Below are 101,322 nucleotides of genomic sequence, written 5' to 3'. Positions count from 1 at the left end.
CCTTTCCATCTACCTTCACCAACCCCTGGCAGCCAATGATCTTTCCACTGTCTGTATAGTTTTGTCTTTTCCAGGAAGTCACCTCGTTGGAATCATACAGTGCATAACCTTTTCGTACGGTTTCTTCCACTTGTTTCCTCCACGTCTTTTTAAATTTTATATTATTTTTAATTTTTTCAAATGTTTATTTGTCTTTGAAGGAGAGAGAGAGAGAGAGAGAGAGAAAGACAGAGTGTGAGCAGGAGAGGGGCAGAGAGAGAGGGAGACACAGAATCTGAAGCAGGCTCCAGGCTCTGAGCTGTCAGCACAGAGCCCGATGTGGGGCTCGAACTCGCGGGCCGCAAGATCATGACCTGAGCCGAAGTCAGACGCTCAACCGACTGAACCACCCAGGCACCCCAATATTGTCAGTGCTTTGGATTTTACCCATTCTTTTTTTTGTTTTAAGTTTATTTACTTATTTCTTTTGAGAGGGAGAGAGAGAGAGAGTCCGTGCTGTCAGCGTGGACCCTGCCTCCAGGCTTCATCTTACCAACCGTGACCTCGTGACCTGAGCCGAAATCAAGAGTCAGAAGCTTAATGGACTAAGCCACTCAGGCGCCCCCCTTATCATTGAATCTTAAGAATTCTTTGATCCTCTGTATATTTCGGATACAAGTCCTTTACTGGAGTTGCGTTTTGCAAATATTTTCTCCCATTTGTGGCTTGTCCTTACATTCTCTTAATCCATCTTTTCTTCAGAGTCCTCAGATAGCCGTTTTGTACATTCATGGGTGAGACGGGGTAGACTGCTCCTTCCATCCTGATGAGAGCCAGAACCCCTGGGATGGAGTATTAGAAAAAAAATTTTTAATGTTTATTTATTTTTGAGAGAGAGAGAGAGAGAGAGAGAGAGAGAGAGAGAACAAGAAGGGGAGGGGCAGAGAAAGAGGGAGACACAGAATCCAAAGCAGGCTCCAGGCTCCAAGCTGTCAGCACAGAGCCCTACGCGGGGCTTGAACTTATGAACTTTGAGGTTGTGACCTGAGCCAAAGTCGGACACTTAACCGACTGAGCCACCCAGGTGCCCCATGGGCTGGAGTATTTTAAAGAAATCCTAAATCATCATATGATTTCATCTATCAAAATTTCATATTTTTCTCTACTGAGGGGGGTATAGCTCAGGGGTAGAGTATTTGACTGCATATGTCTCTGTAACATATAGGGACTTGTTGTTATTTATTTATTTTTATTTTATTTTTATTTTTATTTTTTTTAAAATTTATTTATTTTTGAGACAGAGAGAGACACAGCATGAACGGGGGAGGGGCAGAGAGAGAGGGAGACACAGAATCGGAAACAGGCTCCAGGCTCTGAGCCATCAGCCCAGAGCCCGACGCGGGGCTCGAACTCACAGACCACCAGATCGTGACCTGAGCTGAAGTCGGACGCTCAACCGACTGAGCCACCCAGGCGCCCCTATTTATTTTTATTTTTAAGTAATCTCCACACCCAATGTATGACTTGACCTCATAACCCTGAGATCAAGAGTCTCATGTTCCACCAACTGAGCCAGCCAGTTGCCCCCACAGATAAGCACTTTTCATTCATTCATTCATTCATTTATTTTGGTTTTTAAAAATGTTTATTTATTTTTGAGAGAGAGGGAGAGACAGAGCGTGAGCGGGGGAGGGGCAGACAGAGACACGCACCCAGAATCCGAAGCAGGCTCCAGGCTCTGAGCTGTCAGCACAGAGCCTGATGTGGGGCTTGAACTCACGAACCACGGGATCATGACCTGAGCTGAAGTCTGGAGCTTAATGGACTGAATCACCCAGGTGCCCCTCACTCAGAACATTTTCGAGGTTCATCTATGTAGCGTATCAGTACTGCAGGGTTTTTTTTTCCTTTTCCTTTTCTTTTCTTTTTAACTGCCGAATACTATTCCGTTGTATGGGTATTTCGTCTATTTCTCCCGCATTGTTATTTTTTCTTCAGGTTTTATCACTTTTTATTTCAGTAATGGTAATAGTCATTTGAGGGCGCTGGAGGAGCTGCCTTCGGCACCGGCCTTATTAGCTGCTTTTCCCTTTGCCAGCATGCCCTGCTTCTGCTTTGCCAGGCGCTTCCTGGCAGAATAATGGGTCCCAAGGTAGTGGTCGCGCCCTGGGAGGCCTTGGGCCCCCCGGATGCACTGCTTCAGCTGCTTGGACAATTCTGCCTGTAGCTCTCGCCTTCCCTCTGGGGACAGGCTGTCAGCCTTTCGTGGGTGATGTTGTCAATTTCATGATTGACTTGGTAGTTTCTTGTCCATTACATCTCTGCTTCAAACGCGCACCAGACGTCCTTTTGCTGGCACTCAGCCCCGCCCCGCCCCCGGCAGAACTCCCCGTGCAAGCGGTAATACCTGTACTTTGCATGCTGCGGCTCTCAGACTCACGAGGGTCACGGTTCAGTGCACGAGGAGTCAAAGGCCTTCGTCACGTAGGTGATGGGTTGGGCAGCGAGGTCTGCAGCGAGAGGGTTCTGGATACATATCCTTGGTCCTTGTCCTGGTTGTTCTGCAGGGCAGTGGAGCGCGCAGTAGGCTTTGCTTTTGGAGGGGTTGCCCCCTCCTTTGCCTGCGTCTCTTGCCTAATTTGCCCGCTGTTGCTCCTAAGTATTCTTTTTTATTCTTTTTAATTTTTTTGTATATATTTTAAAGTAATCTCTACACCCAGTGTGGGGCTCGAACTTACAGCCCTGAGATCAAGAGCCATCATGCTCCATCTACTGAGCCAGCCAGGTGCCCAGCTCCTGAGTACTCTTAAATAAAACTTTCTGGCTAAATTAGCCAGAGTTGTTTGGTTTCTGTGATTAAGCTAACAACCTTTACTAATTGTTAAATCTACACTGTTCATGTGTGACGGACATGATTTAAGAATGAAAGAAATGTGCAGAGAAAAGTAGGGTTGGAACTTCATGCAGCCTCAGAGAGAGGAATTGCATATTTATATATGTGCATAGGTAGATACGTATCTGTATCTAGGTTATGCTTGTATGTGTAACCTTTTAGTGCCCTGCTTTCCATTTCCTTGGTTTACGTGGGTTTCAATTGCACCTGTTATGGACAATTCCATGCAATGCAAATTGCTCCCTCAAGAGGGCGTGCGCATTTTTCCATTCTCTCCTTCAGCGTCTCCTTGGTTCTCAGCATGTGCAGCTGTTAATGCCCTTTGGGAGAACTCTCACCCAGGAGCTGGCAGGTATCCAGGAGAACAGGGGCTAGTAGATGAATAAAACTAGCAAACTGAATCCAACCTCACATTAAGTAGATTGTATGCCATGGCCAAGTGGGATCTATCCCAGGATATGTTCAGGGATTAGAAGACTCAAGCAGGTATTTGCACATCGGTGTTCACAGCAGCATTATTTACAACAGTCAAAAGGTGGAAATGACCCAAATGTCTATGGACAGATGAATGGACAAACAAAATACTGTGTACCCATACAATGGAATATTATTCACCCATAAAAGAGACAAAGAACAAAGAACATTGGAAACATGCCAAGTGAAAGAAGCTAGAAATAAAAGGCTGCATATTGCCTGATTCCCTTTTATGATATATCCAGAATAAGCAAATCCATAGGGACAGAAAGCAGATTAGTGGTTACCAGGGGATGGGAGGTAGAGGGACATGGAGAGTGATTACTTAATGGGAACAGAGTGTTTCTCTGGAGTGATGAAAAACATTTTGAAACTGGAGAGAGGTGGTGATTGCCAAATATTGTAAATATATTAAGTGCCACTGAATTATACAGTTTAAAATGGTTAATTTTATGTTATGTGAATTTCAGCTCAGTAAAAAATAGAGACCTCAATCTATGGTGCAGTGAAAATATGAAAATATATACTGCCAATGCTATGAGGATCTAATTTAGTAGTACATGTGAAAGTTTAAATTTACTTACAGGTAAGTAAGATCTCCCCATCTGAAAGATCTCCCCATGCCCCAAAGAGGATACTTTGAGCAAAAAAATCGAGTAGTATTGGGGGTGCTTGGATGACTCAGTCACTTAAGCGTCTGACTCTTGGTTTTGGGTCAGGTCACGATCCCACAGTTTGTGAGATCCAGCCCCATGTCGGGCTCTGCGCTGACAGCACGGAGCCTGCTTGGGATTCTCTCTCACTCTCTCTCTGTCCTTCCCCTGCACATGCTCTCTCTCCTCAAAATGAATAAACTTAAAAAAATCAAGTAGTATTGGGTTATAATCCAATTAGTCCAATTGAATAAATTAATACACGGGGGAGAAGAGACTAGTATCCAGTGCAGAAGAATTCCAAATAATTTATGTAGATATTCTGCTCTCAAGCAAGGGGAACGTAACTTCCCCATAGTATTGACTGGTAGAGAGGCTTTTCTCTAAAGACTGCCTTATGGAAAAGGGAGCAGGGATAGTACTTTAAAGTGGAGAAACCTGACAAACACCCCTTCAGCCAGCTGATCAAGGTCAACATCATTAGTCATGAATCATGTTGATTTATATACCCTTAATATGATGTGACAATGGCCTTTCACTTCTGCAATATTCCTCCTATAACCCCACAATTCTAATCATGAGAGAACATCAGATACATCCCAATAAGGGGTCATCATGCAATCTCCCTGCCCAATGTTCTCTCGAAGCTGTTAGGGACACAAAAACCAAGAAGCCAGAGATATTGTCGCAACCAAGAGGAGCCCAAGGAGCCATGATGGGTATATGTAATCTGGTGTCCTGGATGAGGTCTTGGAACAGAAAATGGACATTGGGGGAGAACTAAGGAAATCTAAACTGTGGATTTCAGGGAACAAAAATGTAACAATTTTGGTTTGCTAATTATAACAAATGTATCCTAGTAATGTAAGGTGTTAATAATAGGAAAACTGCAGAGGTATATAGAAACTCTCTCTGTACTGTCTTCTCAATTGTTCTGTAACTTTAACACTTATCTAAAAAATGAACCCTGTTTAAAAAATGGGCCCGTCCTTTGATATCAAGAGACATCTGCGCATGGTGTTGAGTGCATAGACTCTGGAACCAGATTGCTTGGGCTCAAATCCCAAACTCTGTCACTAATTGTCGGTGGTTGGTAGCCTCCAAGATGGCCTCCAGGGACCCCTGAGAGTCATGCCCTTTGTAGTCCTTGTCCTCGCTAAATTGTGTTGCCTTGTGTGACCAATAGAATGTTGTGGAAATGATGCTGTACAGTTTCCGAGGCTGGATCTTTAAAGGCACTGTGGCTTCCTCCTTGCGCTTTCTCTCTGATCACTCACTCTGGGGAAAGCCAGCTGCCATATCATGAGGACACTCAAGCAACCTTGTGAAGAGGTCCACACGGCCGGGGATTGAGTCCTTCCATCAAGAGCCACCAGCAGCTTGCCAGCTACGTGAGGGAGCTACCTTGGAGGTGGCTCCTCCAGCCTCAGCCGAACTTTCAGATGACAACAGCCCCACCTGACATTTTAATTGCAATCTTGTGAGAGACCCCTAAGCCCAAATCGTGCAGCTCACTGGCTCCCTGTGGATTCCCAACCCACCAAAACTGTGAATGATAATACTTACCATTTAAGCCTCTAAGCTTTGGGGTAATTTGTTTCATAGCAATAGATAACTAAGGGACTAATTCAGGGGTAGGCACTTTTTTCCCCCCTAAAGGACAAGATAATAAATATTTTAGGCTGTTCAGGTCACATACAATCTCTGTTATACATTCTTCTTCTTAAGTCTTTGAAAATGTAAAAAAAAAAAAAAAATCTTAGCTTGAGGGCTGTACAGAAACAAGCCATGAACTGAGCTTCCTCCTTGCTGGCTTCTTTCCTTCTACCTTCCTTTACCTTCTCCCTTCCCCCCTCCTCCCTTTCTTCTCTCTCACTCTTTCGTGTATTCAGTCATTAATTCAGCAAAATGAGCACCTACTATGTGCCGGGCCTTGTGCGAGCTGCTGCAGTCATATTTGTGATTAGGACAGACATCCTTTCTGCTCTCCTGGGACTCCCAGCCCAGTAGGGGAGACAGACGACAAAGCCGTAAGTTAAGAACCCAGTGCTAGAGGGACTGCAAGGCATCCAGAATGGCTTGATCTTGGTGTGTCAATGCCCCTCCCCTGCCCCTCCCCTGCATTATGCCTTGTAGCATCTACCCTGAAGGAACCGAGCAGGTTGGGGGGAGAGATAAAGGTCCAATTTCAGCTAGCCAGGGTGGCTGGGGCAGGCCTCTCTGAGTGGAGATTGGAAGGATGAAGAGAAAGAAGTCATGGGAAAAGTGTTTGGGCAGAAGGAACAGCTTATGCAAAAGCCCAGAGGCAAGGAAGAGCTAGGAGTTTTGGGGAACCATAGGGGAAGCCAGTGTGGCTGGGGTGAGTGGGGTAGAGAGTGGGGAGCCATGGGGTCAGGGAGGTGATGGGGCCACAATGCAGTGCCTTGAGGGCTTTGGTGTCTCAGTGATAGGAGCTTGGGAGGGCTTTGAGCAGAAGTTGTTTGACCTGCTTTTCTCTCTAACCTGTGGATTCTAGCAACTCCGCTCTCTCCCATGGCCTCTTGTCTTCCTCACTGAAAGGCCAGTGAACATTTATTGAATGTTTACTATACACTGGCACTCACAATTACTCTCTGGGAAGTAATTAAAGATGAGGAAACCCGGGGTGCCTGGGTGGCTCAGTCGGTTGAATGTCCGACTCTTGATTTTGGCTCAGGTCATGCCTCAGTTGTGAGATCGAGCTTCATGCTGAGCATGGAGCCTGCTTGGGATTTTCTCTCTCCCTCTCTCTCCCTCTGCCCCTCCCCTGCACGCATGCTCTCTCTCTCTCAAAATAAATAAACATTAAAAAAAAAAAAAGATGAGGAAACCAAAGCAAAGAGAGGTGAGTAATCATGCTAAGGTCACACAGTCAGGAAGAAGTGGAAGCAGAATTTGAACTCAGGCAGTTGCCACCATGCTCTCTTGTGGCCCCACAGCTCCAGCCTCCTCCCCAGATTTCCTGCCATCAACTCAGTTTTCACCCATCAACCAGCTGGGCTGGTCAGTTCCTCTCCTGCTCACATATCTTCCGTGACTCCCTACTACCCTTGATAATGACCAAGCCCTCTAGCCTGGTATTTCAAACCTTTTATGAAGTCAGCTCACCCAGCAACCTCCCAGGCCCGCCTTTCTGGTTCTCCTTCTCATCTCAGTCCCTCATTGACACACCAAGACCGAGGCATTCTGGATGCCTCGCAGTCCCTCTAGCACTCTTGGGGGTTCCTGGAGCCACGTGGGTTGCTGCCTTGGCTTGGCAGAGCTTTCAGTCCCATCCCAGGCCACATTGATAAAACTTATTTGCTTTCCCCTGCCCCTTGTCTTAGCTCCCCAGTTGCCTGGGGCTCCCCATCTAACCTTCAGTCAGCACCAGGTACAGCATGGGCACCAAATTCATCCATCAACTCATGCATTCATTAGATAATCATTTCGTGAGCACCTACTCTGTTCCAGTACTTGCTGTAGGAACTGAGAATATCGCAGTGAACAAGACAGATATGACCCCTGGTTTTAAGGAGCTGACACTGTAAGGCAGGAGAAATGCCTATTTAACAATCAAACCAATAACTGTTACATGCGATATATTTATAGGTGTTGTTGAGAGAACGAAACAGGGTAAGCGGAGAGAGAGTGACAGAAGGGGGTCTAGTTTAGATATGTCATTAAAGCAAGTATCTTTGAGGAAGTGACTTTTTTAAAAAGTTTGTTTATTTTGAGAGAGAGAGAGAGAGAGAACATGTGTGTGAGAGTGGGAGAGAGGCAGAGAAAGAGGGAGAGGGGGAGAGAATGCCAAGCAGGCTCTGCACTGTTAGCGTGGAGCCCGAAGCGGGGCTCGGACTCATGAACCACGAGATCATGACCCGAGCTGAAATCAAGTCAGAAGCTTAACCGCCTGAGCCACTCAGGTGCCCCAGAAGTGACATTTAAACAGAGTCCAAATAAGGGAAGGGTTCCGTCAATGCAGATATCTGGAGGAAGGGTGTAGTTGGTGGAGGGAACAGTGAGTGCAAAGGCCCTGAGGTGGGAATCAATGTGGGTGTTGGAAGGACACAAAGGAGGCCAGTGTGATTGAAATGGAGTAGGAGGGAGAGGGAAGAGGCAGGTCCACGTGATCGCAGGGCAGGTTGTGCGGGGCTCTTTATTTGGGGTTAAGCCCAGTGGCCTGGGCCTGCTTGGAACAACCACCTGAGGGCAGCAGGCACCTCAGAGTCTTAGGACTCACGGCCATGTGTGCTCATGTATTCTGAAAATCCTTCCAGCTGGTTCAGCAATTCCTTCTTGCCCACATCCCCTTCTGCTGGCCAATTCATGAGGAATGTCTCCTTGCCCAGGACACAGATGTAACTGTGGGTGAGAGATGGCAAGGAGGGTGAGGGGAGCCTGGTGCCCTGGGGGCGTGGAGTCCTCCCTGTCTTGCTCCTCTGTCCTGATTGGCAGCCTCCCACAGCCACACGTTGTATGTCCACTCCAGCAGGCCCTCTTGGGTCCCCCAGCCTCCACATGGCTGGGGATCAGAAAAGGCGCCCCTTCCTCTGAGTCCTTATGGCCCCCTATTGGAAAGCCGAATCTATGTCTACATCTGCAACATCTCCTTGTGAATGGTGTTCCCTGGCATTGTTCAGTGCACAGTCTGCACCTCCCTTCAGGGCAGCCTCGAAACCCAGGACTCCTGCTGTTGGGTGACAGGTGCTAATAGGAGGTGTTGACACCAGGGACTGGGCCAGGATGGGAAAAGGGGACCATGCCTGAGTCCTGGGACAGCAGGAGTCCCCCACGTACTGAGATTGGACTCTCCACAGGTCTGATGTGTGGCCCATGATGTATGTCTCTCATTCTTGCAGCCCCAGGGAGTCATGGCAGGTGGCATGAGAGACGAATTTCCTCCTGGCGAGGGCCAGGGCAGAGTCTGTACCTGGAGGAGAGAAAACCTGGGGTGAGAATGTACACAGGCCCGGCTCTTTCCCCCACTGGGACCCTCGGGGTAGAACCCCACCCTGCCTCTTCTGCCCCGTCGGACATACAACACTTTTGATGATGGCTTGGGGTTTCACGTTGTAGTAGATGTAGGGATTGGAGGTGGAGGCCTTCACAGACTCCAGCTTGACCTTGTACACTGGGAAAGCAAGGGCAGGAGGGTATCCCGTTGGCATCTGGCCCGCAGGTGGACCTCCTCCTGTCCCCCCGCCACTTCCCACACTCACCGAAGTCCATGCCTGCCTCACAGGCTGCCGCCTGGAGCTCCTCCTGTCTCAGTAGGGCGCTGTCCTTCCTCAGAGATGGGCACCGTTCTGGACGGTCAGCGGCTCGGGCTGCACCGAGGGAGGGGGCTTCCTCCCCCCCCCACCCCGTTCTGTAGGGTGCTCTCTGTCTTCCTCTAGCTCTCTTTCTGGTCTCTTTCTCCCATCTGAGTCTCTTTATGTTTCGCTCCATTTTTGGCTGTGCCTGAGCGTATGTGACAGTCTCTGTCTCTGGGTCTCCTTTTCTCTGTCTTCCTATCTCACGATCTCTCTCGGTCTAAACTCAGCCCTAAGAGACAGCCAGGAGGTGATGCAGGGCTCCTGGGTCCCTAGCCTGGCAGCCCTGGCCTCGGTGTCTCCAGGACCTCACCCTCTGCACATCTGCACACATCTTGGTGACAGATCTTGCGCATGGAAGAGTGCTCTGTGGGCAGGTAGAAGCGAGAGCCGCACCTCCGAGCTGAAAGAGGGACGAACTGCTGTGGGGTTGGCTTGGGCTCGCCTTCCTGGGGGCCGGATCACCGCCTGGCTCCGCCCCTAAGCCCCGCCCCTCTCCCCACCTGGCCCTGCCCAGTCATTCTCTCCTCAGGCCCCTCCCCCTTGAAGACTCCTCCCTTCTCGCCCTGCGGGCCTTGCCCGGTCACTTCTCCGTCCCATCCCCTTCCAGACTCCCCACAGCTCTGACTACCCAGGAAGGCCACGCCCCTTATCACCACATCCCTTTCGGTCCCTTTTAGCAACCTTCTTGCTGCCCCAGTGCCCAGCCCCCTCTGGGCCACGCCTCAAACCCCCGTCCTGGCCCCGCCTCATCCTTTCCTCCTGGCCCTGTTCTTCTCAGTCCTCTTGGGGGATACATGTGACCCCCAGATCCCTGCTTACAAGGCTGGTAGTAGTCGTATACGGTGACCTGGGCGGCCTGCAGGAACTGGGGAAGGGAATCCTGTCTGAGCCACTGACCACGGGGCACTGACCACAGGGCCTTGGCCATAACCACTGACGACGTGACCTTGCGGCCTGAGGAGCTGACCTCAGACTGCATGGCTCTCTGGCAACACTACCCAAGGTGCTGACCGTGGATACTCTGCCCACCGGGTGGCCCACGGGCCCCTGGAGGAGGACACCCAGGCTTCCTCACCTTCTCCAGGTAGAGGACAACGGTGCTGTCGCTGTACCTCGTCTTGGTCTCACACTGGAAGGCGTACATCTCCACGTTGCTTGTCAGCTGGGGCAGAGGGTGAGGCCTGCAGGTTGGCAGAGACAACACCCCCCCCAACCCGCTTCCCGCTGCCCGGAGGTCCCCAGCTCTAGGAGCTCTAGTCAGTGTGAAGTAACTCTCAGAGCTCCCAGCCCTTGTCCCATCAATGCCAGTGTCAGGGAAGCGGAGGCCCCATCAGGGCAAGGCCTTGCCTAAGGTCATGCAGGGAGACAACCAGAAGTGACCGTGGCTACTGACCACGGGGCACTAACCTGGGGGCCTTGACCCCTGTGCCCACATGGGGACTGTGGGATGTTGCTAGGGCATTCCCACCCTGCTCAGCAGCAGGCAGGTGGGACCTCTGTTACCTGTTCGAGGTCATTCTGGTTGGGGTAGAAGCCAGTGAGCAGAGAGACCTCCATGATGCTCATGGTGGCCTCTCGATTTCCCTGGAACCTGGGGATTTCACAGCTCCAGTCTTTCTTCATTCTCCTCCTTCCTCTCCCCCCATGCTCCCCCTGCCATCATCTCAGGCCTGGATGAATGCAGTCAGTAGCCTCCTCCTGGGTCTCCCCGCTACTCCTCTGCCCCCAGCAGCATACAGTTTAACGAACAGGAGTCTCGTGTGTTGCCTCCTTGCTTAACAATTTTAGCAGGCGCTTTGTCTCATCCATCCGCTTCACCCCCTCTCACCCCAGCCTTCATGTGATTGCTCTTAAGCATCTCTCTCCTGCCCCTGGACCTTGGCATATGCTGTTCTCTCAGCCTGGAGTCCTCACTCCTCTCTCTCTGCCCTGAAACATCCTTCTTCCATCTTTGCAATTTCCACTGATCCCTCCCTCCCTCTGGGAAGCCTTCTCCAACCCATGCACCTTGTCATTCTCTAATTTGCCCTCCTGTGCCTCTGTAGACCTCTCCTTGGCCATATTTAATCACAGCTGTCATTCTAAATTGATTCTGGATGATTATATGGTGATTGTCTGTCTCCCCTGATAGGCTGCGAGCTCCATCAGGCAAAGAGGGGCTGCCTTGCTCACGGCTGTGCCCTCAGTTCCTAGAACAGAGTTCAACCCATGTTTTTATCTGGGGAAGCTCTGGGTGAGGGCATTTGAGGGAAAGGGCAGGACTGGGGTGAGGGCTGGGGTGTCTGGAGAAGATGGGGATGGGGAGGCGGCAGGCTTGGAACCAGTTCTGGGCATCCGGGACGTGGAACATGTTCACGGTGGCGGAGTCCAGCATCCCAGGACAGGGAAGGCTGGGGGACACGACTGGGCAGCAGTATTGTAGACAAGCATGGGAGAGGAGGGGAGGGCAGGATGGGAGACAGGCTGAGGGGGCATGCACGGAAAAGCAAGCCTGGCTGGTTCCCACCCTCCATTCAGTATGCAGGAAGAGCTGGCAAGGGGTCTGGATGCTGGGAAGCGAGGCCTTCCTCCTGCCCAGCCCAAGATCCTGGTGCCCTGACCTTGTCTCCGCCTAGAGCTGGAAGGTCCCTTCCCCTTTTTCATTATCTGCAGAGAGAAGGCGGGAGTTTAGAGGCTGGGTAACACAGCTTCCTGGGTTCAAATCCTGGCTCTACTGTGTGACTTTGGGCAAGGTGCTTTAGCTCTCTGTGCTTTAGTTACCTAAACTGTAAATGAGGAGCATAATATTCCCAGCCCAGCCAGCCAGAGGGAGCCTGTGCAAACCTTCTCTCTCAGAACACTCCATGGCTCCCACTTCACTCAGCAAAAACCAGTGATCTCACTATGGCCACAAGTCCTGGCATCATCTGCCCCCATAACCTCTCCAGCCCTTTTTCCTAAAACCCTACTCTTTGCTCCTCTGTGGGCACAATGGCCTCTTCAAACCAGGTGAGCTCATTCTTGCCTCCAGGCCTTTGCACCTGCCATTCCACCTGCTTGGAATGCTATTCCCTCAGATCCTTCATGGCTCATTCTCTCCCTTCTTTCGTGTCTGAGCTCAAATGCCACCTCCTCAGAGAGCTTCCCCTGGACCTCCTCCAAGTGTGTATCATCTTTTCCTGCTTTGTTTGGTATGGTACTATCATCACCTTCTACATATTTATTTTTATAGTGTAGATTGTTATAAATAAATAGCAGGAATATAATATACTTATTGTTGTATTACTGTTTGTCTCTCCCTACTAGAATGCGGGACCCAGGAGAAGATCACGCCTGTGTTCCCAGGGTCCAGAAACATGGCATGGCACAGTAAATTCTCAACAAATATTTGTTGAATAGTTGAATAAGGCAATAAATGTGCTTACTGAATGATAGCTAAAATAAAGTGATGAAAAAGAAGGGCTGGGAGTCCCTGGGTCTAGGCTCACCTTCCAGGGCACTATGGAGAGTCACATTCAGGTGGTACAGGGCGCAGGTGCCCTCCTAGGACTCCGGGCACCTGCAGTACGTGGTCAGGATCTTCCGGGGCAGGAAAGGTGTCAGAGACCATTCCCAACCACTCCCTTCCTCCTCACTCCAGTCCTCGCCTGCCCAGGTTCTGCCCCTGTGGATAATTCGCTTCAAAGTCTGCCCCCTTCCCATGATTCCTGGGTGCAGTGACCAGAACACTCTTTAGGTTCTAGACCATCTCAGTGTAATAGGACTTTCTTCAGTAATGGAAATAGTCCCTACCTGCACTGTTCATGTGGTAAACACTAGCCACATGTAGTTTATTGAGCACTTGAAATGTGGCTGGTGCAACTGAGGAACTGAATGTTTAACTTTACTTAATTTAAATTTCACTGAGGCTCATGGGGGAGTGTGACATGCCCAAAGTCACACAACGAAGTCAGAGATTCAACCGTGACTCCATTGCCAGAAACATGAAAACAGGCTGCCTTAAATTTAGTGAACAAGACATCTGTCATTCTGGGCCACAGGGCATGGAGCCAGAAGATATAATGGAGCCCCTAGATGTTGGGGAAAGGGTAGAGTTATCCTCCAGGCATTGGAAGGCATGCTGGAGGGAGAATCTTCCTTTGGAGAGCAAAGAGACACCCTTCAGGGACTCAGCATGGGAGGGCAGACAGGTCCAAAGATCTCTGGCTTCTATCTCTCCTGACTCCTGACTTATAACAAGTGAAGACCTTTCTGAGTCTCTCCTTCCCTAACTGGTGAATGGAGTCCATATTTTTACCAACTTTCTATGGGCAGGCTTTGGGGTGTCCTTAACTTGGTTCCTAGCAAATAGTAGTGCCCTAAGTTGTAGTTAAAATTATTGCTAATTTTGATCTTGTCTTGCAGTCTAGATTGCCTCTGTTTCTACCAGTGGCAGGGTGGAGGGGGGTGTGGGGCTGGGCTCCAGTTAAGGATCTCAGGGTGGGACACCAGACCTACTGAGGTTGTGCCTCTCCCACTGCCACTGGCTTTGATCTCTAGGTCATCCTGGGCAGAGAACTGAAAGGAAGTGAGGAGAATTTGAACATGGAGGAAGCATCAAACCATGGCTCAAATGCAGTGGGGTTGGGGAAGAAAGCATGCATGGGCACTGAGGCCTCAGTAACTTCCCTATCTTGGGGCCTAGTGACTCACTGCTCACCTGTCTCCATGTAGATGGTTTTTCGTTTCCTTTTTTTTTTTTTTTAAACATTTATTCATTAAAAGTTTTTTTTAATGTTTATTTATTTTTGAAAGAGACAGAGACAGAGCATGAGAGGCAGAGAGAGAAGGAGACACAGAGCCCAAAGCAGGCTCCAGGCTCTAAGCTGTCAGCACAGAGCCTGATGCGGGGCTTGAACTCACAGACCGTGAGATCATGACCTGAGCCAAAGTCGGACGCCCAACCGACTGAGCCACCCAGGCGCCCCTTAACATTTATTCATTTTTGAGAGACAGAGAGAGACAGAGCATGAGTGAAGGAGGGGCAGAGGGAAGGAGACACAGAATCTGAAGCAGGCTCCAGGCTCTGAGCTGTCAGCACAGAGCCTGATGCGGGGCTCAAACTCATGGACTGAGAGATCATGACCTGAGCAGAAGTCGGACACTTAACTGACTGAGACACCCAGGCGCCCCTACTTTTCCTTTTTGGAAGAGTATTTGTGGTGGCTACACTGTCACTAGATCAACTACAACTGCCAACTCGGGCTGTGTCCTAATGTATGTCTGTTCAATCTGTCCACTTTGCAGTGTCTCCAGAGTTCCTTGTGCATGGAACCACCACAAGACTTTTCTCCCTGGCATCTTTGCATCTACTCTTGTTTCCATCATACATTATTCCTTCAGTATAGACATTGGTTGTGAGATAATCTTGGAAAGGGAGATTGGCAGAGACATGACTCTTGGCCTCATCCCCAATGCAGACTTCATGTCTGCCCCTCAGTGCCCTACCTTTGCTGACCGCTGCTGGTAGGCATTGTTCTGATCCATGATCCACTCCAAGTTCAAGGCTCTCTTGGGGACGCTTATGTGGACGTGGAGATCCTGGACATCCTCGAAAGGGACAGCTTTGCGGAAGCCGGTGAGGGCCTCAAGGGCCACCACAGTGGTTTGGTGTTGGGATGGGGCTGAGGATCAGCACCACTGACAGCGCCCAGGGCAACACCCAGTGTGGCAAATCAGCACCACGGGCAGCTCCTTCCGGTGGGCCAACCTCGTCAGGACCTCGGCTAGCGCCCCTCCCCAGTCCCCTCTTTCCGGGACCCGGGTCACCTGGGTGGACTTGAAGCCTCCGCCTAGCTCCCGCTTCTCCAGTAGCCACTGGGCAATGGCGTGCGTCTCATTGTAGCGACCTAATTCCAGCTTCTGCATCAGCGCATAGGCTGTGGCCTCAGTGGTGTATAGGGAGTTCTCATCCAGGTGGTCCACTGGCCAGTGGGTTTTATCTGGGAGGTGGATGGCCACTTTGTCTCCCAAAACCGGGTCCATCTACCTAAACCTGTCCTCTCCTTGTGTCATCTGGCCCAAATGTTCTCATCTGCTATTTTATTGAGCACTTACTTTATGTGAAACTCTTTGAGGAGGCATATGGACATATTATTTTCAGAACACGCTAGGAGACAGGGACGCTATTTAGAGATGTGGAAATTAAGGTTAAGAGAAGCTCTTCCAGGTTCCACCAGTCCCACTGCAAGCAAGTTTTTCTAACTCCATTCCTCTTGACTCGAGTAATGGAGAGGATGGGATAAGGGCCCTTGGAGATGAGATAGGTGCGGCCATGGAATGCACAGTTAACCACATGTTATGACCTTTCTATCCTTGACCACGTCCAGCATTTTCCCAGTTCAGGGTATTTGCACATGCCATTCTCTTAGCTTGGAACGTCCTTGGCCTTTCACACAGGCCCTTTTCACAGAGCCAGTTCCCAGTTCTCCAATCCATACCCCTCTCCTCTCATCATCTCTCCCACCCATCCTGCATGTTATCATCTCAGTGCTTGTATCAATTTGTAGTTCTTTATTGATCTGTTTGTCTTTGTTTTCTTTTCCTCAGGGAAGGTGGGATCTTTGAGAGCAAGGACCATATTAATCTTGTTCACCTTGGTTTCTTGGCGTCTGAGCTCAAGGGGTGGCACACCATAGATGCTCAGTAAACGCTAAGGGATTCATCACACATTGCTGGATTTTAAATCACACAATCTCCCTCCCCCTGCCCCCCATGACTGTGGTTAACACACAGTTGATTAAGAAGTGGCCCACGCTCACTACGGCTGGCAAAGCTGTCCAGGCGATCATTGGCTCGGGGGTTCTCAGTGAGGGCCAGAGCATAGGAGACTATGGCTACTGCAAAGTTGTCTGAATTTGGGGAAGCCGTTTCTCCAGGAAGCTACGGGCCTGCTCCATGCTGGCGGTCAAATTCTGGAAGGTCAGAGAGAAGAAACTAGATGGGAGAGATTGGAGGAGAGGGGTCTAGGAGTTAGAAGACAGGGACGCACTGAGAGGGACATCAGGATGGGGGAACTTCCTGTGGGCAGAGGGTATAGAGGACTCTGCAGAGCCTGACCTCCTCTTTGGGTCTTACCTGTATCTTTCGGCTGCACAGTTCCTTTCCCTCATCTAGGGCAATCAGGACAAGAGCTGTGAGAGATATGTCTGCTTCAGAGCCTCGGTAGCCATCCTGTGGACGCAGGATCACACCCATGATCCCCAGTGTCTTGGAGAGACTTTCCCCAACCTCTCCCGCATGACCTTGACAAACTCCCAGGTGCTCAGCTCTGGGCTGGAGGATGCTGGAAGCAGGATGGGGAGAGAGGAGGAGGAGGAACCACCCAGAAATCTGCCTGTGTGGGGGTCTGCATTATGAACCAAAGCCAACAGCCACGGAAGGTGATGCACTAAACTCTACGCTATCTCAGAGCACTCTCAGCAGCTCCATTTTCCTGATAAGGAAAGCGATGGTCAGAGAGGTGGTCTCCCCATTGGTGGTAAATGACTGACTTAAGGTGTGAGTTCCTCTTTAGTCTGCTAGGTCTACCTTCAGCATCTGCCCTGGGTTGAATAGTGTCCCTCCCTCCCCTGAAAAAAATTCATGTCCACTCAGAACCTCAGAATATGATCTTACTTGGAAATGGGGTCTTTGCAGATGTAATTGGTTAAGCTAAGAAGACATCATACTTATCAGAGTGGGCCCTATCCAGGGATTAGTGTACTTATAAGAAGGCCATATGAAGACACACAAAAAGAAGGATGGACAGAGGTGGGAGGGTTGCAGCTACCGGTCAAGGAATGCTAAGGACTGCCAGAAGCCATCAAGCCAGAAGAGACAAGGAAGCATTCTCCCCTAGAGCCTTCAGAAAGAGCATGGCCCTGCTGATGCCTTGATCTGGGACTTCTGGTCTTCAGAACTGTGACAAAATAAATACATTTCTGTTGTTTGGAGCCATCCAGTTTGTGGTACTTTTTACAGGAGTCCCAGGGAATTAATTCCCACCCCACAGTGGCCAAAGAAGTCTGTGAACTCTTGAATCAGATTGTGTCCCTCCTCAGTTTGGAACCTTCCATGGCTCCCATCTCACTTGGAGGAAAATCTCAAGTCCTCCCTGCAGCCCAAAAGGCCCTGTGCAATCTGTCCCGTCCCCTCCCTCAACTTCTCCTCCTCCTTCTCTCCTGTTGCTCATTCTGTCCCAGCCACAGGGGACTCCTCACTATTCCTCAAACATATTGGGCACTTCCAGTCTCAGGGCCTTTGCACCTGCTGTTCCCTCTGCTTGGAACACTGTTTTCCTAATTGTCCACATGACTTGCTCCCTCACCTCCTCACCTCCTCAGGTCCATAAAAATATCATCTTTTCATGAAGCCTTCCAAATTACCGCCCCACCACCTTGGTTCCCCTTCCCCCGCATCTTTCCCCATATCACTTTTAACAAGTCATGTCGTTTAGGTGTCTATCATGCTTATCGCCACACCATGAGAGCAGAGATTTTTGTTTATTTTGTTTGCCCCAGGTCCTCGGTGTTTAAAGCAGTGCCCAGCACACTGCAGGTGCCTGAGAAATGTTTGCTGGTGGAAAGAAACTCTCATCTGTGAGCCTGTGAAACCTGTGTAACCCTTCTCTGTACCACCTTCCTGTACAGCATCTGGCTCCTGCTCACACAGGCCTCCACGCTCCCTAACTCCCCGTTTCATCTGGGGACACAATCTGTCTTTGCTGAGTTCCTGCATTCACCCAGAGTTTTATTCAGCAAACATTTGCCAACTGTGATAAACCAGATCTGCTCACCTCCCTGGAAGGGCTCACAGAGCAGGGAAAGCAAACCCTGAACAGACTATTTCAAATCCTAAGGCCCCCCCAAGACACTGTGGGTTTCAGGGCCTGGCATCTCTCCTCCTTCTCAGGCCTCAGGACAAGCTATCCCCTTCCCCAACTTTGGGTTCTGTTCCCTTCCTTTTCCTCAAACGTGCCAGAGCCTCAGGGCCTTTGCACGTGTTGCTCCTTTTGCCTGGCACTCTCTTTGCCATTCTTCTCCCACCAACTGTGTTCCTTCATCAGCTTGCTGCTTGGTTGTCACTTCCTTTTGCTGGTTTCCCTGACCAGAAATGACCCCTCTCCTGGTATTTCTTTCCCATGGAACTTAGCACAACTGTGATTTAAACAATCACCAGTTATAATTATTTGGTGAATTTCTGTCTTTCTCCCACACCCCAGCTTGTGAGTACTACAAGGAAGAGGCTGTAAATGTCTTGTTTACCGCCACATCTCCCCTGTGTCTAGTACAAAGCGTGGTTGGAACACAGCAGTTGCTGGGTAAATATCTGTTGAGTGAGTGAATGATAACCCTACTGTCATAGGTACGATAATAGAGACAGGCACAGGGCTGGTATTCAAGGAAGACTCCTGGAGGAGGTGGGTCTGAGCTAAGTCTAAAGAGAAAACAGAATTTGGCCAGGCAAAGAAAAGAAAGGGGATGGAGTGTGGCTATTCCGTGCAGAGATGGTCTCATAAGCAAAGGGATCTGTGATCGGGGAGTAGTGAGGGGTAAGGCTTGGGAGGAGATACAGAAGAGAGGATATAATAGAGAGATGTTGTCATAGACACTTGGGAGCCATGGAAGGTGTTTGAGCAGGCATGAGACATCCCAGGCTGTTTGAAAGCTACTTCTGGAGGCTGATGTGGAGGTACGCCCGGTAGGGATGGGTGTGTTGGCTGGGGAGCTGCGGAGGCCCAAGCCCAGAGCGAAGACAGCCAGCAAATGGAGCCTACTGCAAGTGGGGGTGAGAGAGAGATGGCGTCCCAGATATGCCCAGCCTCTTGGACATTGTAACGGAGCGCAGGGTGGTCCAGAGCAGAGGGACGTGAGGCTGGGTGCCGGGCCCTGGCTTTTTCCTGTTCTCGTTTTACCCATAAACAGGTCGGGGGCCTGAGATTTGCCTATCAGTGCACAGAGCCCTGGGTTTTATTGGAGCAGCCCAGGCAGGGGGGCAGTGGGCACCACGATTACAGGGCCCTTCCCCAAGAAGTGCCCATCTTCCGCCTGCCTCTGGGTGATGATCCAGTTGTCAGTGGCACAGAGAGACACGGGTTGTCATGGTGGAGTAGAGCAGGGCAAAGACCCGGAACACGTAGCTCGTGAGCCTGTCGGGGGGGGGAGGCGGGGCGGGTGATGACTGGGAATCACAACCAAGGGGATTCTAGGACAGGGGCCTCTACACCAGGGGGAGTCTGCACAATGGACCCCACTACTCCAGTCTGACCCTTCCTTCGCTGCTGCCCAGGTCTGCAGCACGGACATTAACAACCTTTCTCTCTGACATTCAGACACCAGCTCTCTGTTCAACAATAACCTTCAATTAACATTCAGACACTGTCACCCCCAAAGTGACCCCTACACCGTAGACTCCCAGGTAACCTTCAGGGAATACCCAAGTAGCAATAGCTCTGGCCCGAAGGCTGCCTGCCCCAAGACCTGTGGTATGGGTGCTCCTGGGGTCATCAGGCCGCAGGCTGGTCCCTGAGCTTCATTCAGGACGGTGCCGGCAGGACTCCCAACCTCCTCGTCCTTACCAGGTGCCTCCCGGGTTTCCCTTGCTGGTGTGGTAGGTGCCGTCTGCACTCCGGTGGGTCAGCATCTGGGTGTAACCTGGAGAAACAGGTGGCGGAGAACTTTCGGGGAGATTTGGCATTTGGGTGTGGCTATGAAGGGGGGTCAGTTGTCAGGCATGATCTGGGGGGGGCAAGGTATGGGTGTGACTTAGGGGTGCATCACATCTAGATGTAACCATACAAGGGGACTTGTCTAGGTGTATCAGGAGGTGGCCGCAGGGCCCAGGTGCGACCGTGGGAGCCAGTGTGCTGTGTTATCTGGGAGGAACCTGGGAAATCGCCCCATCGGGGTACTCTGGGGAAGGGTGTGACTGGGAATTGTCAGAGGGATTGTGGAAGGTGAAACCCAGGAAAAGGGGTACCCTGGGGGCCACTACCTGGGGGTTTCCTCGGGGGCTGTTTCTTGGCTATAAACTAGGGGTGTCACCGTGTCTTTGTAGCTTAGGGGAGTCTACCCCTGGGTGTCATCTTGGAAGGGCGCCTCTCGGATGCATTGTGAACACTGCTACTTGAGTATTACCTGAAGGTTGCTTGGGGGCTTATGGTTTGGGTGTGACTTTGGGGGTGACAGTGTCTGGGTGTTACCTGAGGGTTATTGTTGAGAGCACCTGGATGGAGAGTTGGTGTCTGAGCGTAACTGGGAAGAGGGGTCAGTGCCCAAACTAACGTGAGGGTCTCTGTCTGGGTATAAGCAGGCACGTGAATCTCTGGTTGTTACCTGGGAAGTTTGGCTATAACCTGGGAAGGTGTAACGGGGAGACCACCGCCTGGGATTATTCTGGAGTTTTCTGCTTGGCGTTCCCTAGGGGTGCAACCCAAGGCATGGCATTGATTGGGTGTAACCTAGGACAGTGACTGGGTATACTCTGGGGGTGGCTGCTTTGGGGTAAAGCAGGGTGTCTATGTCAGGCTATAGCCTGGAAGAGGGGTCCAAATGAAGGAGTAATGTGGGGGTCACTGTTGGGGGTCACCTGGGGGACTTGGTAACAGGGTATAGTCTGGGATTTGAGTCAGAGTGTGAATGTTCTTGTCTGGGAGAGTCCCATGGGACCGCCCCCAGCCCTGGGGGTGCCCCCAGCCACCCTTCCAGAGAGTCCCACTCTCACTGCGGTCCCAGGAGGGAACCCAGTCTCACCGCTGATGATGTTCTCTATCACCTTGTCCCTGAGTTCCACTCCAACCTTGCCCCACTGGCCGGAGGCATCCAAAAAGCGGGTCAGGATGATCACAGGTGCCAAGGAGCTCAGCGTCTGCTCAGGGCAACCAGTCAGGACCCTTAGTAGCCTCTGCGTTCTTTTAGGTGTCAGGGTGCCCAGGATTGTCTCACCAAGGATGTCACCTGTCTGGTGGGCAGAGTCATCTCAGGAATGACCTAAGCCGCCATGGCTCCCTGATGACCCTACATGGACATCCCATCCTTTCCCTGTGCCTGGGCAGGCCGGGGCAGACCCAGCTCCCTGGTCTCCCACCCCCTCACCTAGGAGTCACCTCTGTCCTAAGCACCTTGGACGCTGACAAACATTTCTGCCTCTGTATTGGGCACCTTGCTCAAAAAGTCCTGTCTTTCAGCCCCTCCCTCCATCCTGGTGTGGCCCCAGGATCCCACATGCCCCCACCCACAAACCTTGGGGGTTCAGAAGGATGCTATGGGATATTTGCTGTATCTGCCCTCTTGCCTGTGAGACACAATGACGAAGCAAGTTAAAAACAACAGCAATGATAGTAATAATGACAATCACAATGACAGTAGGAAGAGGCATTGGTTAGCTATAAAGAGCACAGACTTTGGATCCCAAATACCTGGGTTCAAATCCCAACCCTTCTGTGTCCTAGCTGTGTGGCCTTGGGCAAATTACTTAACTTCTCCGTGCCTCGGTTTTCTCATACATAAAAGGTGCCTACCTCATATGGTTGTTCTAACAGCTCAATGAGTTGCTAATTTTTTTTAAGTTTATTTTTGAGAGACAGAGCGTGAGCAGAGAAGGGGCATAGAGAGGGAGACACAGAATCTGAAGGAGGCTCCAGGCTCTGAGCTGTCAGCACAGACTCCGACGCGGGGCTTGAGCCCATGAACGGTGAGATCATGACCTGAGCTGAAGCCGGACGCTTAACTGACTGAGCCACCCAGTTGTGAAATCTAAATATAAATAATTTTTTATGTGAAATATAAATAATTTTCCCAGCTCTCTGATTCTTCCTGGGAGTGATGATTATTCCCATCGTGCAAATGAGGACACGAAGGCTCAGAAAAGTTGAGTAAGTTGTCCAAGGTCACACGGCAGAGACAAAGCTTGAGCCCAAGTCTGACAACAAAGTCCCAAAGTGGGGGCTGGGTGACTGAACTTTCAAATTCATTCCCTTGCACCTCACTCGCATTGAAGAGGCCTGGTTGCTTTTTAAAATAACATTTGTTTTAATGTTTATTTGTTTTTGAGAGAGAGAGAGAGACAGAGCGCAAGCAGGGGAGGGTCAGAGAGAGAGGGAGACACAGAATCCGGAGCAGGCTCCAGGCTCTGAGCTGTCAGCACAGAGCCCGACGTGGGGCTCGAACCCACAGGCTGTGAGATCATGACCTGAACCGGAGTCGGGTGCTCAACCGACTGAGCCACCCAGGCGTCTGTCTGTCCTGTGATCATAGCCTGGGCCCAGGGGAAGCCCCACTGTCTGCACTAATAACAGGGGTGGGGGCACCCATTACCTTGACCAGGAGTGTCTTCTTCACGTGGTCCTCGACCCCATAGCCCACAACCCTGGCCTCCACGTCCACTTTGCCAGTCTCAAGCCTGACACTGATGTGCTGTGTGGCCTCAGGAAAGCCCCTTAACCTCTTTGTGCCTCAATTTCCTCCCATTGAAAAGCAATGATAGCAGCCGTTTGCTGGGGTGATTGTGCATTTTCTGTGAGAAAAATACCTCAGAAGCTTTTCAAAAGGGCAACCACCTCGCTGGCCCCTTTGAATGATGGACACACTCCAGCCCCTTTATAAAATACACTGACAGACGGTCTGTGGGCAGGGGAGGGCTCAGGCTTCACCTTGACCTGGCGGCTCCTGAAATTGTACGGCACGGCTTGGATCTGGACCTGCTCATCCCTGACCACGGAGGAGGGCAACTTGAGATCCACCAAGAACGATTTCATAACTGTCAGCTCAGAGGGATCTGAGACGCAGAGACCTACAGCCAAGGGAGTACGTTGGCATTAAGCAGAGGCCAGCTGTCCCAGGGCTGAGCAGGGCCACCGTTCTCCCAACTCCTCGGCGCTGGGCTTGTGGGGTCACCTTGTCCAGCCTTGAGGCTGACAGCCACAAACTGCCACGTGGTGATGGAATCTGGCACAGTCACAAGGGTGCTGTTGTAAGAGAGGCTTCTGAAAGTGGCAGGGGTCGGGGGTGGACATCAGTGAGTTCGTGCTGCCTGGACAGAGCCTCTGCATTGGGAGGGTCATTGTCCAGGGGCCAGTGGGTCACCCCATTGGAGACCACCATCACTGGAAGGTCATCTTTTGGGAGGAACCGTCGGATTTGTATCGGCATACAGGGAGGTGCCTGTCATGGGACTATACTGAGAGCTCAATGTCACCACTGGGGACACTGGCTCTGATTGGCACCCACTGATGCATGGAAGGACCTGGAACCAGATGCTGGCATGGAGGCTGTGGTCCTACCCTGACTTACTTTTTGGCAGTGTAAACTTCTTCCAGAGCCAACTCTCAGGGAACAAGGTCCGGACAGGCTGGTCCTCCATGAAGATGTCACCAAAGTCGTCGTCTTCATCGGCTGCGGGGGGTAGATGTGGGGCAGCGTCTCTCCCACGTGTCTGTCCCATGCCCCGCCAGACTCCTCAGTGGGGTCCTCCCACCCCATTCCCGCATGGCCCATATCATCCCTTGACTTGTCCCATGGCACTTCGTGCCCCTCAAGCAAGCCCCAGCCCCCTGCCTCCGGCCATGACCTCCTCACATGTCCCCCAAAGCAGCTGTTCCTCCGGGGCCTCCCAAGTCAGGGTCTCAGGCAGGTCCTCTCCTCATACGCCAGGCCAGCCGGGCTCTCCAGGAGCCCCGCCTCACGGCACTTTCGTCCAGCTCCATCTTGAGCTTGTTCCCTGTGGGCCAGAGTTAGGGGGACAGAGGAAGGGTTGAGCGGGACCGGAGGAAGCTGGAACCCATCCGCCTCGATGCCATGCACAGCCTGCCTCGATTTAGCCATAACTCTGGCAGGTGCTGGTTCTAGCACTTTGCCTGTATTGTCCCTCTGAAGCCTCACATTGAACCCATGCGGTGGGTTCTGATGAGGGAGCTAAGCAACAGAGAGGTTAACTCACTGGCCCAAGGTCACACAGCTCCCAGGTGGCAGAGCTGGGACTAAAATCCATGTTTCTGTTGGTTCTGCTTCTCCTTCTTCCCCGCCCCCTCTCTTCCTTCTTCTTGACAGGGGTTGGTAATGCCGTGTTTATGTATTAGAGACACCAGTTAAAATTTCTGATTTTCATCTTGTATTTTTTTTTTAATTTTTTAAATCTTTTTTAACGTTTATTTATTTTTGAGACAGAGAGAGAGCATGAACAGGGGAGGGGCAGAGAGAGAGGGAGACACAAAATCCGAAGCAGGCTCCGGGCTCCGAGCCGTCAGCACAGAGCCCGACGTGGGGCTCGAACTCACGAACTGTGAGATCGTGACCTGAGCTGAAGTTGGACGCTCAACCGACTGAGCCACCCAGGCGCCCCACGTCTTGTATTTTTTAAACATGATGGGGCACCTGGGTGGCTCAGTCGGTTGAGCGTCCGACTTCGGCTCAGGTCACGATCTCACAGTTCGTGAGTTCGAGCCCCGCGTCGGGCTCTGTGCTGACAGCTCGGAGCCCGGAGCCTGCTACAGATTCTGTGTCTCCCTCTCTCTCTGCGCCTCCCCACTCATGCTCTGTCTCTCTCAAAAATAAATAAACATTAAAAAATAAAACAAATAAAATAACAATGAAAGCCTGAAACTTGTTGGATAGCGTGATGTCAAGTTGAGTGCTTCTAAGTCAGCAAAATGAAGAAATGCACTTAAAGATGAAAATATAGCAATTCGAAAATCTTGTTGTCTACCATATGCCATGAGATTATACTTACACAATATAACTTATCATTGCCGTGAATAACACAACACTTTATATGATAAACTTTCCGAAGGAGGTGAGCATGATTTTTTTAAAAAGTAGGTTCCACAACTAATGTGGAGCTTGAACTCACGACCCCGGATCAAGAGTGGCGTGTTCTACCGACTGAGCCAGTGAGGTGCCCCTAGCATGATTTTTTTAAAATATCAAATTAGAGTTAAGGTTTTACTTCAATTTTTTTTTTTTAATTTTTTTTTTCAACGTTTTTTATTTATTTTTGGGACAGAGAGAGACAGAGCATGAACGGGGGAGGGGCAGAGAGAGAGGGAGACACAGAATCGGAAACAGGCTCCAGGCTCCGAGCCGTCAGCCCAGAGCCTGACGCGGGGCTCGAACTCACAGACCGCGAGATCGTGACCTGGCTGAAGTCGGACGCTTAACCGACTGCGCCACCCAGGCGCCCCTTTACTTCAATTTTTATTAGGCTTCGCTTACCTTCTCTTTATTTTGAACCACAAAGTCATAGGCGCCTGGGTGGTTCAGTTGGTTGAACGTCTGGCTTCGGCTCAGGGCATGAACTTGTGATTTGTGAGTTCAAGCCCCGTATCGGGCTTCTTGCCATCAGCCAGTTGGTACAGAACCTGCTTCAGATCCTCTGTCCCCCTCTCTCTCTGCCCCTCCCCTGCTTGTGCTTGCTCTGTCTCTCAAAAAATAAATAAAACACTTACAAAAATAATAAAAGAACCACAAAGTCATTAGCATTGCTCGAAGAGACTGAAAAATCTAATATTCATATAATCCATGGTTCCAACACCACTCGGTGCTGACTCCCATCTTCCTTGAACTGCAGGCTCAGAACTCTTTGTCTGGTCAACACCTTGGCCTTGGGGATGGCAAGGCTTGCTAGCTATTATCCACTGGCACTCAGCACCCATCTCTTCTTTTGCCCTTTTTTTTTTTTTTTTTAAATTTTTAAATGTTTATTTCTTATTGAGAGACAGAGACAGTGCACGAGCAGGGGAGGGGCAGAGAGAGACACACAGAATCCGAAGCAGGCTCCAGGCTCTGAGCTGTCAGCACAGAGCCCGATGCGGGGCTTGAACCCATGAACCGTGAGATCGTGACCTGAGCTGAAGTTGGACGCTCAACCAATGGAGCCACTCAGGCGCCCCTGCCTATGTTCCTTCTTGTATCATAGGGATATTCTAGACATCTAGAAGCTACATTTCCCAGACTCTCTTGCTGCTAGGATTCTGGATGGGATTAGATTCTGCCACTGAGATGCTCTTGTGTAAGATTTGGAAGGTGGGAGAAGTGGAGACTGTCTTCCCTACAACAATGGTAGTTGATGGGTGAGTCCCGGTCTATGTGTGTTTCTGTTATTGGCACAATTCTGTACTTCATTATCTACCCACCAGCATCGTCAGAGATATCACCTGTCGTTTCCTGAGGTTTCATGCATTGCAAGAACTGCAGTGAGGTGATGTTGAGTCCCAGCAATCAGCTTTTCACCTCCACTTCTGTAGTCCTTCTAATGGTTTTGAGAGCACCAAACTCCCATCATTAAATCCTTCCCTCTCTACTTGAAGTACCTAGAGTGGTTTTTGTTTTCTGAATACAGTAGGTTAGGGAGGCAGGAGGGGCATGTCCAGCTTTAACTCTGACCTGCATTCCTCTTGGTCCCCAGCCTCTTCAGGGAGCAGCGATGGCATGTGGCAGTGGGGCTCTGAGGGCAGTGCCAGTCCAGCGATCAGAGAGAAGAATGAGGGAGCCATTGTCAAGATCATTGTAACACCCTTGATATTTATTGGATGCTTACTGAATTCTCAGTGCTTTCTATGCATCATTTCACTGAATCCCATAGTTTCCTCACGTTCAAGATTCACCACTTAAAAGCTGTGCAGTCTTCAGCAAGTCACTTAACCTCTCTAAGCATTAATTTCTCCAGCTATGTAAACTGGTATAATCATAGTTCTATCCATGAGATTATGCATATAAAAGTACTTAACACAGTGTCCAGCTTGTAGTAGACAGAAACTATTATTGAGATCACCATTTATAGCTTAAAGGACACTCCTAGTTGTCCCTGGTATCCACTCCCCCCCATCAACTGTGGCAACGAAACCTCCCTCTGTTGCATATCACTCAGAATGAAGACTATGTTTCCCAGCCTCCCTTGCAACTAGGTGGGGCTACATGACTGAGTTCTGGCAAATGAGATATGAGAAAATATCTCCTCCTCCCACATCTCTTCATACTCTTGCCTGGCATGAGGTCCTAATGAGGTACCACCTTGGAATGTAGCAGGGCAACAAACTAGAAGGAACTTGAGTCCCAGAATGACCTCAGAACTGTTACTGAGTGAGAAATAAACTTCTACCTTGTTTAAGCTACTGTTGGTTTGTTATTTCTATTATTATCCCCATTTTATGGATGGAGAAATTAACCCTCCAAGAGGAAATATAAGTGGCTCACAGTAAGTGGGAGAGTCCTAGATTTTAGCCTGACAGCAAATCCCATGTTCTCAACACTAGACAGCACTGCCCACCCCTTCCCCACCACTGCCCTTCCCAAACCTGAGCTTGCCAAGGTGTCCATCCCCCTCCTCATCTTCAGGTCCAATCCAGCATCGTTGAACACAGCAAGTCTGTCTTTCCCACTTCCTACTGTACAGCCAATGTCATGTTCCTCCACCACATCCCAGACCTGGGGGTTAAGAAAGGGACATGGATTTCATGGAAGGAACAATGGTGCATTGTAATTGCTAGCTCAAATAATAATTCTCACACCATCTCACATTTGTCGAGCTCTTATTACCGTCCAATCTCTATGCTGTGCACTAGCTCCTTGAATACTTGCAACCATCAATGCATCCCATTTTGCAGATGTAGAAGCTGAGGCCCCAGTTAGAGCCGCCAGGCAACCTCTTTGTCCAAAGCCCACACATTCTCTCACCTTCTTCTGTGTGGGCTTGTGTTTGCTGTTCAAGACATAGACAGCCTTGTCCACGGCCACCAGCCTCACTGTGGCCTCAGCACCACCTATCACCTTCACTTCCACCTGGCTGTTGGGCTCCAAAGGCTGGAAGGGTCCTTCATTCTTCAAACCAACCTTCAGCTGAGCCAGGAAAAAGAGAGATGTCAGGAAAAGGGGCTCATATACTACCAAGGGGCTTTCCCAAGTCATTTTTCAAGTTTATGCTCCTTATGGCTCTGATGGAACATCCAGGAACTTCACCAGGCCAATCCCAACTCCACACATTTACTTGCATAGTCTATCTACATGCCCAAGGTTGAGCTTTTAAGGGCACATGCCCTCTTCCTCTCCCCTGCCCCCAGACTGGGAGCCCTTCAGCTTGGACAGACTCTCTGTCTATGCTCTATGATGGTGATTTTCAACTTTAAGGAATTTGGCTCACCGTCCCCATGCATCTGTCATTCACGTCGATCCATATGGAGTCAGCCACCAGTTCAGGGTCCTGACCTTTTGCCCTGGGCAGTAAATAAAAGGCCAGGATGCAGAAGGAGGTCAGCGTCTCTGAAGTCACATCAATAATGGCTGATGTGTAGACACTCCCATGCCTTTTTAACTGATGTTTGGCATACACAATCTGGCCCTTACTCAGGACCTTGGAGACAAGGGAGGCCAAGAATGAGAAAGGTAAGGTCAACCTTTTCTTGAGGCTGTCCCAGCTCACAAGGGAGACCCGCATTCCCTTTGCTTCAGCCCCTTAGTCTGAGGCCACCCCAGATGGTTCCCACCTTCATACCACTGTTCACAGTTCCTCCAAACCAGCTATCCAGGGATGTTCCAAGGAAGGAATTTCTTGGCCTAGGTTTTAGTCCAAGACACTCATCAGGATGGTGACGTGAGTGATCTGGTTCTTGGTTGCAGGATTCTGATGTCTCGTGTTAAGGCTCAACTGGATGCTGCTGCCAACTTCTGTGCCCAACATCTTTACCTCAATGTACAGGAAGTTCCTGGACCCATCCTGAGTCAAGTAAGGCCATGCTGTCACCCTGGCTGAAGCCTGCTCTTCTGGCTCGAGAGGCTCATGGGTTTCTACCTGGGAAGTGTGATGGGCAAGTAAATTCCCAGCACTTCTAGCTCACACAGCCCCACCATCCCTGCCCCATTAGGTCGGTGCCAAGATAGGGAGCTGCTCCAGATCTACATCTGTGTTGATGGTCAAAGTGGCCACTCCACTGGCTGAGGTGTACGCTTTATGGTTTTGGCATTGGACAAGGACTCTAGAGGCTGGAGACCCGTCAGGACTTGAGACAAAGACCTGAGGTGGAATCTGGGGCGAGATGAAGGACAGACCTGGGGGTGGCCTGGCACAAGAGGTGGAGTACTGGGAATCGGATCTGGACAGGACTGCCTTGTATAGCTGTACAAGTTGTGCACTGAACAACACCAGGGGCACCATTCATATTAGAGTCTTTGAGAATGGAACCCCCTCAAGTCTTGCAGTGTGCAACCATACGTGGTGGCCCTGGGTGTTGGTGTGCTGGTGGGGTGGAGGTGGAGGGAGTTAGAATGGAGAGATGTGGAGGGCTTGGGGAAAATTTTAGTAGGATTGACATCAAAGGATGTCTTTAGTCTTCCTAATGTCCATCAGACATCTTAAAGTTACGCAAAAGGAATGCATGTAAAAACAGCATGCTTGCTGTGCAAATGTGGCCTTGGGATACTCCCTTGAGCATCGCCTTCTAGGCTGACTGTAGCCACTAAACCCCTCACAGAGAAACTATGGAGCCATCACAGTGCTTTGGGGGGACCTGGGCTGAGACTTGAGAGAGCCTTGGGGTTGGTTGAGAGCATGATGGATTCAGTTCTCAAACAGATGGACTGTGGATAGCAGGTGAGTCCAGTGTGGGTTTTTGTCTCCTGAGAGTGGTCTGTTAGGGAAAAGGGGCCCTGAGTCCCTGGATGGAGTGAAGTCAGACTCTGACCCTAAAGCGGAAGGGCATCCCAGGCTTGAAATACTGGGGTGAACTTGGTGTTGTATGGGCTCCGGACGATCTTCACCCCGGAGGTCTCAGCCTGGACCATCTCACTCCCTGGAGAGACAGGGTGACTGTGAGGTCTATGGATGAGGGTCAGTTTCTTGGGAGTGGCAGGGCTGCTGGTACAGGAGGCCCATCTTTGTGAGGACAGGGAAAGACGATAGCACAATCTCAGCTCCTCCCAGTCTTTCTAGCATTTTTGCATTTCTCTGATGAGGAAACTGAGGCTGGGAGGTAGCCCATTGTCACATGGGTGGAATGTCTAGGTTGGGTAAGGACAGGGTTCTGACCTCAGCCAGTGGCTTGGGGGAGGGTGGCACCGGTGGAGAACACGGTGACGTTGACAAAGATTGAGTGCCCAATGAAGTCCTCTTCTGGGCCTTGGAATGTGGACATCAGCGTGTCCTTCTGGAGGGAGACGTGGCCCAGGCCTTCTGAGATCTGCTCTCAGAACCAGGGAGAGAAGAGGAGATGGTTTCTTGGGGGAATAGAGGAGAGTTGATGGAGGGGGAAGCTGGTGGGGAGAGGTCAAGACTCAGTTACCGCCACTCTCTGCAGGGAACTCTGGATGGGCATCCGGCGGGAATCCAGCTTCACCCCGAAGATGGCCAGAGCATGTCCATCCACTGGCTTGTTGAATATGTACCTGGGGGGTGGAGGGTCATCCCACTGGCTCTGAAGCACCCACACAACCTCATGTGGTTGCAGAGATGGCGGTAAATCTTTGGGAGGGGCAGAGGTGGCCCCTGCACACTTGGATGGTTTCATTGCCAATCTGCAAACCCCGCGAGGTGACAAATGTGCCTGTGCCATCTCGTGGACCTTCAGAGAGGGTGCGAACCATGAGAAATGGTGCAACTCCATTAGGTAGGCAAGGTGGCCTGTACAACCCCAGAGACCTGAAGGGATGGTCTCTACTACCTACAGGTGGCAGATGTGGTCTGGACAACCTGATGGAAAAACGTAGTTGGCCAAGAATATCTCACGGGTAGCAAAGAGTACTTTTACCATCCTTAAGTGCTACAGAAGTGGCCTGCTTCTCTACCCATTCAGTTTCTCGACATTCCTGGTCCTCTGGACAGGGAGGGGATAAGGGGACTCACCGGGCCTGGATGTCCACACCCAGAGGCTCATTGTTGAGTTAGAAGAAAATCTTATTTGGCATCAGCTGGACCTCAAATGATGGGAGCACTGGGTGGAGTAAAAGCAGTGAATTCCCTCAGTATTTTGCTGTCTCCCCTGTCCCCGCCCTGTCCACTCTCTCCTCAGTGACTCTGGCAATCCCCAAGGACTGGAACACATGATCCTGTTCACCAGCATACAGCTTAGGCCCTGGTGCACAGTAGGTGCACCACAAGCCTTCCTTTCTATTTCCAATCCTGCTCCCTGCATGTCCCTCCTTGCCCTGCCCATCACATCCTACTCACCCTACATCATCCCTGACGTCAACGGCCGCCTTGAACTTCTGCTTGGCTGCACTTTGGTAACTGGCTTCGATGTTCCAGGTCCCAAGACTGAGACACAGAGAATGAGGAGAGATGGAGACTGAGAAGGAGAGCCTCCATCCATAGGGCTCCCAGCAGGGCATCTGACAATCTCTGGGAGGTGAGATTGCGAAGAAAAGAGCTCGCGAAGAAACCTTCCTTGGCCAGAAGATTCTGGCTGATCACGGTGATCCCCTCTGGTTTTGTGGGGAGAGGGGGTGGGTGGTTCATGCCCCAGGCCTTTAGCACATGATATGACCTCAGTGTCTGGGATCCACCTTCCCATCAGGAGAGGCGACCTTGATGTCCAGAATGAATGTCCTGGTCACAAGATCCATCTTGTGGTTCAAAGCAAACACCCGGTATTGAACTGGAGGAAGAGAGAAAACTCTGAGTGTTGGATAGAATCTGGAAAGGGAGGTAGCCATCAGATCTTTTGCAGTAGGGGGACTTTGGATAGAGGGAGACCTCGAGAGGTGGGACATCTCAGGCGTTGCTGGGGAGACTGGGAATGAGAGTCAGCACCTGCCCTAGGCCGAGTGCCTGGGGGCTGTACCCAAGTGCTCAGGGGTGTAGATAGTCTTGTCTGTCTGGGCGAATGTAGCCAGCATGGGGAGCCCCCAGCACTATCTCCTCCATGAATGAAGAGTCCGAGATGGGTGCCCAGCTTGCCCGGATGATGATGGACTGCTGCCCTGCTTGTGGGGGGTACACCAGGCTCTCGGATATCTGGGGAGAGATGCCCACGCTCCTCAGGCTCTGCTGAGGTCTCCATCCCTGGGAACAAAGCCCTGGGCCAGATCTTTGAAAAACAATCGAATGGGGGCCCTCTGGCTTTGCCCTTGCCCCTGTACAAGGACACCTGGCAAAGGACTTCCAGCCAAGAGAAGGATGCAATCCAGCCCATGTTCAGCTCCTCAAGCCACCAGCAGAGGGCGCCTCCCATTAATTCCCACAGAGACACCACCAGAGCTCATCACCGCCCTTCTTGGAGCCCAGACTCAGGGGACTTTGGATTTCTACCTGGACAGGACATAAGAGGCGCAGTAAGTCTATCTAAACCCTGCATCTATTCTCCAGTGTCCCTCGTGTGGAGTCCCTCTAGAGTCTGCCCCTCTCCATCCTTGCTTCTGATCCAGAGCCTCCCTTTGTGGCCACCCATGCTGGCCTATCACCTACCATCACGGATGCCTGTTTCATAAAGTGGTTTTCCGGTGAGAGAATGAGCTGGCTCTTAGCCACCACTGTCTTCTTCGTGAAGTCCATACGGTGAGGTTCACCTCGAGGGTCCCGGTGAGGGGCTGCGTGGAGTCTGAGTGAGCCTGTATGTGGATGTTCTCAGGGCTGCCGACCCGCAGGGCTCGGGGGGTCACCAAGATGTACCTGTCAGTAGACACACGCAGGGACATGGTGGGGGGGGACCCGAGTGGGGGCGGCAGCAGCAGAGAGGCAGGGTCTCATGCAGGGAATCATGCAGACAACAGATATGCAGGCAACGGCTGAGTGCCCTCAGTTTCCCAGACTCACAGTGGCTCAGCATGGGCAAGAGGGGTCCCCAAAAGGAGTAGAAGCAACCCCATGGGCCAGGACAAGTCCGTGGCGGCGGGGGCGGGGAAGGAGAGGCTGATGTGTGCAGCCACAGGCCACAGACACCTGTCCTCTTGTCCATCCCAGCTCTGGTCTGTTTGCCTTGGCCTGGCCTGGCTGAGTTAACATCTAAACAGACGTGGGGAGGGGACCCCCATAAATCCAATGGGGGAAGAAGAGGTTGCTCCCCGCTCCTCAGCCACCCTCCACGGAGGCCGGGGACAGCTGCACTAAGACGTATTCCAGAGGTGCCTGGGTGGGGCTCAGTCGGTTAAGCATCCGACTTCAGCTCAGATCATGATCTCGAGGTTCTTGGGTTCGAGCCCCGCAGCGGGCTCTGTGCTGACAGCTCAGAGCCTGGAGCCTGCTTCGGATTCTGTGTCTCCCTCCCTCTCTGCCCCTCCCCTACTTGCACTTTGTCTCTCTCTCTCTCTCTCAAAAATAAATAAACATTAAGAAAAAAAAAGTATTCCAGCTCCCCACTTGGGGGCCTGAGTGGTGGTGGTGGGGGGAGGGGTTGTCCTTTCCATGACCCACGAGATCTTATCCTGAAGCCTTCCCCTCTACCAGCAAGGAGCCCAGGCCATGTACATTGGGAGGCTGGATGCAGAGCTTGGTTAGGATTGACTGGTAGGGGCAGGAAGAAACAAGATAGTCCCTGCCTCTGCCCTTATGTAATTGGTGAATTGCTGGGGTAGCTGCTCCAACAGGGGCTGTACAGGCTTTATGTATTCATTTCTTGGGTCACAGGCGTGAGCGGCCATGGCAGTGAGCCATCTGGCCCCAGGACCCACTATAAGGGAACCGTCTCAAAAATGCACGGGTCAAATCCTCTCGCTGGGCTTCAGATCTTTCTGCACAATTACACTTGGTAAATTGTGACCATTGTCCATTGTTCTTAAATCATGCCAAGCTCTCTGGGCTCCTTTTTCCAGAAGGCAAATTATACATCTTGAACCAGGGACACAAACACATCATGCTTGAGGCATCCCTGGAAGAAGGCTTTCTCTATCCCGAAATAATTTTCACTGCCTGTTTAATATGCCCTTTAAAGATGTTGGAGCCACTTTGTGGTCCTGCCTCTGAGAAGCAGAGGGGGCTGCAGACAAGTTTGTCTGGTTCTTCGTTTCTCAGTGAAGCCATTGCTGCCAGCTTGCAGAGCCTGGGAAAGCCCAGAGCTTCCAAAAAAATGACAATATGCACTTATCGAACAAAGATTGGATAGGTAGTTACTATGAGCCCAGCCCCCCCCCCCCTTAGCATGCTGAGGACACAGAAGTGACCACAAGACGAAGTCCCTGCCCCTGTGGAGTGGACATTTCCTGAGGACTTGCTAAGGGCCCATGATGCATTTCTTCCTTAAACTTCACAGCCTCTTGTTAATTAGGTTCAACCTGAGCCTGCTTTCCAGACTCTACCTTTGCAGAGAGCTGGAAAACCAGGCATGTCAGAAACAAAGGGGGAAGGTGGAATCGAATCATTTATTCCTCGGGCATTTATTGAGCACCTGCTGTGTGCCAGGTGCTGTTCTACATGCTTTGTGTACACCGACAGAAGTCTCACATTTATGCTGAAGTGAGAATTACCACCCATTGTACGGATGAGGAAGCTGAGGCCCGGTGAAGGTAAGCAACTTGCCTCGTGGCAGGCGGGTGAGCCGTGAGGCTCTGGGGAATACTCTTGAGACCATGGTAAACAATCTGTTATGAACCCAAGAACCAACAGAATCAAATAAAGGCCTGGGTCAGGGGAGCAGGTGAGACCCAATTTGGAAGGTTCTAGAACACTGGTGTCCATTCGGGGGTGGCGTATTCCACTGCTGTTCCCTGCTCTCCGGGAATCTCCGCTGGTTCTGTTCAGCCGTCCCTCAGCTGGGTGTGAGCTCTCCCCCTCACATCTTTGTGACCACCCCAGGTGTCCGTATCCTCCCTCTGTCCCAGGGGCTCCTAGGTGTCCAGAGCAAGGGGTCGTCCAAAGGTGAAGGATGGCAGGGGCGCTGTTCTCAGTCCCTCCCACCTTTCTGTCCAGTCTGGGCTCCCTGTTACTCTGCCAGTATCTCTGTCTCCCGAGGGAACTCTTTTTTTTTTTTTTAATTTATTTTGAGAGAGAGCATGAGCAGGGGAGCAGGGGAGGGGCAGAGAGAGAGGCGGGGAGAGAGAATCCCAAGTAGGCTCCACACTGCCAGCACAGAACCTGATGCAGGGGCTCGAACCCATGAACCAGGAGATCATGACCTGAGCTGAAACCAAGAGTCAGATGCTCAACTGACTGAGTCACCCCGGAGTGGGAATCTTTGTTAGGTAAACACATCTGAGGCTTTTGAAGCCTGCTCAGGCCCGCAGCTCCCTTGAGTTTCGGTTTTGACTTGGGGGAGGGCCCAGCACCGCCCTCGGGTACAGGTACGAGGGAGCAACAGAGGAGGCGGGAAACACTTTGAAAACAAACAGCGTGGGGGGGGGGGTGGTTCTGTGACACAGCTTAGTCATCCAGTGAATGAGGGATGATCAGATTGATGGAGGAGTTGAACAAATGGATGGAGGCAAAAGTGGGTGCTGGGTGAATGAGTGACAGGAGCTCGCGTCTCATGAAGAATGAGCATTTGCTCAACAACTAATAAAATAAATGAAATAAGTCTGAGCACCACTTGCATGGCTGGCTTTGTTGTCGGCGCGTGGGGGGCGGGGACACAGCCGGGAACAGGACGGAACCCCCTTCCCCTGGGGTGTGGGTGTTTCCTGTGGCTGCCATCACCTGGACTGTCCCTTTGGGTCCTCTCGGCAATCTCAGGACCCACTGACCCGTTTTGCAGATGCAAAAACCTAGGCACCAGAAGGTGAAGCGTCCTGCCCGAAACTGTGCAGCTAGGAAGCTGGGGCACAGGGAGGTTAAGTGAGTCGCCTTAGGTCACCCAGCAAGTTCAGCGAACCTGTGTGAGAGGGAGCCGGAGAAGGGTAGGGGGTCGGCGGGCGGCCCGCCGTGGGCTCCACCCGGGTCCGCTACGGCAGTTAAAGGTCGAGTCCAACTTTCGGCCACGAGAGGGCGCCAGCGAGCCTCCGGCCAGCCCAGGAGCGCTCGGCCCCCTCCCGCAGGAATGCGGGTGGTGGAGGGAGGGGACGTTGGCCGCGCGCCCAGAGCAGCTGCTGCTGCCGCTCGGATTCCGCCCGCCTTCCCCTCCCTGGGACCCGGGGTTTGCAGCAAGGAGGCCGGGGCGGGAGGGACGGCGTTGCAGGGATGTGTGGCCTCTGTTTTCGCTCCCTCCTCCTCCAGGCTTCCAGCCCACAGCTTCCCGGGAAAGGCCGGGCCGGATCCAGGAGGCAAGAAATAATACAAATACCAGCATTTCAGCGAACGGCTGTCATTTGTGAAACACTTCAGTCCTGGCACTTAGCAGGGGCTCTCTCGCCAGCAGCCCTTCCCATTTCACAGATGAGGAAACCGATGCTCAGAAAGGTGGCGTTTCTTGCTCAGGTAGGAGGTGTCAGGCGCGTCTCGGTCCAGATGAGGCCGCCAGGACGCGTTCTGCTTGGTCACCTTGTGTGTCAACCCAGGTTCCTCGGTCACTTCTTGGTCCCTGAGGCTTCGGGAACTGGCTTTGCCTCCTGATCCCTAAGGACACGCCCCAGATGCCTCTGGTTCCCGGTCCAAGGAGGCCTGCTAGCAGTGACAAATTTCAAGGGAAGCTTGTTCCTTGCTGTGGGGGAGGAAGAAGAATTCAGCAGTCGCATTTGGGGTTGATTACTGGGTCTGAAAGCACCAGGATAGGTGCCCTAACAGAAGTGAAAGCCTGATCAGGGAAAACTGCCCCCAAATAAGCAGCTAGGAGGGCCCGGAGAAACCTCCTAACCCACCCAGGCTGGGGAATCAAAGAAGGCATCCTGGAGGAAGCGGTATTTAGGCTGAGACCCGAAAGTCTGAAAAGTCTCAGGACAGTAAGAGGAATCTGGTGGAGGGTTAGGGGTGGGAGACAGAAGAAGGTTTTGTTTCAGGGGGAGGGAACAGCCCACGCGAAGATGTGGAAGAGACGCGGCGCATCTGCGGAGTCGTAAGAAAAGGGTCTTGAAATGCTTAATAGGCTACAGGGAGTCTCATTTTTAAAATTTGTTTGATTTAAAAAATCTTTTAGTTTATTTATTTATTTTGAGCAAGAGAGCGCGAGAGCAAACGGGGGAGGGGCGGAGAGAGAGGATCCCAAGCAGGTTCCGCACTGTCAGCACAGAGCCTGTCGCTGGACTTGAACTCACCAACAGCGAGATCATGACCTGAACCGAAATCAAGAGTCGGATGCTTAACCCCGACTGAGCCACCCAGGTGTCCCAGACACGGATTCATTTTGATGCCTTAATTTACCCACCCATTCTTTCAGGTGTCAGATATTGGGGTATCTATCATGTGCCACGTACTCTAGTAGGAGTTGGGGGTGTGGTCGAGGAGAGGACAGTCTCCTCCCCAGGGAGGTGACGTTCTAGTGGGGGGAGACAGGCAGGAAACATAACTTTCGTGTATGTCAGGTATTGACAAATAAAGCAGGTTCAGGGGATAGGGCGATAGGGTACGATCTTATGGCTTCTCTGAGAAGGTGACATCTGAGCACCTTCATGAACCGAAGGAGGGAGCCATGTGGCTATCTGGGAAAAGCGTTCTAGGCGGATGGAACAGCAAATACAAAGGCCCTGAGGTAGGAATGTGCATGGAGCATTTAAGAAATAGTAAGGAAGGACACCTGGGTGGCTCAGTCGGTTAAGCGGCGGGCTTCAGCTCAGGTCATGATCTTGAGGTTCATTAGTTCAAGCCCCACATCGGGTTCTGTGCTGACAGCTCGGAGCCTGGAGCCTGCTTTGGATTCTGTGTCTGCCTCTCTCTCTCTGCCCCTTCCCTGTTCCTTCTCTGTCTCTCAAAGAAAATAAATAAATGTTGAAAAAAATAAAATAAAGAAATAGTAAGGAAGTCAGTGTTTCCAGAATGAAGCAGGTGAAAGGGAGAGAGTAGAAGATAATTTGGGATTAATATTTAAGGGTCAGAACATGTAGGAGGCCTCATAGCTGTGGATTTTGAATCTAAGTAAGAGGGGGAACCATTGGAGAATTTTGAAAAGAAAAGCAATATTATCTTTCTGTTTTAACAGAATTAGTCTGGGCAGGTCCTTTCTTCCTTTGACCTGAAATCCAAAGGTGATTTTCACTTAGTTCAAAGCAATAAGGAGGGCAAATAATTCCATGACATAAAAATAAGGCCACATTATGTCACAGAAAAGTTGAAAAAATGGGGGAAGAGTGCACTTCATATTACAGGCACCCTAATCTCCATAATATGTAAAGAATTTCTAAGAATTAATAATAAAAATATAAACAATCCAGGGGCGCCTAGGTGGCTCAGTCAGTTAAGCGTCCGACTCTTGGTTTTGGCTCAGGTCAGGATCTCACAGTTGGTGAGTTCAAACCCCACATAGGACTCTGTGCTGGCAGTGCGGGACCTGCTGGGGATTCCCTCTCTCTTCCTCTCTTTCTGCCCCCCCCCTCAAAAAAATATAGATAAGCAGTCCAATAGAAAAACTTGAGCAAGGGGCACCTGGGTGGCTCAGTCGGTTGAGCGTCTGACTCCGGCTCAGGTCATGCTTAGGTCATGATCTCGCGGTTTGTGAGTTCGAGCCTCGTATCGGGCTCTGTGCTGATAGCTCAGAGCCTGGAGCCTGTTTCAGGTTCTGTGTCTCCCTCTCTCTGACCCTCCCCTGTTCATGCTCTGTCTCTCTCTGTCTCAAAAATAAATAAACGTTAAAAAATTTAAAAAAAAAATAAGAATAAAAAAAATAAAACAGTATGGTTAAAAAAAAAAGAGAGAAACGTGAAGTACTGATTTTTACCCATCAGGTTGGCCAAAATTTAGAAGACTAATCACGCACAGTGCGGTGAGGCTATGAGGAAGTGACCATGTTAACATATGGACATCAGTCCTTCCCAATAGAGATAAATCTGATAATGTTCGTGGAAATGACAAATGCATAGTTTCTTTGGCCAAGTAATCCCAAGACAGAGACGCTTGCACACGTGTGAAATGATGTATGCACACAAGGTCATCCGTTGTAGCCGTTTACATAATAGGAGAAGATTGGAGGGAGCCCAAAGATTCATCAGTACAGGACCAGTTGCATAAATTATTGTCCATCTACACAATGCAATATTTTGCAGCTGTGCAAAGGAATGAGAATGTCTGCTCGGGCTGATCGGGAAACACTTCCAGGATGTAGTATTCAAGGAAAGATCTCATAGTGTGCTGCTTTTTGTGAAAAAGATCATATATATATATATTCACTTTTTCCAGTATATTTATTTTTTTTAATGCGGTAAAACCTGCACAACGTAAAACGTATCATTTTAGCCATTTTTAACGTACAGTGGGATGCTATCAAGCACATTCACATCGCCGTGCGACCATCCCCACCATCCATCTCTAGAACGTTCCGCCTTCTCAAACTGAAACTCTGTCCCCACGAAACACTGACTTCCCATCCCCCCTCCCCCAGCCTCTGTTAACCTGTGTTTTACTTTTTTGTCTATGGATTTGCATAAGTGGAATCGTACAATGTATTTATCCTTTTGTGCCTGGCTTATATCCCTCCGCTTAATGTCTTCAAGGTTCACCCATGGTGTAGCAGGTGCCAGAATTTTCCTCCTTTTTAAGGTGGAATAGCATTCCTTTGCGTGTATATACCACAGTTTGCTTATCAGTTTTTTTCTTGTATAATCAGAAAGAAAATCTGGATATCGCGTTCTGTCTCTCTCTCGAAAACAAATAAACATTTAAAAAAATTTTTTTTAAATGGGGCACCTGGGTGGCTCAGTTGGTTGAGCATCCGACTTCAGCTCGCGGTTCGTGAGTTCAAGCCCCGCCTCGGGCTCTGTGCTGACAGCTCGGAGCCTGGAGCCTGCTTCGGATTCTGTGTCTCCCTCTCTCTGCCCCTTCCCCGCTCATGCTCTGTCTCTCTCTCTCAAAGGTGAATAAACATTAAAAAAAATAATTTAAAGATCCTCTGGGCTGTTGCGTGGAGAATGGATTGTAGGGGGAGCGAGTGCGGAAGCGGGGAGGGGGCTGGTGCAATGCTCCAGGTGAGAAATGATGGTGGTTGGACTAGGGTGGGGGCCCAGAAGGTGTTGCAAAACGGTTGGTTGGATATATTTGAATATATTTTACAGGTCAAGTGAGCAAGATCTGATTAGCTGTGAGGTATGATGACTCTGAGAGTTTTGGCGTGAGCAATCAGAACAGACTTCCCTCTGCTAAGATGGGGAGAGAGGACAGAGGGGCAGGTGTGAGCGCAGAAATCGAGAACCAAGGGTTAGTGCGTCAACACCTTCTGAACGTCGGCCTATTTCTGTTGTAAGCAATAGCATCCAGCTACAATGTAGTAACAGTCCCTGCCCCAAAACACACACGCCGCTTTCGCTTTTATGTTGCCATCTGGATTGGTGGTGATTCTTCTTTACATGCAACAGAAACTGGCTCAGGGTGATTTAAGCTGCAAAGGAATTTACCCGGTTGGATGCTGGGGGCTAATGAAATCACCAGCCTTCGAAGATGGACAGGGACAAAGTGGGGGTGCAGGGCGGGAGCTTAAATCCTCCTCCCGAATCCAATCTGAAACTCTGGCTTTCCATGACACTTCCGTCAATGCCCCTGTCTCTCCTGCCACCTCCCTTTCCTGATCCCTCCTCCTTTGTGGGGGGGGGGGGGTGTTCTCAACTCTAAATCCTGTACATCTGTTGAGTGGAATTGGGGTCACATGCTCACTTCCATAGCCACTGGGGAATCTGAGAAGAAGGTCTGGTATGTTCTCACACCAGGAGTCTATGAGTCTGGGGTTCGGAATACTGTATGCCCCACCTATAAATAACTACCGAGTTTGGCTTCACGTACGGTGACTTTGATGACTTTTCCTTGTTGGCAAGAAGATAAATTTGTCTTTTAAAATAATTTATTTGGGGCGCCTGGGTGGCTCAGTCTGTTAAGCGGCCGACTTCGGCTCAGGTCATGATCTCGCGGTCTGTGAGTTCGAGCCCCGCGTCGGGCTCTGTGCTGACGGCTCAGAGCCTGGAGCCTATTTCAGATTCTGTGTCTCCCTCTCTCTGACCCTCCCCCATTCATGCTCTGTCTCTCTCTGTCTCCAAAATAAATAAACGTTAAAAAAAAGTTTAAAAATAAATAAATAAATAAAATTATTTAAGGGAGTTTTTGGGTTTTTTTTTTAAACAAGAGAATATTGGACATAGAATTCAGGACAGTGGAGACTCTTGGGGTAAGGCAGGCAGCAAATATCAATAATGTTCTAATGGTGGAGTCTGATGGTGGGCTCGTGTGTATGTGTTTTGCTCCCCTGCTCTTTTGCACACATGCATGATGTCAGTCGGAATCCTGGATGGAAAGAGATAGTACCCTCAAAGCGGGTAATTTGGGGCTCCATGGAGACAGGGACAACTGCAAAAGTAGAGACAGAAGGCAGGTAGCCCTATGGAGTGCAGTGCCATTCTGCTGGCCTCTGGGGGGTCCTATCACCATCTTTAGCTGAAAGGGACAAAGGGGGGAGTGGCTCTTAGACACTGGAGCTGGGGCCTCAGCTGGGACCATCTGCCATAAGGCAGTGGCCCCCATGGAGGGAGCTCTGGTGGGGGGGGAGACAAATACTCTGGCCTTTTTCCTCCCAGCCTCTCATCCCCCGCTGATGCCTCCTATCGGCAGAGCCCCACACAACCAAAAACTAGATGTGGAGGAAACCGGCTGATGTAAACCTTGGGTGAACCTCTTGAGGCAGCCCAAAGACCTTTTTACACACGTGTGCCCCTTATATTCTTTTTAAAAATGTGTTTAAATTTTAAATTGGTGAAATCCGCTATTTTAAAGCGTGAAATTCAGTGGTTTGGGTCAAGTCACAAGGCTGTGCAACGGGCATCATGATCTAATTTCATACATTCTTTTGTAGGTATTTCCAACACGCTTGAGAAATCCAATGTCGGGGAGGGGAAAGGAGGGGCCCATTTGAGAAAAAAAATAGTAAGCTGCTCCATTATCTCTGACTCAAAGACATGCTTGGAGGGCCCTGGACTCAGTTTCCCTTTTCCTAGAAGATGTTACTAGAGGCCCCTGGAGGTCAGCATAGACTGAGTTGGAGAGACCCAGGCTTGATTCCTGCCCCTCCCTCTGCTCTGGACAACCTCGGTTTCCTCATTTATGAACTGGGCAGCTTCTGAGTGCCTCTGTCTACTAAGGCTGCAGGAGCAAACATTGATGAAAACCCCTTCGCCCGGGGCCTGGCCCTCCAAGGTGGTAGCCAGACGTGAAGCATCACAAAGACTCCACCTCCAGCGCGGGACTCTTCCTGTCATTTCGGTGCTGTTACCGTTAGCTCTGCTCTCGGGGAGATGCCACCAGCACGTCACCTGCCCAGGGTCACCCAGTGAGCAAGAAACAGAGTCAGCATTGGACACGGAGTCAGTCCATTTGCTTCCGAATTCTCCACATGAGGACCAAGAAACTTGGTAATACTCTCTTGGGGGCTCCAGTAGGACCCTTATTGCTTAAAAAAATTTTTAAGGTTTATTTATTTATTTTAAGAGAGAGAGCAGGGGAGGGGCAGAGAGAGAGGGAGAGAGAGAGAGAGAGAGAGAGAGAGAGAGAGTCCCAAGCATGCTCCACACTGTGAGCGTGAAGCCCGATGTGGGACCACATAAACTACAGGATCGTGACCTGAGGGGCGCCTGGGTGGCTCAGTCGGTTAAGCGTCCGAGTTCAGCTCAGGTCATGATCTCACGGTCCGTGAGTTCAAGTCCCGCGTCAGGCTCTGTGCTGACAGCTCAGAGCCTGGAGCCTGTTTCAGATTCTGTGTCTCCCTCTCTCTGACCCTCCCCCATTCATGCTCTGTCTCTCTCTGTCTCAAAAATAAATAAAACGTTAAAAAAAAATAAAAAAAAAAAAGATCATGACCTGAGCCAAAATCATGGGTCGGATGCTTAACCAACTGAGCCACCCAGGCTCCTGCTTTTTAAAATTTTTAACTGTGGGTGTGCCTGGGTGACTCAGTCGGTTAAGTATCTGACATCAGCTCAGGTCATGATCTCTCATGGCTCATGAGTTTGACCCCGCGTGGGGCTCTCCTCTGTCAGCCCAGACCCCGCTTCAGATCTTCTGTTTCCTTGTCTCTCTGCCCCTCACCCACTCACGCTCTCTCTCTCTCTGTCAAAAATAAATAAACATAAAAAATAATGAAAAATAAAAATTTTAATTGTGATAAAATGTACATAACACGAAATTTACCATCTTCACCGTTTTTAAGTGTTCAGTTCTGTGGCATTAAGTACATTCTCGTGGTTGTGCAGCCCTCCCTACCACCCATCTCCAGAACTCATTATGTCTTGCAAACGGAGACTCTGTCCCCCCAAAACACTGACTCCCCACCCCCTCCTGGAGCCCCCCATCTACTTCCTATCTCTGTGAATGGGACTCCTCTAGGGACCTCATCCAAGTGGAATCCTACAGTATCTGTCCTTTCGTGTCTAGCTTATTTCACGGAGTATAATGCTCTCGAGGTTTATTCGTGTTGTAGCAGGTGTTGGAACTGACTTCCTTTTTAAGGCTGAATAATATTCCATCGTATGGAATGGATGTACCTCATTGTGTTTATCCAGTCTTCTGTTGATGGACCCGTTGATGGGGTTGCTTCCACATTTGGCTGTTGTGAATCATGCTGCCATGAATGTGGGTGTGCCAATATCTCCTTGAGACCCTGCTTTCAATTCTTTGGGGTCACACCCAGAAGTGGAACTGCTGTCACGTGATAATTCTGTCTCGTTTTTTGAGGAACTATCGTGCTATTTTCCATAGTGACCGTACCATTTTACATTCTCACCGACAGTGCACAAGGGTTCCAATTTCCTCACATTGTCACCAACACTTGTTATCTTCTCGAGTTTTGTTTGTTTGCGCGGTTTATTTATAGCAGTCGTTCTAATGTGTGTGAAGTGAACCTTATTGCTTTTTAAATTTTTTATTTAGACATAGGGAGTTGAGCTTTATTAAATATTTAATATAGGGATTGCTAGTGGTAACAAATATATATCTGATGAAAAAAATATACATGTGCTGCTGGTGAGTGCATGAAACATTTTGCTGATGGGCTGTGTGACCGGAAAAGTCTTGAAGACCCCTTAGTCGACTCGGTTCTATGTAGAAGGCGTTTTAGATCATCCTTGTATTTCCAGGCCCAAGATAATAAAGTCCAGAGGTTGAATGAGGCAGTCTATTTCATCTTTCCAGGTCCAGCAACAATGTCCCCTCCTCCAGGAAGCCTACCTTACCTTCCCAGACACAGCTCCAGCCTCCCTACTCTGGGCTCCTCAGCCCAGGGTCCAAGGCTCCCTCTTTCTGCCCCAGCCCTGACCATGGTGGGGGGGGGGGGTGGGTGAAGCTCTGCTCACCGGGGCCATATTCGGATGCGGAGGCAGCCACAGGCCAGACATCGGAGGCCAAGGTTGAGGAAGCGCGTCCAGCGGAAGAGCAGGTGGTGGGAGGTGCGCACGTAAAGGCTGCCGGAGGGGTCCACAGCCTTGAGTGCAGCCAGCGGGGTGTAGCGGGCGTTGGTCTGTCGGCGCAGGGGGGGTCTGGGTGAACTGATGACCTTGACGATGACCTATGGGGTGGAGCCCTGAGTTCTTGGATTCAGGGAGGCGGGGTTTGCAGGGTGAGGTTCTCTCCCATCCCCCCCCCCCCCCCCCCCCCCCCCCCCCGAGCCACGTCCTTGGGGCTCTGCGCTCCCCCTCCCCCCACTCACCTGGGCCACATCCTGTGGGCTCTGCCCTACAGAGCGAAAGAGCTCCCTGGAGGCTGGGAGGTAGAAATCTCGGAAGTAGTGCAAGGTGTCAGGGTCAGTGTCTGGGAACTCGGCCGTGGAAACCTGCTCCAGGAGCTTCCCCTCGAAGTCAGTGACCACTGGACCAGGTTCCACCAGAGTGATGCTGGGGATATAGGGAGGGGCACCGGGGTCTGGTACCCCGGCCCCCTCGCGGCCCCATTAACGTCCCTCTCCTCCTCACTCTCCCCATCCTTCCTGGTTCCCCAGCCCATCCACTGCCCTTCCCCTGGTACTGCCCATCCTCTTCCCATACCTCCATTTTCCTCATTCCTGATTCCGTTTCCCCACCATCACTGCCTCCCCACCCCACTCCTCCTTGCTGCCTCCGTTTCCCTTGTCTTTCCCCATCACTGTCTCCCGTTCCCCCTTCACTACCCAAACGCCCGCCTCACAAGATGTTGAACTGCAGCAGCTGGACAGCCAGGCTCTCAAAGAATCCCTCCAGGGCGAACTTGGAGGCTGCGTAGACTTCATTGAACACGACACCTGAGAGGATTGGAGGAGGTTGAGCCCTTTGGGGTCTGGGTGATGGGCTTGTGGGTCCGGAGGGACATGGGGTCTTCAGGAGACAGAGCAAAGAGGGTTTGAAGATCAGAATGAGGGGCTATCGAGGGCCAACATGGTGAGTGTATGTATGTGTGATGGGAGCATATGGGCTCAGGATTAGGTTGTCCTGGGTTGCCCTGTGCTCCACCTGTCCTTAGCCCTGGAAAACCCTTCTTCCCTCCATCCTCTAAACCTCTGGGCCACTTGAGCATAGGATTTCCAGGGCCCCTGAAGTCAAGTCCGATTCACTGGGGCTCTTCTCTGTTTTTATTAAGAGGGAATGTAGCCCCGGAGGTTAGGAGGTACAGCTGGAAGGGGGACCAAAGAGATGGGGCTGAGTAGTAGAATCAGATTCTTAACAAGTAAGGGGGATTCTTTAAGGGGCCTGCTGAGGAGGGGGGCGGATCCCAGGGCGTTTCCTTGGGGAGGAAGGGAGTCTAGAGGGACTCAAGGAGGAAAGACCCAGGAGCCTGGATGGCAAACAGGTGGTCTCCATAGCAGGCCAATAGCAGACATCACTGAGCAATCACTGCTCTCCGTTTCTGCAGAACCTCAGAGCCCCAGAGCTAGACGTCGCCAGGGCTTGGTTGGAGGTGTTTGGCAAGAAAACGTCACAGAGGAGTTCTGACGGTTCTTTTGGGTTTCGGGAGATGGGAGAGACTTGTAGAGGTGTCGGGAAGTAGGTCTGATACTGGATGTGGATGGCCAATGGCCGTATTTGTAAGACCACTGCCTCCTCTTACAGTATGGTGGACATAGACTCTTCCAGAAATTCTTCCTTCAGAGCTTTGGAATCCTTCCCCACACAGGCTCATTTGGAGTATGAGCTAAAACCTATTTGCCATCCTTCCGGCCTGGGGAGGGTCAGACACTGGGGGGATTCGCAGGGATGGGTCCCCAGGGCTTACCCTGCAGCCCCATCACACTGCTGACCACCACAATGTGGCCCTTTCTCCTTTTCTTCATGCCAGGAAGCACAGCTCTGACGAGACGCACAGCCCCGAAAAAGTTGGTGTCGAAGACGTTCTGCATGGCAGCTAGGCTGAGCCCCTCCAAGGGCCCCACCAGGCCCACTCCAGCATTATTCACTAAGGGGGGGTGAGGTTACATTGAGGTCCCCCAAACCTTTCTAGTGCCACTCCTGTAGGGACACTCCCTGGATCATCCCATCCCCTGCTCCAAATTCAGGGCCAGGCCAGAGTATCTCGAGTGGAAGAGTGTGGAGCCCTGGTGATTTTTACATACAGTTTAACATTTGTTATAGGGACCCTGAACCCCGGGTGGGGGGGAAGGGCTGCTGGGAACAGCCTCCCCTTAATACATGAGCCGTTCAGCTCTGACCCCACATTGCATCAGAACAGCCACACCTGCCCTCCTTCAAAAGCCTCCGAGGGAACTTGTGTCGCTTCTTCAACAGAAGCTCTTTCCCCAGAATGACTCATCAGAGTAATTTTTCCAACTGCATATGGTTTTCTCCAAATGTGGGAAGTTCTATTCAATAAAATCCATCCTACACCCAGGACTCAAGTTTATTCTTGTATCCTTAATAAACAGGTACCCTGGGCTTTTAGCCGGCTTGTCTACCCCTTCTGTCCAGGGCTACAGGTTTCTGGTGAAGCAGGAAAGCTGGTGCTCAGACAGTGGAGAGGATTCGCTGGGACGAGGACCTGTGGTTAGGGCAGGGAGGGGAGTGACCCCCGGGGGCTGTTCGGTCTCACCCAGCACGTCCACTTCCCCTCCCTGGATGCAGCTGAGACACTGGGCCACTGACTCGTCACTGCACACGTCCAGCTGGGCCACGGTGAGGGTCTGCCCCAGAGCCTCTCCTGCAGCTGCTTCCAGTGCCCCCTTCTTTCCCAGGTCCCTCATGGTGGCCACCACTGGGAACAGAGACCGGTGTTGGGTCAGGCACTGGGCTCCTTTTCCCTCTGCATTCATTTGCATGTATTTCCATAATCTTGCATGAACAGTCACAGAGGGATGGGGACCCATAGGTTTACATACTTACATTCACTACACGGCCACAAATGCATATTTGTGTACATTCACTTACCTGTACTTTCATCCATTCATTCATCCATCCTTTATTGAGCACCTACTTAGTATCCACTGTGCCCTATTCTAGGTGCTGAGACTATTGCATGAAATGAGATAGGCAAAGTCCCTGGCTTCACAGAATGTATAGCCCAGGAAGGAAGCCAATAAAATAAACATAGAACATATTGCCTTGAGGAAAGAAATACATACTTAGGGTCAGTGTGTGTGTGTGTGTGTGTGTGTGTGTGTGTACATGCAAATAGCCATGTTTCCATTATCCACAGAAATTTCAGCTTATTAAATACCTGCCATGTGCCAAACGCTGTGCTAAACACTTTTATAAACCTCTAATCCTTCCAATGATTAGGACTCTAATCCTCCCTATGATTAGGCCACTGACTAATTTTCCAAAGATGGCCACAATATCTTTCATCGCATACGCTCTTTGAGAACTTTGCTGCTCCCCCTCAAGTCATGAAATCTCATGTCCCTCTCCTTGAATCTTGTGACTAGCCGGGAGTCAATAGAATAGGGTGAAGGTAACATTGGATGGCTTCTGGGATTCAGCCAGAAAAGATGCTGCAGTTTCTGCCTTGTTTGCTGTAACGTTCACTCTCAAAATCTTCAGCCACCTTGTAGCGGCCCAGCTATCCCGAGGCTACCTTGCTGGGAGGAAGCCCAAGCTAGCCAGATAGAGGGACCACATGGAGAAGCCCTGAGGTTCATGCCTGCCCAGGCCCATGACTACCCCGCACTGTTCCAGTTGTAGCCTTTGACCCTGAGCCAGAACTGCCTGGCCGAGCCCTTCCAAATTTATGGCCTTGTAAAACATGAGAGACAGATGATTACAGTTGTTCTATTACACCATAAGTTTTGGGATGATTTGCTACTTAGCAATAGAAGCCAGGACAAGTAGATGAAGTGGCTGACACACTGAGGCTCAGCAAAGTGAAGTTCCTTGTCTGTCCCGCCCCTACAACAACCTGGGTTTGTTGGCGTGCTGAGCTCAAATACCTGCGTACCTGTTTGTACCCCTCGTGCATGTACCCACAATCACACATGCACAGCCCTGGTGGGCACTTTCACGTGATCCGTGGGCCCGTGTGATTCGTGGGTGTTGCACAGATGAATGGGACCACATGCATCTACATACAGTGACAAGTGTGGCCACAGGGACTGGGTTGCCTGGGTTCAAATCCGGGCTCTGCCACTTTCCAGCTGGGCGATCTTGGGCAAGGATCTTTGGCCAATGTGCCTCAGTTTCCTCACTTCTAAGATGGAGCTAATGCTAATGGCCACCTCATAGGGGTGATACGGGGATTAACTGATACACGTGATGCGAGACACTTTGATCAGAACCTGGCACATTGTAAGCACTTGGTAAACATCCTTCACACCTGATCTTCGCCAAAAGGCCGGGAAGTGATTGAATAAACATCCTTCAGCAGTTTTGCACACTCACTGCGTGTGCACGGAGACACATGCAGTGCTATGGCTTCCTTGCACCCTGACCCTCAGACTGTCACACCCAAAGCTGTGTGTGTGTCTAAGACAGAGGGCAGAGGGCTGGGAGAATCAGCCCCGCCAACTGGGGCAATGCCCTTGCCCCCTGCAACCTCCTCTTACGTAGTGGCCCTGTGCCCACTTCAGCTCCAGCGTGCTCTGGGTCAGAGGTTCCCCGGGGGGGGGGGGGGTGCAGACTGGGGCACTTTACTCCAGAGTTGCAGGAGGCCAGGTCCCTAGATTTAGAGCCCCCCACCCCCACCCCCTTAAGCCCCCAAGGTCAGGGTCACTTAAGAGGCTTATTTTGGAGCGGTAATCAGGGGAGGGGTGGGGGAGGGGAGTCCTAGGGAATGCGAAGTGGAGCCTCCGGGAAGCCCTCCCCACCAGCCCTTTAAAAAGTATCACCAACCTCCCACTTCCTACCACACTCTACCCTTGTTTTATTTTGCTTCTTAGCACTTATTGGCACTAGACATATTATACAATTTTAAAATCTGTTTATTGTCTGTTCTCCCTCTCCTCCCTCACACCACTGCTCGGGGCAGAGATTTTTGTCTATTTTGTTCAGAGCTGTGTTTCCAGCACCTTGAATAGTGCCTGGCGCCCAGTAGGTGCACAAGAAATATTGGTTGGATGAAGGGGTGATTCCTGAGCAGAGGTGGGAAGGGGGCCTCCATGTGTCCTGGGTCCTCCTCAAGCCCACAAATACAGCTGAAGGGATGGGCTAGTGGAAATAGTGCCAGGACGGCTGAAGGTCCTCAGAAGCCGTGCCCACCCCTGCCCTTCCCGGCCCCACCCTGGGCCTCTAACCTTGGTAGCGCTGCCTGTGGTCATGAGCCAGCTGTACTGCGAGCTCCAGGCCAATTCCCGACGAGCAGCCTGAGATCAGTACAGTCCGGGGTGCGTCGGCCATGTTGATCCCTCCCTGGATGGGTGACCTCTGCTGGCCAGCACCTGACTCCTGCCACCCATCCCTTGGCTCCTCTGCCCCCTCCTAGACACCCTCCAACGGATTCCCCGCAAGGCGAAGGGGTCCCAGATGATACCAATTCTGAACGGACCCTGGACAGGCAGCTGGGAGGAAACCTTTAACCTCAAAATAGCCTCTTTCCTTTATCTGTGAAAAATTTCTTCTCCTCACTGCTACACTCATAACTAGGGTCTTTTTATTATGATTTCAAATTATTTAGGGCTGGGGGAACTAGCAGGGGTATTCCCTTCCTGTCTCTATTCTGGGCAAAGAATCTCTGATTGGAGGGAGAGAATGAGAGAAAATGACAGCGAGTGTGGTCCCAGAAGGGTCCTTTCAAAAAGGGGAATGGGCATAGATATGTCCGAAGATGGGGTTAGACTAGGAAGAACTTCCCAGCAAGGCAGGGCAGGGCAGGGCAGGGCAGGGCAGTATCTTTATGAGAATCTTTTAGCAGGAGAAGTCTTAGCCTCAAGGTCCCTGAGGAGGGAGGAGGAGCAGCTTGGGGAGATTCCCTCTCTCTCCCCACCCCACAGCCCCCATTTCACCCTCAGGCCAGATGGGGCCCCACCCCTCCTCTCTTGGGACACAGAGACTCTTTGTCCGTGGAGCCAGAGCCTGGGAGGGAGACACTGCCGGCTTCTCCCTCTTCTCCATGGTGGGGCAGTTTAGGGCCCAGGATACGCCCCTTGGGTTCCTCCTTGCAGAAGCACCCTGAGATCCTGCAAGTCTGTGCTTGTTCAATTGCACAGACAGCTCCATGTGACCCCCTGGGGGGGGAGGGAACTTCACAGTGGGGGGTCCCAGTAGGCTGAGAGACAGCTCTGCCTCACCCCAGACGTGGCAGGGATCCACCTCCCCGCCACCTCCCCCTGCGGCAGTGCCCTGTTTTCAGATAGGGGAAGACTCCCCCATTTAATAGGGGCATATGTGAAGATTTGGAATTGGGGCTGGGGCATCCATTTGGGGACCTGAGTCAGGGAGAGGGGAGAGGAAGGCTAGAGATGGGAGATGGGACCCTTTGTTTGAAGGTTAAGAGTTTGGGGGGAAGTAGAGAGCTATGTTTTTGGAATGCATGTCAAGGGTTTGGGGGTGAGGCCAGGACATCCAATTCTGGAATTTAGGTGGGGAAATGAGAGTTTGGGGTAAAGCTGGGAACCCCACTTTGTAATTTGGGGTGAGGTTGGAGGTGGGATCAGGATTCTCTATTTAGACACCTGAAGGGAAGGCCTTGGGATGAAGCTGGGACCTTTCATAGTGTGACTAAGCACTGGGGTAAAGGAAATGAGTGAGAATTGGGCATCAGTCTGGAACCCCATTTGGGGGCCTGGGTGAGACAGAATAGATTTGGTACAAAGCTATACCCATTAATTCCAGGGCTTGGATGGAGGCTGAAGGTTTGAATGAGGCTAAGACTTCCCTTGAGGGAGCCTGTTAGGAGGAAAGAGTTTGGGGTAAGTCTGGGACCCCGAATTCTAAGGCTGGGTGGGAGTGACCCTTTTCCTCCACTGTGGGGTGGGGCATAGAGGACCCAGCTCCTTGCCCAGGGCTCCGGCCTTGGCCGGCCAATCAGCACTCAGCACAAACTTTCCCAACTCCCCCACCAGCTGTCAGCCACCCCCCCCCCCTCCCTCCAGCGAGCCCCGCCCGGCCGGGCTCTGGAGCGCAGGGCGAGGCCAGGGCGGGGTCTCCCGCAGTCTCCTGCCGATCCCGAGTGGAGCCGGCCGCGGCAAGTGAGCGCACGGAGCCCGAGGAGACGCCGCGCCCCGTAGACGCCCCGGCCGGTCCCCGCCTTGCGTGTGGGGCCCGCCGGGATGGGGAGTCGCCGAGGCCTGAGCCAGCCGCGGGCCGGCCTCTGCCTGCTCCTGGCCTCGCTGCAGCTTCTGCTCCGGACGCAGGCCGGTGAGTCCGGAGGGAGGAGATAGGAAAAGGACCCCGGTGCAGGATCTAACGAGGTCCTAAAGATGGGGTGGAGTCAGGAACGGGGGGGGGGGCGTGCAAGGGGGGGCGTGCGCATTGCGCCTGGATAGGGTGTTGTGTTCGGGCTCGCGTGTCAGACTCTGGGCGATTTGTGGGTGTGACAGCTGGCGGGAGGGGGGAAACGTGTGGCCGTGTTTTACTGGTGGATGCGTTGGAATGAATGCGACGTAGAGTTGTGTGTGCGGCAATGTGTGTGTGAGGCCATTTGAAGTGAAATCGTGTGTGGGAAAGTGGGTGTGGGAGTTGACGACTATTGTATGAATGTGGGTGATGGGTGATTCCTGGCCAAGGGTATGGTGATTGTGAGTTGTGGGTGTGTCTGTGTGGGGCTGACCTAAGAGAATAATCGTGTGAGTGTTACGCGTATGATTGTTTGTCTTTGGGTGACCCGATGAGGGTCTGTTGTGATTCTGGGGCGTAAACAATCGCCCATGAGGACGTGAGTGGGTGATTCTGGGGGTGAAGGTGAGTGGGGACGAGTAAGGGAGGGGGCTAATCGGGGACTCAGAGTTTCCTTTCCATCTCCCCTAATGGCTCCATCCTATTCTTCCTCTCCCTCCTCTGCCTCCAATTGGCGCGCGCCCACCTCCTCTGTCCCCACTTCTCCCCCCTCCCCCCACCCCGCGCTCCCCAGAGCCGCGATCAGCACCATGGACAGGGCCTCGGGAGGGCCGCGGTGAGGGGCGAGGCGGGGCGGGGCGCGGGGCGGGGCGGGGCGGAGCGCGGGCGGGGGCGGAAGTGGAAGTTGCTCCCCCCAGCCGAGCGAGCTGCGGGTGTTTTTCCCGAGGAATTTCTCAGGGGCCCCAAGGGTCCCGGGGGCCGGCGGACGGGTGAGTCAGCGCTGACGCACGCCCAGCTGCGCGCTTTTGGCTGAGCGCCGAGCTCCGCCCCATAGGGTTCGCGGTTGGGGGCGCCCAGGGGTTTGGGAAGGTTGTGGTCCCTCAAGTGGCGTCCCTGGTCTGAGAGAGGCTGGGCTAGAGCCTCCTGGAAATCGCTCCCTAGGGTGAGCTCAGTCCCCCAACACACACACACACACACACACACACACACACACCCATCCTGCACTTTCTCACTTTCTCTGGAGTTCAGGGAGGTGCCTGTTCACGTGGATTTTCCTAAATTGGCCTATGTCCCATTCCCATGCTGACACATCCATACATTCGTGCCATCATAGGCATCCATTCAAAATATAAGCCCTCTGGGACACCCCAAAGTGAAACACCGGGGCCCACGCCCCAGGCAACCCCAGCAGCCACCCGCCACAGGGTCACAGCCTTTGTCACCCTCCTACACGTTCCAACTCTTGCACACGTGTGCACTGGTATCCACACAACACAGTCAGCATTGGCAACCAGTCACCTGCTCGCCGACTTGTCTGTACTCTCCCATGTGACCACAGTTCCCCATCTCAAGTGTCGCCTATTATAATCACAGACTCACCTGCATGACCAGCTGGACTGTGGACTCACTGCCAGGAGATACCCACCCACACATCAAATAGCTGCACCTCGCTCTCCATTGTAGGCCAAATCCTTGGCCTATGCTGACAACGTGCTCAGCCATTCCCTGGTCCATACAGAGTCATGCACTTGCTTACACAATCATGTACACAGTAGCACCCACACCCACACCTGTGCTCTCCTGAACATCTGAGGAGATCCCAACCATGCCCCAGCCTAGTTAGTCCCTGCCTGCCTCCCTTCATATCCTAGACCCCATCCAACATCTTCCTGGGGCCCTGACCAGGACAGTAGAGAGAGTGGGGGAAGGTCAGGCTGGGTCCCTGACAGACCCCCACCCTCTGACCCTGCAGGCAGGACTCAATGCCTCTTGTGTGTCCCCTTGTCACAAAGCCAGCCATGAAAAGAAAGGGCAGTCAGTTTCTGAAAGGTCACTACAGAAGATATGCAAGATTGAAGCAAGAGACATTTGGGTTAGGTGCTGAGAAGGACTTTTTAAATGTGACTGAGCAGCTGGTTGAGGGGACACCCATTCCTGCTGCATCGAGACAGGGGTCTGGGTGAGGGGAAAGCCTGGGAGAGCCATACCGTACGGGGTCGTGACTCTCAGCCCTCCCTGGGGCTCCAGCCTGGAGAGGGGGCAGCTGGGATGATCATTCCATGGGGGAGTGACCCTTGTGGTTGACAGAGCCTGGGAGCCCAGATCTTAGTCTCAGGGGACTGTAACCCAAATACCTCTTAATGACAGCCTAGCCAGAGAACAGGCAATTAGAGACGGGGCTGGTGGTGGCAGCAGCAGAACAGGGGTGTGTGTGTGTGTGTGTGTATGGAGAGAGAGGGGGATGAGGAGAGTAACCCCCGCCAGATATGTGTATATATGTATATATATGTATATGTATATCTATCTATCTATCTATCTATCTATCTATCTATCTATAGAGAGAGAGAGGGAGAGGGAGAGAGAGGAGGGACAGAGGGACAGAGAGACAGAGAGGAAGGAGAACCAATGAAGTACCAGGAGACACGCAGAAAGAGCTAGGAAACAAGAGAGTGAGAGAGACAGACTGATTCAGAGTTGGATGCAGAGAAAGACCTGGAAAGACCAACACAGAAAGTGGGACAGAGAGAGGGCAGGGAGGGGGAGAGGAGAAAGACAGAACAGGAGGTTGGAGGCAAGAGTGAGCGGAGGCTGGAATAAGTGTCTGTAAATCTGGAGAATGAAGGGTCTGACCCAGGAGGAGCTGGGATGGGGGTCCCTCATCCAAGCCCCTATCTCCCCCAAGTCTGGCCCCCCACCCTCACTCCCAATGGTGAGGTCAGTAGAACCGCCCCCAGGGTGAGGTCATGGACAGATTTGACAGAATCTGGCTCCTGCCAAGAGGCTGGGTCAGGGGGTCAGTGGGACAGTCTGCTGGGGGGAGGGGAGAGCAGGCAGGGGCTTTGGGCCCAGAGGAAGCCCCCGCCCTCCCCTGCCCAAGCCATGTGGTTCCACTTAGCACTGGCCTGCTGTGTGGGGTGGGGCTGGTAGGATGGCCTGGATTAGGATCTGGTTGGGCCACACCAGTTCCCTCCTTTGCTAGGATAAGAGGGATAGGGTCAGAGGGAGGAGGTCAGGAGGGATAGGGTCAGAGGGAGGAGGTCAGGAGGTTATTAGAGAGAGGCAGTCATCAGGAGGAGGTCAGAGAAGGTGATAAAATGGGGAGGTCACAGGTCAGATGGAGGAGACTGGGTTAGGCAGAAACAGGAGGTCATGGGTGATGGTGATCAAGGAGGGGGTCAGAAGGAAGAAGTCAGGAGAGGTAGTGGCGAAAGAGAGTAGATCATGGGTGATGATCAGGGAGGAGGAATTCAGAGGAAGTGGCAGTCAAAGGAGGAGGTCAGAGGGAGGAGGTGGGGGAGACACACACTAGGAGCCCCCCCTCTCCAAGCGGGTTTCCCCTGGCAGGGGGCTTCAGGCTGGGAAGCAGCCCCAGGGAGTTGGTGCGGGGGAGAGCAGAGAGGGGGACAGTCTGGCTCTGGGGCTCAGGCCAGGAAGCCTTGATTCATCCCAGAAGTAGGTCAGCTTTTTTTTTTTCCCCTACCAAAAACCAAGCGGGGGGGTGGTGGGGAACAGGAGTCAACAGGCTGACGAGGCTGGAACAGCTGTGGGGTGGTGAGGTGGGTCAGGTCCCGCGCCTGCTCCTTCTCTCTGACCCACAGACACCGTGGGGGGCTGAAGCCCCCAAACCTGAGCTGCTCACATGGAGTCCTAGATTTTTTTAACTGCCTTGCACCCCGGCTTCTCTCTACAGCAGACCCTGTGGATGTGCTGAAGGCCCTGGGTGTGCGAGGGGGCCAGGCTGGGGTCTCTGAAGGGCCTGGCTTCTGCCCCCAGAGGGCCCCGGAGGGTGACCGGGCATTCAGGGTTGGCAAGGCCACCACACTTGGCACCCCTACGTGGGAGCTTTTTCCAGGTGAGTCAGTGCAGGAGGGGTTGGCGGGGTCATCCTGGGAGCATGGGTCCCTGCCAGGCCCTCTAAGCTGCCCCTTTCCCTCTGCCCCTTCAGATGGGCACTTTCCCGAGAACTTTTCCGTGCTGATCACTCTGCGGGGCCAGCCAGCCAACCAATCTGTCCTTCTGTCCATTTATGATGAGGGTGGTGCTCGGCAGCTGGGCCTGGCTCTGGGGCCAGCTCTGGGTCTCCTAGGTGACTCCTTCAGCCCCCTCCCCCAGCAGGTCAACCTCATGGATGGCAGGTGAGTATAGGGAAGGTTGGGGTCCAGAGAGAAGTGGGGTGAGAAGCACCCCCGACTGAGACTGTCCTCTTGCAGGTGGCACCGTGTGGCAATCAGTGTGGATGGCAGGATGGTGACTCTGGTGGCCGACTGTGAACCTCAGCCCCCCACGTTGGGCCAGGGGCCTCGATTCATTAGCACGGCTGGACTCACTGTGTTGGGCACCCAGGACCTCGGGGAGGAGACTTTTGAGGTAGGGATTCAGTGGTCGGGGAAACTGAGGCAGGGGACGGGAAGGCGTTTTGTCCAGCTTCACCCCAGGTCCAGGAAGCTGAGGAGAGGGAGCGGAATGCATCGTTGTGCATCTTGCGGTGCGTGAGATCGTAGGGCCACAAAACAATAGTACGCGGTGGCGCATGCTTGACTCGTGGTAGAATACGGTGGAGACGTGGGACTCTACTGGTTGCTACGATGGTGTGTGACTGTGTGTGGTTGTGATGTGTGTCCCCTCCAGGGGGCCAGGGACCACATTCATCTTGTTCCCCTCCTTATCCCCAACACCTTAAAGGGCACCTGGCACATATTAGGTGTCAGGTGCCTGGGGGCAAAGGAACAAATGTGCCTCTGATGGGACAGGTGTTGTAGGGTATGATTTATGGCTGTGATTTGGTGTGACCGTAACAGAATCTTCCTCCCTCTCAGAGGGATTGTGGGGGCTGTGGTGGGGCCACCCCCTCTTTATACTTATGGGGCCCTCGGTAGAGAAATACCAAGCCTTGGTGCTTGGAATAGGGTGTCAGAGTCAGCCTGTGGCTTTCTTTCCCTGGCCCCCATCCTCTCCCCAGGGAGATATTCAGGAGTTGCTGATAAGTCCGGATCCTCAGGCTGCCTTCCAGGCCTGTGAGCGGTACCTTCCTGGCTGTGACAACCTCGACCCTGTAGCCACAGGGGTAAGTGAGGCGTTTGTCCTGAGGTCAGGCTGAATCATCCCTGGATCCAGATCTCAGGAATGAGTGAATTCTGACCCCTACCTGGGACTGAGTGACTCCTGCCCTCAAGAAGATCCTAGACATGAGTGACCTTGATCTAAGTCACATAACTGAGTGATTCTTGGATCCAGATTGTATGCTTGACCCTAGGTCACAGGACTGAGTGAGCCCTGGGTTCAAAACATGGGACCAATGAGCCATGTGCCAGCATGGTCCCAGATGACTGAGCCATGGGGGCTCCGCTGAGGGGCTCTGGACCTGATGGAGGTCCTCTTCCCAGGCCCCCCAGGGTGAGCCAGAAACTCCAGCCCCTCGACGTAAGGGGAAGGGAAAAGGGAAGAAAAAAGGGCGAGGTCGTAAGGGGAAGGGCAGGAAGAAGAAGAAGAACAAGGAGACTTTGACCCCAAGCCTACCTCCTGGCTCCGTGGAGAACCAGGTAAGGGATCTGCAGCCACTCGCCTCTGCTCTTTGACTGCCTGACCTCTGGTCTCTGATTCCTACTGACTGCTGGTACCTCATCCAAGTTCTATGCCTTTGGTCTCCAATCCCTGACCTTTGACTTGTCTCAGCTGACAACTATGTGTGGCAGGGGGGCTGGTACTGTCTTATGAGCTTTCTCATCTCTGCTCCTCAATGTCCAGTTTTTGGGGCTGGAGGAAAGGGGCAAACCCAGATGATTACTTTATATTAGGAGGTTCTTGATGGAGGCTACTGCTTAAGGGCAGCAATTAGCTGGAGTGAATAATGGGTTCATTAGTTAGACTGTCATTGTTTGGGATTGATTGGTCTAGGTAGCTGGTGAGGGTTATTCATTGGAGAAGTCTAATTGGGGGGCACTATTTGGCTTTCCTGATAGAGATTGCGGGTTGGGAAGTCACTAAAGGGAGATATTGATTGAGGTTGATGTTTGAGAGGTTCCTAAGCGGGGGTCATTGTTGGAAGTCATTGATAGAGACCACTGTTGGTGTTATTGTTGTCACTGGTTTAGGGTTAATGGGAAGGGGCCATTGATGGGGATTATTAGTTGGGAAGGAAGGTAGGTCATCAGTAGGGGATCACTGATTAGAAGGCACTAGCGGGGTCACCAGTTATAGTCACCAGTTGGAGAAATGACTTTCAGGGGTCATGGATGAGATAATTGGTTTGGGAGTCCCTGATGGATTATTAGTTGGGAAGGCATTGATGGGTCACTGATTAGTGAAATTACCGTTTGGGTCATTGGTGGGGTAGCAATAGATGGGCTCGCTCATGGTTGCTTGTTGTTGGAGGGTCACTGGTTAGGGGAATAATTGATTAGGGGGTCACTGGTAAGGCTTAGTAGTTGAGGGTCTACTAGCTAGTACTTGTTGTGGAGGGGGTCATTGGTTGGGGAGGTCACTGGATGGGAGAGTAAATGGTTGTAGTCATTGACTGCAGGGGCCGCTGATGGATCACTAGTTACAGGAATAAAGGCTAGTGATGTGAGTTATTAGCTGGAGGGGTCATTGGTTAAGTCCCTTAGTGGGATCATTAGTCAGGGGATATTGATGGGGGTCATTAATTAGGGAGTCACTAATGGGCCCCTGGTTGTAGGAATCATTAGAGGTCATTAATGGGAGATCATTAGCTGGTGAGTCACTGGGTGGGCATCCTTGGTGCAGGCCATTGGTTGGGGGAGAGTCACTGGTTACATTCCATCTGTTCTCACTGATGTACTAACTCAGTGGAGAGAAAGAAATGATCACTTCAGGCCCAGAAAAAGAACCCCTCCCCAACCCCTTCCTCAGGAAGGGCCTGGGCCTCTACTACCCTCTTTGTGCCCTTGACCAAATTTCTCTACAGCTGTCCAGGCCTCTCTAATTGTGGCCTGGCTGGCTGACCACTGAGCTCTGCCTTGGGAGAAGACATGTGGGGTGGGCTTCTTGGAGTCTGGCCCCGAGTACTGGACCTTGACTGTGGTTATCGAGCCAGCCCCACTCTGCCTTCTAGGTCTCCCAGACCTGACCCAGCCTTGCTCTTCTTCCACACAAGAGGCCTCCCTCTGCTGGCGGCTGTCCTGATCCAGTCAGAACACGTTTGCCTCCATTGACCAGTCCCAGTCCCCTACCTTACACCCCACTGATGGTTTTTTGGGGGTCGTCCTTTGTTTCCTTCCTCGGACTGGGCATTGCTGGGGGCGGGGGCAGGGTCTAGCTTCCCCTGGGGGACTGATACTTCTTCTGTCCCTGCTGCAGACCTCCACTGACATCCCCCAGACAGAGACACCAGCTTCAACTTTACCTCCGATTCCCACGCCTTTGGTCATGACCACCACTGTGACTATCGGCCACAATGTCACCATGCTAGAGGTCGGTGGGAAGTGGATGCGGCTGGAAGGGAAGGGAAGGGAAAGTCCTGGGAACTGGTGGTGGCAGACAATGAGGACATCAGGGACAAACTTGGGTCTGTCACAATGTTCTCAGGGGCCCCTGGACCCTGACAGTGGAACAGAACTGAGGACCCTGGAGACTAAGTTAGCCAAAGAAGACAAAGAAGGAGGTGGCCCTACCATTGTCCCTGTCTTCCGGGCAGCAGAGCAGCCGTCACAGACTCAGTTCCAGATTTTTTCTGTGAGTCTGAGGATTTGGGTGGGGGGTGGGGGGGAGGAGGTCCTGCCTGGAACCACATAGGACCGCATTTTCTCTTTTGCCTTCTTTTAATCTTGCCTAGAATGCCTTCCCACCACCCCACTGTAGTTGCTAAATATTATCACTATGCTGATGTGACAGGAACTTCGCGAATGGATGGCTCTGTGCACAGAATTGTGCGTTTGGCCTTTAGTCCAAGTGTGATGAGAAACCTCTTGATCAAGCTCATGGAGCCTGATCGGACTTGGAGCTTTAAAAGCTCTTTCTGGCTGCTGAACAGCATATGGACTGTAGGGGGAGCCAGAGGGGCAGCAGGGAAACCAGTGGTCTGTGCAGCAAGAGCCTGGTGACCTGGAGCAAGGTGGTGACAGTGGGGACAGAAAGAAGTGGACAGATCTGGGCCGGTCTTGCTACTGGAGATGGAGAAGGATGCGAGGATGACTTAGCCGATGCATGGTGGCACCTTTGAACAAGATGGGGACGCCTAAAGGAAGAGCGGGTGGAAAGCATCAAGGGTCCCATTTTGGATGTGCTAAACTGGCAACCCCTGCTTGGCATCCAAATGGAGATGCCAAGTGGGTGATTGTTTAGAAGATTCTGGAGTTCAAGGGACATGGTCTAGGCTGGAGATAAAGACTTGGGAACCATCAACCGGAGGGATGCTACCTTTAGCCAAGGGATTGGATAAGATTGCTTCGGAAAATAGGGCAGACTGGGAAGGGTCCCAGGTTCTAGCCTTGGTATTGGGCAAGGGAGGAGGGGAATGCTCATAGCCAACCTACCCTGAGGGCTTGTTATGTGTCGACCATTGTTTTAATTTATTCTTCTTCCTGGGGGACATACACTGTTATCATTTGCTTACTGACTCTGCAGGTGAGGCCATAGGAGTCGAATAAGTTGTTCCCCGTCACCAGATAGTGAGAGGCAGCTCCAGGATTAGGACCCCACAGCACACCCTGAAGTTCATGCTCTTCTCCTTGACCATGGTCAGGGCTCACATCTCTTTTCTGTTCATTCCCCTGCCCCAGGGTGCTGGAGAGAAGGGAGCAAAAGGGGAACCAGCAGTGATTGAACAGGTGAGGGGCCTGGGGCTAGGAGGAGGTGGAGAGATCTGGGCTAGAACGGGGGTCACACTCATTTCTCCCTCAGGGACAGCAGTTTGAGGGACCTCCAGGAGCCCCAGGACCCCGAGTGAGTGATGGCTGCACCCCCCTCTTCCTTTCTATTCTAGTTGGGGTATTTGAGACCCGGGGGTGGAGGGTTGAGGTGTAACATTGCCATATCGTTAAAAGATCATTGCATATTTGAGGCTCAAAGGGTGAATCAAAATAGGGGTTGGGATGTAAAGTTGGGGGGTGGTATGGGTCAATATAGTACTGAGGGGCCAGGAATGGCTCAGTGATGGGTAAGGAGGTCTGCATGGGGTCAGAGTCAGTGGTGAGTCAGAAGTTGGCCTGGCTCGAGCTTTGTACTTCTTATGAACCTCTGTTCTCTGTCCCCAACAGGGGGTGGTCGGCCCCTCAGGCCCTCCCGGCCCCCCAGGATTCCCTGGAGACCCTGGTCTACCGGTAAGAGACTCCCACTGGGTTGTATCCTTTTGGGGGGGTGAGGTTTTGGGCCATGTGGCCGAAGGTGGGCACGTGTATGTCTGAACATGGATCTGGGAGGCAGGGACTGAGGACACCACACTGAAGCTGGCACTGGCCCCACTTGCTCATCTCTCTTTCCATCTGTGAATTGTCACTCTGGCCCACGTCCTGTCTCTGGGGGTGTATCCCCTGCTTTTCTCCTTCCATCTGTCTCTATCCCTGAGTGTCCTTCATCTCAGTCTTTCTCCCTATGTCTCTGTCTCTCCCCTCTCCCCCTCTATCTCTATCTCTCATCTCTGTCTGTCTGTCTCTCTGCCTCCATCCCCCTCTGTGTCTCTCCCTCTCTCAGGGTCCTGCTGGCCTCCCCGGAATCCCTGGCATCGATGGCATCCGGGGTCTACCAGGCACTGTGATCATGATGCCGGTAAGAGGGGGATAGGGTAGCACATCCTTGGGGGGTGTAGTCCTGACCCAGGAGGGGCCTCTCCTTGGGCCCCCCCTCATGACTAGCTGCCCCCTAGTTCCAGTTTGCAAGCAGCTCCCTCAAAGGACCCCCAGTCTCCTTCCAGCAAGCCCAGGCGCAGGCAGTCCTGCAACAGGCTCAGGTGAGTGGAAGATAATCAGGGGACCAACGGGGGGTAATGGGAGGACATTGAGGGAGTGACAGAGATGGGGATAATGGAGGCTAGTCGGGGGGCAGGTGGATGTTTGTCTCCTGAAGATGCTCTTTTGGAGGGTGTTGGGGTTTTGTGGGAGACCTGAGGATCTGTTTCCCCCATCTTTCCAGCTGTCTATGAAAGGTCCTCCTGGCCCGGTGGGGCTCACTGGGCGCCCAGGCCCTGTGGTGAGTAAGGAGACTGTACAGAGGAGGGGGACACATCAGTGGAGAAGGGCAATCTCCCTCTAATTCCATTTCCCCATCTCTTTCCTCCAAGGGTCTCCCTGGGTATCCTGGTCAGAAAGGAGAGATGGGAGAAATGGGGCCACAGGTGAGACTGGTGGGGATGGGGCCAGGATTGGAGGGGAAGGGTCTTCTCCCGGAGCCACAGGATAAAGTGCTGTTTGAGGACAATGACAAAGGGGCTGAGAATACCTTTGCAATTGCTGCCCTTCCTAGAGATTGATTAAAAATAAGTCCTTTCTCCTTCTTGTTCTCCTTTTTCTTCCTCCTTTTCTCTCCTAGGGTCCCCGAGGCCTTCAGGGACCTCTTGGGCCCCCTGGCCGGGAGGGAAAGATGGTGAGTGGCTCGTAAGTCTTTAGGCCATCCCTCGTCTATCCCTCAACACCCAGCAGGAGTCTTGGCTCCGTGCCCGCAGGGTCTGCTGGTGTCATTGGTGGGATAAGGGCACCGAGGAAGGAGAATGACAGCTCCACTGAGTGTGTCACAAAGGGATCTGGTCAGGTCACAGAGCCAAGGAGGACTTTCTAGAGAGACTGATGCTTGAACTGAGGTCTGAGGTATAACCAAGTAAACAGGAGAGGAAGGGCATTCCAGTAGAAGGAACAGCATGCGCAAAAGAAAAGACTGGTCTACTGAGGGAGATGATGAGCAGGATAATTCCAGACAATTTTTAAATGCAGCGGGGAATGAAGAACTGGGACAATTAATGGAGACCGGAGATTTTTTTTTTTTTTTTTTAATTTTTTTTCAACGTTTTTTATTTATTTTTGGGACAGAGAGAGACAGAGCATGAACGGGGGAGGGGCAGAGAGAGAGGGAGACACAGAATCGGAAACAGGCTCCAGGCTCCGAGCCATCAGCCCAGAGCCTGACGCGGGGCTCGAACTCACGGACTCACGGCGAGATCGTGACCTGGCTGAAGTCGGACGCTTAACCGACTGCGCCACCCAGGCGCCCCTGGAGACCGGAGATTTTAATTTTTGTGATCCTGGTGATGTGCGCTCGGGGAAAGGGCCTGGAGATAAAGAACAGTGGACGGGTTTGAGATGTGTTTGGGAGGTTAAACTGGTACACAGAGAATCCCCCAGGATTCTTCATGAGGGAGGAGCTCAACAGACAGCAGTGGGTGTCTTGATGTTGTCACCTCCCTGACAGGGCCGCTCTGGAGCAGATGGGGCCCGGGGCCTCCCAGGGGACACAGGACCTAAGGTAGGTGATAAGGTCAGGTTCGGGACTTGGAGGGACGGGTGGGTCGAGGATTCGGGGTTCAGGCGGTGTCTCTTTGTGCAGGGTGATCGGGGCTTTGACGGCCTGCCAGGGCTGCCTGGTGAGAAGGGCCAAAGGGTGAGTGTGTGAGGCCCCTCCCGCATGTCAAACCTCCCAGTATTCAGGATGCCCTCCCCACCCCCAGGGTCAGAATCCCCATCCCCATGTCCGAGCTCTCATTCCTGTGCCGCATGTCCTTCCCTGGGAGGCTGGTCTCTACCCTCACATCTCCACTCTGAACGCCCCCCCCCTCCTAACTCCAGGGTGACTTTGGCCATGTGGGGCATCCTGGCCCCCCAGGAGAGGATGGTGAGAAGGTAAGTTTGGGGAAGAGAGGGAATGGTTTAGAGTGAGAGTCAGAGAGGAATGGAGTCTTCAGGGGCCGGGATGAGAGGTGAGGGTCTGTGCTGGAGGGCCAGGATCCTCAGTGGGGATCAAAAAGATAGACTGAGGGCTGGGAGCTAGCACCAGAGTTGGTAGGTGGGACTCAGGTTTGGGGTCAGGGGCCCGAACTGAATCACGTGTGCTCAGTCTGTTGGCTACTGCCTTATACTCTGGCTCTGGGATCCCCTGGAAGAGGTGCCCAGATGAGGGAAGGTGGTTTTCTGAGGGTTATACTCCCCGCCCCCCCTCACCGAGTGATGAATGCTTTCCCACAGGGAGCAGAGGGACCTCCGGGGCCCACAGGCCAGGCTGGGGAACCGGTGAGTACCAGGGCCCTCAGGCCCCTTTGCCTGGCCCAGGGGAGGGAGCCAGGACTCATGGGGCCTCAGAGCAGGGGTGCTGGAATAATACTCCTACCTCCTTGCAGGGCCCCCGAGGACTGATCGGCCCTAGAGGCTCCCCTGGTCCCCTGGGACGCCCGGTGAGACTGTCGCTATCTGTCCACCTCCCTGCTTGTCTTCCTCTCACCTCTGTCTCCTCTGCGTGCCCATTTCTGTTACCTGATTTCGCTGCCTGCTCATCTTCCCACCTGTACCTCTCGGTGTCTCAGACTCAGGCTCCTGTGTGGTATCTGCCCGGGTCTCACACCCTCTCCTCCCCCAGGGTGTACTTGGGATTGATGGTGCTCCGGGAGCCAAGGGAAATGTGGTACGTGTCCCGCCTTCTGACCCCTAGTGCTTTCTGATGCGCCGACCCCATGGCCATCTGTCCATATCCCTGTGCACTCCCCTGGCCCCCTTGTCAACTTCACTGGCACTTCCACGCTGGGGTCCCTTCCAGCGTCACAGCACCCCCACTTTCTCCCCAGGGTCCTCCGGGAGAACCAGGCCCTCCAGGACAGCAGGGAAATCCTGGATCCCAGGTTTGAGCTATCGATTTCAATAACCGGGGGGTGACAGTAGTCGGCCATGGTCATAGACCCCTCCCAGCCTCCCCACTCCCCAGCTCATTGCTCATTTCTCATGTCTTCCTTCACCTTCCTTTTTTCTTTCTTTCTTTATGTCCCCAGGGACTCCCTGGCCCCCAGGGGCCCATTGGCACTCCTGGGGAGAAGGTGAGTGACAACCCCACCTACCACCACCTTCTCCTGTCTTCTTCCTTCAATTCTGCAGGAAAAGCTTCCCACCAGGGCCCTGTGGTTAGCCCTGGATAATGGTGAATCGCAACAATCCTTCAGCAAGCTGAGAGTTTAAAAAAAAAAAAAAATTACTGACGGGAAAGAGTTGATTGGGAGAAACGGATATTGTCAGGATTTAGGGGAACCCACAGAAGCCACCGTCATCAAAAATATTAGCGAGATCCATGGGCCAGGAAGGCCTTTCTCTGGGGTCCTGTGGTGTCATCTTTATTCCCCGGCACATGTGTTCCCTCTCCCTCGGCAGACAGGCTTTTTCCTGCACGTGTCTTTGTCCACCCCCCACCGGTCCCGTTTCTGCACGATTTATCACCATTTCAGCCCCCAGCTCCGCATGGCCTTATAGTTTCTTTACCTAAACCCACCTGATCATAGTTTCTATGAAGTGAGACGTCGCTTACCTCAAATTCTCAGAAGAAAATGATTGGTTTAGTTGGACCCAGTGCCTGCCTCTGGACCCATCAACTATTCGCAGAACACAGGGGTCACCTCATGCCTGCCTAGGCCCACCCCTCTCAGATGAAGGTGGAGACACTTCTAAAGAAAGGGATATAGCTGGGGAGTCCCCCAGCCCAGTGTGTTCCTCACCCTGTTTTTACCTCCTTTGTCTCCACTCTCCCAGGAGTGAAGGATTTCTGAGGCTCAGAGAGGGAAAGGGGCTGGCCCAGGGTCACTCAGTAAGACTGGGCAGAGCTCGGGAGAGGTTTCGTAGCCCGCGGGGTGTGCTTGTTCTGTGACCTTGATGTCGCTGCGTGTCTGAGCGGGGCTGTTCTTGGTGGGATGCCGGACTGAGACTCTGTGTCTCTCCCTACTGCTCATCTTCTTTCAGGGCCCCCCTGGAAACCCAGGTATTCCAGGCATTCAAGGATCTGATGGCCCTCCGGTGAGAAGTGGGTGCTGGCAGAAGGAGGAAGGAGAAGGGGGAGGCTTGGGAATTTGGATGGCAAATCCAGGCCCCCGACAACTTCTTCCCCCAGGGTCACCCAGGCCACGAGGGCCCCACAGGAGAGAAAGGGGCCCAGGTGAGTGGCCTGGAGAGAGGCCGGGTTGGGGATGAGGGTTGGTAGGGCGGGGCCAGGAGTCAGGGGCTCATGAGGAGAGGAATGAGGGCACTGGTAACATGGAGGGGGAAGGACAGGACGGCACTGATCTTATCTCCATCCCAGGGTCCACCAGGGTCAGCAGGACCCCCGGGCTATCCTGGACCTCGGGGTGTGAAGGTAGGTGGTGCTTGGGGCGCATAAGAAGGGGTGATTCATTGGCATGAGCTCCAGGGGACCAGCTTCATGGTAAACCTGTGCACATGTGCCGAGAGGTATCGATCTGCAGGACAGGTGTGGTGGGAGTGGGGTTTCCATCTGAGTGACAATATGTAGAAATGTGTGTTACCTGGAGGTGAACAGCCAAAGGGAGGTACCGTCATGTAGTTGTCACCTTGTAATTGAGAATAGTTAGGCCCGTGAAGGGCCTAAGCTCAGTCCAGGTCAGCACTCTGTAGTGAAGCAGACAGTTTATGTCTTACCTCAAGCCCAGGGCCATATGATCTTCAAGCGCAGAAATGCTGGGATAAGCCAAGAGCCGTACTGTTGCCCGAGGGCAGGGACGTTGGACTTCACATTTGTATGAGTCCAGTCACGTTGTAGCCAAGTATGGTACCTGTGGTCCGAGAACAGAGTTTGGTGGTAGCCAAGAGGCAACTTGTCACATTTTTGCACTGGAGGTAAGCTCAGTTATCTCCGAGCCAAGGAGGTGGTTCTATCGCAGCTGGCCACAGAGTCCTATGGGTGGCCAAAGTCAGAGTTATGTTGTAACCAGCCATAATCGTAGAGAGCGAGTTGAAGGCCGTGTTGTAGCTGAGTCTAGTTTCGTTGTAGCCAGGGTCAGAGAATCACGGTAGCCAAGCTTGGTCACACTGTAGTCAAATGAATTGCCCGGAGGCAGGCGAGGGTCAAAATACTTATACTGTATTTAAGTACAACTTCATTGTCGTCTTTGAGCTCAGTTAAACCTTGTGTCTCTGCGGCTGGAGACGGTCATGCTATCGTCAAAACACAGTTATGTTGTATCCAAGTGCAATTTCATTACAGTCTCTGAGCTCAGTTACATGTGTCTTTCTGTGGCTGGAGACAGTCATGCTATTGTCAAAACACAGTTAGGCTGTATCCAAGTGCAATTTCTTTATAGTCTCTGAGCTCAGTCACATTGTAGCCAAGTGCAGTTTTCACTGCAACCCAAGCCCGGGGTTTGGGCACCTGGGCTTGAACTGAGCAGCCTTGGTGTAGCTAAGCACAGACTGGCTTTGTTGCCAGGCACAGAGTCGCATTGTAGCCAGCACAATGGGGAACATTCCTTTGCCTTTAGAATGAGACTGGGGCCTGGAATGTTCATCCTCATTCTCCTGCCAGAAGGAACTGTGGACACTGTGTCCCCGGGAGATTGGAATCAATTACTCGGAAATTTGGCCTTCCCTGCACACCCCCACACAGATGACCTTGGGAGGCTGCCATTGGGAAGAGGGGCGGAGAGGCAGCCTCTTGCACACCACACTAGCAAGGCTTTGGAGAAGGGTCATTTCCTCTGAGGCTGCCCCCTTCCACTCGTGTCCAATATCCTTTTGGGACTGTCCTGACTGTTTTGGGACAGGGAACTGAGTTGGAAGGCCCTTCTGAAGCAGGAGAGGGACTGGAGGTCTCTTGTTTTTCAGGGTACCTCTGGCAACCGTGGCCTCCAGGGGGAGAAAGGAGAGAAGGTGAGAAGGAAGGGGATTCCTGGTTGAGGGGAGCCCTAATAACGGGACTCTGGTTGTGTCCCTTCCCTGAAACCCTGACCTCTGTCCTCTGACCTCTAACACTCTCTCTCCCCCAGGGAGAGGATGGCTTCCCAGGCTTCAAGGGTGATGGGGGGCTTAAAGGAGATCGGGTAAGATGATTTCCAGATGAGGGATCTAGTGGTTCTGGGGAGCTTGGGGAAGACATTGGTGGGGGTGGGGGTGCTGGGGCTAAGACAGGGAGCTGGAGGCGGCCGGAGTGACACAGGGCCTGATACCGCCTTTCTATTGCAGGGACCCCCCGGGCCCCCCGGTCCTCGGGGAGAAGATGGTCCTGAAGGGCTGAAGGGGCAGGAGGGGCTGGCCGGCGAGGAGGGGCCCCCAGGCTCAGCTGGGGAGAAGGTGAATGGACCGTGGTCACCCTCTCCAGTCTACCCTCCAGCTTCCCATCCTGCAGCGAGGGTGTTCCCTGGCCCTTTGCCTTCTGCCCTTGGCTGTTTTGTCTCCAGCCTCAGGAGACTGCTACCTCGCTTACCGTCTCTGATTCCTTCACTCAGCATGATAGAGAAATTGCACAGACTACATTATCTGATTTTTATCCCCACCGCAGGCGACGGGCATTTTTACCCCCATTTTGCAGACAAAGAAACTGAGGTTTGCAACAGAATTGAATGGAATGAGTTGCCCAAAGACATGCCTGTAGCAGGCAGGAGCCAAGACTTGAGCTCACGTTTCCCTGAATTCTACGCTGTTGTCCCCGCCCCCCTGTCCCAGCCATCCTGCCCTTTCTTTCCTGATCTTCAGGGTTCAACTCCTGACCTTTGTCCCATAATTTTTCTGCAGGGCAAGCTGGGGGTGCCAGGTCTCCCAGGTTACCCAGGACGTCCGGGCCCTAAGGTAAGAAGCTAAGGGGTTAGGGGTGGGCAAGGGCAGGACTCAGAGACTAATCAGCATCTGGAGGGCCAGGCTGTGGTCTGGGGGACTGAGCCATCCACCCCACGGGTCACTGAGAGACGGCGAAGATGTGAGCTTTCGCATCAGACTTGGGTTCAGATACCGACCCCTTACCTGCTAAGTGACCTTGGTCAAGTCTCTTGAACCCACTTGCTTGTTGCAAAATGGAGATCCTGTATTTGTCTCATCAACTTGATTATAGTAACATTGATAATTTTGGTAATCAAACTATAGGATCCTTCTTATTTGGTGTGATTGAGGTTGGTTCAAAGTCTGTAAGGAGGAGAATCACAAAAAATACACATCTGACCTCTCTCTCCTCCCTCTCTGCCCCTCCCCCACTCATGTTCACGCACACACTCTCTCTCTCTCAAGATAAATAAACTAAAAAAACAACACACACACACACAAAACAGAAATGGCCTCCTAAATGGCTCAGTCGGTGAAGCGTCTGACTCTTGATATTGGCTCAGGTCATGACCTCATAGTTTGTGAGATCGAGCCCCACATCGGGCTCTGTGCTGACAGTGTGGAGCCTGCTTGGGATTCTGTCTGTCCCTCTCTCTCTCTCTCTTTCCTCCTTCCCCTCCCCTGCTCCTGCTCTCTCTCTCTTTCAAAATAAATAAACTTTAAAAAATACATATTTGACATATCTTGAATTATAACATGTTAAAATGCACTTATATAAAATGTACATTTGTTTTGCCAATGTTTTGATGGATGAGGCTGCTGATTAGACCTGTATTTCTGCCTAAACCACACCCTCATTACATCACTGATGATTTATAGTGTGGGTTTATATAAAATGAAGCAGAAACTTAGACACTTGGGAAGAGAGCTGAGTGCAGAATCCTTCCAGAGTGCCACAGTTTGTCATTTCCATCTGGCAGTCATCTTATGCGTGCCTAATTTGACAGTGACTTTTTTTTTCAGTGACTTCCCTCTCTATGGCGAGTCTTTTCCATTTGACTTAGGTTCAATAGATGTCTTTTTTTTGTTTTTCCATTCTTCATTCCATCCGTTGTTGTAAAAACGTTCACTGAGTCACATGACTCCGAGAGCAAGGGCAACTGACATAAACCGATTTGGGAGGAAACTCAAGGCACCGTAACTTAGAATAGAACTGAATCTGCTGGAGCAGAAGTTCATGGGAGTTAGAGCAAAGCCTCCTAGCCACGACCAGTCTGTGTGTTTTGGGCATCATGTGCTACACGGCAGAGGGCATGGTGTGTTGGTTGAGTTGAGGTGCCTTAGCCAGTGTCAGGGTCGTAGTGCTGTAACAAAAATACTTTAGATCGGGGGAGGGGGGGCTGAAACAACAGAAATTCATTTCTCACAGTTTTGGATGCTAGAAGTCTGAGACCAAAGGTTTGGCATGGCACTGGGAGAGAAAGAGAGACAAGGAGAGGGAAGAAGGGAGGGAGAGAGAGACAGAGAGACCTAGACTCCTTTTCTTTTTAAAGTTTTTTTTCCTCATTTTATTTATTTTAAAGAGAGAAGGTGGGGCAGAGGGGCAGAGGGAGAGAGAGAGAGAATCCCAAGCAGGCTCCACACTGTCAGCGCAGAGCCCGAGATGGGGCTCGGACTCACGAACCGTGAGATCATGACCTGAGCCAGTCAGATGCTTAACCGACTGAACCACCAGGCGCCCCTCCAAATGACCATTCTTCAACATAGGGCTTCAACGTATGAATTTTGAGGGGACACAAACATTCAGTCCATAGCAGACAGTGATAATCAGCATGAATGATGACAGCTGACATTTCATAAGCACTTACTATGTGCCACACACAGTGTAAAATGCTTCCTATTCATTATTCTGTTTAATCCTCACCAGGGACACCTGGGTAGTTTAGTCAGTTAAGCGCCCAACCTCGGCTCAGGTCATGATCTCATGGTCCGTGAGTTCACGTCCCACGTCGGGCTCTGTGCTGTCAGATCGGAGCCTGGAGCCTGCTTCGGATTCTGTGTCTCCCTCTCTCTGCCCCTCCCCCGCTCATGCTCTGTCTCTCTCTGTGTCTCAAAAAATGAATAAACGTTAAAAAAAAATTTTTTTTAATCCTCACCAAAAACTTGTGAGGGAGGTATCATTGGTGTCCCCAGGCTACAAATGAGGAAACTGATGCTCAGAGAGGGTAGGCCATTTGTCCAGGGCCACATAGCTAATCCAGTGGGGGGGTCTGGGATTCAAAACATGGTGAGGAGCGGGAGGGGATAGCAGAGCCTGTGATGTGTTCCTCTGTGGGGACGGGGGAGGATGCCTCCAAATGGGCAGGACAGCATGGACTGGGGTCAGTCAGTTAACCAATATCCAGTAAGCCCTGTCTGTGTACCAGGTTGAGGGGATTAAGATCAGGAGATCAGAGCACCATGTCAGAGCAGAGAAAACAGACAACGGATGAGTAAGCAAGTGAACAAGGTCATTTCAATATAAATATTATGGGAAAACAAACTAGGACAAGGTGACAGAGGGTGACTTGGAGGACGTGGTGGTCAGGATGGTGGCAGAAGGCTTCTCTAAGGAACTGACATGTAAATGAGATCCAGACGATAGGAATACCTGCCTGTGTGGGGACCTGAGAGACGAGCATTTTAGACGAAGGAAGCAGCCAGTGCAAAGGCCCTGAGGCAGGAGTGTACTGGTGTGCCTGAGTAGCATGGAGGAGGCCAGTGTGGCTGAAGTGGAGGGAGCAAGGGGTGAGCGAGGAGAAAGAGGAGGGCAGAGGGCTGCCTGGGAGGAGGATGGGCCTGGAAGGACCAAAGAAACTTCTGGAAAGGACGGAGTGGCTGAAAGGGTGAGGGGTCAACTTTGCTGATCACCCACTCCACAACCACCACCCCCCATCTTTTCTCTCTGTTTCTCTCAACTCAGGGATCTACTGGCTTTCCCGGGCCGCTGGGACCCTTAGGAGAAAAAGGGAAGCGGGTGAGTCCGGGGGCGGGGGGAAGGGTAGGGCTTGTCTGGGGGAACACGTGCAGCTCTGCACGGCAGTGGGTAGGCCCCTGTAGCTAAGCCTGGAAGTACTTGTCTGCACGCATATTCCCATCTGCGGTGCGGGGCACAGGTAGGTGACCCCACCTCGCGTTACTGCGCATGAGTCTGCGTGTACAGGTGCCTCTCGGTGTAGATCAGATGGGGTCTGGGTGTTACAACCCGCGGGCCTGCGGTAAACAAGGACATAAGCCTGCATGCACGTGCGTGGCCGTGGACATAAATGTGTGTAGGTGTGTGTGTGTGTGTGTGTGTGTGTGTGTGAGTGAGAGGCTTGTGAAGAAATGTACAGCAGGTACCATTCTGGGTCTGTGCCCGGTTGTGTGTGTTTCACGTCTTTGTGCCATAACTGTCTTCTGCTTCCCCGTCACCTGATTTGTTCTCCAGGGCAAAGCGGGGCAGCCGGGCCTGGAAGGAGAGCGGGGGCCACCAGTAAGAAGAGTGAATGCTCCCCCATCCTGCTGGGCCTTGGGGGGCAGGGCTGCGAGGAGGGGCTGCAAGAGGAGAGGCGGGGGGTGGGGGGTGGGGAATCGTGAGCGGGCAGGGCAGAGCGTCTGGGGTCTGGGTTATGTCCGTGTCCCTGGTGGGGCAAGGAGGGGTCACCACGGGAGGCGGCCCAGGCGAGTCGGGCTTGTCTCCTAGATTCCCACACCCTCTCACTTCTCATCTTGGCTTCTTTGCTACTCAGGGCTCCCGTGGAGAGAGGGGGCAACCGGGTCCCACCGGGCAACCGGGCCCCAAGGTATGGGCTGGGTGGGTGATCGGGCCCTCGTGCAGGCCCCCGGCCCGGGGTCCCCCAGCCCTCCCTGTGAGTTTGTCCTGCAGCCTGAATCCCATCCACTCTGTCCTAGGGTGATGTGGGCCAGGACGGGGCCTCTGGGATCCCTGGGGAAAAGGTGAGTGTGTGTGTGTGTGTGTGTGTGTGTGTGTGTGTGTGTGTGTGTGTGTTTCGGGATGGGAGACGAACCCAGGAGGTAGTTAGGGTGCAGTGGAAGGAACGCAGCCTCTGAAGTCTGGAGCTGTGAGCTCAAGCCCTAGCTCTGCCACTCAGCTGCTGCGTGACCTTGGGCGAGTCACTCCACCTCTCTGGGCCTCAGTTTCCCCCTCTATAAAATGGGAATAACCACAAAGGGCTGCGGTGACGATTGGAATGAATGACTGCGGGTGCGTGTTTGGCCCCCTGCCCGGCGTGCAGAAAGCACTCCACGTGCTCTGTATGTGGGGCTCGGGGGGCAGGAGGGATGAGACCGTGGCTTCTGGTTCCATTTCAGGGCCTCCCAGGTCTGCAGGGCCCTCCTGGATTCCCCGGGCCAAAGGGTCCCCCTGTAAGTGCGTGCACCCTGGGTGGGGGCGGCCCGGAGGGAAGCCAGGGAGTGGGGAGACTCCTTAGTGCCGTCTCATCTCCCTCTCACCCTGCTCCCCAGGGTCCCCAGGGGAAGGATGGGCGTCCCGGGCACCCTGGACAGAGAGGAGAACTGGTGAGTGGCCCCTTGACTTCTGACCCCTCACCCCCTGAGGCTCTCTGGTTCTCTCTCCCATGTGACACCCCTTTACATTTTTCTCCCCAGGGCTTCCAAGGTCAGACAGGCCCACCTGGACCAGCTGGTGTCGTGGGTCCTCAGGTCAGAAGGGAGCCCACAGGTCTTTCCAGTTTTGCAGATATTTTGGGGGGAGGTGCATCTCAGACAGACCTTCCCCCTCCCCACCCCCCGCCGCCCCCAACCCCGGGCAGCCTCCATTCAAGAGAAGCTTCCTTCCTCTCCAGGGAAAGACAGGAGAAGCGGGACCTCTGGGCGAGAGGGGCCCCCCAGGCCCTCCTGGACCTCCGGGCGAACAAGGTCTTCCGGGCCTGGAAGGCAGAGAGGGTGTCAAGGTGAAATCCTGCCCCCTAAGAAATCTGGCTGAGTGGCCCCAGAGATTGGCCCCATGCCACCCCAAGGCTCAGAATCAGCTCCGTGGGGGAGGGGCCCAGATTCACAGAGGGGGAAGCACCTCCGCACTTCTCTGGAGGCTGACCTTCCCCCTGCACTCCCGTAGGGAGACCTGGGGCCACCCGGGCCCCTTGGGAAGGAAGGGCCGCCTGGACCCAGGGGCTTCCCCGGCCCCCAAGGAGCCCCTGGGGACCCCGTGAGTATTCTTTGGAACCCCTCCTAAATGTGCCTGGCTGGCCTGTGAAGCAGAGAAGGAAAGGGGGGCTCGGGGGGAGGGCCATGGTGATGGCATCCCAGGTGCAGTAAAGGAATCATAGCCGGAGGGACCTAAAGGAGAGAGACCCCTGACCTTCAGTGCCCAGGAGGAAGGTGGGAACTGTGAGCCCCCAGAGTGAAGACAGGACCTGGGCACACCCTTGGGGGGTCTCTTGACTGAATCATCTCTCCCTCAGGGACCTATTGGTTTAAAGGGTGACAAAGGCCCCCTGGGCCCTGTTGGAGCCAATGTAAGTGTAACCCCATCTGCTGGGTGGGGGGCAGTGTGTGTGGGGGGGGGGGGCCTGGGGCATCTGGGAAGCTGGGCATCGCTATGATTAAGTCCACCATTTTGGGTGTCAAACAGGCCTGGGTCACCCTCGTGACCTCGGTTTTCTCATCTGTAACACAGCCCCGCCCCACAGACTGTAAATCTCAGTGAGATGATCCGTCTGACACATACTTACCTGCATGCCAGACATCAACATATAAAAACCTCCCTTCCCCTGGAGCGTCTGTTCTAGTTGGTGATGAATAACACGGAGAAGGGGGAGTAGGGAGAGAGCAGTTGAAATGGGTTGGTCAAGGAAGGCCCCCTGAGAAGGTGACATTTGAGCTGAGACCTGAAGGAGGTGAAGGAGGAGCCATGCGGATATACAGGGGAAGGGTGTTCCAGGCAGAGGGAATAGCATGTGCAAAGGCCCTGTGGTTGGGGTGTGCTAGCATGTTGGAGGAAATGCTGAAGAGGCCTGTGTGACTGGAAAGAAGTGAGGAGGGGTGAGTGGGAGGCGGAGAGGGCAGGAGGTGATGAGGCAACTCGTGCAGAGCCTTGTGGGCTACCAGGAGGACTTCGCATTTTCCCTGAGTAAGGTGGGAGCCGTGGAGGGTTGTGGGCAGAGGGACATGTGTACCCTGACTCAGGTGTCCCTCTGGCCACTGTGCGGAAGGGAACAGATGGATATGACGCTGGTTAACTACCTACCTCAGTGCCTGGTGGCTTGAAACCCCCTCTATCCATGAGAACTTTTGCTATTTTTCCCACACTTCTCACCCCTGTTTCCAGGGCCCTCCTGGGGAGCGGGGTCCTGTGGGCCCGGCAGGAGGCATGGGGCTTCCTGGCCAAAGTGGAGGCCAAGGCCCTGTTGGCCCTGCAGGCGAGAAGGGGTCCCCGGTAAGTGCCTGCCTGCTACAGTCCTCAAGCATCCTCAGGACCCAGCACCCCCCACATCCCCGGACCTTCACCTCTGCCCTGGCCCCTGACCATCCCCTCTTCCACTCCCCCATCAGGGCGAACGTGGCTCCCCTGGCCCCACGGGCAAAGATGGGATCCCAGGGCCCCTGGGGCTTCCTGGACCGCCGGGAGCTGTTGGGCCTTCTGGTGAGGATGGGGACAAGGTGAGTTCACGGACACAAGAGCTCGTGGAGGAGGGGCTAGGGGGCTCAGGGTAGGGAGAGGCCATGTTGGTCCTCCCTCACCTGTTTCCTCTGCAGGGGGAAGTGGGTGCCCCTGGCAACAAAGGGAGCAAAGGCGATAAAGGGGATGCGGTGAGTGTGGGGGCCAGTGAGGGAGGTGGGCCTGGGGGAAGGCAGAGGGATGTGAAGGGTGAGGGGGATAGCTGGGACCCCAGGAGAATGGGAAGGGTGCTGAGATGGCTACCCTCTCCTCTCCCTTTCCTTGGTGGCCATCTTTCTGTCTGTGACTCTGCATGGCCCTGGGGCATCACCTCCTCAGCTTGCCTCTAGGACCTTCAGCCACAGCATCGCATCTGTGAGCCAGCTCAGTCCCTGGAGGGACTTCTGGGGAAAAGTCCTAGTGATCCAAGCATTGGACGATGTCTATATCTGATCCCACTTGTTGGTGGCTAGGACGACAGGACTGTGGGGGAAGCAGCTCTTGCTTCCTGGTGGGGGCAGTGGGAGGCAGCGAATGTCATCTTGAGCGTGCTCCCAATCTTGAATTTGAGGTGTTTTTGGCTGTGTTCCCTCCCCCAGGGCCCGCCTGGACCAACAGGGGTACGGGGTCCTGTGGGACACCCAGGCTCCCCGGTGAGTGCTCTTGGCTTTGTGGCCATTGCCTGGACCCCAGATGGGAAGGGACAGTGTCCTCCACCATGACCCAGACCCCTACCCCTCTGTGATGACACCCAACAGGAACTCATCCCAGAGTCTGGCTCAATCCCAACCTCAACCTGAACCCTGAAGGCCATCGCAGTTCCAGTCTCAATACCACTTATGACCTGAACCTCAATCCCAGCTTAAACTTTACCTTCAAATCTGAGCCTTGACCCAGTCCTACCCTGAAGCCCAACTTTGACCCACCCTCCAGTGCTGACCCCAAACCTGGACCCAAACTTTGAATCTGACTTTGGCCCCAATGTCAAACCTGACCCTAAATTTCACCTCAACCTCGTCTGAACACTGCTCATGACCTTGACCTCAACCCACCACCCAATGCCCATCTCACCACTCGCTGCCCATCTGAAAACTTTGACTCAACTCTTGGCTTAATTCCCAAACTCTGACCCTTAACCTGTACCCCCACCTCCAAGCCCAACCCTGACCCTTTCCAAACTTAATCCCAAACCTGACTGCCACCATTAACCTGACTTTGACCCTGTCTCCAACCCTTGACCCACACCCTCACTGTGCCCTGTTTCTGTCCTTCTCCCAGGGAGCAGATGGGGCTCAGGGACGCAGGGGACCACCAGGCCTCTTTGGGCAGAAAGGAGATGATGGAGTGAGAGGCTTCGTTGGGGTGATTGGCCCCCCTGGCCTGCAGGTGTGTGTCTGAGTTTGGGGGCGTGGCCTCTTTCCCCACAGTCTGTGCTCCAATCTTGCTTCTTTGTTCCACAGGGACTGCCGGGCCCTCCTGGAGAGAAAGGGGAGGTCGGAGATGTAGGGTCCATGGTATGGACAACCTGGGGAAGGTGGGAGGGCAAGAGGATAGCAGGGTGGTGGTGACCGTTAGACTGATTTGGAGGTGGTGGTGTCACAGGGCACATTGTCATTTTAAGATGATGCTGGGAACCAGCATTAAGGGTGGTGTTTGTGGTTAGTGGTGTCTTTGAGGGGTCATGAGGTCACTGGATGCTATTCTGACTGTCTCACAGGGTCCCCATGGAGCTCCAGGCCCTAGGGGTCCCCATGGCCCCAGTGGATCGGAGGTGAGGACCCTCTGTGGGGGGTGGGCAGGATGCCTGAGAGGTGGGGGCATCCATTTCCCAAGAAGGGGCTGTTGGGATCCTGCAGTCCCACTTCTACCCCTTGCTGTCTCTCCAGGGCCCTCCAGGGCTGCCTGGGGGAGTTGGTCAGCCGGGCGCTGTGGGCGAGAAGGTGAGAGAAAGGGGGCAGGGGACTCCCTAGGGTTGGGAAGGCACAGCCAGTCTTGCTTGGGGGTGGCTGTTCTGGGGAGCTCCTTCCTGTCTTTCATAAGCAGACCTCTCCTTACCCTCAACTTCGCCTCCTACAGGGTGAGCCAGGGGAGGCTGGAGACCCAGGACCCCCAGGAACCCCAGGCATCCCTGTGAGTGACTGTGTCCTGTGCCCCTGCACCCATCTCAGGGAACCTCTGACCCCTGGGCATCTTGGGGCACCTTGACCCCTGGGCAGACCAGAGTCACCCATTGACCCAGGACCTATGGGTAGCCCCAGTTGTCTTGATGACAGAGCCCTGGAAGGTCTCAGATAGGGCTGCTACACAGAGTTCTTCAGGTTGTACACTGCACAAGGGTGTGGGGCTGAGAGAGGGGGTGGGGGCTCGGATCCAAGCCATACACCCTGAGTTGGGGATGAACTTCCCAGAGGGATCCCCTTTTCTAATTCACTCCAATGTGGCATGTGGGCTAGACCAAACTTGGTCATGATCTCTGAGCACCTGGGCCATCCTTGCCCCTGACTCCTATAAGTCCTAGATCCTGTGACCTCTGACTCTTGGACAGTCTAGGCTACTCTGACCCCTGGCCCCAGGAAGTCCCAGACTACCCAGATTCTTGAGTCCAGGGATGCTGACCCTTGACCCCTGACCCTGGACTCTTGTCTAGGCTATTCTGACCTCCGACCTCTATTTCTACAAAGGGGCCCAAGGGAGAAATTGGTGAAAAGGGGGACTCAGGCCCATCTGGGGCTGCTGGACCCCCAGGCAAGAAAGGCCCCCCTGGAGAGGATGGAGTCAAAGGGAACGTGGTGAGTCCTCGGAGAAGAGGAGGCAGAGATGGGGAGGGGCCTCGACCCTGCTCCCCGACTTCTAGAGCAGGGCTTCCCTCCTCCAACCTGCTGGCCCCGAGCCACCCAGAACGTGGCTGACAATGACCAAAGGCACGCTTGTATGTCACGGGATGGGGTGGAAGTTGCTCCCACACAGAACCGATCTGGAAATGTTGGCAACGGAGCTGGGGCTGATGTGGGATTTAGCACCAGGGTGGAGGCTGAGACCGCCCCCCCTCCCCCGGCCACGGCAGTGGGGCTTGGGGTGGCTGGCAGGGCAGTGAGGAGCTCCGGAGTCTGTGGGACCTCAGTTTGCATCTCACCCCTTTTCTGAGGGTCAGTTCTGTTGAGTCGTGGGCTGGGAGACACCTGATGGATGAAGTGAGGTGATGCATGTGATGCCCCTAGGTCACCGCCTACACGCGTTAGACTGTAGAAAGCTCTCTCTCCCAGGGCAGGGATTTTGTGTTGTGTTCACTATGTGTCCTCAGCAGCCCAAGCTGTGCCTGGGCACTGTTCACCTGTCAGACAAATGCTCGGTAATTCAGAAATGTGATTATTCGTCATTCTGTCTTCCAGGGCCCCACTGGGCTCCCAGGAGATCTAGGCCCCCCCGGAGACCCAGGAGTTTCGGTGTGTGTGAGCCCCCCACCCCCACAATATATTCCTAATTCTGCCCCCAACCCCCCCTTCTCCACAGACTTGGGCAAGGTCAGGGGAGCACATAAGCTTTATGTGTCCCCAAGCTTCACCCCAAACTCATATTGCCTCCATGACCCCTCCCATCCCCCACAGGGTATAGACGGCTCCCCAGGAGAGAAGGGAGACCCTGGTGATGTTGGGGGACCGGTGAGTGGGGGAGCAGAGCATGTCATGCTGGCAGAGGGGGGTTGGGGCTGGTGAGTGGGTAGACTGGGGGGCCGGAGGAGTAGGCTGGTGAGGTACCCAGGGCTCCCATACAGCACCTGCTTTGCCGCTCTGGGCCTTCACCACGACGGTGAGCAGCTCAATGGAGGAGGTGGGAGACGGCTGGTGCTGTGGGGATGTCTGGGGAAGGCCGTCCTGGGATCACAGGCATCCTGACACATAGCCCTGCTCGACCGACGTGAGCTAACGTGAGCTAATACTACCCTCGTACTGTTACATATCATAGGGTCCGCCTGGAGCTTCTGGGGAGCCTGGCCCCCCTGGGCCCCCCGGCAAGAGGGTAAGTGAGACCTGCCTCCTGGCTGACCTGGCTCCAGCTTTGATCCACTCACCCCCACAGGCCCCCACAGGCCCCCGCCCACCTCCACAGGCCCCCTCACCCCCAAAGCATCCCTCCTACACTCTTTCCCTCCTCAGGGTCCTTCAGGCCGCATGGGTCCAGAAGGCAAAGAAGGGGAGAAAGGGGCCAAGGTGAGTACCCCCCCTGCCCAGGGAGGGTCCCTGTGTTGATCCTCGGCCAACAGATGGGCCATCAGAATGGGTGCCCCAATTCCTTCCCCCTCCCTGATGGTTCTTGGCTGGGAGGCCAGGAGGAAGGTGCTGTCTGACACTTTCTGCCCTTCCCTTGCCCTGGTCTGTTTCAGGGGGAGCCAGGTCCCGACGGGCCCCCAGGGATGACGGGCCCAGTGGGGGCTCGAGGGCCCCCTGGACGTGTGGGGCCTGAGGGTCTTCGGGGGATCCCCGGCCCTGTGGTGAGTAGGGTGGGATCAGACCCTCTGTGTGTGACCCACCTTATGCTTTCTAATCACAGCCTGAGGTGGCTGACCCTGGAGGGCGGTGGGGGCATCTACACTGGGTCTGGCCGAGTGCAGCATCCCCACGTTCTGCTTCATCCTAGGGTGAACCAGGCCTCCTGGGACCTCCTGGACTGATGGGCCCTCCTGGACCCCTGGTAAGAGACCTCTTTGTCCCTGGTGTCTCGGCATGGAGAACCACACTGGGCATCCAGTGGCCACCTGGTGCTGTGGGCTCACCCCTCACTGACAGTCCATCTGACCACCTGTACTAACCATCTATCTTGATGGTCTTATCCTGATGGTTAATACCGACCCTCTATCTTGGTGGTTTATACCGACCACAGTGACCATCATGACAAGCCAAACTGACCATCTATGTTGATAGTCAACACTGACCACCCACAGCGATCCTGACCACGGACCATTCATACTGGACCTCCTCCAGCCAGCCCTTCATTATCCCTTGTCATCACCCCTCTCTCCTGACCATCCCCATGACCACATCCCTGGTAATTCCCATTTGAAACATGAGTAATTTCCCATTTGACTACCCTCCAATCACCCACATGAACCTTGAGATTTTGTGTTTGAGCCTGACTAACTGAGCCTCACTCTCCTTCCAGGGGCCCTCTGGCCTTCCAGGATTGAAGGGAGATGCTGGCCCCAAGGGGGAAAAAGTAAGGATACCTCCTTCCATTATTCTCCCCCAGTTACCTCTGTCTCCTCCACATTTACCTCCCTCCCTGGCCAGAGGGCTGAGAATTTGGGGTCTCCTCTGCTCCCAACCTCATTACCCCAAGGCTCTAGAAGAAAAATCCTCCAACAATCCCCCCACCATATTTCTTTCCCTGTGTGTGCCTCTCTTGTCCTCCAGGGTCACATTGGATTAATTGGCCTCATCGGCCCCCCTGGGGAAGCTGGTGAGAAAGGGGATCAGGGGTTGCCAGGCGTGCAGGGCCCCCCCGGCCCCAAGGGAGAACCCGTGAGTGTGTGTTCTACCCCAAGTGGAAAGAATGTGTTCATAGGAAGGGGTGGGGGTGGGGGGCAGAATTGGGGCTTATTTGGAGACTGTGGGGGTTGGGGCTTGGGAAGCCTGGTCTAGAATGATAAGAGTTGTGTCTGGGGAAAATGGCGGGGGGTGGTGTCTCCATCTAGGGATTTGCGGGTTGGAGGCTGTGTCTGTGGCCTGTTTTTTGAGGGGACTGGAGGCTTGTCTGGGGGATGTGCCTGGATCACAGGGGTGAACCCCATCAGTGATGACCTTGGTGTCCTTTCTTCAGGGTCCCCCCGGTCCCATCGGCTCTCTGGGCCCCCCTGGGTCCCCAGGTGTGGCGGTGAGTAAGAGGGGTTTGTGGGGTGGGGTCACTGTGGTGGGGCAGCTGGGACTCCAGCCCTCCCTGTCTCTACCTCACAGGGTCCTCTGGGACAGAAGGGCTCAAAAGGTTCCCCGGTGAGTATGCACTGTTCCCTCAGGCTCCCACATCCCGGCTTCCCACCCCTTTCAACGTCACCACACCCTCAATCCCTTTGCATTCATTCATTTACTCATTCAATCATGCATTCGACTATTTACTCAACACCTACCGTTGTATTTTATCAAATCTAAAATGCCACCGATTGTGAGATGCACCATTATTTTAGAAACTACTGTGAAGAAAAAACAGTTCTGACAAGGAAACTATGACTTGCCAAAGATGTTAGGTTTTGATTTCGGAGATGTTAAAATATGGAAAGGAAATGAGTGTTTTATAGTTGGGGCTAAAAAATTGCAGTTCCCTCCCCCAGTGCTGTGTGAGTGAGTGAGTGAGTGTGTGTGTGTGTGTGTGTGTGTGTGTGTTGGCAGGAAGGGGTCTCCATAGACAGAGTTCACTCCCAAGTGACTTCTCTCTACAGGGATCCTTTGGTCCCCGTGGCGACACTGGCCCCCCTGGCCCCCCTGGCCCTCCGGTAGGTTCCCCAGGGAGTATGTTGGGAGTGTCTGTCCCACTGGGTCCCCAAGTGCCCAGAACTGGGTGGGGCACACAGCAGGTGCTCAGGGCACCCAGGTGGGGAGGGAGGTGTCTTGAAAGCTGAGGGAGGATGCCGGCTCTGCTGGAGGGTTTAGGGGAACACCCATGGGGGCTCTGACTGGGTCTTGTCTTGCTTGACTCTGTCCCCCCCACCATCTCTCCCTCCGTCCCTTCCATCTCTCCTGGCCTCTGTCTCTATTTCAAATACTTGCTGCACAATTTTGTCTCTGTTTCTTTCTCTCCCTCTGCTTTCTTTACCTCACCTTGCGGATCCCTCCACGGTGTTACTGCTTCGGCCTTTCCCCATCACTGGGTCTTTCTTTCTCTCCCTCCTATGTGTCCCTGTCCGTCTCTGCCTCTCGATGGCCCCCGTCCCTTTTTGATCTCTCTCTCCCTTTTCCTATCTATCCCCACCCCTGTGTGTCTCTGCCTCCCTTGTCTCTCTCATCTTTGCTTGTCTCTCTTCCTGTCTCTTCCTCCCGCATCTCTGCTCTCCCCTCTGCTGTCCCCGACCCCGCTCAGGGTCCCCCGGCCGAGCTGCACGGGCTGCGCCGGCGGCGGCGGCGCTCTGTGCCCCTGGAGGGCCTGGAGGGCCCGGAGGGCGGCCTGGAGGAGGTGCTGGCCTCGCTCACGTCGCTGAGCTTCGAACTGGAGCAGATGCGGCGCCCTCCCGGCACAGCTGAGCGCCCGGGCCTCGTGTGCAGTGAGCTGCACCGCAACCACCCGCACCTGCCGGATGGTGAGGTCCCGCCCCTGCCTGGGCCCCGTGGGCAGGAAGCCGTCGGGTCCCGCCCCCGACTCACTGACCCCACCTGGCTCTGCGGCAGGGGAATACTGGATTGACCCCAACCAGGGCTGTGCTCGGGACGCGCTCAGGGTTTTCTGCAACTTCACGGCTGGAGGAGAGACCTGCCTCTATCCCGACAAGAAGTTTGAGACCGTGAGTGCCTGGGCGGGGTGGGGGGAGGGGGCGCAGGGAGAAAGAGGGCACCGGAAGCCAAGCCGTATCACCGGCCCGTCCTCCCGCCTCCACCAAAGGCTGTCCCCTGCTTCCCCTCCCTGCCCAACACGCACACAGGCTTCGTCTGGGACCTTATCCTAACTTCATCCGGCATTTGTTGAGGACCTGCTGTATGCCAAGGCCTGTGAAGGTCTGAAGGTCTGAAGGTCTGGGACCACAGCCGAGAATCAAACAAAGCAAAACTCTGCTTTTAGGGAGCTCACCTTCTACGAGAAAATCTAGGGAAGGAAACAATAATGGTGGCAGATCTTTAAATAGTGCTTTATGTGTGCCAGGCTGTTCTGAGCACTTAGCTGCGTCAACACTGAGGCCCAGTTCTGCCATCATCCCCCAGAGAGGGAAACTAAGGCACAGAGAAGTTACCCGAGGATTACCCAAGGCAGGCTGGCTCTAGAGTCCCAGCCCTTAACCTCCTGTAGGCACTGCCTCCTGATCCGCTATCTGAGGGGCCTGTGGACTCATTGCCCTCCAGGCTGTGGGCTGGGAGGGGAGACCACCTGGGCCCCCAGGAACACTGGGCTTCTCCATCAGGCTCAGCAGCAGAGGGCAGTGGGCAGGCAGCAGCAACTCTAGAACCCCGGGTTGGGATATAAACTGGGGGGAACAGGGTTTTTTTCATCTGCAAAACGGAGCTCAGGAAGGTATGGACTGGTTGTACAGTTGAGTGCTGATGCAGTGTATCAGATTAGACACTGACGATGGGAGGTGCTGTGCTAATGCCTCTGCTGCTGGTAAAGTATGTAGCCAGCACAGAACCTGCAAAAATGCATGGTGATGTCCCTCTTATTTATGATTATTTTTGACTGGCCAGAGCCCTGGTTTAGTGGGAGCTCAACCCTCCGCCTCTCCCGCACCCTTACACACTAGTGGATGGGAATACAGACAAGCTCAGACCTCGAGGTCACGTAGGATTTGATCTCTAAACAGTTGCTGGTATCTGAGCCTCTCCTGCCAGCTCAGCTTCCTCCTGCCCAGAGGTGTTGGGGAGGGGTGTGAAGACTGATCCAGGTTTGGGTTCCTCAGACACAGACCCTGAGACAAAGACTTGAGGGCGAGTCATTTATTTGGGAGGAGATCGCAGGAGGCACCAGGAGAGGAGGGGGGAAGTGAGAGGGGACTGGGGGAGGCAGCCGATGAGGGTTAAAATGTCACCATTGGGCACTGAAGGCTCAGTTCCACTGGGAGACTTCTGGGAGATGGTGTGGAACAGGCACGTGGGGGAGGGAGAGGGAGCTGAGCATTTATCCATCCATTCTTGTCATTGGTGGAGAGCTGCCTCAGAGGGCAGGGACTCCCAACCCGTGCACTGGCCAAGCCAACTCCCATGCCCAGAGAACAACAGCTCAAGGGTCCGGGGTATACAGTCTGCAACTTTCATTGCTGGGAGGTAAATACAGGAAGACATGGCTGGCACCCAGGCCATCTACACTGACTACCCCCTCCCATCCCCAGGTGAAAATGGCCTCCTGGTCCAAGGAAAAGCCGGGAAACTGGTACAGCACATTCCGTCGAGGGAAGAAGGTGAGCGGCTGGAGACCGAGGTGGGGGATGGTATGAAAACTGGTGGGAACTGGCATGGGGAGTTGGAGGAGGGGCTCTGAGGGATGAGAGGAACAGGGCAGACTCACCTCTGCCTTCATGGTGATTGCAGGCTTGGTAGGGGTAGCAGATTGGGGGCGGGGGAGGGGTGTGTGGAGCGTCAGATGTGAATAGGGGAAGCCCAGGGTATGGTGGAAATCCAGAGGCAGTGCCGCAAGTCCCAGAGGTGTCCTGGTAGCAGTCACAGATCAACTGAAGCCTAAAGAATGAGCTGGGTTAGCAAGTTAGGGAGGACAAGGAAAAGTGTTCCAGGCAGAGGGAACAGCATACACAAAGGTCCAGAGTTAAAAGAGGATCTGGGGAATTGAAAGAAAAAGCCACTCGCCCTGCTCTAGAAAGTGTGAAGGGGAATGTGGTAAGAAAGGAGGCTGGGGAGGTAGGTGAGGGCTAGGCCCACCTCCCCAGAAAGACCTGTGAGCAGCAGGGAGCCATGGAATGTGTTTCAGTGAGGGAAGGACCCAAATCTAACCTCTCAGTTAGAAAAATGCTTCCGGGGCAGGTGGGGAGGGGGCGGTGACTGGCATGTTGGCCCAAGGGAGTGAAGAGGTGGTCCAGGCTGGAGCTGGTGCTGTGGGGGTGGGGAGGAGGGCATGGCTTGGAAAATCTAAGAGAGAGGCCAATAGGACCTAGTCACTGATGAAATGGAAGGGAGGGAGGAGAGGGTTGGTGGGCTGGTGTCTTGTGACATTCTGAGATATGTAGATGAGAAGAACAGGTTTGATGGGTGGGGGGATTTGGGGTTCAGCTTGGGAACTGTTTACATGACATACGTGTATCTGCCAAGCACTGGGAACGTAGCAGCAAATAATAAACACAGTTCCTGACTTCATGAAGTTGATATTCTACTGGGAGCATAACCAAGGAAGCAGGCAGACAGGAACCCAAGAAACAAAGCTATAATATAGCGTGGGGGTATCTTGGTTTGGGTTCCCCCCGAAACAGACCCTTCCACACAGACTCAGTTGCTAGTACTTTATCTGGGAGGTGATTCCAGAAAACATCGGTAGGGGCACATGGAAATGATACAGAGATGAGAAGGAGGCCAGAAGGGACGTATTACCCAGCAGGCTATCTCAGGCCCGTGATATGTTAATAATATATTTTATTTGACCCAGTGCATCTAAATTAGTGTCATATCAATATAAAGGTTACTGAGGCGTTTAAAATTTCTCCCCTACGAGTTCTGCAGAGTCTGACCCATATTTTACGTTTATAGCACATCGTAATTTGGGCACTAAATTTCATTGGAGGTTCTTGATCCATAGTTAGATTTCATAAAATCTGCCTTTGAAAAAGTAGATTCGCATACTTGAGTTGTTCCACACCTAAGTTCTCTGATACCTGGATTGAGGCTCAGTTATTAGTTATGAATTAAAGTAAAAGCATAAATACAAATTTTTAATTAAACAGTTAAGTAACATGGTTGAAAGTTTCCATCTGATTGGCCACATTTCAAGTGCTCAGTAGCCACGTGCACCCGGGGGCTCACAGGGGAACCATGGGGGGCTGGATGGCGGGAAAGGCCACCCCCAAAGAAGGGGACGTGGCAGAGGTCGTGGGTCTGACAGGGGATGGAGAGCCTGGGAGGGAGGTTCTGCAGAAGGAGTAGGGGTGACTGGGGGCACCCTCACCTCCTACTTTGTCCCACCCCCAGTTCTCCTACGTGGATGCTGACGGGTCTCCGGTGAACGTGGTGCAGATGACCTTCCTGAAGTTGCTGAGTGCCACAGCCCGCCAGAGCTTCACCTACTCCTGCCAGAACTCTGCCGCCTGGCTGGACGAAGCTGCAGGCGACTACGGCCGCTCCCTCCGCTTCCTCGGGGCCAACGGGGAAGAGGTGTCCTTCAACCAGACGACAGCAGCCACCATCGCTGTCCCCTACGATGGCTGCAGGGTAAGGGGAAGGGCAGGGGCCGGCCAGAGTGGGGAGAGGCTTTGGCTGCCCTCCTGCTAACTCACCGTTCTGTCTTCCCAGCTCCGCAAGGGACAGACGAAGACCCTCTTGGAGTTCAGCTCTTCCCAAGTGGGGTTTCTGCCTCTGTGGGATGTGGCGGCTACTGACTTCGGCCAGACGAACCAGAAGTTTGGGTTTGAACTGGGCCCTGTCTGCTTTAGCAGCTGAGAGTCTTGGGGTGGGAGGGATAATGAGGGAGCCCCAGACGGGGCACTATTGGTGCTGAGGCTTTGAAGCCACCGTATTTATCGTGTCCTGTGACTGTGGAGCCAGGGGAGAGTCTGCTCATCACGGTCAAGCAGTCTTCCTTCTCCGTTCCAGGGGGCCGGGGGCTGCACTCCCCTGGCTCAAGTCTAGCCTCCCTTCACTGCACCACAGCTGACATACTGTAGTCTGGCTCTGCCTGCCTGCCCAGCCCTCATCTCCCCACCCCCGAGGCCCCATGCAATGAACTTCTAACTCAGAGCTGATGAATGCCCCCCATGCCTGCCTCCCCACTCCTCGGTCAGTGCCCCCAACACCTGGTGGTGCTCCCCTTTCCAATAGTTAAGCACTGGATGTCTCCTGATCCCAGGCTGGGACCCCTTCGCTCATTCCTATTTTCAGGTGGGTTCACAGTGAAGGAACTGAAGTCAGGCTCCAGAGGGAAGAGTGGGGCTTCCCTGGACTGAGCTGGGTGCTCCTTCCACTGCCTCAGCCCAGCTCTGAGTACTGCCCCCACCCATATCTCCCTGAACTCACCTTGCCATGCCAGGTGGTAGGGGAGCCAAGATGGTGGGGGTGAGTCAGGATCCTAATGGTGCTGCCCTATTTATACCTGGGTCTGTATTAAAAGGGAAAATCCCCTCTGTTGTATATTTAATCTGCTTCCTCCTTTAGGGAAGGCTGGGATATGATGAGAGAGATTCTAGCATGATCCCCACCCCTCCGGGGCCATAGGGCATATTTGGCATCTCAAGTCTGAGAATAAACCAGTGAACTGTGTCCCTGTGTCTTTCATCTAGTGCTGCCTATATCTTTCTTAAGGTCGGGCTCTTGTCTCGCCTGAGGTTATCTGCCACCACCTGGCTTAATAGTGTCTTTTGGTAGAGGTGGCTTTGGGAGGTGGGGGAAACCAATTATAATGGTACTCACCGGAGACGATGGGTCTGTTTACCATTTCAGAACCCTAGAAGAAGAGTCAAAAATCTCCGGATCTCTAAGAGAGATCTTAAATGTTTTCAGCACACAAAAAAGAAATTTTAATTATGTGTTGTGATGCCAGTGTTAGCTAATGCTACGGTTGTGATCAGTATACAAGTGTATCAAATCAACAGGTTGTATGCTTAGACTTAGACAATGTCATATTCAATTCTATGTCAATAAAGCTGGAAAAAAATGTGAACCTATTAGGAATACACCAAACTTTGAGAGAGAGAGAGAGAGAGAGAGAGAGAGAGAATAGCTAGATCTTTCTGTTGATCTTGGTTAGTCCTGGAGTCATTGGCTGAGCTGAGGGTGAGGGAATGGATCAAGAGGTGACATGGGATGTGATCTGGGTTTGAGATGAAATGACTAGAAGTCAAAGATCTGGGTGGAGAGTCAGGAGATGAGTTGGGGGGAGAGAGAACTGAGTTACAAGTTGAACCTCGGGGTGAGTTGGGTGTTAGAGGGTAGAGGTTGGTCGAGTTATGTTGAAAATGGCTTGAAGATGAGTCATTGGAGGCTGCTTTGGAGTCAGTTGAGTGCGTTTGCGGTGGAGTAATGATGGGATCTGCTGAACTGGAGGTTGGGAAATCAGTGGATTGAGGTAAGGGTCTGGAGTTGGAGGTTGGACTGACGTGAATTAGGGTTGATGTGGGAGGTAGGATGAACTGAGTAGAACTAAGTAGGGGTTGCTATGAATGGGGAGTGAGGATTGGCAGTTTGGCAAGTCAAGATGGCATCAGTTAAGATCTGAGTTGGGTTTGAGGCAGCTTGAATTGGAGGTTAGATGTTGGGCTGAGGTTTTTTAAAGTAGATTTATTGAGATGTAATTCATTTACCATATAATTCACCCATTTAAGGTATACAATTAAATGGTTTTTAGTACATTCACAGACTTGTGCAACCATCACCACAATCAATTTTAGAACCTTTCATCACCTCAAAAAGAAATCCCATATCCATTAGCAGTCACTTTCCATTTCCCCCAAACCTTTCAGTGGTAGGCAACCACTAATCTTTCTGTCCCTATGGATTTGCCCATTCTGGGCATTTCATAAATGGAATCATATAATATGTGGCCCTTTGGTTCTGAGTACTTCATTCCTGTTTATTGCTGAATAATATTCCATTGTCTGGAATTTTTCCATTGTCGGAAACAATTCTATTGTTTATCCATTCATCGGTTGCTGGACATTGCCCAATTGAGTGCCAAATTGGAGTGATGGAGGGCTGGTGTAGTTGAGTTGGGTCAGGTGGGATTGAGTAGGTATAGGTTTCAGGTTGGGGTGAATGGTCTTCCTCAAAGTCAGGGCTTACCCTACCACCTCTGCCACCAGGCCCCACAAGCCCCCCTGAATGCTTGCCCTGGATTCCCTCATGCATTCAATAAACATTACTGGATTGTAACTCTATGAAGAATGTTGGGGCTCAGAGGTTGATTGATGAGTTCACTCATTCATTCATTTGCTTAATTGTTTGTTTTATAGTTCTTGACTATTTACTCATTGCCAGGCACTGTTCCAAATGCTGGGGTAGAAGAGAGATGTGGGGATCTTACTCCTGAGGGAGACGGACTAGACAGACATACAGCTATGTAATGTGATTTCAGGAAAATCAAACAAGTTACAGCGTGATGAGTGGTGTAAATTTGAGATGAGGTCGTCACAGGAGAGACCTCACTGAAGAGGCAATATTTGAGCACTGAGACCTGAAGGATGAGGGGAAAAGCCATGTGAAATTTGGGGAAGTATCCCCCCACACAGAGAAGAACCCAGAAACCCTCAAAAACGAATGAAGACTCTTGAGGAGATGGTGTCTCCCTTGGTCCCCTCTTCTCCCGATTTGTTGCTTTTGCTGATTTTTCCACACTGTTCTATCAACCCCACTGTACGCCCAGGCCTGCTTCCCATTTATTTCCTCTTCCAAACCTCCTTAGCTCAAGAATGCATATGGTAACACCAATGCTATGTGTTTTCCTCTTCCTGAGAATCCCTAATTGAGAACACATTTCCCAGCTTGCCTTGCAGTTAGGTTGGGCCACGTGCCTGGGTCTTGGCCAGTAGGATGTGGGTAACCATACAACCTCCTGCTTGATCCCCTGAGCTCTTTCAGTCCATGATGGCCTCGGAGATCACATCTGTAAGTAAGAGGAGGGTCTCCTATGGAACCAGAAAGGAGCCACCCTCCTTGAGATACTGCTTGCAGGAATACTACGAGGAGAGGTCCATCAATAACTTGATTGCGTTAGGCCCTTGAGATGTTGAAGGGTTGCTTATTACAGCAGCTATTAGTAATTATCCTGACGAACCCAGCAAAGGAATCCAACTTTTACTAAAGGTCAGCATGGAAGCGTGTGTGCACACTGGGAGGTCCCATTGCAACAAGGTCAACAGCTTAGAATTTAATATGCAATATCTTTGTTCTTGAAAGTCCCCCGACTGTAAATTTGTCACAGCTGGTATGTTTCCCCCCTCCCCAGCCTGGATTTCCCACAATTCTGCTGCCCTCTGCCATCTTTCCCTCCCTGACACCTCGCTTGTCTACCCTCTTCACTCCCTTCCTCTAAGGCTGTCTACACTTAGATCAAATTTATCTCACCTTCTGGGGCACCTGGGTGGCTCAGTCGGTTAAGCATCCAACTCTTGATTTTGACTCAGGTCGTGATCCCAGGGTCGTGCGATCAAGCCCCACGTCCGGCTCCATGCTGGGCATGGAACCTGCTTGAGATTCTCTCTCTCCCTCTGCCCCTCTCCCTCTGCACTCTTTCTCTCTCTCAAAAAATTTTTTTAAAATCTCACTTTCTTACAAAGAACCATTCACAACATTTCTTGCAGACCACATCTTCACACCCATGCAATCCGTGATTAGCTCAACCAACACTGTTAATAATAAATGACCACTGATCGAGTATCTACATGCCAGGCAGTGTTCATCAAATGTTTCCCCTGGATGAATTTATATATTTTCATCACAACCTTTGAGGAAGGTTCTGTTATCCTCATTTTTTTTAGGTAATAGAACTGAGGAACAGAGTAACTTGACCGGAGTCTGGAGCTAGAGATTTTGCTAAACAAAAAGCCGTCTTCTCCTTCAGGGGAACTTTCTCCCATTGTTTTAAAAAATTGCATCTAATACACAGCCCAGGGTTTACAAACGCAAGTCGGCCCGCTTCTGGTTTTGCAACTCCGGTCCCAGCCCTGGTGCAGGTGTTTTGGAAGGGAGGAACAATTAATAATGTAATGAATACTCTTTGATTAGCTAAAAGCTGGTTGAAGAATTAGAATCTCGGCTCTGCTAAACGAAGGTAATTGACAAAGGTGTAAGGAGGGAATTCTGGACCGCATGTTGGGCTCTGTGTATTTACCCAGCATCGTGGCCAGCACCCAGGCGGCTGCTGGGAAAACCCCCAGCTGATTTGCATATTCAGTGGCCATAATTAATCACAGCACTTGTGCTTCCTGAGCGCACGTGTTCTGAACTGGGGGCGGGGCAGGGCGGCCAGTGTGAGAGCCGCCTGTGGCTTCACACATGGTTGTAGGGGGTGGGTGGAGTCGCGATTTAACCCAGATGCACAGGGCGTTGGAAATAGTCATGCTCAGTGACATACACCGACCAAGGGCCCACAGAATCAGACCCTCGTCTTGTCCTGCCCCAGATCCGCAGGCAGACTCAGAGAGGCAGTCCCACGTTATACCCAGCCCTACACCTCCAGCCGGTTCCAGACGTGCTGACACGCATAGCAGGCCACACGCACAGTTGCACACACCCAGTTGTGCCTGGACACACAGCCAAAGCCCACATCTCACACACACACACACACACACACACGCAGTCATGTTCATAAACCCACACTTAGATGTGTAGCCACACCTGAGACCCCCGTTGTCAGAATGCGAGCTGCTGCATCCCGGGGTCTGACATCCCGGGGTCTGCCAGGCAGACAGAGGGACACCCAGGCCCACACAGGGAGACCTGCCACCAGCACGAACTGCAGGCGTCATTCACGTTTCGAGGTCCCCTCCCCCACACCACACATTCATCCATTCGTTGAAGCACCTGCTCTGTGCCAGGTACTACTGTAGGGTCTGGTGATCCAGCAGGGAATAAAACAAGGGTCCGTTTGCCCTCGTGGAGTTTACACTCGAGTGAGGCCAACAGGCAGTAAGCAAATACACAGGTGACACATCAAGTGGTGCCATGAAGAAAAAGAAGGCAGGGCGCCTGGGTGGCTCAGTCGGTGAAGCATCAGACTTCGGCTCGGGTCACGATCTCACGGTTTGTGGGTTCGAGCCCCGTGTCAGGCTCTGTGTTGACAGCTCAGAGCCTAGAACCTGCTTCGGATTCTGTGTCTCCCTCTCTCTCTGCCCCTCCCTTGCTTGCTCTCTCTCTCTCTCTCTCAAAAATAAACATTAAAAAAAAAAAAAAAGAGGGGCGCCTGGGTGGCTCAGTCGGTTAGGCGTCCGACTTCGGCTCAGGTCATGATCTCGCAGTCTGTGAGTTCAAGCCCCGCGTCGGGCTCTGTGCTGAGTGCTCAGAGCCTGGAGCCTGTTTCAGATTCTGTGTCTCCCTCTCTCTCTGACCCTCCCCCATTCATGCTCTGTCTCTCTCTGTCTTAAAAATAAATAAACGTTAAAAAAAATTAAAAAAGAAAAGAAAAGGCAGAGAGGAGGACAAGAAAAAGGTGTTCTTTGAGACAGGGTGGTCAGGGAAGGCTGCCTGGAGGAGGCATCCTTGAAGCAGAGGCTCACACAGAGAGAGGGAGGGTGCTTTGTGACTTCTCACCAACACTGACAACAAGGTACAGATTTACAAACAGGCATGTGCCATGCAGACTTACAAGGGCCTGTCCCCACAAGAGTGGATGTGTGCCCTTGTGTCCAGGGTGCCCCAGACACCAGAGTTTTCTTTTGAGAGTGTGGGCCTGTACCTTAAAGGGACAGGGGAGATCCTAGGGAGACAGCAGAAGCTGAGCAAACAGAGGACCAGATTGATCTTGAGAGGCTGTCCTGTCCGTTCCAAGCTGGTCTCACTTTTATACATGCTTCTCCTCCACCCTTGGTATGTTTCTTACTTGATTTCATTACTTCTGTGTTAAAAAACGTAAAATTTACCATCTTAACATTTTTAAGTGTACACTTCATTACTGTTAAGTACATTCACATCGCTGTGCGACAGACGGACCTCTAGAAGTTTTTAATCTTCTAAAACTGTATCTCGGTCCCCATTAAACAACTCCCTGCGCCCGTCCCCCAGCCCCTGGCACCCACCATCTACTTTTAGTGCCTATGATTTCAGCTATTCTGAGGACCTCATACAGGTAGAATTATACAGTATGTCTTTTGCGATTGGCTTATTTCACTGAGCATAATGTCCTCAAGGGTCCTTGTAGTATGTCAGAATTTCCCTCTCTTTTAAGGCTGAATACTATTCCTTTGGATGGACATACCACATCTTTTTATCCATCAATAGACACTTGGGTTGCTTCCAACTCTTGGCTGCTGTGAATAATGCTGCTATTGTGAACATGGGTTTGCAAATATCTCTTCAAGACCCTGCTTTCAATTCTTTTGGACCTATACTCGAAATGTGTTTGCATGGGGATGCGTGGCTGGCTCCGTCAGAAGAGCGTGTGACTCTAGATCGCGGGGCCATGAGTTTGAGCCCCATGTTGGATGTAGAGATTACTAAAGGAAAAAAAATTAATGAGCTTAAAAAAAATTGTTTGCACAGAGGCACGCACCATATGATAAGACGCACGGGTCTTAAGTGTTCTGTGTGATGAATTTTGACGACGGTCTACATGCCCTAAAGAAGATATAGACTGTTTCCAATGCCCCCAGGAAGTTCTTCGTATCCCTTCCCATGACCCCTCTAAGACACCACCTCTTCTTGGGTACGTTCCTAGTGTTACAAAGCCAATGAATGAAACATGGAAGGTGTATGGAGGCAGTGTGGTATCATGGCTAGAGCCAAGCCCTCTGGTCCGGGTTCAACTTCTTCACTGGGGCAAGCGTGACCTTCACCGTGCCCCACAGTCTCCACAGCTGTGACGACGGGGTGCCTGAGAGCATCTAAACGTCAGGCTGTGTGAGGGTTAAATTACTTAAAATAGGTCACTTAGAGCAATGCTCTAAGTCATGCGGCAAGTGCTGTAAAAGTGTTGCCGTTATAAAAAATACATATGGGGGGAACTTTATGATAAACACGTGCCCACCGCCCACCCTAAAAAATAAAACGCTGCACGCACATTTGAAGCTGTTGTACCCATTTCTGCCATCATCTGCCTTTCTTTCCCCCGATTATGGGTAAATGAGTGTGGAGAATTAAGGTGTTTAAAACATGTGACCAAATATACCTCACATAAAATTTACCCTTTAGCCATTTTTAAGTGTCTCGTCTGGTGGCATTAAGCACGTTCACGCTATTGGGCACACATCACTGCCATCCGTCTCCAGAACTTTGTCCTTTTCCCACACTGAAGCTCCGTCCCCATTAAACGCGATGCCCTGTTTCTGTCTTCCCTTGAGTGCGGGGATTTCTGTCCTCAAGAGTATTTCCCGGTGTTTACTGCACGGGGGGGGGGGGGGGGGGGCTGTATCCATGGATGATGCATAGTTTGGCAGGTTTTGAAACTATCTCTGACCGTTACAATATTGAAGACGCTTTGGCAACTTGCTTTGTTAGCTCAGCCACAGGCTTTGTATCTTCTCCATCTAGACACAAGTATTTCTACAAGTATTTCTAGTCGTGTCTTTGTAAGTGCTTCCCTGAGCACGGTTATCGGTTATCCGTGGGACTCACAAACTTTTAGGTGCTTTCCATTTTGTTCCTGTTCAAACATCCCAGCACGTGTCTTTGGGCACAAGGATCAACGGGTCTGGGGTGTATGAATATACATGAATGGAAATTCTGGGTTAGGGGGAAGGTACGTCTTCAGCTGTCCTGGGTACGATCTTCACACTGGCTGCCCAAACCACACTCTACCCCTTTCTTTTTTTTTTTTTTTTTTTTTAATGTTTATTTATTTTTGAGACAGAGAGAGACCGAGCATGAACAGGGGAGGGTCAGAGAGAGGGAGACACAGAATCCGAAACAGGCTCCAGGCTCTGAGCTGTCAGCACAGAGCCCGACGCGGGGCTTGAACTCACGGACCGCGAGATCATGACCTGAGCCGAAGTCGGCGGCTTAACCGACTGAGCCACCCAGGCGCCCCAACACTCTACCCCTTTCCACCCACCAGTCTTCCAAGCTTCCAAGGCTCCCTGTTGGCCCTGAGTTAAAGTCCAGGTCTTTGTACTTGGCAGCTCTGGCCTCATTTGTCACCATCCCTCACCAGGAGAGCTAGCCTCCTGTGCTTTGCTGCCTCAGGGCCTTTGCATCTGCTCTTTTCTCTGCCCACTGAGCCCTGCCAGTTCTTGCTCAGCTTTTGGCTCTGAACCACCCTGCCCCCAGGCCAGATCAGGGCTCTCCAAACATGCTCAGAGAACTCTGCCCATCTGTTCGTGCACCAAACTCTCAATTATTTTAGGGCAGGAACTTTCTTGTTTGTAGCCACAAATCCAGTGCAGGTGAGGCCCGGGGCCAGTGGCGTGTCTCTACTGGTGGATGAATGGAGAAGCCAGGGCTGCGCAGAGACCTGAATTCCAATCCCAGCTCGACCACTTCCTGGCTGTGTGACCTCAGGCAAGAAGCTTAACCTCTCTGAGCCCCTCACTTGCCTCTCCTCTGAAACCCTTCCCAGGGATGGTGCAGGGGTTGAAGTGAGCCCCAGCCAGGTCTGGCTCAGGGTAGACCCCTCTTGGTAGGAGCTGCTGTGATTCTGAGCCAAGTTCCGGGCCTGTAACCTCAGATTAGGGCCTTGCTTCTTCCTGGCTTGGCAGGGCTGGGAAGCGATGCTGGGTCTCCTTGTCCCGCCAACTCATGCCTCAATTCCCAGGCCGGTAATGGGAACCACATGCGCTGGACATAGGCCCACCCGTCCTCCGTCCCCCCCCCTCCTCCCCTAGAGAGGCCTCCTTAGTCATTCTGTCCACCTCCCTCTTCCCACAACCTCATTCCCACGCTGCCCTGGCCTGGGGTTTGCGTGTCAGAGGGTGTCTGTGCAGTGTTGTAGGTCCCTGCGGGTCCCTGTGTGTGTGTGACGGGGTCTGAAGCGTAGGTCTGTGGGCGTGTCTTGCACAAGCGGTCTGCCTCTGTCGTGCATGTGTGCTTGTGTGTGAACTACCTGCCTACTCTGTGAGTCATCTGGTAGGTTTGCACACGTGTTCCCGTATGAACTGTTGTGCCCGTTTTACGAACCTCCACACGGGGCTGCGTGGTTGTGGTGCGTCTGTCTTCATGTGGCTAAATTGTGGATTTGTGGGCCATGAATTGTGGATTTGTGGGTGAACTGCATGTCCATACTGGGGAACTATGTGTGTGAGCTGTGTGCCTGAATGGTGGGGTTTGTGTATTTCTTGTGTTGGGGGTGTGTGTGTGTGTTGGGTCAGGTGTATTCGTGAGATAATTGTGGCTTCTTGGGTAATTGTAGCTGGTTCCTCTCCGATGTTCTTCCCCGTTCTGACAGCAGATGTGTGTTTCTGTGGGCCCTTGAGCTTGGGATGTGTGTATCTGGCTGTGTGTTGCATGTGGTTGTGTGTGCTCGTTCTGGGTGACACCGTTCTGTCTCGGTGTGATGTGCCTGGACCTTATATCCCAGTACAGTGTCCCTGGGTGACTGTGTGCCCATGTCGCGTGTTTGTGTGCCAGTTTGGGCAACTGGGGACAAGTTCCTGTTCCCACAGCTAGGTCGTTCAGTGTGTGTGCATGTGTGGATGCTTATGTGTGTGTGTGCTTATGTGTGGATATGTTTGCATGTGTGTGCATGTGTGTGTGTTTGTGTGTATGTGTGGGGTGTGTGCATGTGTAGGTGTGTTTGCATGTGTGTGCATGGGTGTGTGTGTATATGTGTGTGTGCTTATGTGTGGGTATGTTTATATGCATGTGTGTGTGCATGTGTGGGTGTGTGTGCATGTATGGGGTGTGGGTGTGTTTCATGTGTGTGCATGGGTGTGTGTGTATGTGTGTGTGCTTATGTGGGTATGTTTGCATGTGTGTGCATGTGTGGGTATGTGTGCATGTATGGGTGCTTCTGTGTGTGTGTGTGCTTATGTGTGGGTATGTTTGTATGTGTGTGCTTGTGTGTATGTGTGGGGTGTGTGCATGTGTGGGTGTGTTTGCATGTGTGTGCATGGGTGTGTGTGTATGTGTGTGTGCTTTTGTGTGGGTATGTTTGCATGCATGTGCGGGTGCTTATGTGTGTGTGTGTGTGCTTATTTGTGGGTATGTGTTCATGCGTGTGCATGTGTGGGTGTGTTTTATGAATGTGTGTGCATGAGTGTGCATGTGTGGGTGTGCGTGTGTGGGTGTGCCTGCCCGTGTGTGTGTCTGCGTGAAGCCTGGAAGGGAGGGAGTCCCAGTGCTGGCAGAAGCTCCCCAGTGAGAAATGCCCAACAAAAGGAAAGAACGGGGCTGAACCATGGAGGTAGGCTGCGGGAAGCCCCCTTGGATGAGGGCTGACCTCAGGAGCCTCTCCTGGGACATGGAAGGAGGGCTGTGCTCCATTCTGCATGAGCACTTGGAGGTGTGGGATTGGGAGCCCCGGACCTGGAGGGCATTGGAACGACCCCCGTGAAGATGCATGGGCTTGGAAGGCCAAGATGCAATGCTTGACTCCCCTGGGAGGGGCCAGGCCTTCTTGACGCCATGTGAACACCACAGGGTCCGGCCCAGGTATCCCCCTGCAACCGCAGCATAAAGAACCTCATGTCAACAGGCGCCTGGAGGGTCAGTTGGTTGAGCATCCGACTTCGGCTCAGGTCATGATCTCAAGGTTCTTGAGTTCAAGCCCTACATCAGGCTCTGCGCTGACAGCTCGGAGCCTGGAGCCTGCTTCAGATTCTGTGTCTCCCTCTCTCTCTCTGCCCCTCCCCTGCTCTCTCTCTCTCTCTCTCAAAAACAAAATAAACATTAAAAAATAAGTTAAAAAAGAACTTCATGTCTGGAGTCAGACGTGAACCAAATTGTGGTCTTCGCTCTGCTGTACGTCCTCTCTGTGGCCTTCATACAGTGTCTTAAGCTCTCTGAACCTCAATCTCTCCATCTGAAAAGTGGGACAGAGGCAGATGATGTCAGTGCCTTGCCCATATCCCCTTGGCCGTGACACATTCCTCTGCACAGTTCTGCCAGCCTCAGGGCTCAGTCCACATACTGGCGAGGCCAGAAATGCCGAAGAGTGGGCACCCCTGGGGACAGCCCTCCCCTAATGACATGCAGGACCTGAGAACAAACGGCCACCTCCCTTGCCCTCAAGCAGGACAACTGCGAGGAACAGATTCCACACTCTCTCCCAAGGGTCCCCAGCAGGGCTGACCCTCGGTTGCCTGTGTGGATTTGACAAGAAAGGAAAGACGCACAACAAATAACCCAGTTTTGGAGATGAGAAATGGAGAAAGACAGAATCCTGATGATGTCCCAGGACACCTGGATCCAGCCATGCCTGAATCCAACTACCCCTGGATTTTTTTTTTCAGCCGTGTGAGCTGATATTTTTTTTTGTTGTTGTTAAGACAGTTCTAGCTGCCTTTCTGCCACTTGCTACCAAAGGACCTCTGAGTAATAAATATACAGAGGGATCTGCAAGAGCAAAGGCATGTGTAGACACGCGTGGCGTAGATTGTTTCACTCATTAACTTCTTGATCATCTCCGTGTCAGGCCCTGTGCAGGGGGAAAGGAAAGCTCTGGATGTTTCTTCCTCTGGCTAGACTCAGGAAGGGGTCGCAGTAAAGACAATGGCTGCCCAGGCACCAATTAGGAAAAGCCAGTGGTGAGCTGGTGAGAGCTGGCAGAGACCCAATGCTCCTTTGTCCTGCCTCCATACATCGTGGAGGGCAGACTTTGCCCAGAGCCAGACCCTGAGTCACCTGGTCCAGCGGTTTTGCCGCATGAGGTCTCTCAAGAAGCTGATCTGTCTTCACTGATGGTCCACAGTCCTGATCACTACCCTGACCACACAGGGAGGTAGACACCATGCTCATCATAGCATTGATCGTGGTGCTGACCTTGAAGTTGACAACAGTGCAACCAGGACGCTGAGTCTGAGCCTGATCAGGACGTGACCTGATCATAATTTTGACCTCGGCACGGCCAGGTCACTGTCCAAAGCAAGGTCAGAACAATGACTACAGCATGGCTAGGACAGTGATTGTGACCCTGAGGACATTCAGCCAGGAAACTGACCATCACGCTGACAACAACACAACCAGGAATGACCCGTAGAGACCACAGAACTGACCACAATGCTGACCCCAGTAGAACCAGGATGCTGATGGCAGCACAGATCCCAGTTCAATAGGACATTGACCACAGTGTGATCAGGACAGATTGCTAGTGACCACAGCTGTGGCCGTGACCACAGCATTGAATGTATTGGCCAGGGTCCAGTGAGAAAAACAAAGCTCACACCAGGTGGTTCAGCAACAAACTTTCACATGGGGATTTAGCCACAGAGACGTTAGTTAAGCTTTTTTTTTTTAAATTTTTTTTCAACGTTTTTTATTTATTTTTGGGACAGAGAAAGACAGAGCATGAACGGGGGAGGGGCAGAGAGAGAGGGAGACACAGAATCGGAAACAGGCTCCAGGCTCCGAGCCATCAGCCCAGAGCCTGACGCGGGGCTCGAACTCACGGACCGCGAGATCGTGACCTGGCTGAAGTCGGACGCTTAACCGACTGTGCCACCCAGGCGCCCCAGTTAAGCTTTTTTTAAAGAGTAAATGGGAGAAGTGAATTGATTCTAGAGTCAGTAGCAAGCCACCATCTTCCCAAGAGCTGAAGTAACTGAAGGGACGAAGTAGTTAGCAGAGTCCAGAACCTGCCACCACCTGATAGGAGCTGAACCACCAAAGGGACTCCGGTCCCAGTGGCTGAGACCACAGAGGAGACACAACAGCCACTGCCAGAAACACTGAAAGGAGAGAGAGGGGGAGAAATAGTCTGGCTTCTTCCCACCCCCACTCCCCACCCCATTGGCTGAGCCTCGCCGGATGCAAGGGAGCCTGGGAAATGTAGTTTGCAGAGGCCACACCCCTGAAACAGCAGAGCTGGGGAAGGAGGGGGAATGGACCTAAGGACATACTGACCCATGTCAACTACATAGCACAGGCCATGCTTGACCATGACAATGACATGAGCCCAGAGGATGTTGTTCATGGTCCTGAAACAGCTCTAATAAGGGCACCACTCTGTAGTAAGGGGACGTGCAGGGCCTCCCCTCCCCCCACTGTTAACCACAGCCCGCACTCGGTCAAAAGCTTATAGGTTCCACTAACCAACAACAGCCCTTTTCTTCTCTACACCTACTGCGGGCTTGGCCTGAGTTGTCAGCAAAGGGCAATTTCCCATTGTTATTTTTTTTTAAGTCTATTTATTTATTTTGAGAGAGAGAGAGCAGCATGCAAGCAGGGGAGGGGCAGAGAGAGAGAGGGAGAGAGAGAATCCCAAGCAGTCTCCACACTATCAGCTTGAAGCAGGACACAAGGTTGGAACTCGTGAACTGTGAAATCCTGACCTGAGCCTAAATCAAGATTCCGGCACTCAAACGACTGAGCCACCTAGGCACCCCAGCAATCTCCCATTTGGGAAAGGAGGTAGAGGGATGGATGGGATATGGGATGCCTTCCCTGACTCAGATTCTGTTCTGTGTCCCACACCCCATGGCCAATTTCCTCAACTCCATGCTTCACTGTGGTAACGTTCTCAGGGGATTGAGGGCTGGTTGGGGGCTCTATCTTAAGGGTCACAGATGTCTCCCTACAACTCCATGAGGAAACAGGTCTCCTGAGAGAAGGAAAGCTCTTGGCCTAAGGTCACATGGCCAAGACGTGACAGGACCAGGGTCAACCCCCTGTCCATTGGACACCATCCTCTTTCTTGCTCTGACAAAAGCACCCATAGTGTGTTATCTGCCTGGCATACGGTAGGGTCAGAGAAGTGCCAGGCCTCCCCACCCCTCTGTTATAGCTGATTCCTCTGTAACCTGACGGGCTTGCTCCCCACCCCACCCCCACCCCCACCAAAAAAGCCTCTGACAAGGAAGGGAAGGAAGACGACTGCGACTGTGACTGCGGAGAAGAGGGGGGAGAGGCAGAGAAAGGCTGGAGGCTGGACCAGGACGCCCTTCATATGCAAATGGCTTCTCGTTGGAGGCGCGTGAATATTTTGATCCTCTCGGGATCTGGGGATCTGGTCTCCCATCTTGGGCCATTGAAAGGGGGGTGAGAAACTCTCAGGTGTGGCGGGGGAGGGGGACTTTGAGGAAGAGGGGCCTGGAAAATGGGTGGGAGGGGGAGAGTGAAAACAAGGTACCCCGCTTTGGGGGCCAGCCCCCCCCCTTGGCCATCCCCAGGGGCCGCCGGTCTAACGGTCTCCCTGTTTTTGTCTCTCACTCCTCCTTCCATCTCCGTTCCACCTCCCTTGTCCCGGCAGTGACCCCCTTCCCTCAACGTCCCATTGCACAGGCTCTGCCTCAGTTTCTCTGTTGATTCTTGAGT

General features: G+C 52.6%; 2 protein-coding genes and 1 long non-coding RNA gene across 6 annotated transcripts; 2 read left to right on the top strand and 1 right to left on the bottom strand.

Moving 5' to 3' along the window:
• Window positions 1-36,281: 36,281 nt before the first annotated feature.
• On the top strand, window positions 36,282-47,259 carry LOC132678170 (uncharacterized). Its single transcript, XR_009609498.2, has 3 exons — window positions 36,282-36,572; window positions 42,073-42,628; window positions 46,515-47,259. It is a non-coding gene; the product is annotated as an uncharacterized LOC132678170 (long non-coding RNA).
• RDH8 (retinol dehydrogenase 8) lies at window positions 44,412-50,035 on the bottom strand. 3 transcript variants are annotated; one of them, XM_060630169.3, is made up of 6 exons: window positions 49,894-50,035; window positions 47,262-47,423; window positions 46,452-46,631; window positions 45,390-45,483; window positions 44,917-45,100; window positions 44,412-44,727 (listed from the first exon to the last, which is right to left on the bottom strand). In XM_060630169.3, exons 1-6 carry the CDS (start codon window positions 49,994-49,996, stop codon window positions 44,560-44,562), a joined length of 891 nt encoding a protein of 296 aa, XP_060486152.2. In that variant the 5' UTR covers window positions 49,997-50,035; the 3' UTR covers window positions 44,412-44,559. The 3 variants fall into 3 exon arrangements, with proteins under 3 accessions (XP_060486152.2, XP_060486151.2, XP_060486153.2); XM_060630168.3 differs by having other exon boundaries at window positions 44,412-44,775; window positions 49,894-50,033; XM_060630170.3 differs by lacking the exon at window positions 46,452-46,631 and having other exon boundaries at window positions 44,412-44,775; window positions 49,894-50,031.
• A 1,669-nt stretch (window positions 50,036-51,704) lies between these two features.
• On the top strand, window positions 51,705-87,531 carry COL5A3 (collagen type V alpha 3 chain). Of its 2 annotated transcripts, none has more exons than XM_060630167.3 (67): window positions 51,705-51,955; window positions 55,788-55,946; window positions 56,040-56,229; window positions 56,305-56,461; window positions 57,054-57,158; window positions 57,478-57,633; window positions 59,411-59,524; window positions 59,639-59,785; window positions 60,832-60,879; window positions 60,953-60,994; window positions 61,309-61,371; window positions 61,742-61,816; window positions 61,914-61,997; window positions 62,180-62,236; window positions 62,328-62,381; window positions 62,576-62,629; window positions 63,449-63,502; window positions 63,584-63,637; window positions 63,823-63,876; window positions 64,219-64,263; window positions 64,371-64,424; window positions 64,607-64,651; window positions 64,812-64,865; window positions 65,013-65,057; window positions 65,968-66,021; window positions 66,116-66,160; window positions 66,305-66,358; window positions 67,843-67,887; window positions 68,004-68,057; window positions 68,200-68,307; window positions 68,749-68,802; window positions 71,732-71,785; window positions 72,239-72,283; window positions 72,540-72,593; window positions 72,703-72,747; window positions 73,123-73,176; window positions 73,276-73,329; window positions 73,420-73,473; window positions 73,617-73,724; window positions 73,889-73,978; window positions 74,235-74,288; window positions 75,101-75,208; window positions 75,325-75,432; window positions 75,529-75,582; window positions 76,030-76,083; window positions 76,709-76,816; window positions 76,891-76,944; window positions 77,148-77,201; window positions 77,317-77,370; window positions 77,507-77,560; window positions 78,112-78,219; window positions 78,820-78,873; window positions 79,036-79,089; window positions 79,394-79,447; window positions 79,585-79,638; window positions 79,812-79,919; window positions 80,066-80,119; window positions 80,588-80,641; window positions 80,839-80,946; window positions 81,245-81,298; window positions 81,379-81,414; window positions 81,858-81,911; window positions 82,496-82,712; window positions 82,801-82,913; window positions 84,447-84,515; window positions 86,248-86,487; window positions 86,569-87,531. In XM_060630167.3, the coding sequence occupies exons 1-67, from the start codon at window positions 51,868-51,870 to the stop codon at window positions 86,713-86,715; spliced, it is 5,250 nt and encodes a 1,749-aa protein (XP_060486150.3). In that variant the 5' UTR covers window positions 51,705-51,867; the 3' UTR covers window positions 86,716-87,531. The 2 variants fall into 2 exon arrangements, with proteins under 2 accessions (XP_060486150.3, XP_060486148.3); XM_060630165.3 differs by having other exon boundaries at window positions 55,785-55,946.
• The last annotated feature ends 13,791 nt before the right edge of the window (window positions 87,532-101,322 follow it).

This window comes from Panthera onca, chromosome A2 (assembly GCF_046562875.1).
Source record: "Panthera onca isolate mPanOnc1 chromosome A2, mPanOnc1 haplotype 2, whole genome shotgun sequence".
Classification (NCBI taxonomy): domain Eukaryota; kingdom Metazoa; phylum Chordata; class Mammalia; order Carnivora; family Felidae; genus Panthera; species Panthera onca.
Note: the sequence above shows the minus strand (reverse complement) of the source record. Positions and strands in the feature narration are given on the sequence as shown.

Bases quoted from the DNA above. Each gene is read 5' to 3' on its own strand.
- RDH8 (XM_060630168.3), bottom strand. From the start codon at position 49,996: ATGGCCGACGCACCCCGGACTGTACTGATCTCAGGCTGCTCGTCGGGA. The intron at 47,424-49,893 runs GTTAGAGGCCCA...CTCTGTTCCCAG, and splicing joins CCACAGGCAGCGCTACCAAG to TGGTGGCCACCATGAGGGAC. The intron at 44,776-44,916 runs GTGAGTGGGGGG...TCCACCCCATAG, and splicing joins GCCCACAGGATGTGGCCCAG to GTCATCGTCAAGGTCATCAG.
- COL5A3 (XM_060630165.3), top strand. From the start codon at position 51,868: ATGGGGAGTCGCCGAGGCCTGAGCCAGCCGCGGGCCGGCCTCTGCCTG. The intron at 51,956-55,784 runs GTGAGTCCGGAG...TTCTCTCTACAG, and splicing joins TCTGCTCCGGACGCAGGCCG to CAGACCCTGTGGATGTGCTG. The intron at 63,638-63,822 runs GTGAGTGTGTGA...TCCTAACTCCAG, and splicing joins CTGGTGAGAAGGGCCAAAGG to GGTGACTTTGGCCATGTGGG.